Genomic DNA, 134,157 nt, shown 5'->3' with positions numbered 1-134,157 from the left:
TGCTGTTATTCAAAATAAGAAAATAATCTTCACTCAATATTTTATTTCCTTTCAATTATTTTATTGCTAGTATGCTAATATTTGCGGCTTCTGACAAAATAATTCTTCAAGCAAACCTAATTTAAAATTTGAAAGTGTGTTGCATCATGTTAGGTTTTCCAAAATGCAATATCAAAGATGTTAATCAGATATCATTACAAACAAGTATTGGACCTTAGAACATTGGGATGGTCCTTTCACATTACCAGAACTTTTGCAGAAGAATCCTTATGAACTGTATGATAAAATATATTACTGTATGTGAATCATATCGTTGTATTACCTCTGTATTCAAGGAGAGCACAGGCTATGTCCATCCTTGCAGTTCTCATGGCAGACTCACTGGTTAACACATCCATTAGCCCTCCTTTTGTGAGTTATAAATTTCTTCCCACTTTTTTTCCAAAGCTTAAAAAAGCAAAATAAACAAGTTGTAATTAGCACATTAAATTAACAGTTTATTTATTACACACTATGTCAACAAAAGCAACAGATTACTTGGCATGAATGGTATATACACCGTATATGTTACACCCATCCGTTTATTGTAAGTCGTAGCATTAAACTTATAACGTTATACCATGTCATCAGTTAAAAATACCTATGCAGTAAACTGTAATAAATGCATTAATGTAGTAAGGCTAAGAAAACCATACATATTACTGAAATACAGTAACACCTCAAACTTCAACACTAGGTAGGACAGATCGACAAGCAGTTGGTAAGCTTCGAGAAAAGTTGCGTAATTTTGGTCTGCGCATGCGTAGTATCAGTAAGTAGATCATTTCGATGGGTAGAATGTTTCGTTAGAACACCTGTTGACAACAATGGGATACGCAAGAAATAGCCACGTCCGTCAACTCACAAAGCCCCGCCCACAAACTCTAACACCGCATCAGACGCTTTCTATATCTAAGAAGATATATAGATACTCATTATTCCCCGGCACGTGTCCACCCACGCTCTCAAGGCATTCACAGTGCCTGCTCATGTGCCTGGACGCAACAACTCACCACACACAAATTTCACTTAATTTGACTCAACACGGGAAACCTCACCTGGCCCAGACACGGAGAGGATTGACAGATTGATAGCTCTTTCTCGATTCTGTGGGTGGTGGTGCATGGCCGTTCTTAGTTGGTGGAGCGATTTGTCTGGTTAATTCCGAAAACGAACGAAACTCCCTACTGCTAAATAGTTATGCGACTCCCGAGCGGTCGGCATCCAACTTCTTAGAGGGACAAGTGGCTTTCAGCCACGTGAGATTGAGCATTAACAGGTCTGTGATGACCTTGGATGTCCGGTACTGCGCCAACAGGCGTAGGTAAGCCGTTGAACCCCATTCGTGATGGAGACTGGGGCTTGCAATTGTTCCCCACGAACAAGAAATTCCCAGTAAGTGCGGGTCATACGCTCGCACTGATTACGTCCCTGCCCTTTGTAAACCCCCCCTGCCGCTACTACCATGGTCGGGTGACTTGGTGGATTATATATTAGAAAAGCAGCCGGAACCGCAAACAACAATGAATGGCGGGGTGGGGGAATGGGCATCCTTCCCCACTCCCCCCATTCCGGTTCTACCCTCCGCGCCTGAGCGCCGTCCAGCCCCGTCCCTCGCTCTGGGAGGTGGAGGCACGACGGTGGTCCTCCAGTTTTCAGTCACGGACAATTGTATGTTGGTTCGTAGCGTGCATTGTTGCAATGTTACTTTTCTTGGTGGTTTATTAAATTACGGATTTTTCAAATGTTCATTTTTTTCCCTGTGCATAAAACTCATCAAAATAGCGGTGTGATTATGCGGCTTATGCTACGCCGCGGGTTGGCTAGTAACTATTATATGTGTTGTTACTTTTTTATTTAGTCTCACCAAACGTGACATATCTACATGGGAGGTGAATAGGGGTAATATGTTTATAATAATTTTGATTAAAAAACACTGTCAAAATATATTAATGAACAAATTGAGACACATTGGCCTTTAGGAAATATAAAAAAAGCGTGTGCACTGTCATTTAGGACAGAATGCATTGTTAAGGTTTTTGTTTTGTATATCCCAAAATCACACAGGAAGTGCTGCAATGGGCTTTAACATGCCCTGCCTCTTGACAGCCCCCCAGCCCCAGTACGTAGCAGAATTTAACAGTAAATTATATCATATAATAAGATTTGGATATTTTTAGAGTCCTGGAGCCCTGATCCATCAAGCTGCCTCCCCCATTTGGCCATTCCATGGCTGAAACAGTGCTGGGCCAGCCAATCTGATGAAAAGACCCTTCTTTCCCACGATTCCTGCAATCCTCCATCAGGGATGACTTTACCTTAGGCAGGCAAAACAACTTGGCAGGTGGGCCGTGGCACTAACTGCCACATTTGAGTACCGAGAAGAGAAACAGAAGAAGTGAGGGTTAGTAACAAATTCTAACTATCATGTTACTTATGTTTTAGTGCTAATGACTAACAACAGAGATGCAGTCTGTACAGTTAATCAGCAGCTCTAGTCAGGATATGCTAAACTGAAGTAGTGAGTCTTCAGCTGGGATTTAAAAGCTGAGACCGAAGGGGCATCTCTTATAGTAGCAGGCAGACCATTCCACAGTTTAGGGGCCCTGTAACTAAAAGCTTGACCTCCCATTGTTATTTTATTAATCCTTGGAACTATAAGCAGACCGGCATCTTGAGATCTTAATGTGCGCTCTGGTTTGTAAGTCATGATAAGTTCAGACAAGTAAGCTGGACCTCGGCCATTTAATGCTTTATATGTTGAAAGGAGGATTTTGAAAAATGCCCTAAACTTAACCAGGAGCCAGTGTAAGGATTTAAGAACTGGAGTTATGTGTTCGTATTTTCTTGTTCTTGTAATAATTCTTGCATTTTGGATTAACTGGAGGCTGTATAGAGAACAGTTTGAACATCCAGTGAACACTGCATTGCAGTATGGGTAAGGAGTCAAGATGGACATTCATTTGATAAAGCAATGGGAAACTAGAAGAACAAGCTGGAGTCCTGTACAGAGCGGTGAATGATGATGGAAGACTGAAAAAGCAGATATTGTTGCCCAAGAGTTTGCAGGAAGATGTACTTATCCAGTTGCATAACAACCCCAGTCATTCAGGAATTGAGAGAACCTTTCAGCTGGTACAAGAAAGATGTTATTGGCCAAAGATGTACCAAGACATCGAAGCATGGTGTAAAACCTGTAAGCGATGTCTTGTATTAAAAGATGTGCAACCCAAGGTCAAAGCTACAGTGAGTAGTTTGAGAGCATGTAAGCCCTTGGAAATTGTCACCATGGATTTTATTGTGCTTGAAACATATCAAGATGGAATTGAAAGGTCTTGATTATTACAGATGTGTTTTCAAAGTTCACTATTGCAGTGCCAACAAGAGATCAGAGAGCAATAACGGTGGCTAGTGCTTTAATAAAGTAATGGATCTTTAGGTATGATATCCCAGAAACAATTCATTCTGATCAGGGACAATGTTTTGAAGCACAAGTAATTTCTTCATTGTGTGCCTTGTATGGTATGAAGAAAAGAAGGACCACCCTATATCACCCCAGTGGAATGGACAATGTGTAAGGTTTAATAGAACTTTACACAATTTGTTGCAAACCTTTCCAACTGAGAAAAAAAGTACAGTAATTGGTCTGCATATTTATCTGAGGTGGTTTTAGCTTATAACAAGAGTGAAAATCATTCCATAGGATATTCTTTATTTTCTCTCATGTTTGGGAGGTCACCTAGGCTGCCAGTAGATTGGTTACAGGGGAGCAAGTTAGACTCAGGTACAAGAGTGGTCATGGGAGAATGGATTCGGCAACATCAGGAAACTATAAAGTTAGCATAGGAGGCAGCAAATCAGAACCTGGCTCCAAGTAGTTCGGAGGAGACGGTATTATGGTTCCCCTTCAAAGGACAGTTGTCTTGTAGATGGACAGTTGGTATATGCACGGAGATGTAATCTCAGAGGCAGACAGAAGATACAAGATATCTGGGAAGAGATGCCATATTGATTGTTGAGATTATTGGATAATAAGTTGGTGTATGTGATTGTGACTGTGGATGGGTCCAAGCTGGCTCATAATGTGCATGTTATGAAGTTCATTAGTATTCATAGAAGCCTAGATGAGTTGTATTATATCTAGTTACTTGTTGTTTGTAATAAAAGTTATATGACTCTATAAGGGCATGAGCATTTTAAATGCCGGACTTGTGCTACATATACACCCACTTCGCTAAGAACAGTAGTGTTTCAGTTGAGGGGGGTTGAAGTGACAAGTAATGTGGATGGTGCAGTGGTATCGTTGCCACCATATAGTAAGTTGATTGTGGGTTTGCGTCATCCGTGTGTGAAATGTTGCAGAACGTTTTTTTCTGCATTTAACACAACATTCCACTGTTGACCGATAGCGAGCGAGGAGAGCTGCCTTGATTATTAATCGGGGGAGATGGGGGGTACACTGCAAATGTGTTAGTGACTTGGATTGTGCTTCTGTAACTGGAAGATTGGTTAGGAATGGTGTAGACAGGAGAACTGTCATTTTTATTTAAGGAGATGTTTTATTGATATGCTGTGCTGTGACTAAGACGACTTACTGATCGCCTGTCGGGACCTTGAAGATGTGTTCATGAGGGAGGGATGCTGTTGGTAAAGTCGGATGTTTTTTTGATAGCAGGTTTGTGATGTGTTTACCCAATTGTCGCAGCACTAAAGTGGATCTTTAATGCAGACCTCCGTAAAAATTGTTGGGTTCTCTTTTCAGCACAAAGGCGTCTACAATGGGTACTGTTTCTGTTTGAATGACAGCTTAAATTAGTAGTGCATTGTGTACTTTTATTCACATTACACTTTACATATACAGTACAGTAGATTTCAACTACTGAGTGTGCACATGGATCACTCAATGCTTACAATGCTCAGCTTAGAGTGTCTCATGTGTCTGTGTGACTGGGTCTGGGTTTGTTATTACCCTATTCAATGGTGGGATTCATAGACGTCAAATGGCAATGAATAGAAGATGGATGATTGTAAATACGTGAGCTGCCTTCTGCAAATTATCCATCCATCCATCTATCCATTTTCCAACCCACTGAATCCGAACACAGGGTCACGGGGGTCTGCTGGAGCCAATCCCAGCCAACACGGAACGCAAGGCTGGAACCAATCCCATGCATGGCGCCAACCCACCGCAGGACACACACACACACACACACACTAAGCACACACTAGGGCCAATTTTGAATCTCCAATCCACCTAATCTGCATGTCTTTGGACTGTGGGAGGAAACCCACGCAGACACAGGGAGAACATGCAAACTCCATGTAGGGGGGACCTGGGAAGTGAACCCAGGTCTCCTTACTGCAAGGCACCATGCTGCCCTCTGCAAATTAGTTATCAGTCATTCTAAGTGAGGATGATTGCAAAACAGATCTCTTGTGTGATCCTTCTACAGTATCATTCCTTACTTTTTTTTTTTTAATTACGAGACTCTTTAATCAGACTTGAACTTAGGCTTGCACTCGGCGCAGAATACAAAATGCAACTGTCCGAGCCACATGACAACACGATCACTGTTTGTGACAGATTTGACTATGACATCGTCTTTTCTTTGTAGCAAACTCAACAATTTCGTGCTCCACAAAATATTGTAAAGTTTTAATACGTGAAATATCTCATTGATTAATTGAATAACATCTGTCAATTTAAGGATCTGGGTGGCACGGTGGCGCAGTGGGTAGCGCTGCTGCCTCGCAGTTGGGGGACCTGGGTTCGATTCCCGGGTCCTCCCTGTGTGGAATTTGCATGTTCTCTCCGTGTCTGCGTGGGTTTCCTCCCACATTCCAAAGACATGCAGGTTAGGTGGATTGGCGATTCTAAATTGGCCTTAGTGTGTGCTTGGTGTGTGGGTGTGTTTGTGTGTGTCCTGCGGTGGGTTGGCACCCTGCCCGGGATTGGTTCCTGCCTTGCGCCCTGTGTTGGCTGGGATTGGCTCCAGCAGACCCCCGTGACCCTGTGTTCGGATTCAGCGGGTTGGACAATGGATGGATGGATGGAATTTAAGGATCTTCTTTCACAAATGTACTCACCTATATTATGGCAAAGTAGAGGGTTAAACCTTTATTTTCCATCTACTTGGTTTCAAATAACTCAGAACAAAGAAAGCATTTGAGGACAAAAAAGAAGGCTTCTTTTCTATTTATTTATTTTAATTGCAACATTAGGGCCGTGGATCCCCAAATGATGGCTGATTAAATGTGATCTCAAGAAAAGATGAAGGCTAATAATACTATTAAAGGAGAAATAATAATGATACAATGTAAAAAGGGGAATATTTATAAAAACAGCCAGGGATTCATGAGTGAGGCGTTTTGTTTTAGTATATTATTTCTCTTGTTTAACATATGGTACATTCCACACATACCTGTACATACCTGCATATATACCTCTGTGTATATATTATATATATGGAAGAGAAGGTCTGTGATACGGTTTGCATATTTGCAGTTGGAGATCCACAAAGGGAGAAAAAACGAATCACGTATCATAAAATAGTTTTATTCCTGAGCTTTCAACCCCTGTCAGGGGTCTTCATCAGAGGATAATGCTTAGACTTACAAGAATCAAAGGCAATATATAGCAACACATTCAGTATGATCAAGGGGGGGGGGGGGGGTTGTATCGTTTAATTAATGTGCATATGCCTGGATGTACAGAACTTTCACAAAATGAAATCCAATGCTGCTAACTGCCCGGAATTTTATGGACTCCCAAAAATACACAAAACACCACTAAAATACAGACCAGTGGTTAGCCTAATAGGCGGACCATCATACAACTTGTCAAAAAGACTTTTCCAACTACTTAAACATTTAACTTACGACTCAGATTATTCCGTCAACAGCGCGGAGTCGGCATTACAGCGCTTGAATGACGTATCCATCGCCGAGTACGAGATCATGGTCTCGTTTGATGTTATATCGCTATACACCATGATCCCGATCCAACTGGCCACAGAAACATTATTAATGAAACTGGATAGTGACCCCACCATAGAGACAAGAACCAAACTGTCCATCAAAGACATAATGCACCTAATATCACTTTGCCAAAAAACGCACTTTCATTTCAACGGCAAGTATTACACACAGAAAGAAGGCATGCCAATGGGATCACCGTTATCTGGACTCCTAGCTGAACTGGTAATGCAACGATTTGAAAACATAGCTTTATCCCAGATTACACCCAAAATTTGGATACGCTATGTAGACGACACATTCGTCATATTAAGAAAGAACCATCTGAATGAGTTCTTCAATCATATTAACACAATATTCCCTGCAATCCAGTTCACAATGGAAAAAGAAAACAATCGACACATCAACTTCCTGGACATTTACATCAAAAGAAATAGTGACGCCACCCTGACCACAAGTGTTTACCGCAAACAATGCTATGCAGACAAGATCCTACACTACGCCAGCAACCACCCGGTATCTCATAAACGGAGCTGCGTGAAAACCCTATTTAAACGAGTCCACACGCATTGTAATACCAAGGAAACAAAAATTAATGAGAGACGCTAACTGTTTCAACTTTTCACCTCGAACGGATACTCAAAATCATTCATTAATCGGAGTCTACACAGCAGACGCCAAAGGAAGCAGCATACAATCGACGTAAATCAGAACCCCCACCCCACCTGGCATTCACTCCCGTATCACCATAATGTATCAGAAGGCACGGCACGCACCCTGACCAAGTGGGGCATCAGAATAGCACATAAACCCACCAACAATCTGTGCATGGTCCTGTTTAATGCTAAAAACAAGAAATCGACAGCCGAAACACGAAACGCAGTTTATAGTATTCCATGCAATTCTTGCTCAGCTGTATACATAGGACAAACGTCAAAAAAAATCTCAACACGTGTACAGGAACATCGCAACGCCGTCAGAAGAAAGGACGCACTATCTTTGATATATGCACATACTAAATCGACAGGACACACATTCAACTGGGACAACGTGAAAGTAAAATTTAAGGCCAGTACTAAAAGTGCCAGAGAGTTGGCCGAGTCTTGGCTATCAGATGAAAACGCCATCAACAGACACTTGGACATAAACCCAGCATATGCCAACTTAAGAAGGACATATGCACATTAATTAAACGATATAACCCCCCCCCCCCCCCCCCCGATCATACTGACTTAGTCACCAATCCCCCCCCATACTGAATGTGTTGCTATATATTGCCTTTGATTCTTGTAAGTCTAAGCATTATCCTCTGATGAAGACCCCTGACAGGGGTTGAAAGCTCAGGAATAAAACTATTTTATGATACGTGATTTGTTTTTTCTCCCTTTGTGGATCTCCAACTGCAAATATTATATATATATATATATATATATATATATATATATATATATATATATATATATATATATATATATATATATATATATATATATATATATATTCACGGCATTCGTAGTCTGTGTCACAATCTGATTGTATGGGTGGTTACCTACCAGGTAACGCTTGTGGTTGGCCAGCAAGTCTGCTAACATCCGCCACGGTGCCCTCAGTTGTGAGAAGCAGATCATAGAATGGTTTGAAATAGTTTACTGTCAAATAATGCAAAGAGTACGCGACACGTGTTTCGCCCTAATTCTGGGCTCATCAGGCGTACACACTCTACTGCACTCCCTCTCGGGAATCGAACCACATCAAACACAGGAACCCGCTGTCAAACTGTAGCAGAGAAAAGCAAGTTTAAGAGATCTTAATGAAATTTATCATGTGTTTGTGTAACGTTAATGCAATTGGCCAGGAGATGTCCCTAGAGAGGTGAGTGTCAAATGCTTCGAAGCTTCGAGACCATTTTCAACACAATTGATTGAAATGTTTTGATCCTTCGTGAGGCTTCACTCCGCCCATCACTACTGTATCGACTGTGCCCAGTGGAGTGTGGGCGACCGGCTGACTTTGGTCATTCTGACTTTGGTCATTCTGACTTTCATGATGCAGAAACTGATTACTATTACTAGTATCAGTATTTGATTTGTTCATTTCTGTCTTCTGATGATGGCCATCTGGAGGTTTATGTTTCTGCTATGGGCATCCTAGGAGTTTTTCCTCTGTGCCAGCTGGTCAAGCATGTTACCTAGATAAAATGTAGATAACATACTATATATTTTGATGTCCCATCGAATAAAACACACTCAGGAGCCGCTTGTCCAGTGAATGGCTTTTAATTGGATATATGATATATAAACGGTGCCCTAACACCACCAGTTGTCTGGGTCATGGGGACACCTCCAAAATAACCAAAATAACTCGCTTTCATCCTATCTACTTCTTGCCTTCTCTTTAACTGTTCACTCCCTTCTCAACCTGATGCTGCCTTCCCCTCGCTCCAGAAACAACTACCATTTCTGACCACCCCCTCCCCTGCCGTTAATTAACCCTGATCCTTGTCACTCAGCTCTCTCTCTCTTTAGGGAGGTGCCCCAAGCTCTAACAAAAAGTTTTACCCCAAGACTCCACCCCAACACTGCTTCCACTCCCTACAGCCCATGCAGTGGCAAGACACGTCACAATATATTTATTTTATATATATTAATTAGATCTGCTTATTCTGTTGTTAACCTTGTATGAGTGTATGTATAAATGTAGTAATATTTTAATTACAAAACCTTTTTCTTATAAGAGTGAATGTTTGTTTTGCTAAATAATGCCTGGTTGATTTTGTTTTTAGTATACTTACATTTATTAGAAATTATCAGTAAATGTGGTATATCTTTGTTTTTGATGATTAATCTGTGGAGAGCACCTAGAGTTGCATGTAAATGTATGATAAGATGCTATATAAATAAAGTTATTATTATTATTATTATTATTAAAGGAAGTTAAAATTTAAAGCCAATGGATGTTTCTTCCTGACCTGAGGACCATTGACGTTAGCCATTATGATCCCCATTGCACACCTCACTACAGACCATTGTGGGCCTATTTTATAATCTACTATACAATAAAATGCTAGGTTCTATGAGCCCAGACAGAGCAATTTGATTGGTCAGTTTTGCTTTTGTAACCTAATATAAAGAGGAACTGTAAGTGTGAGACACACAAGTAGAAGTAAAGGTATAATAGGCACTCAGAGTCACCTTCAAAAAGGAGAGGTATAAAAGTGGATAGGAAGTCCATCCATCCATTATCCAACCCGCTGAATCCGAACACAGGGTCATGGGGGTCTGCTGGAGCCAATCCCAGCCAACACAGGGCACAAGGCAGGAACAAATCCCAGGCAGGGTGCCAACCCACCGCAGGACACACACAAACACACCCACACACCAAGCACACACTAGGGACAATTTAGAATCGCCAATCCACCTAACCTGCATGTCTTTGGACTGTGGGAGGAAACCGGAGCGCCCGGAGGAAACCCACGCAGACACGGGGAGAACATGCAAACTCCACGCAGGGAGGACATTAAACTCGCAGTATATTGAAAATCTCAGTTCAGTTCACTGATGATATATGTATGGGAGATTGCATCAAAAAGGACAGAATATGAAAGGAGGAAATTTTAGGAGCTTAATCTAAAACTGAAATCAATTTTATTCAGTCATATTTCAATGTTCTCACAGTTTTATCATGAGGTGTGTACTATTCAATGGTTCTATTTGTTTTTTCTCTTGGGAACCACCAGATGTCTATTTGTAGCACAACTAGTAGTGTGACAGAGTTAACTGCTTTGTTTTTGATGAGACAGGGTCTGTCTCTTTAAAACACTACTTTATGTAGCACTAGCCACATTATATAATAAATTTAAAAATATCTGATATCTCTTGCTCCATATGTACCTTCACGTCCAATTCTCTCTTGACTAGAGCTCCTTCTGTTGGGTGCATTTCCGTAAACACTGCCCTTAGATTTTGTCATTTTGAAATACCTTGCTCACTTCCTATCCAGGACGGCACAGTGGCGCAGTGGGTAGCGCTGCTGGCTCGCAGTTGGGAGACCTGGGGACCTGGGTTCGCTTCCCGGGTCCTCCCTGCGTGGAGTTTGCATGTTCTCCCCGTGTCTGCGTGGGTTTCCTCCGGGCGCTCCGGTTTCCTCCCACAGTCCAAAGACATGCAGGTTAGGTGGATTGGTGATTCTAAATTGGCCCTAGTGTGTGCTTGGTGTGTGGGTGTGTTTGTGTGTGTCCTGTGGTGGGTTGGCACCCTGCCTGGGATTTGTTCCTGCCTTGTGCCCTGTGTTGGCTGGGATTGGCTCCAGCAGACCCCGTGACCCTGTGTTCAGATTCAGTGGGTTGGAAAATGGATGGATGGATGTGAGTTTAATGTCTACAGTTTGTTCCTCCATTCAGTACACAAAGTGATTCTTTCGGTGAACTAGCTCATTGTACTGTACTGCGAGTCTTGTCTGCAGTATGTGAATGAACTTGAAATGGTTCTCCAGACCAGTAGGGGCATAATGGTTCATTCAATCAGTCAGTGTGTTGAGGCGGTCATAGTCACTCAGTCAGAGTGAACTGATCAATGGTAGATGCTTGGTGTCATCTCCCAAGTCAATGATTACCTAGTTGTCATGGTGATCATTTTGCGAAACAGATTACTGATGGTCTATGTCCCGAAGACAGCAGCCAATTGCAGAATGCAATATAAAACATAGCACGCATTGCGCACGGCTGGAAAAGATTAATTCTTTAATGTCAGTGACCCAGGATGTTTGTATTACAGCCAAATACAAAAGAATGAGTCACATTCAAAATAAAAATCTAAATCTATATGCCATGGAGAGTCTTCGTCCCCACTTGTTCACCAGTACGTTCTTGGTGAGAATGATCAGTGAAATTGGCTACTGCTTCCAGTGCATAAGAAAGCAGTGATTGTATATTCAAGGGCTAAAACACCAAACTGCAGGAAAAATAATCCAGCAACAACCCCTCCTTCCTTTAGGGCTCTCCTGAACCGTGAGGGCTGCCAGGGAAGTGTTTGATGAACAGTCACATGAGGAACAACATGAGCAGTTTAACAAGAGCAACACCTTCCGGTGGGCAATGGGGAATATATATTTTGACCACACACAAAATAAGTTTTATTGAGGGCAGCTAGTGCTTTAGGAAGAGTCATTTGTAGAAGAGATTTTGAATGAGTTCCCCAGCCATGATAAAATTGTTAGGATAACACAGCAGACTTGTATTACTCAGTTCAGAACAAGTACCTGAGAGTGGCAAGGAAATGCCACAGTCTTCTTTAGTAACACACCTGTAGGAGGCATAATCATAACATTGTAACCATGCCATACACTTAGTGGCATTTTTGTTCCGTCAAACAGTCCAGTGTGGGCCGCTGAACAGTTTCTAAAAGTACATATTTTCCCCTTATGCTCATAGTCTACAAATATGTGGGATTATCTCTGGAGCAAAATGATGTCGCTCAGTATTGTTTTGATCAAGTTTAATAGGTGGAATATACCTATGAGAAAAGTCAGTAGGTGTAGGTGTTCCAAAAAATCAGAAAATATGTTGTGGCATTAAATGAGGTTGCATCAGATTGAGCACATGCAAGTGGACATGGAATAGGCATTGGGAGAGAACACTTATAATATGGCATGAAACACCACAGTTCTTGAGATGACAAAGTGTTAACAACACACAAAGGAGGTCCAAGTATCTATATAAGGTTTAAATTTTTCCAACCTGGTTACTCCAATATAATCACTTATTGTAAAAGGTACTAGGGAAAATGAAATATACAGTCATATGAAAAAGTTTGGGAACCCCTCTCAGCCTGCATAATAATTGACTCTCCTTTCAACAAAAAAGATAACAGTGGTATGTCTTTCATTTCCTAGGAACATCTGAGTACTGGGGTGTTTTCCGAACAAACATTTTTAGTGAAGCAGTATTTAGTTGTATGAAATTAAATCAAATGTGAAAAACTGGCTGTGCAAAAATGTGGGTCCCCTTGTAATTTTGCTAATTTGAATGCATGTAACTGCTCAATGCTGATTACTTGCAACACCAAATTGGTTGGATTAGCTCATTAAGCCTTGAACTTCATAGACAGGTGTGTCCAATCATGAGATATAAAGGTATTTAAGGTGGTCAATTACAAGTTGTGCTTCCCTTTGACTCTCCTCTGAAGAGTGACAGCATGGGATCCTCAAAGCAACTCTCAAAAGATCTGAAACCAAAGATTGTTGAGTCTCATGGTTTAGGGGAAGGCTACAAAAAGCCATCTCAGAGGTTTAAACTGTCAGTTTCAACTGTAAGGAATGGAATCAGGAAATGGAAGGCCACAGGCACAGTTGCTGTCAAACCCAGGTCTGGCAGGCCAAGAAAAATACAGGAGTGGCATCTGCGCAGGATTGTGAGAATGGTTACAGACAACCCACAGATCACCTCCAAAGACCTGCAACAACATCTTGCTGCAGATGGTGTATCTGTACATCGTTCTACAATTCAGTGCAATTTGCACAAAGAACATCTGTATGGCAGGGTGATGAGAAAGAAGCCCTTTCTGCACTCACGCCAGAAACAGAGTCACTTGTTGTATGCAAATGCTCATTTAGACAAGCCAGATTAATTTTGGAACAAAGTGCTATGAGTTATTTGGTCATAACAAAAAGCGCTTTGCATAGAAGAACACCGCATTCCAAGAAAAATACCTGCTACCTACTGTCAAATTTGGTGGAGGTTCCATCATGCTGTGGGGCTGGTTCAGGGACTGGGGCCCTTGTTAAAGTCGAGGGTCGGATGAATCCAACCCAATATCAACAAATTCTTCAGGATAATGTTCAAGCATCAGTCACAAAGTTGAAGTTATGCAGGGGTTGGACATTCCAACAAGACAATGACCCAAAACACAGTTTGAAATCTACAAAGGCATTCATGCAGAGGGAGAAGGACAATGTTCTGGAATGGCCGTCACAGTCCCCTGACTTGATTATCATCGAAAATCTATGGGATAATTTGAAGCAGGCTGTCCATGCTCGGCAGCCACCAAATGTAACTGAACTGGAGAGATTTTGTATGGGAGAATGGTCAAAAATACCTCCATCCAGAATCCAGACACTCTATCAAAGGCTATAGGAGGCATCTAGAGGCTGTTAGATTAGCAAAAGGAAGCTCAACTCCAAGTATTGATGTAATATCTCTGTTGGGGTGCCCAAATTTATGAACGCGTCTAAATTTGTTATGATGCATATTGCATATTTTCTGTTAATCCAATAAACTTAATGTCACTGCTGACATTCTACTGTTTCCATAAGGCATGTCATATATTAAAAGGAAGTTGCTACTTTGAAAGCTCAGCCAATGATAAACAAAAATCCAAAGAATTAAGAGGGGTTCCCAAACTTTTTCATATGACTGTATATACTGACTGAATGTGGAAAGCCAGTACAAACCCAACATGAATACGTAATCAGTGAAGAGGCTCAAATGTGAGAGAAGGTCCAACCAGTATTAATATCATATAAACATGGGCATGCTGTTGGTCATCTGGAGTAACATTATGTCAAGGATCTCTTTTATTGTTACAGTGAAAATGCTTAATATAAATATTATTATATTAGTGACATTCAGGGACTAGAGTGTGATGTCTGGGTTGCTGTTATCTCCTTCTGAGTCTAATTGAGCTTGCAAAATTCCTCCATAGTATTGGAAGCTGATGACGATCAGGGTACTTAGGATGAGGAGTCTTCATTCTGTGCAGGTGTGAGTCAACAGTGGGATGCATGAACCCATGCTGGCTGTCCTTCACAATTTACAGTGGCCTGGGTGGTAAGCAGTGCCTGTAGAGGGCCCTTCCCATGCAGTACCAAGGTATTATTTTATTGGTATACTTAATAAAGACAACCTCTCCTGCATGGAACGAGTGAGCAGGTTCAGTCAAAGCAGGTTGCAGTGCAGATTCACCCTGACAGTAAACAGAACTCAAAGAACATGTTAATACAATACAATAAGCATGTGTGCTTTCAGTTAGAAAATGTATATCCATTTGCTTGCAAGTCAAAGGAGCAGCTACAGGTGGTTGCATAGGTTGCCAATGTAAAATTTAAGGTATAACGACATGGTGTCATCCTAATAAATGTAACTACAAAGGGTAAAGCATCTGGCCAATTCATGTCTGTTTCTGCATACACCTTAGCAAGTTTATTTTTAATAATGCTGTTAGTTATTTCAACTAGCACTGTCCGAGTGTACTGAATTCCCTTATACATTAAAGCAACTAAGTAATAACTATCTGGGTTTATTGGGACAGAAAAGGATGAATTACATAAACCTACAATGGTATAAGACATTGTATCTTGTGGAATAGATGCTAAAATAGTAGATGGATGAAGAAGCACTGGAAACCATGAAATAACACATGCATTAACTGCTCATAAATCTTACATAGACTCCATGCACCTGTCTGTGCTTTCTGAATAGGGAAGATAGGAGTTTTACAGAAATTTGTGTCTGGGAACATAATGAACTACTGTAAGCTGCTGTGATGTTATCATAAAATGTATGCCCTCTTTTGATACATGTTTCAGAGCAGTGGGGGTTTGTCTATAAAGGGCATTAAAAATCATAATATAAAATAAACAAATTCATTTAATTTCTTTTTAAAATGTAGTTCCTGGTAAGATTCTAGTTCATTATATATGGACATCATTGCCCAAAATAAAGCAAAGAGCTAGACTGTACCAGCTTCTTGCAACTGTTTCATTTTTACAGTGTAATTAAATTTACCAAGGTGGATGAAAGCAATTTGCCTATAGTTGAGTTTACAGTTGTACTTTTTTTTTGGCTAAATGTCTCTTTTTTCAAACACTTGACTTATGTGACATGATATTAGATTATTCGGACTCTATACTAATAAAATTAGATGCATAGAATTACAGTTTCTTCAGTGGGGGCCATTTACATAAATAAAAATGCATTCACGCTGTCAGTTCATGTAAAGTCAAAAGGATTTGAACTTGGAACTATGCGTCAACAGCACTTTCTACTGTGTCATTGTGCTATGTACCTGTGTAAATACAGAATATCTTATCAGTCTGATAACCACAGTTTTCTCATTCTGTGTTGTTTTTTTCCTTGGGATACTTCATTTTTTGTCACACCAACTAAAGTGTCTGTGTTGACTTGATGTGGGACTCTAAAGTATATGCATGTGTGAGTGAGGGAGTCCTGCTTTGGACTAACACCTTATCTAGGGTTGGTTCCTGGCTTGTGATCCTGAATTGAACAGATGCAGTAATGAGCTGGTCCAGAAAAAGTTGTAAGCCGAGGCTGTACCTTCGGGGACTTGTAAGGAGGCAAAGGTAAGTCAGCAATGGGGCGGAGCAGGCATCCTACTCCTAAGTGTGTACAACGCCTGTATGTACAGAGAGTATAGAGAGCGCGAGTGACAGACCCAGAGAGAGGATGTACAAGAAGTCTTTAGAGAGAATCTATTACAAACTCGAGGAATCTGGCAGTGCAGCCCAAACACACCATGGGAATCCCATTACCTCTCCCACCTTCCAAATGGTATCCGTCAATAAGGGCGCACACATAAAGGCGACCTTCAAAAGGGTGACCTCAATTGGGCGCGGCGAATAAAACCGCACATAAATAAAAGCGATCTTCAAAAGGGCGACCTCAATTGAGCGCCAAATAAATGCGCGTGCAAATAAAGGAGCGCTTCAAAAGGATGACCTCAATTGGGCGCAGCGAATAAAGGCAAACGCAACAAAATTACAGAAAATTTATTAGATAAAGGCAATGATTGAACGTATAAAAAGGTGAAAGCAAGAATATTAAAACATCCAATTAATTAATGCATGAACTTCTAACAAACTATTTCTAAAGCTCTCTATATTTCCTTGTTTTCAAAATTACAGAAAATTAGATTAAGGCAATGACTGAATGTATAAAAAGGTGAAAGCAAGTTACACTTGAAGCTGTAGATTATGTGCAATGCCACGTAGATATTCGAGATGCGGTCTATTAGCATAATCAAGGACAATTAATTTAATTCGCTCCGAAGGTCATCCTTTTGAAGCGCTCCTTTATTTGCGCGCGCATTTATTCGGCGCTCAATTGAGGTCATCCTTTTGAAGCTCGCCTTTATTTACGCGCGCCTTTATTCGGCGCTCAATTGAGATCGCCCCTTTGAAGATCGCTTTTATTTATGTGCGCTTTTATTCTCCGCGCCCAATTGAGGTCGCCCTTTTGAAGGTCGCCTTTTTGTGCGCGCCCTTATTGAATAGAACCCTTCCAAACTATACCCTTTATAAAGTAAATCATAAAGTAGAAGATACCAAGGTGTCTTAAAAACAATAACTTTATTGAATGATTCAAGGACACACACAGTTTGCATCCATTACCTCATGATCCTACCCAACCCATCTGTTATAAAATGATTCATGAAGGAGAGAAAAAAAAAGATACCAAGTTGGTAATAAATCCAGTCTTAGAATATCCTTAAAAATGATATGTTTAAAGGAAAGTATTTGAAAGTCATAAAAATGTTATTAATTATTCCTAATTATCACGTTACATTTTTTTTTAATCATAAAAGTATTAAATATTTAGTCTGCAAATCAATATCCGTCAGGCTGCATGGCTGGTAGAGGAGGCTTTTCTAATGACTAACATTCAGGTGAAATTTTCTATTATGAGCATGAGCTTTCAACATTAGCATAACCTATATCAAAAATCTGCATTCAATTCCTGAAACAGAAAAAATGAATGATGGGAAATAGAGTTAAATAGTAGTGGAGGCGAAGGACAGAGGACCAAGGTTCTGAATGTAAGTGGAGATAGATATCATTAGAAGATTGAAACTTGCCCTGAAAGGATGCATACGAAGTGGAACAGTTAAGAATGGAAATATAGAGAAAACAGTCAACCTAAGGAAATTCAGATTATAATCATGATTTTTATACAGTATATTATTTAAATTAAATGGCAAATAAAAAGTATTCCCTCTTAAGAATAATAGACTTGTGTATATGGAAAATCATTCTGGACTAAGAAGCATTCAGTGAGGTGTCTGTATATTGCATTTTACTCTCATGAAAACAAAACACAAACAGTTCAATCAAGCATTACAACATTCTACTTGAGAAAAGGCCAATCATCCCATCAAAGCTCACCAGACCTATTCACTTAATTTTTCTAAAATAACATTGTCTAGTCTTAAAAGTCCCTAAAGTCCTATTGTCTACCACACTGCTTTGTAACTCTTTCCAAATGTGTATGGTTCTCTATGTGAAGAAAAACTTCCTAATATTTGTAAAAAAATTACCTTTAACAAGTTTACAAAGGTTTCCTCGTGCTCTTGCTGAACTAATTTTAAAATATCTCGATCCACTGTACTAATTCCCTTCATAATTTTAAACAATTCAATCATATCTCCTCTTAATCTCTTTTTGCTTAAGGCTCAGCTCTTTTAATCTTTCTTCAAAACATCCTCTGTAGCTCTGGAATCCGCCTAGTCACTCTTCCCTAAACTTTTTCCAGTGTTGCTATGTCCTTTTAGTAGCATTGAACTCATGCTTTATACATTGTGCTATACCACCTAACCTTCTTAATGGCTACTGAACACTGTCTGGGAGCTGATAGCGTCAAGTCCACTACAACTCCGAAATCTTTCTCATAAGGTGTACTTTCAACTTTCAGACCTCTCATTGTGCATTAAAGCCTAACATTTTTACTTCCTATGTGAAATACTTTACATTTACTTATGTTAAATTTTAGCTGCCACAAATATGTATACACTGTCCAAGTCTCTCAGTAATGCTGTATATGCTGTCCAAGTCTCTCAGTAATGATTCAATGGATTCTAGATTATGTGCCAATCCACCAAGCTTAGTATCAGTTGCAAACTTAACCAGCTTGTTGTTTATATTCCTATCCAAATCATACATATTTATTAAAAATAGCAGTTGCCCTAGCACTCACCGCTGTGGTACACCACTCTAATATCAGCCAATTCTGATAAGGTACCTCACACCGTAAACCTCTCTTTGTTCTTTCTGAGACAATGTTGCACCCATCTACACACAACACCCTGAACTCCCACTTATTTTGGTTTGATGAACAACCTCTCTTGCAACACCTTCTCAAAGGCTTTCTGAACTAATGAATTTGAAGAGGTTATTCACTATAAACAATTTGAAATCAGCATGTCAGAATCTGCATGGGACTGGAATTTATGGTTGTCGACTAGGTCACATTTGACAAATGAATTAATTTTTTATTAGTTTTGAAGATAGATATTGGTTCTCAGTCATGTCAGATTACAAATTCATTTGAACATGCAAACAAAAAAATAAAAAAAGTTGTGCCACCTTTAAATATGCAGGTTCTGTGGACTTTTTAACTCATTTTTACTGTTGCAACGTTTCACCACCATTGTTCCAGGATTGGTAATATTGCTGTCACACTTTGCCTTATAATCACTAAATGGAGATTCAAACTTAGGGAACTACTTGGGAATATGAGGTAGCATCATCAATGAAGAAAACCTTTATAATAAAAATCCTAAAATGTGCACTGACATTTTTCAAATGGGCACCACAAAGCTGAATTAATATTTAAAGAAAAAGTGCACTGAAATTTCACAGTTACCAAAAGGAATCTCATCTGGTGTACACAGGGAAGGAAAACAGTCATTGGCATTACTCTGTAAAATCCAGAGTAGGATATGCTTTGGAAATTTCTTTTATTATAATTAACCAAAATTAAGTACAGTGGAACCTCGGTTCACGAATGTCTCGGAACGCGTACAAATCGGGTTACGACCAAAAAGTTCGCCAAACTTTTGCATCTATTCACGACCACACACTCGGTTGATGAACAAGCCAGTTTCCCTTCAGGTTTGTACGCGCCAATGATTTCCGCACATGTTGCATTGTTCTCGGCCAGACATGTGTGCTTTCGCTGTGAACTCTTTGTGCTCTATTTAGTTTCCCTTCCAGTTTGTATGCGCGGATGATTTCCGCACGTGTTCAGTCTCTCGCTGTACATTGTTCTCGGTCAGACGTGCGTGCTTTTGCTGTGAACTCTTTGTGCTCTATTTCGTGTGCTTTTGCATTAATTTTGCAGTTAACCATGGCCTCTAGATAGATAGACCGATAGATAGATACTTTATTAATCCCAAGGGGAAATTCACATACTCCAGCAGCAGCATACTGATACAAAAAACAATACTAAATTAAACAGTAATAAAAATGCAGGTAAAAGCAGACAATAGTTTTGAATAATGTTAACGTTTACCCCCTCGGGTGGAACTGAAGAGTCACATAGTTTGGGGGAGGAACGATCTCCTCAGTCTGTCAGTGGAGCAGGACAGTGACAACAGTCTGTTGCTGAAGCTGATCCTCTGTCTGGAGATGACACTGTTTAATGGATACAGTGGATTCTCCATAATTGATAGGAGCCTGCTGAGTGCACTGTCCAGCTCCATGCCTACAATACAGCCTGCTTTCCTCACCAGTTTGTCCAGGCATGAGGTGTCCTTCTTAATGCTGCCTCCCCAGCACACCACCGCGTAGAAGAGAGAGCTCGCCACAACCGTCTGATAGAACATCTGCAGCATCTTATTGCAGATGTTGAAGGACGCCAGTCTTCTAAGGAAGTATAGTCGGCTCAGTCCTCTCTTGCACAGAGCATCAGTATTGGCAGTCCAGGCCAATTTATCATCCAGCTGCACTCCCAGGTATTTATAGGCCTGCACTCTCTGCGCACACAGTCACCTGTGACGATCACGGGGTCCATGAGGGGCCTGGTCCTCCTAAAATCCACCACCAGCTCCTTGGTTTCGGCTGGTGTTCAGGTGTAGGTGGTTTGAGTCGCACCATTTAACAAAGTCCTTGATTAGGTTCCTATACTCCTCTTCCTGCCCACTCCTGATGCAGTCCACGATAGCAGTGTCATCAGCGAACTTTTGCACGTGGCAGGACTCAGAGTTGTATTGGAAGTCCAATGTATATTGGCTGAACAGGACCGGAGAAAGTACATTTCCCTGCGGCGCAAGTGAAGAGTGGTAGTGTTGGTGAGAAGAAAGGTTCGAATAAAACTGAAATCGAATTAAAGAAATTATTGAAAAGTATGAGTGTGGCGTTCGTGTTACTGATCTTGCTGCCGAGTACAAGAAGTCAATATCTATGATATCGACTATTCTAAAGCAGAAAGAGACCATTAAAGCAGCTGATGTTGCAAAAGGAGTTACAGTGTTAACCAGGCAGAGGCCTCCAGTGCTGGAAGAGGTGGAAAAACTATTGCTAGTGTGGCTGAACGAGAAGCAACTTGCAGGGGATAGCGTAAGCGAGGTGATGTTATGCGAGAAAGCTAGGAAGATTCATGGCGATTTGCTGTAAAACTATCCTTCTACGAGTGGCGAAAGTGAGGAATTTAAAGCCAGTAGAAGATTGTTTGAAAAGTTTTGCAAGAGAAGTGGCATTCATAGTGTGGTAAGGCATGGAGAGGCTGCTAGTTCCAACGCTGAAGCTGTGAAAGAATTTGTGAAAAATTTCACAAAATTAGTGGAGGACAAAGGCTACATCCCACAACAAGTGTTCAACTGCGACGAGACCGGATTGTTCTGGAAGAGGATGCTGAAGAGGACCTACATTACCCAGGAAGAGAGGGCTATGCCCGGCCATAAACCAATGAAGTAGAGGTTAACCGTTTTGCTATGTAGTAACGCTAGTGGCGACGTAAAAATGAAGCCACTAGTCTTTTACCAATTTGAGAACCCTAGTGCTTTCAAGCAGCACAATGTAAACAAAGCCAGACTGCCCGTGATGTGGAGGGCAAACACGAAGGGTTGGGTCACAAGGACCTTGTTTTTGGAATGGCTGCATGAATCTTTCGCTCCCGCCATGAAGCGATATCTTGAAGAGAATAATCTGCCTGAAAAATGCCTTCTTCTGATGGACAATGCACCGGCACACCCTCCAAATTTGGTTGACGATATGGTCAAGGAGTACGACTTTATTAAGGTCGTGTTCCTCTCCCCCAACACAACTCTTCTTCTGCAGCCCATGGACCAGCAGGTTATTTCAAATTTTAAGAAGCTGTACACCAAAGGACTATTCGCCAGGTGTTTCAATGTGACCGAGGAGACGTCTTTGACCCTGAAAGAGTTCTGGTAGAACCATTTTAATATCGTTCATTGCATCAACCTCATTGATAAAGCCTGGGAAGACGTCACATACCGGACCTTGAACTCGGCCTGGAAGAAACTTTGGCCTGAATACGTTCCTGAACAGGATTTAGAAAGCTTTGAGCCTCCTGTTGTGGATGAGATTGTGTCCATGGGCAAGAGCATGGGTCTTGAAGTGGACAATGAGGACATTGAGGAGCTGGTCCTGCATCACAAGGAGGAGCTGACGATGGAGGAACTCGAACTCCAGCAGGAGCAGCATAGGTTGCTCACCGAGGAGCAGTCCTCAGGGGAAGAAGAGGAAAGGTCGGTTATAAAAAGTGATGCAATAAAAGCCATCATGGAAAAATGGAATGAGTGCCAGGATTTTTTCCAGAAAAATCACCCTGACAAAGTGGTTACGAACAGAGTGATAAACATGATGAATGACAATGTCGTCTCGCATTTGTGAAAAATGTTAATGCGTAGGAAAAGGCAAGTCACTTTAGACGGCTATTTCACGAAGTCTGATCCACCAGCTAAACAGCTACAAACACCAGAAACCCAAGAAATCACAAGAGAGAAAACACCTGAAGGAGAACATCCCTCCATCGCAGAGCCGGACTCTCCCTCAAAACTGTAACCTCCTCTCCAACCAGCTTTCTCCTCACTTCCTTCATGCCAGAACTCGACTCATGCAAGGTTAGTTTTCTTGATTGTTTATGTTTAGTTTTTGTATAAATTACGGATTTTTCAAATGTTCATTTTTTTCCCCTGTGCTTAAAACTCATTAAAAAAAAGTTTACAGCGAGCGGGTCGTAAGGCTATAGTGTGAATTCTTGCAATATTTTCTCTGTTCAAGGTTTTCTCAGTGTTATTCAATGTTTTTACATTTAGTTTACTATTACACTGTGCATTTTATGGTATAATTAACTATTTTTGTGCTTAAAAATCTTTAAAAAATATATATTTACATACAGTTTGTACGGTCCAGAACGGATTAATTGTATTTACATACAATCCTATGGGGGAAATTACTTCAGGTCACGACCAAATCGGGTTGTGACCAGAGTTTTGGAACGAATTACAGTCGTGACCCGAGGTTCCACTGTAGTGGGGATAATGAAATCTGTTAATTCTTTTTTTGTATTTTAGTTTCCTACTAATAGATTTTCCATATAGTACCTTCCAAAATACATCATGAAGCAAACAGATTAACAAAAGGACAGGCATTGGCAGACTTCATTTAATATAGTGAAAACGTGCTAAAATTAAGAATATTCTTATAGTATGTATTTGCTTACTTGTTTAATCTCTTCTTGTGTTTGATGTAGCTCTGTGCTCAAATATTTACTCTCTTGCTATCTGGGGATGGCCATAAACTTATATGGCCTGAGAATTTTAATAATTAACTTGGAATCTGGTGACAGGCTGATATTGGCAGGATCCTCTATGGGGCGAAATGAGAAGTTCTGCAAGAGGGTTGAGAAAAACAAGAAGAGCTCCATCATGGCTAGACCTTCACCTGCACATTTGCGCTTTCCTGCAATATAAAATATTGATATGTTAATTAATAGTATAACTTGACATAAGAAACAAAAAGCACTGTTGTGAATGCTCTTTTTCATGTATAGAAAATTCAGACTACCAAATTTGGCAGTATAACAGGTTTGCATATGTAAGACTGCTGTGATAGGCCTCCCCCTGTCAAATGGAGCTTTGATTGCTAATCCTGGGTGATTTTACATAATATATCTTATTAAACATAACATTCTCAGAACCTCTTAATCTAATTCATTGTCACAGACACTGGAGCCTATATTAACAAGTTTCACACAAGGTAGGTACAAACGCTAGATGTAAGACCAGTCTTCCATAGGACCCACTCTGCACTTATGCAGAGCCAGTATGTTGGGAATGACTAAAGTACCAGGAGAAAATCCCTGAAAGACATGGAGAGAACATGGAAACTCCACACAGAATTTGGCACAAGATTTCTTACTTCTCTTAACGTGATTACTAGCTTCTCATGTGGTATATTATCAAAATCCTTCTGATAATCAGGATAAATGATAATATCATTTGCAGCTCTCTAGCTACTGTATATGCTGGTGTAGCTTTCACCTAGATTTCCAGGATGTTATTAGGATTTCTTTCAACGTTTAAACCTAAGTTTACTATTCAGTAATACACTTTTTATTGACTTGTGATGCTGAACCATTTCCTTAATAATTGATTCCATTATTTTACCTGTGATGCATGTTACTTGAACCAGCTTGATCACCCTTTTCTTATACAACATAATAATTAGTAGCTTCCATATTTAAGAATTTCTCTAGTGCATAAAATGTTATAATGGTTTAGATATGTACTCACTAACACGTTTTGAATAATTGATTTAGAGCAGTCCACTTTTAAGTTTGACACCCCTCCTGTAGCTGAATTTTTTGTAATAAAAGGGTGGTGTCCACAAAAAAACAAAAACACAAAACTAATTGCGCATTATCTACGCCCACCTGACACATCACACTTCAACTAGCAAAAGAAGCAGTCTTACAAAGCTCTCCCCAGGTATGTGGTGCCAACCTAGGCCAAAAGGTGTAGCTGCGGCTAATTGTCTTGTCTTTTGCTTCCTCCACAGCGCAGAGAATCTGACAAGTGATGGCAACTGAATATGCCCCTTCTAGTCACAGGGCCATAAGAAAACACGACAGCCCGGAAGGAGACATCACTTCTTTCCCAAGTAACAAGAGCAAAGGAGCTCCTCAACCTTTCGACAGCAGATAAAACAGCCATTATTATACCAGCCACATTATTCTGGTGGCCACAGTTTTTGTTTCCCTTTTATGCACTTAAGTGGTGCTTTTCCTCATATCATTAATTAAACTGGGAAAAGTAAATTTGGATGCCCTAAAATGTATCGTTGCTTGAGCCAGACATTCCCTAGGATGACCACAAAAGGTATAACCTACAGTAAAATTATGTTTCCTAGGAAGTAATATGCAAGCAGCTCAATGACAATTAAGAGTAGAAAAGCAACACACTTCACTGCTGCTAACCAGCTGACAGAACCATAGGTTGCTTCTCCTTTTTTTTAATAGAACAAGAGAAGCATTGTGCCATCTGAAAATCTACAGTTAAATGCTCAGTTACTAACATATGACTTTCACAACTGAGACAGAGAACTGTTTATTGCATAGCATTTAACCTATAAAAATGTCAAAAAAACAATTTTCAATTGCTTAAAGGCTATGTTACATCATACAGCACTTCCAGCGATTTTCAGTTGTAGCCTTCATTATAAATGAATCAAAAGCAGTCTGCGTATGCGCCCATGAACATGGTCACCTAAAGTGACATGACCAGTGACTCGCTTCAACCAAACAGGTATGATTTTGACTTTGGTTGTAGCGGTGGGTTTTGTGTGCATGAGTGCGGAAAACAAATGAATGTTCATTTGGAAGTAACATGCCCATAAGGGAGCCACAAGGAACATGGAACGCGAGTCCTTGGAACCTCACAAACAAAACAGAAGCTTGTGTGTATGAGATCTCATATTTTAAGCACCACAGCAGAATTGAAAAAAGAAAAAAAATAAAAAAGGTTGCAATTGCAGCCTAACTTGTCGTTATCCCTTCTTACAGTGCCAGGTTCTTCAGGAAGTATGCAATTGGCTGTCAGTAAAAGGGAACAGCTCTATGGTGCTGGATGGTTGGAACTTAATCAATAAATGTAACATAGTCAGTGATTTTCAGTTGTTTAAATCAACATGGACCAGCAATGTCATCAGAAACTACATTCGGCAAATCTCACATACCCCATGACTAGAAGACAAGTAATGATATATATGGTTTTGTAGTCAAATGAAACCATTCAGCGTGTCCATACTTGAATTTTTGAATTCTTTAGTGTTATTTCTTTACAATGCTTACAATAACTGTATTTTAATGTGAATCAAATATTTTCAGGTGCATTTGTTAGTGCAGACAACTCTCTTCAAAAACAGCACAGACATTTTGCAAAGAAAGACAAATCAAAAATTACAAGAATAACACTTTTCTCAGAACAGTGCAGTGGTACTGAAAACTACTGCAATGAAAGTTCCCTCTTTAATGATACTTTAAAGAATTTGTACCTGTAGAAAACGGCATGAAAGAGGAACTCATTTTGAAGCAGCCATTTTCATCCAGGAAGTGACCGGGGTTGAAGGAGTCTGGGGTTGCCCATTTTGTCTTTTCAAACATCACCGAGTGAAGCATGGGGACCACCACTGTACCCTGCATCACAATCACAAAGAAGACAAAGTGCTTGACATATTATTCAGTTACAACAAAGAGTCCTGCAAAGTGTAATTATGGGATTATAATACTATATATATATATATATATATATATATATATATATATATATATATATATATATATATATATATATAATAATTATTATATATATAATAATTATCCATCCATCCATCCATTTTCCAACCCGCTGAATCCGAACACAGGGTCACGGGGGTCCGCCGGAGCCAATCCCAGCCAACACAGGGCACAAGGCAGGGAACCAATCCCGGGCAGGGTGCCAACCCACCCCAGGACACACATAAACACACCCACACACCAAACACACACTAGGGCCAAGTTAGAATCACCAATCCACCTAACCTGCATGTCTTTGGACTGTGGGAGGAAACCGGAGCGCCCGGAGGAAACCCACACAGACACGGGGAGAACATGCAAACTCCACGCAGGGAGGACCCAGGAAGCGAACCCGGGTCTCCTAACTGCGAGGCAGCAGCGCTACCCACTGTGCCACCGTGCCGCCTATAATAATTATAATTATTGCAAATTAAAATAATGTAAGAAGATGGAGAACTAGAATTCTCTAAATGTGATATAAGTGGTAGGGAAATATTAACACAGAGAGGAAGAGCCTGGAGATGTAATGGTGTTATTGTAAGAGGCTGAATACGCATGGAATTTGTAGAAAGCACAGCAGAGTCACCATGAGTATAAACAATATTATATCACATATCATTCTCTTAATCCAGTTCAGGGTCACAGGAGCTGGGGTCTTTTCTGACAACATTAAGCACAAGGCAGGAACTAGAACTGAACAAAGTGCCAGTCCATCGTAAGACCCACTCGGGCATGCACACACCCACTCTCTCAGGACCAATTTAGAATCTCCACTTAATGCAACACAAATGTATGCTATACATGAGGAAAACTGGAGTACTCAGAGAAAAATCTATGCACATACAAGGTGATCATGCAAACTCCACATGGATACCACTGTTCCATCTTTTAATTAAAATAATAGAGTCGTTCTAAAGAAAATTAAAAGCAGTAAGGACAATTAAGCATAATTGTTGCTTTCAACTTTTATATTACTTGGAAATTTACCAAAGATCATGAAAAGATTTTTTTTTCAAAGAAAAAAAAGAGCCTCACCTCTGGAATGGTGTAGCCTCTAAAGACAGTGTCCTTTGTTGTCATATGCAAAACATTTAAGGGGAGAAGATCAATGAACCTCTGGATTTCATGGAATACAGCATCAGCATAGGGCATTTTCCTCCGGTCCTCCATAGCAGGGGCACGGTCTCGACCAATCACCATATCAATCTCTTTGTGGACCTTTTCTGAATCCATAGAAGCAAAATCAGTGGCAAAAATCTGACATCTCGGGTTCAAAGAATAAACAAAATAATAAATAAGATGAGGAACTAAAAAAGATGAGTTTTCATCGCGTTGATGAAAATTATGGCTCTATTTTTAAGTGTACAAAAATGGCTTCTGTAGATTTGAAATGTACAACTTTACTGTAAAGATAATCCAATTACTTTACATAGAAACCCCACAGGGCACCCTGTTCTGACTGTCTGCCTGTAAACAAAAAAATATTTACACTTTGAATGTAGTAATGCACTTTGATTAACTTCAACAAGAAATGAAACAACAAAACAGATTCTTGGACTGCTTTGCACCACAGAGCATAATTCAAACTAATTTGAAATAATTATTTGGGTATAAGTTTAACAAGCTGTGCTGCCTATCTAAGATGGGTTGAAATCTAAGTAATCAAAACAGACCTCAGTAGTAACGTGTGCAGAGTACCATGCAATGCATATATCACAGGTATATTTAATTTGGTATGGTATTCATAAAAGCTATGTTAATGCTTATAGTGTGTCCACTGTTGGAATGACAGAAACATAGCAATGGACACACAGACAGACTCTCAGACACATTTCCTTTTAAGGTGGATTTTTATTATCTGCATTGTAATAGCCCTGTACTCTATTGTCACTGTATGTTTTTACATAAGTGTAACTAACAAAATGTGTTCTTTTTAGCACAATTAAACAAAGTGTGATATCTGTTACTTTGCACTTTATATAAAGGGAAGTAGGTGTGTGTAGTTGTATGTCATGTATAGACCAACAGTGACAGAATTATTATGGCCCAATGGATTAGGATGCTGTGTTACACCTTTTTGAAATAGATTATCAGACCAATTACTGACTGGTGATCAGTTTTCTTCCATATCCAAAGTATGTGCATACTAGGTATAATTGCGGCTTTAATTTATCCTAGTATAAGTGAAAGAATATTCATGTATGCAAGAGAGCACTATGAAGTGTCCTGTCTAGGGCTGTTTACTACCTTCTGCCTAATGCTGCTATGATGGCCTTAGACACCAATGACTGACTTTTACAAAATGGGTGAGTATATGCAGTGACCCCAGTGAATATTGATTAGTAAGTTGAAATGTATGTTGGATACACCATGGTGGCACATTGATACTTCCGTGGAAAAACTGCTTTCTGTGACCCTCTAAAAGAATAGGCAAGCTCGGAGAAACCAGAAGAGATGTTTCCACATTTAAGAGGTCATGGATTCACTTTTCAGTCTGCATGGAGGGAGTCTGCAAGATCACTCCATATTTACAGTTATCCAGTACTCATGTGTCCTCTCAGATAAAGACAAAATGTTAATCTTAAAGTTTAAGTGTATACAGCAGCATGAAACACAGTAGGCTAACATTTTACCCAATGTGTCTAGGATTGACTACACCTCTTGAATATTTTTGGGAAAAAAAAGTCAGTTGCTTAAAAAAAGACTAAACGATAAATATAATGAATTTCCCATCAGAGATCAATACAGTATTATCTGTCTATCTAGATATTTCTTATTTCTGTATTTGCCCTAATGGCTCTTATCATCTAACTCTTTTAATTATGTCTTTGTAAGACAACACAAAATAATAATCCAGATAACTGGGATTTAAAGCTCTTCCAGAAAACAGATTTAAATATTCCTTTTATCTGTTACAATATATATACCTCCTGCACCTTAAAAGTGTATTAATACTCTATGTGTGTGTTAGCATATACTACAAACAGGATCCTTTACTTGTAGATGTTTGTCTAAGGGCTTTGTGCCCATTTATGCCTCCTAAAATGACTGACAGTTTACACTCCATCTATAGTATCTTTACTCGGTTTTCACTGATATGGTTGAACTTTAAAAACACAGCAACAAGTTTTATTTAAAAAAAAACAAAAAAAAAAAGTGTTCACATACACCTTGAAATCTAAAATGTCTTACCTTGGATGTGGGGATATTTCATGAGGATCAGCAGCCCATATCGCAGTGTGGTGCTGGTGGTCTCCGTTCCCGCAGTAAGGAAATCTAAAATTATGATGCTTAAGTTGTCATAGTTGAACTCTGTATCTGGGTTCTTACTTTCCTTGAGTAAGACAAGAAATATTAATCCAGAGTTAAACAAGTCCAGATTATAGCTCTGATAAAACAATCTTTCTTGTTTCACTTAAGGATAACACACATTAGCAAAACATTATCAAACTATGTATTCCAATTCAGGGTAGTAAGAAGACAGAGCCTATATTGGAAAGACAGGAAAAAAATCCTGAGCAAGACAGAAGTCTATCCCAGGGTCTCAAGTTCACATCAACACTTGGACAGTTTACATTCCTTAAGAAACCTGCATTAAGACGCATGACTTTGGGTAGAAAGAGGAAAATCTATCTCTGTGTGGAGCACATACAGACAGAGACCAAGAATAAGATTTCATACTTTAGCCATTAGCTGTGTGGCAGCAGTGCTATTATGCCACCAGGACAGAGCTCCAATCTGACACTGTGACCGTTCTACAGAGCCTTGGTTTGATATTAAGCCATAACAGGCACTACTGCCTTCCGTTTGTTTTGTGTTTTCTGCACCACCATGCACTGTTTCTTTTGTTGAACTTCTTAGCAAGGTTATTATAGTTATGAAAACTAAAATAAAAACTGAAACTATTATTAAAAAAACACTTTTATAAACTGAAATAAAATATAATTAACAAAGCCAAAATGAAAAACTAAAACTAAACGAAACTATTAAAGTAACTGAAATAAAATAAGAATATACTAAAAATATTTGTAGTTTTCATTTTTGAATGAATATTCTTGCCATTAGTCTTTAACCCTTGTAACTTTTAACTCTAAAACAGAAAGTAATCCACCACAAACAACCCACATATATTCATTCAGTGAACGGCAGCTGGTGACGAAGGGCGGGTGTTCACACATCATTTGCATTGACAGAGCAAGCTGAATACGGCGTGTAAAGTGTGTGAAATAGAAAGCAATTTACTGTGTCGCCTTTCTTTTCGCTTGTTGTATATCAAAATGCAATTCAAACACCTGAAATTAGAATGTACTGGTCAACAGAACCTTTACCGTATGGACAGAAAGTCATGAGTGAGTAACGTTTCAGTTTATTTCTCAGGTGCCTGCATTTTGTTGACAATAATTCAGCTGCCACTTCTCACAGGAGAAATCGTTTCCGAAAATAAAACAGCACTGATGGAGAGACTGACTAGGTCATCATACAAGATCAGCATCTTGTTACTGATCAATCACTTTGCTTTAAAAAAAGTTGTTTAACAATGAAGCAATACAAACCTTGTACAATTCCTGAGTTGGCAATGCCTCTACTGAATTACAGGTAGGTAGGTGAAGAGAGTCTGCCAGCTGGTGAAAACCAAAACATACTAATGTGTTTTTGTATTTATTCTATATATATTAAATTTATCTTTTTTTTAGTTTATATTCACAGCTCAAAATACCGGATATTGTGAAAATAATCCAGTAGCAGAATTATGTTTTAAAATATTTGTGTCCCTTTTTTCAATTTTTCTGTCTCTCTTAAAATAGATAGTTGAAATATCAAATTCTTTTTGTTCCTAACATCAGCCATATTATACATATTGCATACCAGGAATTTTTCCTGCCTTGCATCTAAACCTGCTGGGGTAGGCTTGTTCCTAATCTCAAATGCTGTCTATGTCGTTTTGCACCCATCCATACTCCTATTACCTACTCTTGCTCTGCTCTTTAAGGGTTTACTGTTCTTCTGCATGGGCTATTCAAGTCTCACAGCCTCTAACCTTGACACTAAATGCTTATTTTTCTTTGTTTACTTCAATACAGCTAGGTGAGGTCTACATACTGATTTAAGCCTAAGTACTCTGTTCTTCCTAAGCCCCCATGATTTTCATGAGTAAACCTGTCAGAAACACAGTACAATCTATTTTCTGATTTTTTTATATCTTTTCAGTCCTGCAGGTGGCAAAATTCTGTCTATAAACTGCAAGTGCCTGAGATGGAATCAGAGATCAATATGGCTGGTGGAAAATAAAGCCCAGTATGGGAGATTTTTGAATGCAATATTGAAGGCATTCATTATACGCACATTGTCTTGGAGCAAGATATGTGTTGTGTGGTATAGACATTTAGATTAAAAAAAACCCTCAAACCTTAAAATTCACCTAAATTTCATTACAAATTGGCCTATTCTTAGCAATAAAAGGAAAAGATAAAAAGTGCCAACAGTCAGGGCACATTTGTTCAGTACAAATGACATAGAAAATATTTATAAAATTATAAAATTGTATAAAATTGTTCATATTCAGTATCTGGTTTTAATTATGCTTGTTTTTAATCAAACAAAAACTAAACCAGATAGTAAACCATGTGGTGTAGTAAGCTTCCTGTAACATATCCAAATGCGTTAAGTCTACAGTTCTGTCTGATTATGACACAAAACTAAAATCCATAGTAGCTCTTTAACCATACCAGAATTACTAAAACTGAAACTAGTAGATATAAAAATAAAAAAAATAAAATAGAAATGTCTTTGTGAAATTAAAACTAAATTAAACTAAAAATACATGATGAAGGAAAACTAAAACTAAACTGAATTTCCAACATAATCAGAAAAAAATATAGAAATAAAAACTAATATAAAAAGGCAAAACTATAATAACCTTGCTTCTTCGTTAATAAAAGGGGCGACCCGGTTGGCACCACAACATTTCTTTGATGGACATGGCTGTTCCCTTGGTCTACAACAAAATTACTTTTTTTATTAATATATGTTTTTCTGTTACAAGTCCATTGCATTCAATAAGAACACTAATGTAAAAAATATGGCAAAAATGAGTGTGTATTTTATTTATTTTTTTTATCTTTGCAATGTTTTAAAACTTTCCAGGGAGGCTGACAGAAATTTTCCTATAGTCGGCTTTTTGCAAAATATCACTTATATACTTGAATACCGTAACGTGGTTTTTGTTACAGTAATCCCTCCTCCATCGCGGGGGTTGCGTTCCAGAGCCACCCGCGAAATAAGAAAATCCGCGAAGTAGAAACCATATGTTTATATGGTTATTTTTATATTGTCATGCTTGGGTCACAGATTTGCGCAGAAACACAGGAGGTTGTAGAGAGACAGGAACGTTATTCAAACACTGCAAACAAACATTTGTCTTTTTCAAAAGTTTAAACTGTGCTCCATGACAAGACAGAGATGACAGTTCCGTCTCACAATTAAAAGAATGCAAACATATCTTCCTCTTCAAAGGAGTGCGCGTCAGGAGCACAGGCTGTCAGAAACAGAAAGGAAAGCAAACAAATCAATAGGGCTGTTTGGCTTTTAAGTATGCGAAGCACCGCCGGTACAAAGCTGTTGAAGGCGGCAGCTCACACCCCCTCCGTCAGGAGCAGGGTGAGAGAAAAACAAAACAGTGAAAAATCAATATGTGCCCTTTGAGCTTTTAAGTATGTGAAGCACCGTGCAGCATGTCGCTTCACAAAGCAGCTGCACACAGAAGGTAGCAACGTGAAGATAATCTTTCACCATTTTTAGACGAGCGTCCGTATCGTCTAGGTGTGCGAACAGCCCCCCTGCTCACACCCCCTACGTCAGGATCAGAGAAAGTCAGCGCAAAAGAGACAAAGAAAAGTAAGTTGGGTAGCTTCTCAGCCATCTGCCAATAGCGTCCCTTGTATGAAATCAACTGGGCAAACCAACTGAGGAAGCATGTACCAGAAATTAAAAGACCCATTGTCCTCAGAAATCCGCGAACCAGCAAAAAATCTGCGATATATATTTAAATATGCTTACATATAAAATCCGCGATAGAGTGAAGCCGCGAAAGGCGAAGCGCGATATAGCGAGGGATCACTGTATTTGTATTTTTATTGTTAAAACTAAAAAAGCATTGGATTACGGTGGATCGCCGTCTCTGTAACAATTAATCCATTCATACTATCTGTGCCAGCAGACTCAACTGGATTTAAACCCTGTCTCTTGGAGGTGTGAGGCAGTAGCATTTCCTAATACAGCACCAAACTGCCCACCTGTGAAAAAAAGGATATACTATATCATGTGGAGAATCAGAGTTTTCTTGTTTTCTCTGTGCTGGTTTATCTCCAGATACTCCATTTTTCACCATAAAAGTTGATAGGCGGTTTTATATTGATCCAGTATAATGGAGTATTTTATGTGTATGTCTGAGTGTGTCCTAGGGTGGACTGGCAGCCCATCCATGGTGGGTTTCCTGATTGTGCTCAGAAGTTTAACAAGAATTATGATGATAAGTTCGGTAAAGGATGAATTTTGAATGTTACATACGATCGAAGGCATTGTGTTTTCCAGACTACAGGACAGATGCCCTGCTGAAAATGCCTCTGAATTTGACACAATATTTACACAATGCAGACTTCACAACACTAGAAATGGTATCAAAAGTTGGGTGCTGCTAGAGAGGCAGTGGTTTCAGTTTCAGAGGATGGTTTTGCTACAAGAACTTAAACCAATTAATGCTACAACATTAATGTTTCAACCTCAGCTGCAACAACTTCCAAGACTCATATCTCATGTTAACTAAATTTTTTATGAGTATCTGTTTCTCTAATGCATCACATCTTTTCCAGGATGTGGATGGAGCATGCGTGCTCTGCTACAATTGAGAAGCTGTGATAAAAAATCCTACCGGCTCTCACTAAAAAAAAGAGTGACGTCAACCGAACCTAGAAGACTAACCAAACTCTCTTGAAAGTTTTACAGTAGGTTGTTTTGGAAAACTGAGCATGGAATAAAGTATGGTTGCAAAAGAAGCTGAATCTCAAGATTACTTATGCCATGCAGTGCCCTGAAATTAACAGACAGAACCATGATCGCATTTAAATTACTTAAGTTTTCATCACCAAGTGTGTTTCCACATTTATTCTGGAAAAGACCTTATTCTTCAATGATGGTGTCCATTTTGTATCTGCAGGTTTATTAACAGTATGGTTCAGTTAAGATATGCCTAAATTAAGGCAGAGATATGTAGGGACATTTATTTGATTCTCAAGTTCTACACTAATGCCAGTCTGGTATTTTTTTTTTTGAAGTAAAATTGTCCATTATTTGAAATAATACATTTGATCTTAAGAGGCAATGGAGTGTCTGCTGATTATTAGAAATTACCTCTTTAAAGTCTGAACATTATTAATTAACCGTTATGTTGATACACTAGACAGCATTGAAGCATCTGGAGTTTTATGGAAAGAGAAAATTATGAACAACCCTTTAACTAATATACTGAAGAGATATAACGTTATGGGAGGTGCAAGTGTCTGTTCATCAGGGTTGACAAATTAGGAAGAACTATTCTGAAAGAGGGTGGCATGGTGGTAAAATGGTCAATAATGCCAATTTACAAATTGAGCATCCTGGCTTTGAATCTTGTGACTGATCATCTGTGTGAAGATAGCAGGTTTTTTTCTCTGACACATAGTTCAGTTTTTATCACAAAAAAACATGAATTTTACATTGTTTAGTTGTTTTAAACTAGCCACTGGTGTGTGTATGAGTCAATGGCAACCTGAACAAAGAAAACTTTTAGATTTTGAAAATGGAAAAATAAATTCAGCTTTACTAGGCAAGAAAAGCACACATAGCAGGGTCGTTGTAAATACAAATTCATAAGGCTGAGGAAGCAGTACAATTAAGTCAGGAAACAGTCTCAAATTAAAATTCTGCTTAAGCCAAATACCAGCAGATCACAATAGTACTTTATACAATCCCTCCTTAATTATTAGGTTACCTGTTTCATTTTGATGAGGAAGCTGTCTATAAAATCCCGAGGACTGTCACTAACCAGCGTTGCTTTATGTTTATCAATAATTGCTGAAGTAAATTGTTTTATTTCATTCACGTTCAATAACATCTTCTTGAAATGCCCAGGTATTAATTTAATGAGTGCTGGAAATATGTTATACAGCTGGATAAAACAGCAAAAGAAATATGAAGAGAGTAGTCAAAATCAATTGATTTGGATTTCAGTTCAGACACTGAGTCACAGCTAAACAGTTAATGAGCATTCAAGTATATTTACCAGTGTAATGGGTTTGCTGAACAAATGCATACTGTCGTCAACCAAAGTCAGGAGTTTGACAAAGTTTTCATCTTGGTAATCAAACCGCTGACCAAATGCAATGGAGCAGATGACATTGGACACCGCCCGGCTCAAAAAGGGGGTGGGTTCACATGGAGATCCTTTAGGAAAACAAAATGGTTCAAATGGATGAAAACTGCATACAAATATTTGAGTATAACAAAAAAATAGTAAGGTTATAAGAAAAAACGATTAAATCAAGGTGACATTGGGAATCTGGAGTAGACAAATTGCTTTTAGATCTTTAAAATCATAATTTCTTCACCATGCTCATACTTTTACTTTAAATGTACGAAAGCCTACAGAAGTGCTAACGCTTTTTATACTTTAGTAAAGAAAGGGGTTTATATACACAAATTCGATGTATTCTTTAAAGGAGACGATGTGTACAATAAAAGAAATTCATGCATAGCTTAAAGATTTTTTGATTAATAGGCAGTCACAAACTGTTCTTATACAAGTATGTGTGTGCACTATCTGATGGACTGGTGCTCGTTGCAGGGCTGGTTCCTGCCTTGCGCCTGATCCTACCATAATAGATAACAGTCTCTTGCAAGCCTGGGGCTCGGAGCCATCTTCTCAGGCAGCACTTTGTTAAGGGTGGTATTTTCATGTAATTGTATGTTTTTTATAAATTACAAAATAATAGTACATTAATACATATATATCCAGTTCCTTATTTATATACTACTTTTAAAAATGTTGAATATTTCCATTTTAAAAGTTTCACAATACAGTAATCCCTCGCTATATCGCGCTTCGCCTTTCGCGGCTTCACTCCATCGCGGATTTTATTTTTAGACGAGCGTCCGTATCGTCTAGGTGTGCAAACAGCCCCCCTGCTCAATCCCCCTACATCAGGATCAGAGAAAGTCAGCGCAAGAGAGATAGAAAGTAAGTTGGGTAGCTTCTCAGCCATCTGCCAATAGTGTCCCTTGTATGAAATCAACTGGGCAAACCAACTGAGGAAGCATGTACCAGAAATTAAAAGACCCATTGTCCGCAGAAATCCGCAAACCAGCAAAAAATCCGCGATATATATTTAAATATGCTTACATATAAAATCCGCGATAGAGTGAAGCCGTGAAAGGCAAAGCGCGATATAGCGAGGGATCACTGTAACCATATAAACATATGGTTTCTACTTCGCGGGTGGCTCTGGAACGCAGCCCCCGCGATGGAGGAGAGATTACTGTACTTACACCTCATTTCGCAATGCCTTGCCACTACTAACATCTGAAAATCAAAACGAAGCATACTCATTTTGAAGCCTTGTGTCAACAAATACATTGCTGTTAATTTTTCTGATTTGTATATCAGCACAGGCCGAATTTTATTTGGGAAGGGGCTGCATTTGACTTAATATGTTAGTACAGTCTATTGAGGCAACATGAGAAACTTTCAACTACAGTTTTCATTTCTGGTGTTTGGCTCATATGCATTTTTTTTGTTTGACTGTTCAAATTATTTTTCTAAGTGATTCAAATCTTATGTGACTGTGTAGCGATTTCTATCCTGAATCTGCAAAATAAATAAATATTAATTCATCATACAGTACAGATATGACCTAATGAACAAAAAAGAATACCAGCCACATGTTGACTTCAAATTACTTACAGTGCAGAACATCTGCAAATTGGTCAGCTTAAGATGTCAAATACTCAAAAACATTATGAGTGGAATCATCATTGCCAAATTGGTCTGCATATCTCTTTCAGAAAAATGTGTTTGAGATGTGACATTGCAGAAACAACTTCCCATTTCTCTAAATAGATTGAACCTATTTCATATGTGCAAAATATGTCATTTTTGAATGTCAACATAAACAATTTTATGAATGTTATTTGTTAACATAAGTTTAGATGATTTGCTGTCATTTTTGTTGGTTAATTATGTACTGCGCCTTAAGTTTACCTATGTTCCCTGTTCCTTGTGGGTGAAGCCCCCAGAGACGGGGCCACCTTTATATCACCATGTCCAAGCCCTCCCTTGGCCATTTTGATCAAAGCCAGGGAAGAGCTCATACATGTTGCATTTAAAGTTGTGAAGGAGTTCTTCTAAGTATTATGTTTTTCTGTGTTGGATATTCAGGCTTGCAAGATTATTTTTGCTTTGTATTTAAGGATTCTGATTTTGCATTGTGATTGGGAAATAATTGCTGAGGACTGCCTTTCTCTGAGAGAGATGTAAAATGCAGATTATACAGTACATTAGGCTGGTTGTGTGGCTGAGAATTGGAAAGAGCTCTTTTCTTTGCACTGTCTTCTGCATGCAGGCTTAGGGGGTCAACATTAATAACAGGTTGAACTGGTCTCGGAACACAGATGAACTATATAAGAAAAGGCAGAGCAGGCTCTTTCTCCTTAGGAGACTGCATTCCTTAAACGTGGGAAGTGACATCCTTCACATCTTCTACAACTCCGTGATGACCTGTTCAATGTTTTACACTTTTGTGTATTGGACTGGTAACATCACTTCCACAGAGGCCCACCAAATCAACAAGCTAATTAAAAGGGTAAGCTCAGTTAGAGGACTCACTCTGGACCCCTTGCAGATAGTATAGACAGAATTAAAACAAAACTGAGTGCCATTATGAACAATACTGTACATCCTCTCTTTGACATACTAACACTGAAGACTTTCAGACAACAAATTATTCAGCAGAAGTGCACCAAGAAAAGCTACCGAGGCTCCTTTATACCAACAGCAATATACCTGCATAATGAAGCACTGGTACTGGGACAAGTCAGATTTTTTTTTTTCATTATCTTGGTTTTTATTGATTGCAGTGTGTGTTCAGGCCTAAGTGAATGTGTACATTTATTTATTTATTTAAGGAAAAAGCCAAATTTCCCCATGCAGATAAAAAAAAAGTTGTATCTGTCTATAAAATGAAGCTGTTTGAAGATTTGGTAAGAGCACCTTTGATCATAACAGCTGGGTATTTTTGGAGAAAACAGACAAGATCTCATACTCACATAAGATTATGACTTTGGATAGTAATTTAGGAGAAATCCATTACCCAGAATTTTATTAAGAGAACAAAACACAAGCTAACACACACATTTCAATCATACTAATGATATAATAACACAATGGTTACAACAAAAGTCCATTAAACTGAAAACAAGTGTGGTTCTTTGCTCTTTCTAAAGGATTACTGTGATTCCCTACAGTCTAATGATATGCAGGAGACTTCAAACTATTGTTAAGTAAATGTTTTCAGGCTCCCATCAAGACAGTGGTTTTCAAGAGCAGCTAACAATAGCACTTTGCATTCCAAGATACACACTGATCCACATCTGTCAAAATGTCAGATGACTTTGCTTACCTTTGGTTTTTCGGAATTCATTAGTGAGATATTTAACCTCTTCTTGAATCCACTTCTCAATCCTGCTCCGTCCCATTCCAAAATCTCTCAAGGTGGACAGGGAGAAGCGACGGAGTTGTTTCCAGCGTTCTCCATTGCTTTGCACAAAACCTACAAAAAAAACTAAATTTGATTAAAACAAACAAATTTCTTCCTTAACTTCGTAGAAATAACAACAAATGTTGCAAGCATGAAAATGAAACTAATATTTGTTTATAAATTTCAGTAAAACTATTCATCACATGTATAAAAGAAATGTCATTTCCTCATTATAAGGATAGAAACAATGTTTTGACTGTTAAATCATCATCAAGAGCATAAACATGTGCCATGGCTAGCCAGAGCAGAAATTGGGTTTGCTTTGTGATTTTACTTTATTTGCCATATTTACTCTAACAAGCTCATTAGTAGATAAGACAGCTCCTAAACAATTTTTCAAATTTTGTATTACAATGCCCTGCAGTGGGCTGGCGCCCTGCTCGGGGTTTGTTTCCTGCCTTGTGCCCTGTGTTGGCTGGGATTGGCTCCAGCAGACCCCTGTGACCCTGTAGTTAGGATATAGCGGGTTGGATAATGTGTGGATGGATTGTATTACAACTGGTTAAAATGATTTAAAATAGTATTCTTTTTTTAAATTCCTCTAGTTTTGCTACTTGTTTTCCATGATCTACTGGCGTACGTTGTGGTATTGTTGCAACATTCATTGCAGATTACAGGCATGTTTCTACTAAGGACTAAAGTGAGCAAGCATGTATACAATGGTTTTAAATCGTAAGGGAAACGACCAGGCAAAGATGTCTACATTTTTGGTGTGTAAAGTTTGTTAAATGTGGAATGGTGCTTCACTGGATGTGTATAGTAGAGTTGCCAGATTTTTCTCCATGTCTATGTGCTTTCTACAGGTATTCAGTGTTACTTTCCCTTCTACTGTGTGTGCATGCAAAGTTAATATATGACTGTAAACTGGCCCAATGTATGTGTGTGAGTGATTATGACTTGCAAGAGAATGGCACCACATTCAAATTTGATTTCTACATTGTTCACAGTTCTACTATGACAACCCCACGAATGGGATTTACTGATTTTCTGAAATTGATAGCGATTACCTCAGTTTAAGTGAAAGGGTGATTTGTCAATGACTGACTTCCATCTTTATCATCCGACCTTGCACGTGATGCTGCTGGGATACAAACTGGGCACTAGGGAATCCATTCCCGGGAATATGGGAATCCCGCATTTCATTCCCGGGAATCCCAGGCTCCCAGGAATGACACAGTGCACGGGCATCTAACATGTGAACGGTTTTAGAACGACCAACACTTATTTTTAATAAAACTACTACAATATGTTGACACAAATAAAAGACTAACCTTATCTACAAGCAATTCATGCTCTCATACAAGTACATGTATCTTTAGTTGTGGTAATAAGAGCATAGAAAGCACAATGTCCTCACAGGTGGCGCAGTGGTAGTGCTGCTGCTTTGCAGTAAGGAGACTGTGGAAGATTGTGGGTTCGCTTCCCGGTTCTTCCCTGTGTGGATAGTGCTTTGAGTACTGAGAAAAGCACTATATAAATGTAATTTATTATTATTAATGTGTCCAGCGTGTGGTCATCCAGGCAAGAACGCACCTTCGTGCAGAAGTGCGCCAGCCACTGAGAAAGCACGCTCTGCCTCCACTGAAGCAGGCGGCACAGTCATCAGATACTGATACACAGATAATGCGGATGTAACAGACTGACGCATGGCAATTTCAAGTTGCTGTTCAAAGCTGTTGTCTGATGAAGTGCAAGCTGCAGCAATAGCGCCACCTTAATTATTTTCATCTATAACTCTGTTATTTCTTGATCGATTTTTACACTTTTTACACTGCTTGCATTGTCGGCGGGGGGTTGGGCTTTGGGGGCTGCTGTCACACTGCCCTTCGATCTTTTTAAAGCCTGTACAGCCACTGTCATTTTTGCTACGGCCCTGGGACAATCTCTTGGCACCAAGTCTCATGTTTACGGTCCCCGCAAGACGCACCGTGGCAAGTCTTGCGGGTCTTTTAAATGTCTTTCGAGAAGATCACATATCGTAGCCTTGCTTTTGCTTCCCAGATTTTTTTTATAAATAGAGAGACACAATAGTGGCTTAAAGCATCTATTAACAAATTTCTTATTCATTACTGTTAAATTACAAGGAAAACCAAATCCGATGACCTATCTGTCAGTTAATAACTACTGTAAAATATTTGACTCTGGCTTCCTTTTCCTCATTTATGTGAGATAAGAGGGCTTTACTCATCTCTCCACTTTTGTGATCTTTATGTTTAAAGTATAAATCATTTGCCTGTGTACCTTAACCACACATGATCCTAGTGTCATTTCAGTTAATTTATCAGGATAACAGCAAGAACTTACACATACATATATATTTTTAAATTAAGAGTTTAAGAATATGCTATTAAGAATTTGTTTTTCTTACCTTATGAGAAAAAAGAAGAAGTGACTTTTTTGCTGTAATGTCTTTCCTCATTTATTCATGTCAACAATATTTTTGAGAACATTACTTTTAAAACATAAGGAAGCTTGTCACATTTTGTCAGTGTCACATCCCCTATACTGACATGAAGTATAATGTATTTACTAGAACTTTGTATACTTCTACCTAAAAAAATGCAAATTATCGACATATTTACAGGGAAAAAATATCATGAGAAATGACAAAGGCATTTTGTTTTATATTTTAATGGTTACCTGTAGTGAAACGTCAAGCAAAATGACACTTTTTATTGGCTAACTAAAAAGATTACAATATGCAAACTTTCGAGGCAACTCTGGCCCCTTCTTCAGGCCAGATGTAAGAAGAAGGGGCCTGAGTATGACTTTGCAGGCCATACACCTGAGAATTAAGACACTGGGTCAAAAAATGTTTAATAAAAAATATATTCAATTATTTTACAGGTTATGCATAAAAGCACCTTTGCGCAAAAGTTCACTTATACTCTGTTGTCTACACCTTAAAAGCATCAAGCACTGTGCACACAATTTCCACTAGTAAGTGAGCCGCGTGCTGGGCGTAAATAGAATTTGGACTTTGCACTGGTGTGTAGAGTGAAAGTTAAACATCGCAAATTTCGAGGTTTGTTTGATATTTTTGACACTTGGGACAAGGGAGACTGAATCGGACACAACACCTGATAAGAATCCAGCCGTCCTTAATCCTAAATGACAGTTAATAAGTGCGTGGATCTCTAATGTTCCTTTCATTTGATCAGCCCCGAAACAGGAGACTTTTTAATAACTTGAAACGTGGCCATTATGTACACCTTACCTGCAAGTGACCAGAAATTGGGTTCAAACTGACTTTGTAACACTCTGAAATGTATTAAACTTGACATCATATAATAAACATAAAAAGCAGTATTTTATAATTCCATACAAAGTTGGCTTATTGGGTGCGTAGACTTGTAATTCTCTGAACTTTTTGTCAGGTACAAGTTAGGGAAGAAGTAAGATTACCGAAGTCAAGAGTGAGCTCCTTAATCAGAGGCGGCACCGCTCTCCCAGCAAACACGTCAGCCTGTTGTACCAGCGCTTCATGAACCACTTCGAACCCGACAAGAACTACGAGGGGCATCGGACCCAAGTGCACCGTCATCACAGGTCCATACTTCTCTTTCAGCTGCGGGGTTTAATAAAAATAAATATTCTTTCAGCAATATACAAATACAAAGCCCACTTTGAAATGTAAACGTTACTTACCTCCATAAAACTCTCGTGGAGTGCTTTTGAGTTCAGCTGTAGCAGGTTCCCGATAAAAGGCAATGGGGTCGGACCGGGCGGCATCCTCGCGTACTGAGACGAGTGTTCATGAAGTAACAACAGCAAAAGACCCAAGACGATCGCGGATAGAATCAGTGTCCAAAAGAGCTCCATACTCGAGCGCTGAAAGCCAGGAAGGGTGAAAAAGAAAGAGGAAAAATACAAGAAAGATAGCCCTAAATACGGACAAATTTACGTGACTGCTTTAGTTAATAGTCAAAGGGCACTTCCGTCATTGACCGTAGTTTGTAACATTAAGATCTCTTGCAGCACACCAATCAAATGTACTTTTTGTATTTAGGTCCCAATCCAGAGGATTCCTTGTGTGGTGGGTGCGGAAAAGCACTATCAGCGTATACTCCCAACTCAAACTATGTAATTATTCAGTAATAATAATAATAATAATGATTTGGTTAATTATTTTACGTTCAGTTATTGATTATTATAGTCTGCGTCTTTTGGGACGTATGACGTCTTCAGGGAAGAGTGTGAGTATCGAACTATGCACAGGGGCTAGTCGAAGACGGTTAGTGAATAAACTGCATTAGAAACGTACTTGTGAGTGTGTCTTTGCTTCATCGTGAAGAATACTATAATTAGCGAACACGGATGGCTGAAAATGTTCCGCTTTTTCCGCTGCCACTTTCTTGCTCCCAGCTGGGTGAACCTGCTTACCACAGGTTTGGACACTGTCCCCAATACCAGAAAGAGAGCTTTTCTGCCGCATTTCCTCGGATCAGAAGTAGAGATGGGCGGATCGGTACTAAAGTATCGATGCTTCCGAGCCTGACCTTTTAATGTAAACATTAATGTTCTTATTAAACGTATTGTTATTAAACATTTTCAGTAATATGCAAGTTTAATAGAAATTATTTTTAAAAGGAATTGATGGTGAGAGCATGATCAAACTAAACGTGTCATATTGTGTAAAACTGGAGCTACTTTTCCTTCCGCGCTTTTCATCGTCCTGCATTCACACTGGCAGTGCTGTGGTCCACCAGTCAAAGAAGTGGGGCTGTGTATGGGAGGTAATGGCAGAAAGAAAGCGAAAAGTTGTTTGAAGTTATTTTACTTCACTGAACGTAATGAAGCAAACTGTGATGCATATCAGAAGGCCCACGTTATTGCTGTAACACTACAAACCTGGTAAAACACACGAAGTAAATCAGTCACCGAACACGAGAATTTACAGCAGAGGCGGTCAGAAAAAAGCACAGACACTCAGGCTAAAAAGCCTGGCACGGTTGCCCAAGGGCTTTAGTCTACTCTTAAAGAAGCCTTCTAGAAAGGCAGGCAGTACCCAGGTAACGTTAGTACTGTACATTGATGTAGGGTTATTGTAATTGAATAGAAAATAAATCAATGTCTGTTTTTAGTGATGAGTATATTACATGTATAGCTTGATGAATGGACATACTTAGAACACATTTTCAAACTTTATATATTTATTCTATCCAAATACTCGATATTAGCTTCACTTCCCATTCCCTAGTGTTGGACCCGAGCATTAATCGGTCTGTAAAGCAGTGCTAAAGTGGCAGTTCGGAGCGTTATCCAGGCAACGGTATAGGCACGTGTTCTCCTCTCATCTGTAGCCGTGCCTAGTAGTAAAATGTTTTTTAGCAGCCCAAGTGTTGCATGCTCTTCACAGTGATACCAACAGTGATGTTGAGGAGCCTCTCATCAGCAGTGATGACGAAGTGAATCTGTGTTCAGGCAGTGCAATTGAAATGGACAGTGAAACTGAAAGTGATTCTGATAAATCCGAAAGCGACGCTCGAATAGTATTTACATCGTTATTTTATTCTTTACACTTCTGACTGCCAGCGCCGGTGCCAATTTATTTTGCGTCCTAGGCCAAGCTTATTAGTGCGCCAACCGACTGTTCGGGAGCTAACCCGTGCGGCTGGGTTTTCCTCCCCTTTATGATCTGCACCCTAGGCGATTGCCTAATTTGCCTTAATGGTGGCTCCGGCCCTGCTGACTGCGTACTTTTAGTGTTTTGCCCATTTTACAATCAAAATAAAAAATGTAATTTTTTGAGCCAAAAATGCAACGCTTTTTATGCTTTTGTTCAAGAAAAAATGTAACGCTAACACTTGTTAATGGCTGCAACAACTGAACATGTTTAATAATTTCTGTTAATAAACAAGCAAAGTATCAAACTGTCTATATTTATTATATCTAATGTGTAAAAAAAATATTACTCGATATCAGTGACGTGTGGTGAAGTTCATGGCTGGTGATGAGGCACTGACTCCTTCAGAGTCAGATTTACAAATAAATGAACCCAAAAGACTAGCTTATTCAGCATTCAATTGGAAGCATTCACATTGACTACTGGTTATGTTTCTTATTTTATCAGCATTCTTTACACAAACATAGGTAAGGTGCATATTTGGCTAAGAAAGAACGTTACTTTTATAGCGGCGAGAGAGCGCATTTACTCTGCGTCCTCCATGTGTTCAAAATTTGCCATTGCAATTCCACAATTCATACTCGTTGAATATACATGAAAGTATACAAAAAGTATTGTTCAAAAATCGGATTTCAATTAGGACCTTAATTGAAATATTTAGTTAATGTCAATGTCAATTTATTTATATAGCACATTTAAAACAACTTAGTAATGCTGTGGCCAAAGTGCTTTACAATAATAGAATAAAAGAAAAACAAAATAATTAACATAAAACATAAATAGAAATAAAATATGTGAACATAAAATAAAATACATAATAAATAGAAGTAATGTTACATACATAAAAAATAAAAGTAATGTTATATAATCACAAAGAGGAAACCATCAGTATTACTGAAGGTCATGGAATGCAAGTGAATAGAAATGAGTCTTTAGTCTTGTTTTGAACAGTTCAATTGTAGACGACTCCTTTATGTGATGAGGTAAAGAATTCCACAGGCGAGGAGCAGCAGCTGTAAAAGCCCTGTCCCCCTTGGTTATACACTTGGTACGAGTGACAACCAGAGACAGATGTTGTTTTTAAAAGCTGAAATTCTGATTCTTTAATCAACTATAATACAGATTGTTCTACAAAAGATAACAAGAAAAACAAAAGAATATTTTATTTAAGGTCAAAATTTAGTTTTTAAACATTGTATTGTTTTTTATAGTCTGATCTCATTTTTTATAAAATTGAAAACAGTTTATTGTCTTAACTTTATTTGTAAATGAAGTCCATAGGCCTATCCTTCTCTATGAAAATCTGAATCACTTTCTTGTATCAGTCCTTCTTATTTTCCTTTAGTTTTAAAAGTCTTAATCTTCCATTTTGGCAGTCCGTCGGAACAAAAAATAAAAATAAACAGACCACTACAATGTACTTGACTTTCTGATATCGCTAACTTATTGGCACCTCTGAGTAGAACAGCAGCAAAAAGCATCTGTTGGGCTCACATCCACCCCTTTCAGAGCGGCACAGTACTGTCTACCTCATCTGGTGCCTTTTCACTGCGGCTTTATGTCCGATCAGCAAGACTAAGATATCACACCCCTTCATTAAAGATATTAGCCAGACTGAGGAAAGTCAGGGTGTATAATAAACGTGTCTGCAAACATTATACTGGCGACATACAGAGAGACAGCAACAGGCACGCACCAATTGCATGCATCAACCCCATGTGTGAGGGAGAGTGCAGTCTGAGGTGAAGTGAGGCTCATTGCTGCTGCACCTCAGGTTCCTCCCTTGTATTTGAACAGGAAGTGCGCAAATTCAGCGATTTTGACTATAAAAATGATCAAAATTATTGAAATCATACAGAAAACAAATTTATAGCACAGTGGACAAATTTATTTTATGTTATCATCCACCCATCCATCCATTTTCCAACCCGCTGAATCCGAACACAGGATCCTGCTGGAGCCAATCCCAGCCAACACAGGGCACAAGGCAGGAACCAATCCCGGGCAGGGTGCCAACCCACCGCAGGACACACACAAACACACCCACACACCAAGCACACACTAGGGCCAATGTAGAATCACCAATCCACCTAACCTGCATGTCTTTGGACTGTGGGAGGAAACTTAAGCGCCCGGAGGAAACCCACGCAGACACGGGGAGAACATGCAAACTCCACGCAGGGTGGACCCGAGAAGCGAACCCGGGTCTCCTAACTGCGAGGCAGCAGCGCTACCACTGCGCCACCGTGCCGCCCTATGTTATCATTATTAGTTTTTTTTATTTTTCATGATGAGAGCCTCACCTGCCTCCCCTGACCACACATCCCTGCTCGATATCAGCTTTACTTCCCATTAATTTGATTTTTTATTGCAAAGATAATTTGCAAGAGCTGAGCATGTTTAATAATTTCTGTTAATAAACAATCAAAGAAGTCTGATCTTTGGCACCACACGTAATAGTCTAATGCAAAGTCTTTAAAATGTGACTTTTGATGTCACAGAAGATTAACCATTCTTGCACAACGACACTCTGGCTGCATCAGAATTGGTATTGGTATTGGCAATACTGGCCTTAGTATCACCTGGTATCGGATCAAAAAGAAAACCAACAGTATTGCCTATCACTACTCAGAAGGACTCCGTGTCTTCAGTGACGCTACACATACAAATCCACTATTGGGCTCCTTGATCAACACTTTACAAAAAGGCAGAGCTTCCTTTGGAAGAGGCTACAATTCTGTCAGCAGGTGCAACGTGCTGGTGAGTCTGTTTCACAGCATGTAGCTGATTGATAGGGTTTAGCTTAGTCTTGTAAATTTGGCTATCTTCACGATTAAATAATAAGAGACCAATTAACTAAAAACCTACTCTTCCTCTGGTGCACAAGAGGTTTCTTTTAGAGGATGATGATTTGAAACTTGCTAAATCTTTGACAATTGCTTGTCAAATTGAATCTACTTCTCAATGCGCACATAAAATAACACTGATGCATCCTGCAAATCCCTTTAATGCTATACAGACAGTGAATGAGCCACAGGGTGCCGAGTGTAACAGTACATCTGTCAGTCCCAGGCATCAGTACAGCAGATGCGGCCTCATACAGCTCAGTTTTGCCAGCGCTGTGGCAATTGCAGCTCTACTAGACATGTATCTTGTGCCATGAATAGTTCTGCAAGGGACCGAAAAGTAGAGTAAGCAGGAACCAAAACAAGTTTGTATACATTTACAGAATAATTGATTAATATACAAAAAAAAAAAACCTATCAAAATGTGTAATTCCACTCTATCATTTTTTAATAAAGCAAAATCAAGTTTTATTGAAAAAAGTATTGTACATAAGGTAAAAAACTTCTCAAAACCACTCCCATATTACAATAAAAGTAGTAAACACATTTCAGTCAACATACTGTATGTAAAACAAAATGGTTCCCACAGACTAGTTGTATACCCACTTTAGAGCACTGATTTCCAGTTTCAAGGTGATGGACTGTGTCCACCGCCCATGCTGCTCTGACAAGCTTCCCTCCTTCTGGTCAGCACCCATTCAGATTAAGAGCCAGCTTGTACTGTCAACCTTTCAGTAAGAAGATGGGTCTCATTGGCACGCCAGCAGGTTATGCAAGGTGCCAGCCCCTTCAGGGTCTGATAGCATCATCAAAGAGAACCCTAGTCCACATGCCACAACTTGGATGTCCCATAACCCTTTGTTTCTTCCCCAGGATAACAATCCTCAACCTGTTGCCAGCAGTAGGCCCCCAATATTTCAAGGAGCAAGACTGCGTTCACGGCCTACCCAGTTCCAAGACTTATTGATTTCTTTTCACATTAATTCAATAGGTAGGAGAAGGGGGAAAATGTTTTATGTGATTGTTTAATAATGCTTTTGTTAATTATTTAATGTTCAGTTATTGCTTATTATGGTCTACGCCTTTTGGAACTGATGACGTCTTCAGGGAAGAGTGTGATTATCGACAACGTACGGGGGGGGGGGGGGTTTGGGGGCTAGTTGAAGAGGGTTAGTGAAAATAACAGCATTAGAAAGTACTTCTAAGTGTATCTTTGCTTCATCAGTTCTGCAGGTCCTGTGTCTCATAGGCTGGGGGGATAGCAGGCATGCAAGTTGCCGGTTAGGCAGAGAGGGGTGGGCAAAGGGATGAACCAGCTGAGAGATGCTGCCCAAGTGCTCACTAAGTGCTGTGTCTGCAACCACTGATCTCTTTTTTATTGACTTCTCCGGCAGTCTCACCCCTTCAGACAGTTATTGTATATGAGGTATTATTAGTTTGTGGTTATTAGAACAGTGGTGTGCCTTGAGATGTTTTTGATTACCAGAAGTGTGCTACACCAGAAAAGGATTGGGAAATACTGCTCTCAAAGAACCACTCTGAGGCCTTTATTTTTCAGAGTACAACGCTGAATTGGCTGTTCTGTTAAAATAATCATGTCCGGCTGATCAGCATTCACCTCTCTACTCACATCTCGAATGCCTCTATTGTTTTCATCTTTTTTTCTTCTACATTACTCAGCTTCCATATTTCTGCCACATACAAGCACTATGCTCCATATTACCCTTTTCTTTTTTCTTCGGTCAGTTCCATCTTTTTAATTTCTTGATGGCACACAGTATCTTCTATAATGAAAACAGAAATTCTTTACTTGTTTGATCCTTTCCTCGCTTACGCTACTTTCTAGATCCTTTCTTAGTTTTGCTTATTAGCAGCATTTCAAAAACTAAGCAAACATGATCTTGTACACTTGCTCAAAGCCATTAAAAAAAAAATAAAAACATTAACATTCAAATATTTGAATGAGGAGTGGTCTGGCGCCTCCCATAGGAAGCAGCTCAGCGTGTGGACTGTGTGCATGATACGACTCCTTAGAGTTGCTGAAGAAGTTCATTTGGGATTGTGCCTTTTGCATGAAGAAATCAAACCATACTATGCATATACAGTATGGCAAACCATGTTAAGATACATCTTGCAGTCTTCACAGTGATTTATGCAGTAGGAAACATTCGGTCACAATTGTGAAAGCCTAAACATCATCTTACGACAAGTCACATATACATTTTTGAAGTAGCTTGTTTCACATTTCACATATTTCAAAATGCAGCTGTTTATCCATGCCTGATGATTTGTAGTTATTCAGTAATGGTTTCATTTCTAATATTTTTCTCCTGTTCTTGTTTTTTTATTGTCACAAGATTATTTAAATCTTACACCTTTCACATTTGAGATCCAAGTTGAAAGTCTTTCTGAACTGTTCACTTTTTGCATGTGTTTGTCTTATAGGCTTGATGCAAAATTTTATATCAAAAGTTTCAATATAAAATATTGACAATACTAGATATGGCCTTGTACGACTGAAATCAGGCAAAACAAAAAAGTTGAAAGAATGAGATTAAAAACAGTTATTTAAAATTTAGAAGTAAGGTATAACATGACAAAACTTCTGCATCCCCCAAACAAATTATCACAGTTGGAAATGCCCCTATTTAGTAAAATCTAGCTGCAACCTTAAAACACAGTGAACACTCAAACATTAAACCTGCAAATGTGTAATCACTACATTAATTAATTACATGACCAGTTTATTCTTCATGGTGATTTGGCTATTAGGGCATTGAAAACTCTGGTAACTGAGCACCTTACCGAGGAAGTACTCATTCTTAGAGTATCTCATAATATTGTAAAAAGATTAGGACAGGGCGCACTGCTGTCTGCTTTACATTTCAGCAGAAGGTTGGAACACTTTTTAGCAAAACATTTTACTATTTCTCCTTGTTTACTTTTTAAATATTTTTTTAAAATAATATTTTGCCTTTTTCACTTCTGTGGTGTATGTTTTTCTCTTTTAAGGAACAGTTTGATGTTTTAAGCAAAATGTGGAGTTTTCAAAGCTCTTCCAACAGCCGAGGAAGAAGGTCATCATGCTGGAGAGACAAGATGTTCCACATGCCTACACAGATGGGCTGCCTCAAATTAGGACCCGATTGCTGCCATTCAGCTGGCAATGCCTCAGCACCACACCAGTTCAGATCCCCAACAGGCCTGACCCAATTGTTTTTCAAGTGGTTTTGAATCTTCCAGGAATGAGGCTCCCGAGGGCATTCCCCCATACCCTTCAAAATGTGAACAGCCTTGCTGTGTGCAACTGCAGAAAGGAGTCCTATGTGCTGTTTCAGAGCTGTGGGAAGTTTTTACGGTGGCTGGAATGCCAATCCAGAAAAACACGCTTATATTAAAAATCCAAAAATGTTCGCTGACATTTTTTGTTTGGGCACCACAAAGGTAAATGAGTTTTTAAAGAAAATGTGCACTGAAACTGCATAATACCAAAATGAATCTCTGCTGCTGCACATAAGGGAAAAAAGCAGTCATTGGCATTACCCTATAAAATCCAGAGTATGATACACTTTGGGAATTTCTTTTATTAAAAACAGCCAGACTGAAGTAGTGATGATGAAATATGGAAATCCTTTTTTATTTAGATTCCTATTAATGAATATTCTATATAGTATATTTCATAGTAAATTACATTACAGTACATTATAAAGCAAAAAAGATTAACAAAAGGGGAAAGAGTGATTGTAGGAGAATTCATTTAATAAAGTGATAGTAGGGTGTTGTACCATGTTAGCCATTATGGATGTACTGAGAAATCAAGCAAAATGACACCTTTTTTTTTATCGGCTAACTAAAAAGATTACAATATGCAAGCTTTCAAGGCAACACAGACCGCTTCTTCAGACAAGATGTGATCAATGTAATGTGCAGATATATACCCACCTATACCTGAAATGATTCACTATTAAAAAAATAAATCCTAGTAATTTTCATTAGTCCATCAGTGATTTGACACTACAAAAATAATGTAACACTGTGCTATATCAAATTTTCCCCTACCTCTAACGCTTACCATTTGATAAGAGACACTTGTCAATGCAGTACCACTTCCAAACTCTCTGTATTTCTCATGAAATGACAGACAATGAGACAGTCAGAAAAGTGTGTCCTGTAGGGTCTATACATAATATAAAAGGATTATCTGAATATTTGCCATAACGTTGTACATTTTAAATATATAGGGGTAATGCTCGCACACATGTGGGTGGAAGAATAATTTTCATTAAAGCAATAAAAACTATTTGTGTGGAGTCCTCACCTTACTGTATTTATTATTTTGATTGCTCAGTGATACTCAGGCTCCTTCTTCAGACACAATGTATTAAATGTAATGTGATTACATCTTGCCTGATGAAAGGGCCTAAGTTGCTTCAAAAACTTGAATATTGTAATGTTTTTAGTTAGTCAATCAAAGGTGTCATTTGGCTTGACTTCTCATTACATTAATAAAGTGAAAAAGTGTTAAAATTAAGAACATTCATAGAGTATGCGTTGGCTTCCTTGTTTAATCTCTTCTTGTGTTTTACTTAGCTCTGTGTTCAAATAGATTTATATTCGGTCTTGCTATCGTGGGATGGCCATAAACTTATATGGCCTGAGAATTTTAAAAATTAACTTGGAATCTGGTGATAAGTTGATATTAGCAGGATCCTCTGTTGGGCGAAACGTGAAGTTCTGCAAGAGGGTTGAGAAAAACAAGATGAGCTCCATCATGGCTAGACCTTCACCTGCACATTTGCGCTTTCCTGCAATATAAAATCATGATATGTTCATTAATCACATACATTTGATGTAAGAAAAATGAATGAATGCTATTTAGCAGTTCTTTGGTATGTAGAATACATTCAGAACACTGCATTTGGCAATATAACAGGTTTGCACATGAAATGAAGCTTTGATTGCTCATCCTTGGTGGTGAGGACTTTTTGGAAAAGAATAAAAAGGAAACACTTTACACAGTGATTCCATATCATCTGTCTTTTTGAACAAAGCATAACATTCTTAGGTACTCTTAATCCAGTTCACTGTTACAGACACTGGAGCCTGTATTAATACGTTTTGCACAAGATAGGTACAAACCCGGGACGTGAGACCAGTCTTCTATAAGGCCCACTCATACTGCTGTAATGTAGAGCCAGTTTGTTGGGGATGACCAGAGTACCTGGAGAACTTGGAAATGTCACACAGAACTTGGCAAATAGGAGAGAGAAGTAATAATCTTTGTTTCATTGTGCTAGCCTTAATTAAGCTTAAAATAAATGTGTTTGTTTAACTAAGTAATTGATTAATTAAGTAAAATCAGTCAGTTTATTTGATGTTACCTAATTAATTAATTAATTAATTAAGAAGACTCTTCCAACAAGAAATGTGTACAATCACCACGGTGCATTTACACAGGTATATATAACCTGCTCAGGGTTATAAAGTGATTAAATCTGAATCAACAGGTAATCATTTAGCCAATAAAACCTTATTGAGTTTATTTCTTATTCTTTTGTGCCTTTTTTGAATTATACTCTGAAATGCATTGTTACAAATTTTTACATTACTTCAGTAAAAAATAAACTGTGTTTTATTTCACTGTATATATAGTGAAAGGTGCTGATCTAAAAATATATAGCTGTGAATGATAAAAGGCTCACAAAATGAGATTAAAAAGTATTGTCGGATTAAAACAAACCTTCTTGTCTTTAACTTAGCAGGAAAATGAACCAAGGTCCTTGTAACTGTGAGGCAGAAACCTTAACCATCACATTCATCCTAAGATTTAATAAATTCATCCAGCCATTATTTATACCTGCTTTATACATAGCACTAAAATCAGGGCAGATACCAGTTTAACCCACGGCTCACTCTCACTCTCCATGGGCCAGTTTTAAGTAGCCATTCAATTGAAATTGCACTTATTTGGATTGTTGGTGAAAATCTACATTAACTGGAGAAAAGAGTAAAATGCTAGACCAGTTTTGATGATAATAGGCAATTAAGCTCACCAAGCCTATTTTCACCTATTTTCTTCAAAATAACATCAAGTCAAAGATTGAAGGTAGAGTTAGGTCCATAAATATTTGGACAGAGACAACTTTATTCTAATTTTGGTTCTGTACATTAACACAATGAATTTTAAATGAAACAACTCAGATGCTGTTAAAGTGCAGACTTTCAGCTTTAATTCAGTGGGGTGAACTAAACGATTGCATAAAAATGTAAGGCAACTAAAGCATTTTTTAACACAGTCCCTTCATTTCAGGGGCTCAAAAGTAATTGGACAAATTAAATAACTGGAAATAAAATGTTCATTTCTAATACTTGGTTGAAAACCCTTTACTGGCAATGACAGCCTGAAGTCTTGTACTCATGGACATCACCAGATGCGGGGTTTCCTCCTTTTTAATGCTCTGCCAGGCCTTTACTGCAGCGGCTTTCAGTTGCTGTTTGTTTGTGGGCCTTTCTGTCTGAAGTTTAGTCTTCAATAAGTGAAATGCATGCTCAGTTGAGTTAAGATCAGGTGACTGACTTGGCCATTCAAGAACTTTCCACTTCTTTGCTTTAATAAACTACTGGGTTGCTTTGGCTGTATGTTTTGGGTCATTGTCCATCTGTATCATGAAATGCCGCCCAATCAATTTGACTGCATTTAGCTGGATTTGAGCAGACAGTATGTCTCTGAATACCTCAGAATTAATTTGGCTGCTTCTGTCCTGTGTCACATCATCAATAAACACTAGTGTCCCAGTGTCCCAGTGCCACTGCCAGCCATGCACGCCCAAGCCATCACACTGCCTCCACCATGTTTTACAGATGATGTGGTATGCTTTGGAAAATGAGCTGTTCCACGCCTTCTCCATACTTTTTTCTTGCCATCATTCTGGTAGAGGTTGATCTTGGTTTCATCTGTCCAAAGAATGTTTTTCCAGAACTGTGCTGGCTTTTTTAGATGCTCTATAGCAAAGTCCAGTCTAGCCTTTCTATTCTTGAGGCTTATGAGTGGCTTGCACCTTGCAGTGCACCCTCTGTATTTACTTTCATGCAGTCTTCTCTTTATGGTAGACTTGGATATCGATACGCCTACCCCCTGGAGAGTGTTGTTCACTTGGTTGACTGTTGTGAAGGGGTTTCTCTTCACCATGGAAATGATTCTGCGATCATCCACCACTGATGTCTTCCGTGGATGTCCAGGTTTTTTTGTGTTGCTGAGTTCACAAGTGCTTGCTTTCTTTCTCAGGATGTACCAAACTGTAGATTTTGCCACTCGTTATATTGTGGCAATTTCTCGGATGAGTTTTTTCTGTTTTCTCAGCTTAAGGATGGCTTCTTTCACCTGCATGGAGAGCTCCTTTGACCGCATGTTGTCTGTTCACTGCAAAATCTTCCACATGCAAGCACCACACCTCAAATCAACTCCAGGCCTTTTATCTGCTTAATTGATAATGACATAACGATGGACTTGCCCACACCTGCCCATGAAATAGCCTTTGAGTCAATTGTCCAATTACTTTTGAGCCCCTGAAATGAAGGGATTGTGTTAAAAAAATGCTTTAGTTGCCTCACATTTTTATGCAATCGTTTTGTTCACCCCACTGAATAAAAGCTGAAAGTCTGCACTTCAACTGCATCTGAGTTGTTTCATTTAAAATTCATTGTGGTAATGTACAGAACCAAAATTAGAAAAAAGTTGTCTCTGTCCAAATATTTATGGACCTAACTGTATGTAAAGTCCTATTTTCCAGCACACTACTTGGTAATGTATTCCATATGTCTGTGGTTCTTTGTGTGAAGAAAAACTTTCTTACAGTTGTGTAGAATTTGCCCTTAGGAAGCAGCTGTAGAGTTTATTTATCTGCTGTACTAATTCTTTACTTAATTTTAAACATCTTCTAATCTCTGCTTGCTTGAACTGGATAGGTTCTGATTCTTCAGCTGTTCCTCATAGCTCATACGACTTAATTTCAGGATTAGGTAGTCATTCTACTTTAGACTTTCTTCTAGTGTTGCTGTGTCCTTTTTGTAATATTTAGACCAAAACAGTACTCTACTTGAGACATCACTAGAGTTATAAATGAAGCTTAAGCATAACCTCCCCTGACTTGTTGATCACTTCTGTACAGTCTGAATGTAAATAGTGACAACTGACGAGTACTGGGTGCTACGCATAAGGTGTACCTTCGACTTTCTGAACACCAATTGTACTTTCAAATCCAACATTTTTGCTTCCTATGTGTTATACTGTATATTTACTTACATTAAATTTGACCTACCACAAATCTGCCATAGCCTGTGTGTAGGTCTCTCTAGTGGTTTAACTGACTCTATATTATCTGATATTTCCCCTTATTTATTATAATTTCCAAGGTTGTCTGACATGTTGCTTGTATTCTTATCCAAATTGTTTATGTATATTTAAAAAAAAATCAGCAAAACCAGCACTTACCCATGAGCACATCGGTTTTAATAACACCTCATTTTAAATTGGTTCATCTCAAGATAAAACTTTATTTCTGATGTTTAAGACAATTTTGTACTCACTTACTGTACAAACAGCAGCCTGATTTACCACTTTTCTTAATTTGACTATTAGCCTCTCTTGTGGTATCTTATCAAAATCATTCAGATGATCAAGGAAAATAATATAATTTGCAGCTCTCTAGCCATATCCTTGTGTTGCTTTCACAATGAAGTCCAGGGTATTATTAGGATGTCTTTTAACATCTGGGCCTTTTGCTTACACACTTTTTTCTTGTCATGTGTGTCTCAATCTTTTCCTTAATAATTGCCTCCATTAATTTACCTGTGATACATATTAAGCTTACTGGCCAATAGTAACTTGAATCAGCCTTATCACCTGTGGCACGCGACTGGGGGTGGCACCCAGCCTGGACGCCCAGGAAGACCGGAGGAGGACTCACGCCTCCTCCAGACCACGAGGGGGCGACCGCCCTGGTTCCTTTGGGGGCCAAGGGTACAGAGCTGGGAAGCTCAACCCTGTAGGGGCCCGTGGTCACCGCCAGGGGGCGCCCCCATGCCTGGAGAACCTTGGACCCCAGCACTTCCGCCACACCAGGAAGTGCTGGGGGGAAGACGAGTGGGGGCACCCGGAGTGCTTCCGGGTATTCAGCCGGCACTTCCGCTACACTGGGGAGTGTCAGCGGGAGATTGCCGGGACACATTTGGAGCACATCCGGGTGCTAATAAAATGGGCCGCCTCCCTCCGCAAGAGGAGTGGAGTCGGTTGGAAGTGGACGAGAGTAATGTTGGAGAGGAGTGGAGGTGGCCTGAAGGAAGCAGGCACTGTAAGAAGAGGCCTGGACTTTGGGGGATTGGTGCTGGAGGCACTGGGTTTGTGCGTACTGGACCTTATAAATAGTGTAAATAAACGTGTGTTGGGAGAAAATATGATGTCCGTCTGTCTGTGTCCGGGCTGTTTCTCACACACCCTATTTTATATAACATAATATTTGTTAGCTTCCATATTTAAGAATTTCACCTGCTTTAAAAAGATAAGTTTGACACCCCTTCTGTAGCCTAATTTTCAGTGATAAAACAGTGGTGTCCACAATAAAAACAAATTCACAAACTGTTATAAAATTTCATCAAACTATTGGAAAAAATAATGGACTATTATTTATGTCCACCTGATATGTCACACTTCAAGAAGAAGAAGCAATCTTAGAAAGTTCTTCCCAGGTATGTTGTGCTACCCCAGGCCAAGAGGGGGTTCTGCCACAAACTGTCTTATCTTTTTCATCCTCCACCGTGCAGAGAAACTGGCTAATGAAGGGAACTGTCTCTGGCTCTTCCATTGCCTGGGCCATAAAAACACAACTAACTTGAAGTAGAAGTCACTTCTTTCCTGAGTGAACAAAGCAAAAGAGCTCCTCAACCTTTTGACGGCCGATGAAACAGACATTATTATACCAGCCACATTATTCTGGTGGCCACAGTTATCATTTCCTTTTTATGCCATCAAGTGTTGTTTTTGTTCATACTGTTAAGTAAATGGGGATGGCCGGGTTGGTGCCACAAAATTCATTCTTGTTTGAGCCTGTCATTCTCTCACACAGCCACATAAGGTATAACCTACTATACAATTATATTTGCTAGGAAGTAGCAGCTCAATAGCAAATGAGAGTGAAAACAGCACACTTCATTACTTAAGTGCAGCCGACAGAAACACTGGATGCTTCTCATTCTTTTTTGTGATAAAATAAAAAGAATGAAGCATTACACACTTTGTAAATCTATAGTTAAACTCACACGTACTAACATATGACATTAAACACAGATCATGCAAGAACGATAAGTATTAATTGCATAGTATTTAACCAGTAAAAAAGTCAAAAACCATTTTAGATAACCTAAAGGCTATTTCACATTAATGATTTTCAGTCATAGTATTCATTTACATAATCTTAGGGAATCAAAAGCAGTCAATATGCATGTCCATGAAGCCGTGACATGCCCAGTAACTCGCTCCAACAAGTCTGTAACTCCTTTTGATGAAACTGAACAGGTTTTATTTTGACTTTATTTGTAGTGGCAAACTCTATTTGCATTAGAGCCAACACCTAAAGAATGTACGTTTGAAAATAAAATGTGTATAAGATAGCAGCGGGGAATACAGGATATGAATGTTTTGAACCTCAGTACAGAAAAAATGCTAATCTATATGATGTCTTGTGTTTTATGTACAACCACAGAATAGATAAAAAAGGTTGAGATTGCATCCTAACTCGTTAATCTTTCATGAAGTATGCTGTTGGCTGTCAGAAATAGGGGCAAACCTGACTGCACTGAATGGTCAGTACTAAATGTTACATATCCAGTAATTTTCAGTTGTTTGCATCAATGGTCCATATAATTTAATCAGAAACTGTGGACAGCAAATCTGACATATTCCATGACTAGAAGTTATGTAATGAAAATGTTGTTTGTATTTAAATGAAAGTGTTCAATGTTTCCTAATTTGAATGTTTCACTTCTTTAGTGTTGTTTACAAATGATTCCATTAACAGTATTTTAATGTGAATCAAATATTTTCATGTGCATTTGTTAGTGCACACAGCTCTCTTCAAAAACATAGCACAGAGTATTTGCAAAGAAAGACTAATCAAAAATAACATGAATAACAGGTTTCTCATATCTAATTTGCAGTGGTACTGAAAAGTATTGCAATGAAAACTCCCTCTTGAAAAATTCCCTAAAGAGTTTGTACCTGTAGAAAAGGGCATGAAAGAGGAATTCATTTTGAAGCAGCCATTTTCATCCAGGAAGTGACTGGGGTTGAAGGTATCTGGGGTTGCCCAATTTGTTTTTGCAAACATCACAGAGTGAAGCATGGGAGCCACCATTGTACCCTGCATCACAATTACAAAGAAAACAAAGTGCTCATTTAATTACAAAAACTCCTCAGAGGTGTAATTTATCAAGTAAAATGAGGTAAGAAGAAGAATAACCAGAACTTTCTCAATGAGATATACAATAAGTGGCATGGAAATATTAAGACAGAGAGGAAGAACCTAGAGATGTAATGCTATTATTGCAAGAGGCTGAATTTTTATGGGAGTTAGCAGAAAGCACAGGAGAGTCAACATGAGTATATACTATACATTCTCTAATCCCTTTCAGGGTTACAGGGGTTGGAGTCTTTCCTGACACCATCAAACACAATTTAGGAACAAGCCCTGAACAAGGTGCCAATCCTTTGTAACACCCACTCAAGCACACACACTCCCACTCTCACACAGGACCAATTTGGAATCTCCAGTTAATGTAACACAAAGTAGGTGATTTATGAGAAAAACTGGGGTATCCATGCAAACTCCACGTGGATGTCGTTGTTCCATCTTTTAACTAAAATAACAAGAGTCATTCTAAATACAATTAAATTCCGTATAGACAATGAATGCATAATTGTTGCCTCCAGCTATTATTTTACTAGGAAATTGATGAAATATGATAGCATCTTACCGCTGGAATTGTGTAGCCCCTGATGACAGTGTCCTTTGTTGTCATATGTAAAACATTTAAGGGGAGCAGATCAATGAACCTCTGGATTTCGTGGAGTACAGCATCAGTGTAGGGCATCTTCCTTCGGTCCTCCATGGCAGGGGCACGGTCTCGACCGATCACCATGTCAATCTCTTTCTGGACCTTTTCTGAATTTAAAGAAATAAGTGGCTAAAAACTGACAACTCAGGATCATTGAATACTCAAAAAAAGAAATAGAGGACATGCAAAGAGTTTTCACCATTTTGAAGATAATTATTTTTCTGTTCTCAAATGTACAAGAACTGCTTCTGTAGATTTGAAATGTACAACTTTACTGTAAAGATATTCCAATTACTTTACATAGAGACCCTTCAGGCACCCTGTTTTGACTGTCTGTTCTACACAAAAACTATTTATAATTTGAATGTAGTTCTGTAGTTTGAATTATCTGCCGCCATATAGTGTTAGACATGGAAAAAAATGTGAATGACTAGAGTACTGCACTGAGGCACTTATGACAGTTATTAAGTTTTTTTTTATCTATATATTTGGTGTCATGTACAGGTAGATGTATCATTGCAACAGTGTTAATGTTTTTGTTGAGCCAACCATAGGGATGTAAAAATTCTTTAGGTACTTGCATAACAACAAAGAAAAATGTTTTGCAATTTCCACAGATGTTCTACCACAAATATTAGCACTGCTTCAGACATTGCCATACTGAATATTTTGCCCACACGTAGGTTGAGTATTTGGGTTCAAATGAGCTTTTGCATTTTTACAATAATGAATCAGTTTAATGTATGAGGTAGCCGGAAGTATCATATTAAAATCAAGCATTCTCCTACAAACTAGAATGGTATAGCAAACTTCAACCTACACATGCACTTAGAGGTCAAACTAAATTTAGAATTCACCATGCACATCATACTACTTAATCATACAGAAAGCAGGGAATCAAAAAAACAATGCAAAATGTTACAGTGGCCAGACCTGCAAGAAATGATAAAAAATTCAAATGTTTTATATGTGTATGGAAGATTAATAATACGAATTGTGAGAACATTACATTGTCGAAATGCACCATTTGGCAACTTAAATTTTAAATAAGTACCACCAGTCTAATTCTAGCTAGAGACCCAATGCTCATCTCACAGGGGCCCATCCACAGCTAAATATATTTCTATAGGTGAGAAAAGATTTAAGTTCAATTAATTTAGTAAATAGTCTTTCTTAATAGGTGGAATCCATTTACATACTTTTGCTTATAAGAATATGATTTCAGCGTTAAGTGCAGTCAACTTCTCTCAGTCACATTTAAAGGAAATGCATTGGACTGTATTTCAGAATTAAATTGTAATACTTAGTATTATACAACTTAATAAATCTTAAGATTATTGTGTCATGATACAAGTTTTGGGATTGTGTAGGGATTGTGAGTTCAATGGCTAACAGCCTCAAGCAGTATCATACAATATAAAGTGTATCTTGGAAATCGCTGCACATTGCTTTCACAGGGAGCCCTATGAGAAGAACAAGCTGTGCTCTTTGTAGACTGAGGTCTGAAGTTAGCATCATCTACAGCAGAATCAGATTTGAGCTTGTTGTTTCATTCTCTACATGAATTAAATTCAACAACAGATGAAACAACAAAATTGATTCTTAGGGACGGCTGTACACCACAGTGCATAATTCAAAATAATTTTAATAATTCGGATGTGAGCGTCAGTAGGCTTTGTGTCCTAGGCACCAAGTTACCCAAACTATTCTATAACATTTCAGTAATTATTTACTGCCTTGATGATAATCTTTCTGATTGTAAAATAGGTAATTATGATAGCAACTGACAGGAAGAATTCATAATTGCAGAATTACAGTATGTGAGGGTTCCTCTAGAGTGCCTCTTTCACTTGCACGATTTGGCTCTAAAACTAATTAGCACACTGTCATCTCAATACAGGCTTAAGTTTTGAGTTTGGTATTTTTCCGTCCAACTGTTTTAGCTCTAGACTGTCCTCAAGAAACTGTGACACAAAGACACATACACACACACAAACCCATCATCGAGATATCAATGTTTTCGGTATCAGGACACCCTAAAACGTCAAGATCCGTCAAAAATCGGAGAGCAAAAGTTTTGATGAATCTAAAGCTTTCGCTCCTCTCCCATAGACAATAAGTTATAGTGGAGGAGGGTGCAAAGCAAAAATTTATTTGGGTATAAATGTAATGAATTGTGCTAATCGTCTCAGACAGGTTGAAATCTAATTAATAAATGTCAATGTATTTATATAGCACATTTAAAACAACATAAGAATGTTGTGGCCAAAGTGCTTTACAATAAAAGAAGAAAAAAACATACAATTAACATAAATAGAAATGAAATAAATGAACATAAATAAAATAAATAATAAATAGAAGTAAGATTATAGAATCACAATGAAGAAACCATCAGTATTACTGAAGGTCACGGAAAGCAAGTGAATAGAAATGAGTCTTATTCTTGTTTTGAACAGTTCAATTGTAGACGACTCCTTTTTGTAATGAGGTAAAGAGTTCCACAGGCAAGGAGCAGAAGCTGCAAAAGCCCTGTCCCCCTTAGTTTTACACTTGGTACGAGGGACAACAAGAGACAACTGACCAGAAGATCTAAGCACTCTAAATGGCTAATATTGGAGAAACAGAATCAGACTTTCTTGCCCCAACCAGAAAGCAAGCAGCAGCATTCTGGACCAACTGTAACCTGCGTATCAGGGATTTGCTAATCCCAGAATACAGCGAGTTGTAGTAATCAAGGCGAGAAAAGATAAAAAGCATGAGTAGCTTTCTCAAGATCCCTAGAAGATAAAAAGGTGTGATCTTACCTAAAATGACGAAGCTGGAAAAAGCAACTCTTGACTACAAAATTAATTTGTTTCTCAAAAGAGAGGTTATTGTCAAAATAACACCAAGAATGCAGACTTGAGGTTTGCAAAAGACAGAGAAAGAGCCGAGAAATCCAAGACCAATTTGGGCTTTAGCTGATGAACCCTTTATATGCACCTCCGTTTTATTTTGATTCAGATCAAGAAAATTATTAGCCATCCAAGATCTTAGTTCAAAAAGACAGTTGTGCAGTTGATTCATTACAGAGTTGCAGTCGGGATTATAAACCTGTGTATCATCAGCATAGCAGTGAAAAGAAATGTTAAATTTCCTAAAAATAGCTCCAATAGGGTGAAGGTATATAGAGAATAAGATAGGACGCAAAATGGATCCCTGAGGAACACCACATTTAAGAGGAGCAGTAGATGAAAAAGAGGAATTTAAAGTCACTGAAAAGTGTCTACCAGTTAGATATGACTTGAACCAGTTAAGAGCAGCCCCTTTAAGCCCAACAAGATGTTCAAGCTGCAACAGCAATATCTCATGGTCAATAGTGTCAAAGGCAGCGGACAGGTCCAGGAGGACAAGGACTGCAGCGCCACCAGAGTCAGTAATAATAGAGATGTCATTGAATACTTTCAGAAGGGCCGTCTCAACACCATGATAAACGCCTAAAGCCAGATTGGTAGATCTCAAGTAAATTATTGGAGTTAAGGTGATCAACCAATTGATTATAAATAATTCTTTCTAATATGTTAGCCAGAAATGGCAATTGGGAAATCGGGCGAAAATTGGCTAAAACTCCAGGATCTAATTCTGCCTTTAATAAATGTAGACCTCAACATTAACGTTTGCAGAGGACTATGCAATGCATATGTCCACCCATCCATCCGTTATCCAACCCGCTATATCCTAACTACAGGGTCACAGGGGTCTGCTGGAGCCAATCCCAGCCAACACAGGGCGCAAGGCAGGAAACAAACCTCAGGCAGTGCGCCAGCCCACCGCAGGCAATGCATATGTCACAGTTGTATATCATTTGGTATGAGATTCTTTAAAGCAGTGTTAATGGTTGTAAAACGCCATCTGCCGGAATGCATTTTATTACTAAACATGTTTGCGATGTACCATCTTTTGGAATGACAGAAACATAGCAGTGGACACACAGACAGACACACACAGACCCTTATCCATTGAAGGTGGATTATTGGTTATTTTTCATTATCTTTGTATTATTAATAATTTGCATCTTTTGCATTGTAATACCCTGTACTGAATGTTTTTACATCAGTGGGACTAACAAAAAATTATTTTCATTGTACCTTAAGGTATAATGACAACAAAACTGAATTGAAAATATGTTCTTTTTAGCAGAATTAAAGCAAGTGTGATATCTATTATACTGTACTTTATGTAAAGAGAAGAATGTGTGAGCAGTTGTATGTCATTTATAGACCAAAGCAGTGATTGAGTTACTATGACATAGTGGTGCAGTTTGTGTGAGCCAAGGTCTGTATTACTATTTTCATGTTCTGCTAATTTGATAATACTGTATGTTAAACTTATTTTGTAGGTCAAGATTAGTTTATTTATTAAGAATAGGGGTAGGTAATGATTGTTTTAATAGGGTATTGTTTCTCTAAGAAAGGGTTGCAGGTTTTAATGGGAACTAGGAAGTATTTATTGTAAGTTTGTGGGTGGATTGATAAAGATATAGAAAAACACATTTTTCTGACCATATCTATCTTAAAGTGTAATGGTATAACTGTGGAAATTTATAACTAGGAAAACAAACTTTGCTTCATTAACATAACAATGATGTAGATAAATATTAAATGCCAAGAATTGGACAAATGTAAGTTAAGGCAGCCACATGATGTTTCGTGCCTACACAGTCATTAGGGCTGCTGTGTTACACCTTCTTGAATTATTTATCAGCCCAGTTACTGACTGATGATGATTTCTCCTTCATATCCAAAACATGATCATACTAGGTATATTTGTGGATCTAATTTGTCCTAATAAAAATGAAAGAATATTCATGTATGCAAAAGTGAACTATGAAGTGTCCCATCTACGCTTGCGCCACCACCAACTACCGAAAGCACCATGATGTTCCAACAATGATGGATGGATTAAAAGCCAGAAGTCTGTATGACCATCAGCATCAAGTGACTCCATGAGAACCCTAACTACAAAGAGGACTATTTCATTTATATTAGGTAGAATGCCCAGGGGGGACTGGGCGGTCTCGTGGCCTGGAACCCCTACAGATTTTATTTTTTTCTCCAGCCTTCTGGAGTTTTTTTTTGTTTTTTCTATCCACCCTGGCCATCGGACCTTACTCCTTTTCTATGTTAACTAATGTTGTCTTATTTTAATTTCTTACTTTGTCTTTTATTTTTCTTTTCTTCATTATGTAAAGCACTTTGAGCTACTTTTTGTATGAAAATGTGCTATATAAATAAATGTTGTTGTTGTTGTTGTTTACTGGTTTCTGCCTAATACTATGATTGGCTCAGCCCCCTGTGACTTACTTTCAAAAAATGGACGAGTGAATATAGCGGCCCCACACTCTAATATGGATTAAAATTTTGAAAAGTATGTTGGATACTCTAGGGTTGCACATTGATGCTTCCTTGATAGAACCAGCTGCCTGTCACCCTCTAATAAAATAGGCATGTGCAGGCAAACCAGAAGAGATGTTTCTATATTTAATACTGGTGATTGGGTCAAAGACTCACTTTCCAGTCTGTGTGGACTCTGCAAGATCACTCCATGTTCAAATTTATCTCTGAGTACTCCTGTATCCTCTTGGATCCCAATGGCATGTTGGTAATCTTAATAGTTTAGGTGTAAACAGCAGCATGACACACATTAGGCTAACATTTCATCCAGTGTGTCCAGGACTGACTACAGCACTCCTTAAATATTTATTGAAAAGTTGCTTAAAATAGTCTAAAGGATAAATATAGATGAATTCCCCTTCAGAGATCAATACACTATTATTTGTCTCTTTATCTAGATCTTATTTCTATACATTATTTGCCCTAATGGTTCTTGTTGTCTGATTCTTTTTCTTACACCTTTGAAAGACAACACAAAATAATAGTCCTGTTAACTGGGAATTAAAACTGTACCAAAAACAGATTTAACTTTTCAATGTGTCTGTTACAATCTGTATATATAACTTTAGTGCCTTTAAATTGTTTTAATACACTGTGTATGGGTCAGTATATACTACAAATAGGATTCTTTACTTGCAAATTTTTGTCCGAGTCCTTTGTGTCCATTTATGCCTCCTAAAATATCTTACAGCTCTCTAGGTGAAGATTGTAAACAGCAGAAATGATTTTACATTCCATCTATCTTTTCTGGTTTTTCACTAATATGGTTGAACTTTTAAAACTCTGCAACAAACTTTCTTCATAAGAGTCCAGGTATATCATATTCTTCTCCTTCTTCTTTCAGCTGCTTCTGTTAGGGGTTGCCACAGCAGATCATCTTCTTCCATATTTTTCTGTCCTCTGCATCCATTACACCCATCACCTGCATGTCCTCTCTCACCACATCCATAAACCTTCTCTTAGGCCTTCCTCTTTTCCTCTTCCCTGGCAGCTCTATCCTTAGCATCCTTCTTCCAATATAGTCAGCATCTCTGTTCTGCACATGTCCAAACCAATGCAATCTCGCCTCTCTGACTTTGTCTCCCAATCGTCCAACTTGAGCTGACCCTCTAATGTACTGATTTCTAATGCTATCCATCCTCATCATACCCAGTGCAAATCTCAGCATCTTTAACTCTGCTACCTACAGCTCTGTCTCCTGCTTTCTGGTCAGTGCCACCGTTCTCCAACCCATATCACATAGCTGGTGTCACTACCGTCCTGTAGACCTTCCCTTTCACTCTTGCTGATACCCATCTGTCACAAATTACTCCTGACACTCTTCTCCACCCACTCCACCCTGCCTGCACTCTCTTTTTCACCTCTCTTCCACAATCCCCATTACTCAGTACTGTTGAAGTATTTAAACTCATCCACCTTTGCCAACTCCACTCCTTGCATCCTCACCATTCGACTGACCTCCCTCTCATTTACGCACATGTATTCTGTCTTGTTCCTACTGACCTTCATTCCTCTCCTCTCTAGAGCATATCCCCATCATTCCAGGGTCTCTTAAACCTGCTCCATACTCTCGCTACAGATCACAATGTCATCAGCAAACATCATAGTCCAAGGGGACTCCTGTCTAATCTTGTCTGTTAACCTGTCCATCACCATTACAAATAAGAAAGGGCTCAGAGCCGATTCCAGATGTAATCCCACCTCCACCTTGAATGCATCCAGGTACATCATTAAATTTAAAATGTCTTACCTTGGATGTGGGGGTATTTCATGAGGATCAGTAGCCCATATCGCAGTGTGGTGCTGGTGGTCTCCGTTCCCGCCGTAAATAGATCTAAAATTGTGATGTTTAAGTTGTCATAGTTGAACTCTGTATCTGGATTGTTGCTTTCCTTGAGTGTTATGAGAAATATGAATCCAGAGTTAAACAAGTCAAGATTATAGCTCTGATAGAACAATCTTTCCTCTTTTACTTAAGCATAACATATATTAGCATAACATTCTCAAACTGTGTATTTCAGTTCAGGGTTGTGAGAAGGCAGAGCCTATCCTGGAAAGATGGGAATAACTCTTGAACAGGACACAAGTCTTTCACAAGGTCCACTCAAGCACACATCCACACTAGGACAGAATATATTCCCTAAGTAATCTGCATTAAGACACATGACCTTGGGTTGAAAGAGGAATGGAGAATGGAGAATATGTATGGAGAATATACAGAAAGAGAACAAGAATAAGATTTCATACTTTAGCCATTAGAACCGTGTGGCTGCAGTCAGGGCCGGATTTATATGAAAAGAGGCCCTAGGCTATTCCACTTATGAGGCCCTTTCACCTTCCATTTTTAAGTTTGTAAATTACATGAGAGATAATAAAATACGTAATGCGCGTTGATCTTAACCAATACATTTTTATGTTTGTTTATTAGTCATATGCGTAGAATTTCTCCTTATTTTCGGTTCAGTATTTTAGTGTTCACTGTTTTTAGAATAGTGTAATTTTAATTTTGCTAACAATTTGAATGTAGGCCCCTCTTGATTTTGAGGCCCTAGGCTGAAGCCTAGTTAGCCTATAGGAAAATCCGGCCCTAGCTGCAGTGCTAACCATTATCCCTTGGTCTACAGTAAATGATTCTCTTTATTACATATTATATTATATGCATTTTTCATCTCAAAAGTTGATAGGTGGCTTTAAATTGGCCCAGTGTAATGGAGTATATTATGTGTGTGCATAAGTATGTCCTAGGGTGGAGTGGCAGCCCATCCTTGGTTGGTTTCCTGATTGTGCTCATAAATTTCTGATGATGAAGTTCAGTAATGGGTGAATTTTGAGTATTATATACAGTGGAAGGTAGTATGCCCACTACACTACAGGAGAGATGCTCTTTTGAAAATGCCTTTACATTTTACAGTATATTTATACAATGCAGCTTCCACAACATGACAAATACCAAAAGTGTGGTGAGGCTAGAGATGCAGTGATTTTGCTTTCACAGGATGGTTTTGCTATAAGAGCACATCTTTTCTTATAACTTACATCAAATTAATGCTATCCTTGCTTGTGAGTCTCATATCTCGTGTTAATTGAAGTATTTTTGGGTATCTAGTTCTTTAATTCAAGACGTCTTTTCCAGGCTGTGGATGGAGCACACTTGCTCTGCTACAGGAGGGAACCTGTGATGAAAAACAATCTTTGAGCCTGACCAAACAATAGTCAAGCAACCTCAACATAAAACACAAACCAAGCTCTCTTTTAAGTTTTTAGATTGTTTTGTAAAACTCTGCAATGATTCTCTTGAGAATGGAATAAAGTCTGGTTGTAAAAGAAACTGTGTCTCCAGATTACTTGTGTCATCCAGAGCCCAGAAATCAACAGATTCTTTCCTTTTGAATTACTTCAGTTTTCATCACAAAGTGTGTTTCCACATTCAATCTGGAAAATATATTTATTTTTAGATGATGGTGTCCGTTTTGTACCTGTAGCTTTATAAACTATGGTTCATTTAGATATGTTTAAATTGAAGCAGAGTTATGTAAGAACATTTATTTGTTTTTCAAGTTGTACTCTCATGTTTTAGGGGTGTATCCTTTCATATGAATATAAAACAGGTCTGTACATTATCTAGACCAGTCTGGCAATAATTTCTTAGAAACTAAAATCAACCATTCTTTGAAATAATATTTGTGATCTTTACAGAGATAATGGAGTGTCTACTGATAATTATCAATTACTTCTCTAAAGTCTAATCATTATGAAATTAATTATTAAATTGATATGTCAGACAGCACTCAAGAAACATTTGGATTTTTTTGAGAAAAGAAAGTTAGGAACAAGCCTTTTACTAATACACTGAAGAGATATAATGTCATTTGAGAGGAAAGTGTTAAATTAGATGAAATCTTGTGGATCTTCTTCAAATCAAATTGTTATGTATGCATGTGTCTGTTCATCAGGCTCGGCAAACTTAGCAAGAACTAATTTGAAAGAGGGCAGCATGGTGGCAAAGTGGTCAGCACTGCTGATTTGTAAATGCAGCACCCTGGCTTTGAATCTTGTAAAGCTAGCATGTTCTTCATATGTGTGCATATTATTTTTTTTCTTCCTCAAATAGATCCATTTTCATTACGAATAACCTGAATTTTAGATTGTTTATTTATTTTAAACTGGCCACCAGTGTGTGTGTGTATGAGTGAACCCTGAAATGGCAACCTGAAAAAAGAAAATTCTTAAGAAATTATTAAACATGAAAATTGATAAATAAATAAATAAATTCAGCTTTACTAGTCAAACAAAGAATACACAGCAGGGTCATTTTCAATATACAGTGCATCTGGAAAGTATTCCCAGCGCATCACTTTTTTCACATTTTGTTAAGTTACAGCCTTATTCCAAAATGGATTAAATTAATTTTTTTCCTCAGAATTCTACACACAACACCCCATAATGACAATGTGAAAAAAGTTTACTTGAGGTTTTTGCAAATTTATTAAAAATAAAAAAATTGAGAAAGCACATGTACATAAGTATTCACAGCCTTTGTCATGAAGCTCAAAATTGAGCTCAGGTGCATCCTGTCTCCCCTGATCATCCTTGAGATGTTTCTGCAGCTTAATTGGAGTCCACCTGTGGTAAATTCAGTTGATTGGACATGATTTGGAAAGGCACACACCTGTCTATATAAGGTCCCACAGTTGACAGTTCATGTCAGAGCAAAAACCAAGCATGAAGTCAAAGGAATTGTCTGTAGACCTCCGAGACAGGATTGTCTCGAGAAACAAATCTGGGGAAGGTTACAGAAACATTTCTGCTGCTTTGAAGGTCCCAATCAGCACAGTGGCCTCCATTATCCGTAAGTGGAAGAAGTTCGAAACCACCAGGACTCTTCCTAGAGCTGGCCGGCCATCTAAACTGAGCAATCGAGGGAGAAGGGCCTTAGTCAGGGAGGTGACCAAGAACCCGACGGTCACACTGTCAGAGCTCCAGAGGTCCTCTGTGGAGACAGGAGAACCTTCCAGAAGGACAAGCATCTCTGCAGCAATCCACCAATCAGGCCTGTATGGTAGAGTGGCCAGACGGAAGCCACTCCTTAGTAAAAGGCACATGGCAGCCCACCTGGAGTTTGCCAAAAGGCACCTGAAGGACTCTCAGACCATGATAAAGAAAATTCTCTGATCTGATGAGACAAAGATTGAACTCTTTGGTGTGAATGCCAGGCATCACGTTTGGAGGAAACCAGGCACCGTTCATCACCAGGCCAGTACCATCCCTACAGTGAAGCATGGTGGTGGCAGCATCATGCTGTGGGGATGTTTTTCAGCGGCAGGGACTGGGAGACTAGTCAGGATAAAGGGAAAGATGACTGCAGCAATGTACAGAGACATCCTGGATGAAAACCTGCTCCAGAGCGCTCTTGACCTCAGACTGGGGCGACAGTTCATCTTTTAGCAGGACAACGACCCTAAGCACACAGCCAAGATATCAAAGGAGTGGCTTCAGGACAACTCTGTGAAAGTCCTTGAGTGGCCCAGCCAGAGCCCAGACTTGAATCCGATTGAACATCTCTGGAGAGATCTTAAAATGGCTGTGCACCGACGCTTCCCATCCAACCTGATTGAGCTTGAGAGGTGCTGCAAAGAGGAATGGGCGAAACTGGCCAAGGATAGGTGTGCCAAGCTTGTGGCATCATATTCAAAGAGACTTGAGGCTGTAATTGCTGCCAAAGGTGCATCGACAAAGTATTGAGCAAAGGCTGTGAATACTTATGTACATGTGATTTCTCAGTTTTTTTATTTTTAATAAATTTGCAAAAACCTCAAGTAAACTTTTTTCACGTTGTCATTATGGGGTGTTGTGTGTAGAATTCTGAGGAAAAAAATGAATTTAATCCATTTTGGAATAAGGCTGTAACATAACAAAATGTGGAAAAAGTGATGTGCTGTGAATACTTTACGGATGCACTGTAAATTCAAAAGGCTGAGCAAGCCATACAATGAAGTCAGGAAACAGTCTCAAATTAAAATTCTGCTTAAGCCAAACACTCACAGATCACCACAGTACTTTATGCAATCCCTCCATTAGTTATTAGGTTACCTGTTTCATTTTGATGAGGAAGCTGTCTATGAAATCCCGAGGACTGTCACTAACCAGCGTTGCTTTATGTTCCTCGATCATTGCTGAAGTAAATTGTTTTATTTCATTCACGTTCTTGAGTATCTTGTTGAAATGTCCAGGTATTAATTTAATGAGTGCCGGAAATATGTTATACAGCTGGATAAAACACCAAAAGAAATATTAGAAACGTAGTCAACCTCAATTGATTTGGTATTTCAGTTCAAATAGTGAGTCATAGCTAGACAGTTAGGCATATGTAAGTGTTTTTACCAGTGAAATGGGTTTGCTGAACAAATGTAGATTTTCATCAACCAAAGTCAGGAGTTTGACAAAGTTTTCATCTTGGTAATCAAACCGCTGGCCAAATACAATGGAGCAGATAACATTGGACACCGCCCGGCTCAAAAAGAGGGTGGGTTCACATGGAGAACCTTTGAGAAAACAAAGTGGTTTAAACAGATGAAATTTTCAAATATATGAGGATAAGAAAAAATAATAGGGTTGTCAGGAAATCAGAATGAATCAATGAGCCATTTTTACTCTGCAGTAAGCAAAATGTCTTAAAATCTTTAAAATCTTAATTTCTTCTTCATGCTCATACTTTTACAGGAAAGGTATTAAACCCTACAGCTATGTTAGGTTCTAATGTTTTCCCATACTTTAGTAAAGAAAGTGGTTTATATACACAAATTCAATTACAGTAATCCCTCCTCCATCGCGGGGGTTGCGTTCCAGAGCCACCCGCGAAATGAGAAAATCCGCGAAGTAGAAACCATATGTTTATATGGTTATTTTTATATTGTCATGCTTGGGTCACAGATTTGCGCAGAAACACAGGAGGTTGTAGAGAGACAGGAACGTTATTCAAAACACTGCAAACAAACATTTGTCTCTTTTTCAAAAGTTTAAACTGTGCTCCATGACAAGACAGAGATGACAGTTCTGTCTCACAATTAAAAGAATGCAAACATATCTTCCTCTTCAAAGGAAACAGAGAGTAAAGCAAACAAATCAATAGGGCTGTTTGGCTTTTAAGTATGCGAAGCACCGCCGGTACAAAGCTGTTGAAGGCGGCAGCTCACACCCCCTCCGTCAGGAGCAGTGAGAGAGAGAGAGAAACAAAGTCAAAAATCAATACGTGCCTTTTGAGCTTTTAAGTATGCGAAGCACCGTGCAGCATACTTAAAAGCTGCACACAGAAGGTAGCAACGTGAAGATAATCTTTCAGCATTTTTAGACGAGCGTCCGCATCGTCTAGGTGTGCGAACAGCCCCCCTGCTCACACCCCCTACGTCAGGATCACAGATAGTCAGCGCAAGAGAGAGAGAAAGAAAAGTAAGTTGGGTAGCTTCTCAGCCATCTGCCAATAGCGTCCCTTGTATGAAATCAACTGGGCAAACCAACTGAGGAAGCATGTACCAGAAATAAAAAGACCCATTGTCCTCAGAAATCCGCGAACCAGCAAAAAATCCGCGATATATATTTAAATATGCTTACATATAAAATCTGCGATAGAGTGAAGCCGCGAAAGGCGAAGCGCGATATAGCGAGGGATCACTGTAATTAGAGAAATCCATGCATATCCATCCATCCATCCATCCTCTTCCGCTTATCCGAGGTCGGGTCGCGGGGGCAGCAGCTTGAGCAGAGATACCCAGACTTCCCTTTCCCTGGCCACTTCTTCTAGCTCTTCTGGGGGAATCCCAAGGCGTTCCCAGGCCAGCCGAGAGACATAGTCCCTCCCCGGGGCCTCCTCCCGATTAGACGTGCCCGGAACACCTCACCAGGGAGGTGTCCAGGAGGCATCCTGAACAGATGCCTGAGCCACCTCATCGGACTCCTCTCGATGCGGAGGAGCAGCGGCTCTACTCTGAGCCCCTCCTGGATGACTGAGCTTCTCACCCTATCTTTAAAGGAAAGCCCAGACACCCTGCGGAGGAAACTCATTTCAGCCGCTTGTATTCGCATTCTCGTTCTTTCGGTCACTACCCAAAGCTCATGACCATAGGTGAGGGTAGGAACATAGATCGACTGGTAAATTGAGAGCTTCGCCTTGCAGCTCAGCTCCTTTTTCACCACGACAGACCGATGCAGAGCCCGCATTACTGCGGATGCCGCATCGATCCGCCTGTCGATCTCACGCTCCATTCTTCCCTCACTCGTGAACAAGATCCCGAGATACTTGAACTCCTCCACTTGGGGCAGGATCTCGCTACCAACCCTGAGAGGGCACTCCACCCTTTTCCAGCTGTGGACCATGGTCTCGGATTTGGAGGTGCTGATTCCCATCCCAGCCGCTTCATACTCAGCTGCGAACCGATCCAGAGAGAGCTGAAGATCACGGCCTGATGAAGCAAACAGGACAACATCATCTGCAAAAAGCAGTAACCCAATACTGAATCCACCAAACCGGACCCCCTCAACACCCTGGCTGTGCCTAGAAATTCTGTCCATAAAAGTTATGAACAGAATTGGTGACAAAGGGCAGCCCTGGAGGAGTCCAACTCTCACTGGAAACGGGTTCGACTTACTGCCGGCAATGTGGACCATGCTCTGGCACCAATCGTACAGGGACCGAACAGCCCTTATCAGGGGGTCCGGTACCCCATACTCTTGGAGTACCCCCCACAGGATTCCCCGAGGGACACGGTTGAATGCCTTTTCCAAGTCCACAAAACACATGTAGACTGGTTGGGTAAACTCCCATGCACCCTCCAGGACCCTGCTAAGGGTGTAGAGCTGGTCCACTGTTCCGCGACCAGGATGAAAACCACACTGTTCCTCCTGAATCCGAGGCTCGACTATCCGACGGACCCTCCTCTCCAGGACCCCCGAATAGACTTTTCCAGGGAGGCTGAGGAGTGTGATCCCTCTGTAGTTGGAACACACCATCCAGTCCCCTTTCTTAAAGAGGGAGACCACCACCCCGGTCTGCCAATCCAGAGGCACTGTCCCTGATGTCCATGCGATGTTGCAGAGGCATTTCAACCAAGACAGTCCTACAACATCCAGAGCCTTGAGGAACTCCGGGTGTATCTCATCCACCCCCGGGGCCCTGCCACCAAGGAGGTTTTTGACCACCTTGGTGACCTCAGTCCCAGAGATGGGGGAGCCCACCTCTGAGTCCCCAGACTCTGCTTCCTCATTGGAAGGCATGTTAATGGGATTGAGAAGGTCTTCGAAGTACTCCCCCCACCGACCCACAACGTCCCGAGTCGAGGTCAGCAGCGCACCATCCCCCCTATATACAGTGTTGACACTGCACTGCTTCACCTTCCTGAGATGCTGGATGGTGGACCAGAATCTCCTCAAAGCCGTCTGAAAGTCGTTCTCCATGGCCTCCCCAAACTCCACCCACGCCCGAGTTTTTGCATCAGCAACCACCATAGCCGCATTTCGCTTTTCCTGCCGGTACCTACCAGCTGCCTCCAGATTCCCACAGGACAAAAGGGTCCTGTAGGACTCCTTCTTCAGCTTGACGGCATCCCTCACCGCCGGTGTCCACCAACGGGTTCATGGATTGCCGCCATGACAGGCACTGACCACCTTACGGCCACAGCTCCGGTCAGCTGCCTCAACAATAGAGGCACGGAACATGGCCCATTCGGACTCAATGTCCCCCACCTCCCTCGGGAAGTGGTCGAAGTTCTGCCGGAGGTGGGAGTTGAAGCTACTTCCCAGCAGACCCTCACAACATGTTTGGGCCTACCAGGCCTGACCGGCATCCTCCCTCACAATCGAAGCCAACTCACCACCAGGTGGTGAACAGTTGACAGCTCTGCCCCTCTCTTCACCCGAGTGTCCAAGACATGTGGCCGCAAGTCCAATGACATGACCACAAAATCGATCATTGAACTGAGGCCTAGGATGTCCTGGTGCCAAGTGCACATATGAACACCCCTATGCTTAAACATGGTGTTCGTTATGGACAATCCGTGATGAGCACAGAAGTCCAATAACAAAACACCGCTCGGGTTCAGATCGGGGGGGCCATTCCTCCCAATCACACCCTTCCAGGTCTCACTGTCATTGCCCACGTGAGCATTGAAGTCTCCCAGCAGAACGAGGGAGTCCCCAGAAGGTATGCCTTCTAGTACCCAGGGACTCCAAAAAGGGTGGGTATTACAAACTGCTGTTCGGCGCATATGTGCAAACAACAGTTAGGACCCGTCCCCCCACCTGAAGGCAGAGGGAGGCTACCCTCTCATCCACCGGGGTAAACCCCAATGAACAGGTTCCAAGTCGGGGAGCAATAAGTATACCCACACCCGCTCAGCGCCTCTCACCGGGGGCAACTCCAGAATGGTAGGGAGTCCAGCCCCTCACAAGGAGATTGGTTCCAGAGTCCAAGCTGTACATTGATGTGAGTCCAACTATATCTAGCCGGAACCTCTCGACCTCGCACACTAGCTCAGGCTCCTTCCCCTTCAGAGAGGTGACATTCCACGTCCCAAGAGCCAGCTTCTGTAGCCGAGGATCGGACCACCAAGGTCCCCGCCTTCGGCCACCACCCAACTCACACTGCACTCGACCTCCTTGGCCCCTCCCATAGGTGGTGAGCCCATGGGAAGGAGGACCCACGTTGCCTCTTCGGGCTGTGCCCGGCCGAGCCCCATGGGTGCAGGCCTGGCCACCAGGCGTTCGCCATCGAGAAATTAAAAAGAAAAGAAATTAAAGGAGAAGCTAATGAAAGCTGATAAGGCAGTGAAAGCCTCAAGTAGACTGCAAAGATGTTAGATTGAGAGTAGAATACAATTAGGTAGGGGATGTAAAAGTCAGGTTGTATGGCACATGGCTGGTTGTGTAGTTGAGAATAGGGAGGAGTACTTTTTTGCTGCACTGTTTTCTACATGTGGGTTTGTATACTGTAAAATAAAACTGTTTGAAGACTTGGTGAGAACATCATTTAAATGTTTGTGAGATGTGACAGATTTTAATTTGATAAGTATAACCATTGATTGTTACAACTGAGTTGTTTTTGGAGAAAGCAGAGAAGATCACATGACCACGTAAAATTATGACTATGGAGAGTAATTTAGGAAAAAGCTGTCACCCAGATTTTTAAGAGAACAATACACAAGTGATAACACATATTTCAATCATTCTAATCAATAGTAAAACAATGGTTACAATAAAAGTATCAAACTGAAAACAAGTGTGGTTCTTTGCACTTTCAAAAGAATTTCTTTTCTCCCACAGTCTAATGATTTACAGGAGACTTCAAACTGTCCTTTGGTCATCCAATAAGATAGTGGTTCCCATTAAGAGCGGCTAACGATAGCACTCTGCACCCCAAGATACACACGGTTCTGCATTTGTCAAATTTCAGATGATTTGGCTTACCTTTGGTTTTTCTGAATTCCTCAGTGAGATATTTAACCTCTTCTTGGATCCACTCCTCAATCCTGCTCCGTCCCATTCCAAAATCTCTCAAGGTGGACAGAGAGAAGCGACGGAGTTGTTTCCAGCGTTCTCCATTGCTTTGCACCAAGCCTACAAAAAAGACTTCATCTGATTAAAACAAACAAAAACACAACGGTTTCTTCCTTTACTTCATACAAATTACAACAAATGTTGCAAGCATGTAAATAAAATGTATAATATATTTTTTCAAATTTCAGTAAAAATGGAGAAGAGTTGTATCAATGAGCATCTTCCAAGTGAAAAATGAGTAAATGTCATTTCCCCATTATAAAAATAAGACATAGGCTAGAAACACAATGTTTGACTGTTAGATTTTCACCAAGAGCATTAAGACGTCATTGTTAGCCAGAGAAGAAATTGAGCCCATTTTGTGATTTTGCTTATATATCGTAAAAAATGTCAGTTAATTTTACAATGTAAAACTGTTAAATAGTGAAGGTAAACAACTGTAAAATGTAAAACGGTAAGCACTGAAATGAAATGTGCAGACCAATATAATATTTTTTTACATTGTTAACCCATAAAAATATACATATTGTAACGGATAGTGGCCAGCGCCATTACCTGGCTGGGACCGCCTCCATAATGGAAGGACAAGACTTATATATGTATGTAAATAAAGTATGCAATGTAATAGATCTAGTAGATAGTTGAAGATTGTATTAGATTAGAGTGGATTATAGTCAATTGTAATTAATGACATAGGTTGATATAGATTGAAATAGTGTACTATATATTGTTTTTATGTATAAACAAAAAACATGTTTGCTGTTGATTGTTGTTGTTTTACTGATGCAAACTGTATACTAGTCTGTCCTTCTGATAGCAGTTTTTGATGGTTTAATGATTGGCATATTTATTACAGTGCATGCATTTCAGCTTATGGTTAAACATTCACTTCTATTGTAATGTGCTTTAAAGAAAAAAACAGTTTTTTACTGCGCAATATACAGCTTGAAAACATTATACTGTGGACCTAAAAATATTTTCATCTTTATTTCTTTATGGTAAAAATTCTGGCAACCACAGCTGCCAGCTTTTTACTGTACACTTTTTTTTTTTTAATAACGTGCAATGCTAACTTCAACAAGCTCATTAGTGGATTTTGGAGCTCTAAGACATCATGAAAAATGTTGTCTTACAGCTGGTTAACATGGTTTAAAATAGTGTTCTTTTATTAAATTAATCTTGTTTTGCTAGTTCTTTTCCATGATTCACTGGGGCACATCTTGGTATCACTGCGATACTCTTTGCAGATTCCAGGCATGTTTGTACTAATAAAGTGAGCAAGCATATGTGCGAAGGTGTAAGACAACAGAAGTGTCTATTTTTCATTTAAAATGACATTACAAAGACTGACAACTTCTCTAATTGTTCAGAAAGCCAGGTGTATTCTTAATAGCATGTACCACTCATCGTTGTTTTTTGTGTGGTGTTTTCAGGGTTTTTGCACTTTTTTCCCATTTTTAAAGCTTTAGCATCTTTGCTTTTTGAATTTAGTTTCTTCATTTCCTTTTTTCCTTCAGCACTACAGTGATTTAGCCTGCTCTTTAGGAACTACTCAGTTACAGGCTGCCACAATCAGTCAAACTGGTAATGGACTGGCAGAGACCAGTATTGATGTTAGAGTTACTAGGAAATTGAGAAAGAATGGTTACAAATTACAATTGAACTCAACACAATAGAACAATAATTTGCTAAAAAGAGTTCTAGGCTCAAAAGAAGGGAGTCACAAGATATGCCTACAAGAGAGGGAAGAAAATTAAGACAGCTCTAAATTACAGGAGGTACAGTCTTCAATCCTCAAGTCATCCCTTCATGTAACCACAAGAAATGGTAGGATGCTTTACGTAAGTTCTGGTACAGAGAGCTATGTGGGGTGGTGGCACCTCTTTGCAGAAAGATTAAAAGAACTTCAGACTACAGAAGGTTTGGCTGTGCATGTGGTAGTGCTTGAGTGCTGCATAATGAGTGTGAGTTGGTGAGTGTATGGTGATGGATGCCAGAGATATAGGAGAATCTTTGAAAGGTAATCCTGATAAAATGGTGGCAAAGCCAATGATTACCATCTGTATGCTGCAAAGATGAAACGGCAGTAGCAGAGAGCTGAAGGGTCATGTGCACAATGTAGAACAATAATTAGTGAAAAGCTGGAAGGAACTGTGGAGTTGGCAATATCAGTGAGACCTGGCATGGTGGTCAGGGAATGCATAGTAACTCATACTGGGAAGATACAAGGAGATAAAGAGCTAACAGTAACAGCAGAAAGCCAGAGGGGAGGTCGTAGGGAAGACCACTGGCTGGTCTCTGCACAAAGAATACATTTAAGAGCAAAGTGCTCTATGTAGGATACGGTCCTCTGTGGAGTCTTTCAGGGGTCTATCTTGGGACTGTTACCTTTTCTGAATTTTATTAAAGAAATACAATCCAGTGTGATTAGTAAAACTGTGAAATTTGCAAGAAAATTGGAGGAATGACGCATAAATAATTGCTGTTGCATCATACATGTAGGTGCATGCTGCACATTAGTGGTGGCTGGAGTGGCTTCCAACTCACTATCAAAAAAAGTGCTTTGATTTGTGAGAAAAGTGCTATATAAATGTAAGGAATTTCTTAACCACACATGTTCCAGGTAAGTGCCATTTCAGGTAATGAAACAACAGTAAGAACGCATACGTACGTATATATACTGTATATTACATTAAGTGTAGGAATATGCAATTAAGATTGTGTTTTTTTTTTTACCTTATGAGAAATAAAGAAGTGACTTTTTTTTCGTAATGTCTTTCCTTGTTTATTCACATCTATGTTTTTTGAGAAGAGATCTTTTTCAACAAACAGAGGCTTGTAAAATTTTGTCAGTGTCAGATCCTCTATATTGACATGAAGTATATTGTATTTAATTACACTTTTTGTCTCGAAAATCTTCCCATCTAAAATAAAAAAATGCAAATTATCAATATATTTACAAGGGAAAAAATATGGTGAGAAATGACAAATGCTTTTTATTTACAGTAGTGGCCAAAAGTTTTGACAGTAACACAAATGTTCTGTTTTGCAAAGTTTGCGTCTTTAGTTTTTGTGGTGGCAATTCACATTCTTTTTATATTATAGTGCAGAGTGATCAGATGCATATTAATTAATTGCACATAGCTTTATTTGTGTAAAACGTTAACTTATCACAAAAACCTATTTTCACTTATTTTGGCCCTGGCACAAAATGGTCAACTAAAAGTGTCCAGTAAGTGCCAGGACTGCTTCCTCCTGAAGAGTCTATTGGTAGCTGGTGGGTGTGAGTGCATCTGCACACACAGTGAGGTGAAGACTTTTGGACAACAGCCTTGTGTCAAGAAGAAAAGCAAAGAAGCTATGTCTTTCCAAGAAAAACATCAAGAGCAGACTGAAATTTTGCAGGAGGTACAAGGATTGGACAGCTGAAGACTGGTGCAAAGTTATATTTTCAGATGAATCCTCCTTACGACTGTTTGGGACATCTGGAATACCAATTGTTCAGAGAAGGAAAAGGTGAACGCTACCATTAGTCCTGTTTCGTGTCAACAGTGAAGCATCCTGAGACAATCTACAGTATGTGTGGGATTACTTCTCATCCAAGGAAGTGGGTTCACTCACAGTTCTGCCCAAGAACACTGCCATAAATAAAGAATGGTATCAAAACATCCTCCAACTTCTACCCAACAGTCCAGGTGCAATTTGGCGATGATCTGTGTATTTTCCAGCATGATGGAGCACAATGTCACAAGGAAAAATTGATAACGAAGTGGCTTGGAGATCATAACACTGAAAGTTTGGACCCATGGCTAGGAAACTCCCCAGATCTTAATCCTGTTGAGAACTTGTGGTCAATTCTCAAAAAGCGGGTGGAAAAGCAGAAGCCCACAAATGGTGACCAACTCCAAGCACTAAAAATGCAAGAATGGATCACCATCAGTCAGGATTTGGCCCAGAAGCTGATATGCAGCATGCCAGATCGAATTACAGAAGTTATGAAGAAGGGTCAATACTGTACATTTTGACTCATTACATAAATTTGATGTATTTGCCAATAAAAGCTTTTGAAATGTATGAAATGTTCATCATTATTTTTCAGTACAAACATGTAAAAAAATAATCTCAAAATGGCGATGCAACAAAGTTTGCAAAACACATTTGTGTCACTGCCAAAACTTTTGCCCACTACTGTATACTTTAATGTAGACGACATTTAGACATTGATGCCATAAAGAATAGATGTGTACTCTGGTAATTGATGAGATTTCAGAGACATCACAAGATGAGCATTTTCCTCCCTTCTAGCAGTGAACGTTTATATTAGGGGAGGGAGCATGTCATACACCTGAGAATGATGCCACCGAATCAAAAAAGTTTTATTAAAAGCTGTAAAATAATGGCATTTTTTGTATTCAAGTACCTTTGCGCGAAACTCATTTATTCTCCGATGTCCACACCTTAAAAGCGTCAAGCATTGCGCGCGCAGTTTTCACCTGTTAAGTGAGCTGAATAAGGCTGTGCTCACCTGTGTTTCTTGATACGGGCTGGACCTTACAGTGATCTGTAGAGAAAGGCGTGATCTAGTAATGATCCCGAGTAAGCCCTGATCGTGAAACGTCATAGATTTCGTGCTTTGATTGACATTTTTGACAGAGGGGACAAGGGAGGCTGGATTGGACCTGTTACGAATCCTGACTGTGTCGCAGTATCGCACACGGATAATGGGCATGGATCTCTACGGTTCCTTTCATTTGACCCGTCCGAAAAACAATACTTTAATAACTTGAAACGTGGCTGTTATGTACACCTTTCCTTCTGGAGACCAGAAAAAAGTTCGTTCGGACTTTGTAACTTTCCGAATTGCATTAATCTCGACATCAAATGGCTTAATGGGAGCGGAAACTTATAGTCCTCAGACCTTTACGTGGAGTACCAGTTATGGAAGAAGCAACATTACCGAAGTCAAGACTGAGCTCCTTAATCAAAGGCGACATCGCTCTCCCAGCAAACGCGTCAGCCTGTTGAACCAGCGCTTCATGAACCACTTCGAACCCGACAAGAACCACGAGGGGTTTCGGGCCCAGATGCACCGTCATCACAGGTCCATACTTCTCATTCAGCTGCGGGTCAGAAAACAAATAACATAAATCTTTTAAAATGCCTCTTTAGGTGATTTTCAAGTACGCGTACCACTTTTAAATGTAAACGTTATTGACCTCCATAAAACTCTCGTGGAGTGCTTTTGAGTTCAGCTGCAGCATGTTCCCGATAAAAGGCAGTGGGGTCGGACCGGGAGGCATCGTCGTGTTCCGAGACGAGTGTTCATGAAGTAACAACAGCAAAAGACCCACAACGATCGTGGATAGAACCAGTGTCCAAAAGAGCTCCATACTCGAGCGTTGAAGCCAGTAGTTATGAAGAGAGAGAGAGAGAGAAAATACGAGGAAGTTAGCCTTAAATACGGTCAAATTCACGTGGCTGCTTTATCAAGTCAAAGGGCATTTCCGTCACTGGGAGTAGTCTGTAACATTAGGTTCTTTGGCAGTACACCAATCAAATGTACATATAGTAGTGGCCAAAAGTTTTGGCAGTGACACAAATGTGTTTTGCAAAATTTGCAGCCTCAGTTTTTCTGGTGGCATTCACATTTTTATATTCTTCTGCGGAGTGATCAGATGCATATTAATTTATTGCAAGGAGCTTTATTAGCGTAAAAATGTAGCTTTATCACAAAGCCCATTTTCATTATTTTGGCCCTGGCGTAAAATGATCAGCTAACAGTGTCCTGCAAGTGCCAGGACCTTCTGCCCCTGAGTAGTCGGCTACAGAATCGTGTTGCCGCGAGTGCAGAGCTTGCTCAGTATTGGCAGCAGGTGGGTGCGAGTGCATCTGGTCGCAGTGGCGTAGCTCGAGTTCGTGCCGCTCGGGGCGGGGCGGTGCTTCAATATGCTGCCCTCCAACATATCTGAATATGTTAACGTAATTAAATAGAAAATTAAAATGTATAGAGCAAAATTAAGATACATTTTGCATAGATTTATTCATATATGGAGAAACAGCAATCATTTTTCACATATAATTTATAAGCATCAACTAGACAAGAATATTGTATAGACGCACTGATAAGCCGTGTTCTAATGATTAGTTTAATATAATAATGCTGCGAAAACCAGAACCAGTGTAGTGTACAAGCGATAGATGGGTTTTTTTTTTCTGCGCTGAGCAAGAACGCATTCGGATTGATAACGAAACGAAATTGTAAATTAGTTGTTTATCTTCCTAGAAATTATTATCGGTGTAATTTTAATGTTTATTTTTGTTATTGCTTCATACATTTCAACTGCCGTGTCTGGTGCCGTCACAGAAGGACAGTCTGATAATTTTTGAAGCATTTGTGGATGAAAATCAGAAAAATGTGTAGCTCGGGGCGGACCGCCCCCTCCGTCCACAACCTAGCTACGCAACTGTCTGCACGCCCAGTGAGGCGAAGAGTTTTAGACAACAGCCTTGTGTTAAGAAGGGCAGCAAATCAGCCACTTATTTCCAAGAAAAACAGCAAGGACAGACTACAGGAGTTACAAGGGTTGGACAACAGAAAACTTGTGCAAAGTTATTTTTTCAGATGCATTCTCCTTCCGACTGTTTGGAGCATCTGGAAAATCGATTGTCTAGAAGGAAAAGGTGGAATGCTACCAGGAGTCCTGTGTCAAACCAACAGTGAAGCACCCGGACATAATCCAAATGTGGGGCTGCTCCTTATCCAAGGAGTGGGCCCACTGAAAATTCTGACAAAGATCACTGTAGGTGGAGATTCTTGGAGCATATGTTAAATGAAAGTCTTTGCAGTAGACCAGTGGTCTGCAGTGGATTTGGGGGAGAGACCGCACCTGACAATGGAAGACGATTATGGTCTGGAACAGCCGTTATACAGTATAGCGTTTCCTATATGGTAACAGGGGAAAGGTGCTATTTCTGCGATCTTGTATTGCTAAGCAAACGCACGCATTCTTAAATATTATTTGGTGTGTGTGCCTTTCCTTCTCCGTGTTCATTACAATATTTAAGAATATTTTACAATACTTAAAAACAAAAGACTTAAAAGAATATACGTTAAATCTTATTTACACACGGATTTGAATTTATTTTCCCATGTTAGTACTGCTATTTTTCTAAAAGCATAATTCACTAAAAAAAGTCCATATGGTAACAGATGATCAGTTCCGGTGGCATCCTGTATGTCTGACATAATATGATCCATGTATTACATGGGAATTCTTCATTTCTTTCTGTTGTCTTAAAGGAAAACTTCATTTAAAAATGCTATTAAAAGGTGCTTGCCACATGTAGTTTGTAGTGGTGGAAGAGAATAAAAAAATCTCACGTTGTTGTGGAGAAATTTAAATAGAATGTTCAAACTCAGGTGGCCAACCCTGGACAATGCCAAATCATGTGAAAAAACATCCATTGAAAAAAGAAAAATTCTCACTTAACCCGTGTTGCATATTCCACATGTCAGATATCCATTGTATGGTCAAAGAGTTCAAAATGTGTTTTTTATTTGCAATTGCTTCCTGAAACCCACAAGGAAGATGTCATTCCCACAATGATGTGCATTTGAATTAAAGACAGGTTACTTCACCAGTGAATGAGGGGCATTGGCCACCAGTCAACTCCAGTGAGTCTGAAGATTCAATATTTTAATCTCCCCACAACAAGATTAAAATACAGTGCATCCGGAAAGTATTCACAGCACATCACTTTTTCCACATTTTGTTATGTTACAGCCTTATTCCAAAATGGATTAAATTCATTTTTTTCCTCAGAATTCTACACACAACACCCCATAATGACAACGTGAAAAAAGTTTACTTGAGATTTTTGCAAATTTATTAAAAATAAAAAATTTGAGAAATCACATGTACATAAGTATTCACAGCCTTTGCCGTGAAGCTCAGAATTGAGCTCAGGTGCCTCCTGTTTCCCTTGATCATCCTTGAGATGTTTCTGCAGCTTAATTGGAGTCCACCTGTGGTAAATTCAGTTGACTGAACATGATTTGGAAAGGCACACACCTGTCTATATAAGGTCCCACAGTTGACAGTTCATGTCAGAGCACAAACCAAGCATGAAGTCAAAGGAATTGTCTGTAGACCTCCGAGACAGGATTGTCTCGAGGCACAAATCTGGGGAAGGTTACAGAAAAATTTCTGCTGGTTTGAAGGTCCCAATCAGCACAGTGGCCTCCATCATCCATAAGTGGAAGAAGTTCGAAACCACCAGGACTCTTCCTAGAGCTGGCCGGCCATCTAAACTGAGCGATTGGGGTTGAAGGGCCTTAGTCAGGGAGGTGACCAAGAACGCGATGGTCACTCTGTCAGAGCTCCAGAGGTCCTCTGTGGACAGAAGAGAACCTTCCAGAAGGACAACCATCTCTGCAGCAATCCACCAATCAGGCATGTATGGTTGAGTGGCCAGACGGAAGCCACTCCTTAGTGAAAGGCACATGGCAGCCCGCCTGGAGTTTGCCAAAAGGCACCTGAAGGACTCTCAGACCATGAGAAAGAAAATTCTCTGGTCTAATGAGACAAAGATTGAACTCTTTGGTGTGAATGCCAGGCGTCACGTTTGGAGGAAACCAGGCACTGCTCATCACCAGGCCAATACCATCCCTACAGTGAAGCATGGTGGTGGCAACATCATGCTGTGGGGATGTTTTTCAGTGGCAGGGACTGGGAGACTAGTCAGGATAAAGGGAAAGATGACTGCAGCAATGTACAGATACATCCTGAATGAAAACCTGCTCCAGAGCGCTCTTGACCTCAGACTGGGTCGACAGTTCATCTTTCAGCAGGACAACGACCCTAAGCACACAGCCAAGATATCAAAGGAGTGGCTTCAGGACAACTCTGTGAATGTCCTTGAGTGGCCCAGCCAGAGCCCAGACTTGAATCCGATTGAACGTCTCTGGAGAGATCTTAAAATGGCTGTGCACCAACGCTTCCCGTCCAACCTGATGGAGCTTGAGAGGTGCTGCAAAGAGGAATGGGCGAAACTGGCCAAGGATAGGTGTGCCAAGCTTGTGGCATCATATTCAACAAGACTTGAGGCTGTAATTGCTGCCAAAGGTGCATTGACAAAGTGTTGAGCAAAGGCTGTGAATATTTATGTACATGGGATTTCTCAGTTTTTTTATTTTTAATAAATTTGCAAAAACCTCAAGTAAACTTTTTTCACTTTGTCATTATGGGCTGTTGTGTGTAGAATTCTGAGGAAAAAAATGAATACTTTCTGGATGCACTGTATATTCTGTGACAAGCACTACCACATACAAGTGGTAAGCAGTATTAAAAAAGGATGTATTTTCTTATATGACTTATATTAAAGTTATTTTTCAAGGAAAACCAAAGCATTTCAGCTCTTTAGACTATACGTCTAATAAACTTTTTTCCTTCATTTTCCACAAACATTTATGCATCTCCCATTTACAAAAATCCTCAACATTATTAAATCTTTTATACTGGATACTCATATTCCCAGACAGCAAATGAGTAATGGACTAGTGCTGGTCCAGCTTGCCACTTAATTCATTTGGCCTACATACCGCTCTGGAATGATAGCAATGAACTCATCCATATCCGGCCTTCCAATTACAGCCCCAAATCAGCTCTTATTAAGCCATATCTCCTGTATTGTATGGGCCAGAACTGGGCCACAACACAGCCACAATTGAGCCTTCTGAAGACAATGTGTGAAGCATAACTGGGCCAGAGCACAACTGTAGATCAACCATAATAAGAACATAAGAAACATTTGGACCGGAGCACATCTATACCTCAACCTTAATACCTCATTTAAAGCATTATTCACATTACACACTTTACTAAATTTTCAAATAGGGGAAATGGTAAATGGAACCATTCATTAAACTGTTTTATCTAAGACAAATGAGTTTGCATGAACTCGGAAAACAAGACAAAACAATGGCAGAATACATTAAAAAGCACATTAAAAACATGAAAACCAAACTATTTAACTATGACTTGACTTTTTGAAGACCCTTAAAAATTCTAAGCAAAGTAAAAGTTCTCAGTTTTCCATGTTATAAAAAATGACAAAACTATGCCTCTTAAAGAAATAATCATCATATACAAATACAAGAACACATTCAAGAACAGTTTAATATGGGATGAATGTCAATCCACTTCAAGAGATGCATTCACGACACTGCTAGGCACCCCCTTCCTCGGCACAAGCAAGCTGGAGCCATTGCTTTACCGATTGTTCTGATTCTTGATCAGTGGTGCATGAAGTCAGGTGGTTTTGATGGACAGCAACTTAAACAAGTTAGACCATAAACTTGTGGGCAATTACTATTAACATGAAAATTAAAAACAGAGGGGCAGATTGGTGCATGCCTAACAAATGGAGCTCCACAGGGTGAAAGCACATGTGATTCCCATCCTACATGGGTAAACTAAATGAAGTTTAACAGCATTTTGTTTTACTGATATTGAGAAACAAATGATTTTATAGCTTTTTTGCCCCAGACAACCTTGCTTTCAGGTTGCAAGCCTCATAACTAATTGTTGTAAACAAATGGTGCCAAGCAAAATATACCTTCCAAAACTTTGAAAACCTAGACTTATATTGAGTCTCACAAAACAAGAAAGTGCTTAGTAATATGCACAGGTTTATTAAAATATAATTCAGGCACTTTCCTATATCTGTTCCTCCACTCTCAAGCCATGTGTTCTGTAGTGTTTATGTCGGAGTTTGCCTGCCACCACTAACTGATGCTGGCTGGTGTATATCCCAGAATGTTAATGCCAAATAGGCCGACTACACCACCTAGTGATAATGTACTGAGCACTAGGATTCTGTGTAAGCAAAATTTTACCCATATTTTTTTAACCAGGTTCTGTTTCAGGTTCCACACAAGGAAATAGATTTCCATATACAATCATGAAAACAATATTAAAATAAAAGACAGTCAGAAATGTCCACCAAGGTTTGATCCTAAGCTGCTGCAGTTCCCCCAACTTCTCAAGCCTAAGCTACTACAGTTGCCCCAACTTCTCAATGCTGGCACCAGAGCCAGCAATCTGTTGGCAAAAATACCTTTTAGAAATTACAAAGGGCACACCATAGCAAAGGAACCATCCACCACTATCTGTGGTCAGGTTCTTTCTTCACAAGGCACTTAGCTTAATGTAGAAACTACCAGGCAGGTTTATCTTTAGTTCCCTTCCAGCAAGGTTGTGCTTCATTTCTCTCCTCAACCTTTCAACTTGGTGTAACACAAAGCCTACAAGCTTCTTGGATTTCCAATACACCAGCGTCCACCCCTTTACAGTTCACTTTACCAGCTAGTGTCCTTTTCTTATTTTTTTTTTCCAAAAACTCTCTCTCTAACACCCCAAGATTGTGTAGTTTTTAAATAATACAATATACAATCATAACTACTAAAACATTAAAACAAAAGCTGTAAACAGTATTGCAAAGCACAATCTCAAACACCACAACAACACTTTCCTTTCTGTATTCCCATTCATACAGCCTTATCTTATCATCTCTCCTTTTCCCACAGCTCAGCTGTTATTTGTTGACCTCAACTAACTTAATTTGGGAAAAATCAAAAATCAACCCATTAATTAACCAATTAAATGAAAATACCACTTAAAAGACAAAAACACATGCAATGCATCAACCAATGTTGTGTATAAAAGAAAAAAAAATGATTGAAAACAAATAAAACAAATGTGAATGATATTATTACACAGGGAATAATTCAAACAATAATTATGTGACTCATTCTCAGTTTAAACACAAAAATGTATTCAAACAGGTAACATATGCATCCCGATATCAGGACTAAAAAACGTGGGCTTAATTTCATTATTGCTGTTTAAAGTGCTTATCTTCTGTGACAGTAGATGGCGCTATACCAGCGCTTAACCTTCACTCATGTGGAATGTCTTCCATTCCCACGTGCCCACAACACAGTCCAAGCACCAAACACAATACTTTACTTTGTCCTCTCTTTCCCTCTTCTTTCTCCTCCACTCCTCCTTGGCAGGCTTTGTCTCCCTCCTCTCCTGACTCTGGTTCACCAAGTAGTCTCTGCTGGCCCCTTATATAATTTCTCCAGGTGCTTGTTGCCCCACTTCTGGCTGCACTTCTGAGTGTCGCTGAAGAACCTCCCACATGGGCTCAGGAACAGCAGCAGCACCCCGTTGCAGCACCCCTGGATCCCAACAAGGCTGTAGATAACTTCTTCTCCCATGAAGCCCTGCGTGAGTCCGAGGCACCACTGCAACCCATGGGGGCTGCCATCTAGCATCCTGGGGAGAGGTACTGTGTTGCCCATGCTTGCTCACCTGGTCCTCTCAGTGAAGAGGCGTCTCGGCCGGGCAAGAACCCCGGCTGTCTGTGACACTGCATTACTTGAAAGTACAACACTACCACTATTAAGAAAAGGAACAAAAAAAATGTTTGTCTTGGTAAATCGAGCGTGTCTTTTTTGTCACAACATACACTATTATAAGCAGACTGTGTACTTGTCAGTGTAAGGAAAAAATAAGTCTTTCTTAAAGGAGACCCCCTATCTTATTTAAGGGGTTTCAGTGCGGTTCTCTTTGGACTTCATTTCATATGTGTAAAAGTCATAAATGTTTAATTCGTCAATAGTAGAGCTGACCATGATATTAATGACTAAAATCAACTTAAATGGGTTAACAATCACATGAGATTTTTTCATTTTAGTCACAAATTGCATTTATTTGGCTTTATGGTAAATAAATTAAAAACTAACAGTAATTAACATTAAAAATGCAGTCTTGTTTGTGGCTGGCAGTGCGGCATAGTGTTTAAGGTTCTGGACTTCAAACCTATAGGGTGCGGGTTCATATGCTCCGACTGACACTGTGTGACCATAAGCAAGTCACTTCACCTGCTTGTACTCCAGTTTGAAAAGCAAATGAAATGGAATCAATTGTTTCTCAAAAGTTGGATAAAGGTGTCTGCTAGATCATAATGCTGTCAAGTTTTTAAAAATAATATGTAAAAAAAAAAAAAACACTGCAAAAGTCTCCTAAAATGATAATATTATTGTTATCCATCCATTTTCAAACCTTAACATGAGCAGGCTCACAGAGAAGCCAGAGCCTATCCCAGAAAATATAGGGCACAAGGCAGGAACACTTATTGGATGGGACACTAGTCCATCGCAGGGTGCATGAACACACACACACACACACATGTTGCAAGGAACAATTTAGCATTGTCAGTTCTCATAGCCTGTATGTCTTTGAACTGTAGGAGGAAACTGGAGCACTCAAAGTAAACCCATGCAGACACAAGGAGAACATGCAAGTCATCAGAGGTACCACTGCTCCACCGTGCCACCTATATTATTATATATATGTTATAATATCCCTAACCCTAACAATGCATACATTTTCCATAAAATTCATCATATACAGTACTGTGTAAAGCATGTTGTTTCACAAAAAAAGTCTTAGATTATTACAATCCTTTGCATTATTGCGTCAATTAAAAACAAGTAGTTTAGAATTCCAAACACTAAGATGTCACTGTGACATTTTTGTATGTTGTCACAGAAAAAAACATACAATGATGAACCTGAGATTGAAAAAAATGACATATTTGTAGTTAATTGCCCAGTGCATGATTAAATAAGTACAGCAGGTGCCAATTATTAATGACATTTAAATGTAAATTGAGCCAAACTATTAACTAAAACAAAACCGCTATATAGAGGGAGTAAAACCGGATGCAGAACAGACCATACTAAAAATGTGATGTTGAGGAAGGTATGGCAGGTTAACAATCAAATCTTATACCATGGCAAGATATCAGTGGTGCTCATCCTGTACAAGGCAGATCCCAAGCTCAGATCTAGAAGGCAGGTGTTCTGTAGATGTGCTTTTGAAGATCTTCTGGAGAAGCACAAAGGTGAAAGGATGATGACAAGAAACACAGCAGTTGGCCATGTAGTGTCAATATTGCCCTTTGACATCAGACGCTGTCCAGTCCTGATATCAGCTCAGGAAATGCAGAAAGTATTTGACCTTATTAAATCCACATACAGTTTAAGGAAGTAATGTCAGGATTGGTCTTAACTGGAATAGCTGTGACCAAAAGGTATTCTTCAAAGTTGGAATCAAAGGCAAATGACTCAGCTCCACATATAAGGACTGGGGTGCAAAAAACTGACAGCCATGCAACTAGAATGATATATCAGATTTTGGAATGCATGGCTGTACTAGGGCATTAGATGGATTGGTGACTGCAGGTCCTCTCCAGGTTTGAGGTTATGTTTCTCAAATGGAGATCATGATTTGGTCATCTGGTTTCCTTAATTCTGAGAAATATGGTCAGCTATATCAAGAAAAGGAATTCTGCACCAGGTGGTAAGGCCCCTGATGTCAACATCATCAAGCCATGAAGTATGAGATGACATGCAGAAGTAAGAGAGACACCAATATTCTCCAGAAGACTTTTGGCAGGTTATTTTGAGGTACGTGGAACAACCTACCATGATTACTTTAAAAAAAATAAGATTTCTTTTATACACAACATTGGTTGATGCATTGCATGTGTTTTTGTCTTTAAAGTGGTATTTTCATTTAATTGGTTAATTAATGGGTCGATTTTTGATTTTTCCCAGATTAAGTTAGTTGAGGTCAACAAATAACAGCTGAGCTGTGGGAAAAGGTGAGATGATAAGATAAGGCTGTATGAATGGGAATACAGAAAGGAAAGTGTTGTTGTGGTGTTTGAGATTGTGTTTTGTAATACTGTTCACAGCTTTTGTTTTAATGTTTTAGTAGTTATGACTGTATATTGTATTATTTGAAAACTACACAATCTTGGGGTGTTAGAGAGAGGGTTTAAAAAAAAAAAAACTGAGAAAAGGACTCTAGCTGGTAAAGTGAACTGCAAAGGGGTGGATGCTGGTGTATTGGAAATCCAAGAAGCTTGTAGGCTTTGTGCTACACCAAGTTGAAAGGTTGAGGAGAGAAATGAGGCTGAGTGGTCACAGAAAATTTTGATTGAATATATTTTTTGTTTGCTGCTTTTTATAGAAGGTTTATTGATTAATTATAACTAATCATGTCATGATTTTGGGAGCATCCTCACTTAACAGCATTTAATCACAAGATTCTAACACTAAAGTGCAGTACTATTAGACATCAATGTTAAAGTGTCCTGCCAAAAAGGCCTTTCACAAATACATGTGGTTAGTTATTGCTGGGCTATCATTGGCCCAAAATGCAACTAACATACATCTTTTACCTAATGCTTAATTGCGTTTGGGCCACCTTAGGCGCAAAATACAAATGCCACAAAAACCTTTGAATGTTTCTGAATTCTGTTCAGTCTTATTTGGCCCAAAACTGCAATACCAGATATATTGGACTTGTGATTAATTGCATTTGTGAAGTGTTCTGTATAGAATCTAAATGGCATGCAATCTTTACATACTGTATGGGTGAATATAGCTGGACCACCTTTGGTCCATAATCAAATTTCCAAAAATATTGCATTTCTTAGTTGATTATATATGGGCCACATTTGCCCCAGTAAACTAATTGCATAAAAACTCCTAAATGTGGCTGGTTACAGCTGGGCTCTAACTGGCCCATAACCATAATGCCAGACATACTTGACATATGGCTGATTTTGTTTGAGCAGTGTTTGGCCCAGAGTCCATACGCCATGTAAATCGTTAATTGTGGCTGGTTACATTTCGGCTATTTCTGGGCCACAATAAATTTGACATTGCTATAACTGAACTTTAAGTGCCTAAATACAACCACATTTGGTCCAGAATAGTCTGCTGTCTGGGACTGTAGCATACAGCTTGTATTTTCAATATGAATTTATAATGCATAGTTATACTATGAAATTATTCTGCACTTAATCTTACACATTTTAAATGATTTTATTTTTTGATAAAAAAAAATATTACCTCTATTACCTATCATGGACTGGACGACTGTCTTTTGGTCTTTTATAACGCACACTCACTAACACATATCTGACAGATTTGAAGACTCCATTGAAAATATGGGATAAAACGAGCTCTAAATACCGTAGTTTAGGAGTTCAGCCCCTGTCTCTAGTGGTGTGAGGGAACAGGTATAATAAACACGCCACTGGGCTGCACCAGTTAGACAGGCATTCATGTAATTGCAATACAAAGTAACACCGACCTATTCGCCTATTATCATAGCCGTGCTGTTAAAAGATTACACAGAACAACCTACTCCGAGTGACGTAAGTGCCCTTGGACTAATAGTAAATCAGCCACGTGAACTTGTTTTTTTTTTTCGTCTCTCTCTTCCGCATTTTGATTTTCATTGTTTTGTTTTGAATTTGCGAGGATGGAGCTCTTTGGGACGCTGGTTCTCGCTGCGATCGTCTTTTGTCTTTTATTCTTGTTATTTAGGGGAGACTCTCGCTACGCGAGGATGCCGCCCGGTCCGACACCAGTGCCTTTAATCGGGAACCTACTGCAGCTGAACCAATGGGCATTTCACGAGAGTTTTATGAAGGTCGATAACTTACAGTAAATTTCCAAGTGTGCTTTCTAATTGCGCATGTTCAAAAGAGGCATTTTTACAATGTTTCTGTTACTTGTTTTCTGCCCCTTAGCTGAAAGAGACATATGGACCCGTGATGACGGTGTACCTGGGTCCGAAGCCCCTCGTGGTTCTTGTCGGGTTCGATGCGGTCCACGAAGCGCTGGTTGAACAGGCTGACGCGTTTGCTGGGAGAGCGGTGCCTCCTCTGTTTAAACAGCTCAAACTCGACTTTGGTAAGAATCATACTTCTTTCGAAACTGGTGTCCCATATAACCCTCAGGGAATTACAAGTCACCTTAGACTTTCAGTCGATGTTGTCTCGAATTCCAAAGTACTGCTTTCTAACGTTATTTCACGTTGAATGTTATTATGGTTACATAGACCGTTCGAAATGACTATATTGCTGAGCGCTTTGAGTAATGAGAATTAAGAATTATTATTATTATATTCACCAGTAGGTGACGTGCACATAATGGGCATGTTTCTAGTTATACAAAAGTCTCACATTTCGAGAACACTTGAGATCCACTATACTAGAATGCGATACTGCGATTATTAACAGATTTAAAAATATGGATTAATTAGTTGTATCATCTTTTAATAAAATACGAATAGCCGTGTTAGATTCATCTCATTAATTACATTTCATTGTAAATCATCCAGTAAAATCCAGATATTTGAACTGATGACCCAGTACATATTCAGTCTGCATCCCTGCAAAAGTGAGTTGTGGTTATGTTAAAAAAATTGTCTTCAGGAAATTTTGATTTTAACATAATGAACTCAATATTTTTACATTAGAAATTGTGATTCAGTCCAATTCAAAAATACTGTAAATGTATTGTTATTGAATCGAGATTTCATAAATGCACTTGATAACTAACAGTTATCTTATTGTAAATGTCTATTGGGGTAGACATGTTTAGTACCCAGGCAAAAAATCGTATACATCATTAAGTTTACGAAATGCACCTTTCAGAGTTTTGAAGAATACACCAAATTCTGAATGCCTCTTCAAGATCATCCACAAATCATAATCAATACTGAAACTATTGTACTGTAGGTACTCAATCATGAGTTTGAGTCAGTAGATACATTTTCTAGAAATACCAGTCCTGCTTCTAAATGGACATGTGCCCTAACAGGGTCACAGACACTCAGTGTGTATCGCAGCAGCATCAGGTCCATGGCAGGATGGTACTGATGAAATGCCAGTTCTTGACAAGTCACCCATTCCCTCGGACAAGAACAATTGCAGTCATTTATCAAAACCGTTTAATCCCATTCAGGGGTGAGGGATCAAACATGGAGATGGCACCATTCCCTTGCATGTCATACAGTAGTGGCCAAACGTTTTGGCAGTGACACAAATGTTGTGTTTTGCAAAATTTGCAATGTCAGTTTTTCTGTTGGCAATTCACATTGTTTTCATATTATTGTGCAGAGTTATTAGATGTATATTAATTCATTGCAAAGAGTTTTATTAGCGTAAAAATTTAACTTTTATCACAAAAACCCATTTTCATTATTTTGGCCCTGGCACAAAATGATCAGCTAAAAGTGTCCGGTAAGCACCAGGACCATCTCCTCCTGATGTAATTTTAATTGAAAACTTTAATCATGTGATTCTGAATAAAATTTTTAGTTGTAGCAAGAATAAAATATTTTATTTTTGTGGTTTTAATGTCACCCAAGAACTGGTAAGTCAGTATTTTTATGTTTATATTTGTTTACCTTGTCTTTTTTTAAGTACTGTTTATTTGTTATGGTAGTTTTCATTTAATGTTGATCTGTCCAGTTATTATTTTCTAGATACTGTATGTGTAATGTATTATTGTTTCTGTTAGGGTTAAGTATCTTTACTGTAGGTACTGTTAATTTTAAATGTCATCATGTTCCCTATGTTTTGGAGGTGGAACCACTCCTTCCGTCACTAATAAAAGAAGGCTGTTAAGTGTAGTTTGGAGCTGAAAGTAAGTATTACCTCATTGACTAAGCTTATGAGCAAGTAAATCACTTTTATATATAAGATAATTCATATGCAGACAAGGCCAACAGAAATACAACACTTTTTGGAGATAGTCTTGAAGCCTTTACCTTGACTATGCTTGATTATTACCTTCTCCCTTTCCTCCTCAGACCCCTTTGTTTTTCCTTCTCTTGTCCATGTTCATCGTGATGCATGCAACACAACAAAGCTGAGTGAGGACTTGCTTTTTTTCTGTAATAGTTTGGATTTTGATTTTTTTCTCTGTCTTTGGATTTTGCTTTTGGTTTGTGGATTAGGACTTTTTCGCTAAGGGTTGCCAATTGGGGAACTCGGTTTTTGCTCCTTTGAGCATTTCTGGTATTTTTCCTCTTTTTTGCCTTTAGTTAAATAAAACCCTTGTTTATAAAGGATCTTCTGGAATTATCATAAAGATAATTTCTGTGTTTCTCTCTCTTTTTTTTTTGGATTTTCTTGATAAATTTTGGGACATGTCTGATTATTTGCCCATTTTCAATGTTTGGGTTTCATAGGAAGAAGCTTACTAGTTTCCTAGTGTTAGGCTCCTCTAGAGTGAGACCTATTGTTGGGCAAGCTGATTAAGATTCTGGCCTGTTTACTGTGGGTATTTATTAGGGAATCCATTCCCGGATGGGTTTATCCATTCCTGGGAATTTGGGAATCCCGGATTTCATTCCTGGGAATCCCGGGCTCCCGGGTATGAGACAGTGCACGGGGATCTCACATGTGAACGGTTTTAGAACGACCGACACTTATTTTTTAATAAAACTACTGCAATATGTTGACACAAATAAAAGACTAACCTTATCTACATGCAGTTTATGCTGTCATATAAGTACATGTATCTTTAGTTATGGTAATAAGAGCGTAGAAAGCACAATGTCCTCACAGGTGGTGCAGTGGTAGTGCCGCTGCTTTGCAGTAAGGAGACTGGAAGATTGTGGGTTCGCTTCCCAGTTCTTCCCTGTGTGGATAGCACTTTGAATACTGAGAAAAGCGCTATATAAATTTATTATTATTATTAACGTGTCCAGAGTGCGGTCGTCCATGCGAGAGCGCAGTAGGTGGCACAATCATCAGATACTGGTACACTTGTTCTAAACCATGCCTACGCTTGCGGTTGCACTGAAACACCGCCATTTCAGCTTTTACTGATGCATCCAGTTTCTTGTAATCATTCTGTGATGGCAAGTTTCTTGGCACAGATAATGCAGATGCAACAGACTGACGCATTGCAATTTCAAGTTGCTGTTCAAAGCTGTTGTCTGATGAAGTGCAAGTTGCAGCAATGGGACCACCTTAATTATTTTCAACTATAACTCTTATTTCTTGATCGATTTTTACACTTTTACACGCTATATATGCGAGCTTGGCTGTTCCCGTTTCCCTGGGAATGCAGGAATGAAAAATATCCAGGAATCTGGGAGCCCAGGAATTGATTCCCTAGTATTTATGAAGGCCTTGTCTATTTTCACTATGTCGGTGTCAGAATCGCAACATATATCAAGTTGTAGACTTGTGCTGCTACAGCAGCCTGTGTTAATGCTGTTATCAGACTGTTTGGTACATTCCTACCTCCTCCCCCTATTTAATTAATACATATTGGTATGTCCCTAGCTCCCTTTTTGCTATTGGTGCTGCTTTAGTCTTTACTTTACCTTCCACCATATTGTATTTTAGGTTAAGGAAATTATCATCCTTTTACCTTCAAGTTGTCCATGGTTTTTCACATCCTAATACTTGTATGACTTCTTGCAAGAAATATACATTAAAGTATATGGATTCTCAGCCTTGACTTTCTTGGTGAGTAAAACTATCTGTCCACGTTCACTACAACCAGTGGGGCGACGCACATTCCGTACGGACTGGGTCTTGGGAGAGATGCCTCGCTAATACGGCGTTTGGGGACAGAATAAGACTCTTACGGAGGAGGTGTGTAAAACTCCAGTGTATATAGACATATCAGGCATTCCTGAATATCACAGAGAACACTCGGTACCATAGCCATGAAGAGTGGCTGATACTTTAACTTTGTATTTGTTGGAACTGTATACAGTGTTGATTGCTGTTTCAATTTTTTTGCTATTTTGATTTTCTCCATTGCTTATTTTTTGATTATATTTTATTTTCTCTCTGTAATTTTGCCTAGTTTCCTTGCTTGTTCTTTGTTGTTTCTTCATTTAATACTTGTAATTTTGTCAAACTCCTTTTCCCCATTACTTTTGCAGGACTCTCAGGGGTGTACTTAAGAAAGACCTGAAAGCCCAAAATATGTTTTATGATTGTGTGCACCACAAAACTGAAGAAAGGCTTCACCTTAGTAAAAAAAAAGGCCTGCGTTTCAAGTACTGAAGGAATGTTCTTTTTGGCCTGTGTCTAATTTATTCAAATATGTATGTATGTGTGTATGTATGTATGTATGTATATTTATTTATTTAGATATCCTTTATTGATCCCAGAGAGGAAATTTGTCTTTTCACATAACCTTTGGAGGTCGGAGCACAGGGTCAGCCATTGTACAGCATCCCAGGAGCAATTTTCAGATTAAGGGCCTATGCAGGTTTATATAAGCCTAGAGGAGGCTCTACAGCCCTAGTGTTAAATGGTAAAAAGGGGGGGGGGGGCACCCCTTAGGTTCAACAAAAGTAAAACGAGTATCGTAAAACACCCAACTAATAAATATACTTAGGGCATAAAAAGTAATAATAGTGGTTTTTATTGGAATTGAGCACAGGCAGATTAAGTGACTTACTTGTGGTCACCCAATTTCAGTAGTGGGAGTTGAATCCACCACCTCAGTATTTGAAATCCAAAGCCTTAACCACTACACTACTGCCTGCCACAACTAGCACACTGTGACATTTGCTCTTGTAGTAGTGTTCATTGGTCTTTGGCTTTTGAGGTTTTTTGTCTTTGTTTTTGGATTGTTTGGTATTTGACTTTTTTTCTGGTTTTGAGGTTTCTGATTTTGCATTGTGGATTTTAGTTACCTTTTCTTATTTGCATTTAGAAAAATATATGTTTAATTCTTTGTCCTTTTCTTTATTAGCATGTTGGCACAGTTTGAGTATTCTGTAAATTTGTGAAATACAAAATTTTAAATTTTGTGAATTATTTATTTTTTAAATTTCCTAAACGAAATTAATTAAATCTTAAAACTTTATGTTGGCAGTTAGGGGTTAATGAAGACACTATTGGGGTTAGGAATGCAAGGTGTCCTGTTGAACCCAAAAGCACAAGGAAGATGGCCACAGGACATGCAATAAAACATTCTTGACTCCAGAAGTGGATCCTGGGATTTGTCTTAGGAGTGAAACCGAAGTTAGGGTATAAATGTCACTTTCTGCTGATGGCCCATTAAGCTTTTAGGTAGGAAAGTGAGTTCAGGCAAAGGCAAGATGCAAGTTTCTTCCTGAAATATACAGTAAATAACAGTCTCATCATTATTATATAATCTGACCATTATATAAACTGCTCAAAAAATTAAAGGAACACTTTGAAAATACATCAGATCTCAATTAGAGAAAAAAAATCCTGCTGGTTATCTATACTGATATTCACTGGGTAATGTGTTAGGAACAAAAGGATGCCACATCGTTTGATGGAAATGAAAATTATCAACCTACAGTGGACTGACTTGAAACACTCCCCAAAAATCAAAGTGAAAAAATGATGCGGCAGGCTAGTCCATTTTGCCGAAAGTTGATTGCAGCAACTCCAAATCATAATCAGTAGTTTGCTGATATGCATGCCTGACAACGTTGGAGGGGGCATGCTCCTAATGAGACGACGGATGGTATCCTGGGGGATCTCCTCCCAGATCTGGACCAGGGCATCACTGAACACCTGGATAGTCTGAGGTGCAACCTGGTGGTGTTGGATGGACCCAAACATAATGTCACATCCAGAGGTGTTCTATTGGATTGAGGTCATGCGAGTGAGTGTGGGGTCCAGTCAATGGTATCAATTCCTTCATCCTCCAGGAATTGCCTGCATACTCTCGCTACATGATGCTGGGTTTTGTCATGCACCAGGTGGAACCCAGGACCCACTGCACCAGCATAGGGTCTGATAATGGGTTCACGGATTTCATCCCAATACCGAATGGCAGTCAAGGTGCTGTTGTCTAGCCTGTAGAGGTCTGTGCGTCCCTCCATGGGTATGCCTCCCCAGACCATCACTTACCCACTGCCAAACTGGTCATGCTGAATGATGTTACAGGCAGCAGAACATTCACCACGGCTTCTCCAAACCCTTTCACATCTGTCACATGTGCTCAGGGTGAATCTGCTCTCATCTGTGAAAAGCACAGGGCACCAGTGGTGGACCTGCCAATTCTGGTATTGTATGGCAAATGCCAATATAGCTCCATGGTGCTGGGCAGTGAGCAGGGCCCACTAGAGGATGTCGGGCCCTCAGGCCACCCTCATGAAGTCTATTTCTGATTGTTTGGTCAAAGACATTCACACCAGTGGCCTGTTGGAGGTCATTTTGTAGGGCTGTGGCTGTGCTCATCCTGCTAATCCTGGTAATGTTAATGGGTTAAGGACCTTCTACGGCCCTGTCTAGCTCTCCTAGAGTAACTGCCTGTCTCCTGGAATCTCCTCCATGCTCCTGAGACTGTGTTTGGAGACACAGCAAACATTCTGGCAATGGCACGTATTGATGTGCCACCCTGGAGAAGTTGAACTACCTGTGCAACCTCTGAAAGGTCCAAGGTATCGCCTCATGCTACCAGTAGTGACACTGACCGTAGCTAAATGCAAAACTAGTGAAAAAACAGATGAGGAGGGAAAAATGTTAATCCATTCCTGTTTTGGGGGTCGTCTCTTTGTTGCCTCTCTAGTGCACCTGTTGTTAATTTCATTAACACCAAAGCAGCTGAAACTGATTATCAACCTCCTCTGCTATTTACCTGACCAGATCAATAGCCAAGAAGTTTTACTGACTTGATGTTATACTCTGATTAAAAAGTGTTCCTTTAATTTTTTTTAAATATATATTATTTAGTCTATACTTCAATTAAACTTATTTATGACATCTTTTTGTGTCTTATGGTTCAAAAATCTTTGTTGCTGTCTGCCAAGGGAGTACTAATGATATTCTTCAATTCTGGGGAAACACACACACAAAGTAATTATTCTTTCTTACTTGAGTATATTCTTTCTTTTACCGGATGAGCCACTTGTACCATGCAACCACAGCTCCTAATCCTTCATTTTATAAATATAAAAATTATTAAATTGACTAGGTTCACTTTTTAAAATGTTCTTAAGCATATAAAGAGGGCACTACGGTTAGCACAAAAAGTAAGGCAATAAAATAAGCTGTTTTTTTTTTCTTTCCTAAACAACCAAAAATTACAAACCAGGAAAAAAGTATCTGTAAAGCAAAGCAGGGGTTAAAGTCAATAAATTTAAAAATCTTTATCAGGAAAACAAAAAACAGGACTGTAATCCAAAAATGCTAAAGCTTTAATACTATCTGAAAATTCTTTTTTTACACAGTTGAACCAGTCCCTTAAGTGCATAATCAAGTGGTCCTACCTCCCTATGGGCTTTATTTACAGGAGTCAGAGAAAACAAGGGAAACTGAGACATAGAAACTTAACACAACAGAAAAATGAAAAACATGGTGACTGACTACATAAGCATTGAAGATAAATGAAAACTAATATGTCAGAACCACAAGGGCAAAGGCTAAATCGAATTAAGGAGCTTACACTTTTTTGAGGTTTTCAGATATTCAACAAGTAAGACAATAAAGGAGTCCAAATGGCTGCTGTCACTGACTTGCAGTGATGGCGATTTCCAGCATGACCTCTGGGGACATGCCCCTAACAGCCCTAAGTGACACTTATCAATTAAGCTATAAAATGCTGTTGCCCAAATAAAACCAAAGACAATAATAATTTTGTACTTAAAATACAAGAATCCAATCAGTCAGTTGTAAATGCCGGCGGATTCACTAAGGAGAAAAATATATTAAAAAGGAAGCATTATATTGTTTCCATAAAAATTCAATTCAATCTGGAATCATGAGACATATTAGATAAAAAAATATAAGGTTATATTTAAATATGAATAGAAAGACTAAATAAAAAATAAATAATATGACCCTGGATTTGATATTTTGATTTAATAAAAAAATTCATCCTGGGGAAAAAAAACGTGGCTAAAATAGAACACTGAATTTTAAAGATATCTAGATGTGTCAGTTTTTGGTTCACCATTGCATGTCCACTTTTGCAGTCTCATCCACCCAGCAGTCAATATTTAAGTTATTAGTGTGAACTTGTAATATAAGATTTAAATTGCATTTTCTTTCATAGTTGTAGAAATATTAGAACATCTGGTCTCAGCTTTTTATGTTTTTTATGGGGAAAAGACCTTTATCCAATTTTCCTTTTGAAGATTCTCATTGATACAACACTTCTCCATTTCTTGTCTATATGTGATAAACATTTTTACTAAAGTTGAAAGAATATTAAACATTTCAGGCTCAAGAGTGTAAAGTTTCTGAACAACAAATACAACTCGGGTTACAAACCTAAAGTATGCTTCATGTACACACTCATAGAACCTCCTGTAACTTTTATGAAGTCAAGGAACAAACAGTTTCGATTATATTTTACTCATATGAATTCTTACTCTTGTCCTCACATTTCTTTGTAGGTTTGGGACAAAGCAATGGAGAACGCTGGAAACAGCTTCGCCGTTTTTCTCTGTCCACTTTGCGAGATTTCGGAATGGGAAGGCGCAATGTTGAGGAGTGGATCCAAGAGGAAGTTAAACACCTCACAGAGGAATTCAGAAAAACTGAAGGTGATCAGGGTACTCTGAAATTTTAACAGAAAGCAGAAATAATTTAATCTTGATTTGAAATTTTAGAATATGTAAAGTATGATTGATCTCATTTTGTTATCTTTATGAATGATGTTTTAAGGTGCACATATACAGTATGAAAGGCTGTTAAAGGTAGAAGTCTTTCAGTTGTGGGTTATGGTGTGATGCATAGGAATGTTGTTAGGACAAGTGACAAATCTTTTGCAGTGCATTGTAAACAACCACCCCTGGGATTATAAAGGACTTAAATGCACATTTCCTGTGCTTACAGCCATCATTCATGGTGCCCACCTTCTGTGCAATACATAACACTTCATCTAAAGTATCCCTTAAGCCAAATTTGGCTATCTCATCTTAATTTTGTCTGAAAAAAAATTTATAGTTATGCACTTGGTGACATCAAAGGAGTGTTAGCCACGGTCACGTGATGAAGTTCCCATGTAACATAAACAATAAATCAGACAAAGCAAAAATAACCCTCAAAAAATCAATCCTCAATTATTAAAAAAAAAGCCTGTAATAAGCAAAAATATTTCTTTCTATATTTAAAATCCAGTGTCTGTATGTCTGTCCGCTTTTCACGAGAGAACTGCTTAACGGATTTCCATCAGGTTTTTTTCTATAATTTGCTTGAACATTCTGGTTAATTTTGTGATTTCTCTCATTGTGCTAAGTATCATAGTTCACTTGTGGTACTGATTTATTTGCGCGAATCCGAGAGAGCCACAGCAGACCGTGTGGAGGGGGGCAGTACCCTCCTCCCTGCATGCGCCAGCCTTGAGGCGTAACCTTAACTCTGCTTAGTTAGCAAACGAGATAACTACAGATTTAGATCAGTTTTTTTTCTATAATTTGCTTGAAGATTACGGTTGATTTTGCAACTTCTCTCATCGCACTAAGAATCATATTTCGCTTGCAGGAGAGATATATACACACTAATCTGAAACAGAAGCTACGGGCTGAGGGAAGGGGGAAGCGTGACGTCAGGAGTAGGGAGCCGGGCAGGGCCCTCCTCACTGTCCTGTTTCACTACTACGTGGATGAAGGGTAGTGTATACTAAATTGTAATTAAAAATCCTTTGCATGGATTCTTCTTATTACACATGAAATCTGGGCATTTAAAGGACACATAAAATGTACTTATATAAATCATTTTGTTTGGGAAAATGATTGAGAAATGTAGTGTTTTCATTTAAAATATTTAAAACTTCAGAAGTGATTGTCATGTGACCATGAAGAAGGAGAGCGTACAATATCTAGCCTACTGAATAGTCGAAATGTCACAATCTGTCTCTCTGATAACTGTACTATTTCTGATATCATTATATTCACATGAAGTTTTCTTTCATTTGAACCATTTTGTTCTCCCAAAGGTGCTCCATTTGATCCCACTATTACTTTGAGCCGGGCAGTTTCCAATGTAATCTGCTCCATTGTGTTTGGTCAGCGTTTTGATTATCAAGATAAAAACTTTGTTGATCTACTGTCTCTCCTTGAAGCACATCTACGTTTGCTCAGCAAACCCATTGGAATGGTAAGGATGTTTGAATTCTCTAACTGTTTAGCAACGAATGTGTGTGTGAACTAAAATACCAAATCAGTTGATTTTAATTAATTCCTCATATATTTCTTTTGATGTTTGTTCCAGCTCTATAACATGTTTCCAGTACTCACTAAATTAATACCTGGACCTTTCAACAAGATGTTAATGAATGTGAATGAATTAACAACATTTACTTCAGCAATGATTGATAAACATAAAGCAACGCTGGTCAGTGACAGTCCTCGGGATTATATAGACAGTTTCCTCATCAAAATGAAACAGGTAACCCTGTAACTAAGGAAGAGAGTGTCGAAAATAATGTGGTGAGCTGCTGGTGTTTGGCTTAGGCTGCATTTTAATTAGAAACTGTTTCCTGTCTTTTTAGTACTACATTAAGTCTTTAGAGAAAAGCCAAGCAAAATGACACCTTTTATTGGCTAACTAAAAAGATTACAATATGCAAGCTTTCGAGGCAACTCAGGCCCCTTCTTCTTGATTACATCTTGCCTGAAGAAGGGGCCTGAGTTGCCTCGAAAGCTTGCATATTGTAATCTTTTTAGTTAGCCAATAAAAGGTGTCATTTTGCTTGGCTTTTCTCTACTTTCATAATGGCTAACACGGTACAACACCCTAGTACTACATTAAGTCTTGTAAATTTAAAATGACCCCCCTTGTGTGCTTTGCTTATCTAGTAAAGCTGAATTGCATTTAATTGATTTATTTTATTTTATATGAATTTCCATTCTTTTTTCCAAATTTCACTAGTTATTAATAAGAAAATTCAACTCAGGTTGACAAATGTGTCACCAGACCACTGAAGGGCCCACTCTATAGAATCACCCTACTGCCTGCTGTCTGATTCCTTGTTCATAAATTCTCTTGACCTGATGAACAGACTCCTGTTTATGTACCAATGTGTCATGCAAAAAAGTCCACTATAGTATATCTTCTTTGGCACTCAAACCCCAAATGATATTAAGTGAATTAGCAAAAGAGTTCAACGTACTTTTCTCTTTTCATAAAACTTGCAGCATGCTGTCTGAGATGTCAGCACAACACCTAATTTTATAATTCTTAGACTTTGGAGAGGTAATTACTAGTAATCAGTCGACACTACATTTCCCTTTTAAGATCAGATTTGGCAAGTGCCTAAGAATTACTCTTAGGGATTGCACTAAAAGTCTGACTAGGATAAGAATTTGTACAACCTCAGAGTAGGACATAAGTATTTATGATACATCCTACTCTTAATCACAGCTAGGAATGAGAATTCTTGTTTGAGAATGAATGACATCATGTTTTATAGCACCCCCATGCTGGAAAGTGGTACTCATAATGACGTTTAGCAGTTTTCTGATACTAACACTTAGGCTTCGCAACAAAGATGATACTGATAATAATCAAAGAAGTATTTGCTGAAGAAGAACATAACAATGTAGGATATTGCAATAAGCTTCACATACATTTTGCCACTTCACAACAGCATCAAAAAAGGTACAGAAATGAGCATCAATACAAAAACACTGAGAATCAAGCACCAAATGAGAGTTAAACCAGATAATGGACATGTTTATTTAACAATTAATGATCCACAGACATACTTTCAGATCAGTCACCTTCCCCACTGTTCTGGCCATGTGAAACAATTTTGAAGCAGCAGGTAATAATACTAGCCTTTACTTGGGCTGTTTCTGAAGTCACAGTCTCCCTGTATCGGTGCTCCCAATCGTCTTTCACTGTGCAATGCTATGCCTCTTTCCATGACCCTCCTCTTATCATCTGTGTGGCTCTGTTTATCCAGTAACCTCTCTGATTCTGCTGCCTTCTAGCCTTCCCAGTCTTGTGAAGTGTTCCAGGGGTTCAATGAATGCAGAGCTCAGTGTTCCAGTGTGACATTTCACAGTCAATCACCCAACCAGTCCCATTTATCTTCTGCCAGCTACTACAGTGTAGATTGCATCCATGAGTATCTGTGATACTGTGATATCGCTTGTGATTCATATATGCGTGCTCATCCATACTTTGCTCAATTATCTTTATGTGCATGCTGATTTGCATAAATGCAGCTTACTTATAACATTACATAATGTGGAACGGTGGGGAAATGTTTAAATCTATGTATTACCTCAGGTGCTGTAAGGGTGTTTAAAGTTTGATTTAACGTTTGAGAATTGTTTTGTTTTAATGTACCAAAGCTGCATTTTATACATAATGTTTCCAGTACTTTCAATTAGGCAAGTAGTGGTTGGTTTCTTCATGTTAATGGAATAATATCCATAACAAATCGTTCCATCTCTGTCAGTTCAATGTCTTTTTATGAGCATATTGATATCCAATGTTTTTTAAAAAAAATTCCACTTTTCCCATAACGTGTGTGCCCTTCTCTGCCTTAATGCCATCTTCAAGTTAGGACAGTGCACAATCTCTCCCAAATCCTGCTGAAATTAGGAGTAGTTTCCAAAATTAGAAAAACCGATAAAATCATTTTTACTCCAGCTCATAAGAGTAAAACCAAGATTGTGAAATTTCTGAGACAGTAAGGACTGTTTTCCTACTCTGAGATACTTAATAAACAGTGGCATAGATACAGGTGCTGGTCATAAAATTAGAATATCATGACAAAGTTGATTTATTTCAGTAATTCCATTCAAAAAGTGAAACTTGTATATTAGATTCATTCATTACACACAGACTGATGTATTTCAAATGTTTATTTCTTTTAATGTTGATGATTATAACTGACAACTAATGAAAGTCGCAAATTCAGTATCTCAGAAAATTAGAATATCAATTAAGACCAATGCAAAAAAAGGATTTTTAGAAATGTTGGCCAATTGAAAGGTATGAACATGAAAAGTATGAGCACGTACAGCACTCAATATTTAGTTGGGGCTCCTTTGGCCTGGATTACTGCAGCAATGCGGCGTGGCATGGAGTCGATCAGTCTGTAGCACTGCTCAGGTGTTATGAGAGCCCATGTTGCTTTGATAGTGGCCTTCAGCTCTTCTGAATTGTTGGGTCTGGCGTATTGCATCTTCCTCTTCACAATACCCCATAGATTTTCTATGGGGTTAAGGTCAGGCGAGTTTGCTGGCCAATCAAGAACAGGGATACCATGGTCCTTAAACCAGGTACTGGTAGCTTTGGCACTGTGTGCAGGTGCCAGGTCCTGCTGGAAAATGAAATCTGCATCTCCATAAAGTTCGTCAGCAGCAGGAAGCATGAAGTGCTCTAAAACTTCCTGGTAGACGGCTGCGTTGACCTTGGACCTCAGAAAACACAATGGACCAACACCAGCAGATGACATGGCACCCCAAACCATCACTGACTGTGGAAACTTTACACTGGACCTCACGCAACATGAATTCTGTGCCTCTCCTCTCTTCCTCCAGACTCTGGGACCTTGATTTCCAAAGGAAATGCAAAATTTACTTTCATCAGAGAACAAAAACTTTGGACCAGTCAGCAGCAGTCCAGTCCTTTTTGTCTTTAGCCCAGGCGAGACGCTTCTGACGCTGTCTCTTGTTCAAGAGTGGCTTGACACAAGTAATGTGACAGCTGAAACCCATGTCTTACATACGTCTGTGCGTGGTGGTTCTTGAAGCACTGACTCCAGCTGCAGTCCACTGTTTGTGAATCTCCCCCACATTTTTGAATGGGTTTTGTTTCACAATCCTCTCCAGGGTGCGGTTATCCCTATTGCTTGTACACTTTTTTCTACCACATCTTGTCCTTCCCTTCGCCTCTCTATTAATGTGCTTGGACACAGAGCTCTGTGAATAGCCAGCCTCTTTAGCAATGACCTTTTGTGTCTTGCCCTCCTTGTGCAAGGTGTCAATGGTCGTCTTTTGGACAACCGTCAAGTCAGCAGACTTCCCCATGATTGTGTAGCCTACAGAACTCGACTGAGAGACCATTTAAAGGCTTTTGCAGGTGTTTTGAGTTAATTAGCTGATTAGAGTGTGGCACCAGGTGTCTTCAATATTGAACCTTTTCACAATATTCTAATTTTCCGAGATACTGAATTTGGGACTTTCATTAGTTGTCAGTTATAATCATCAACATTAAAAGAAATAAACATTTGAAATACATCAGTCTGTGTGTAATGAATGAATCTAATATACAAGTTTCACTTTTTGAATGGAATTACTGAAATAAATCAACTTCCATCCATCCATCCATTTTCCAACCCGCTGAATCCAAACACAGGGTCACGGGGGTCTGCTGGAGCCAATCCCAGCCAACATAGGGCACAAGGCAGGAACCAATCCCAGGCAGGGTGCCAACCCACCGCAGGACACACACAAACACACCCACACACACACTAGGGCCAATTTAGAATCGCCAATCCACCTAACCTGCATGTCTTTGGACTGTGGGAGGAAACCTGAGTACCTGGAGGAAACCCACGCAGACACGGGGAGAACATGCAAACTCCATGCAGGGAGGACTCGGGAAGCGAACCCAGGTCTCCTAACTGCGAGGCAGCAGTGCTACCACTGCGCCACCGTGCCACCCAAATAAATCAACTTTGTCATGATATTCTAATTTTATGACCAGCACCTGTATATTATTTAAGAGAACCGATGATTTCTTTTTTCAGAGTAACGTCTGTTCTATAGCCAGAAGAAAGAATAAACATGAGGTTAGAACCTGAGAATCAAATAAACGTCCCTACATACTGTAGCTCCGCTTCAATTCAAGCATGTATGACTCAACTACAGTATTCACATATCTGCAGGTTCAGAATGGGCACCCTTATGTAAGAACAAAGTCAATTCCAGATTATGTGTTCAAACACATTTGTGCATTAATGACATCGTGCCATTTTGTCAGATTCAGTAAAATTCTAAACAAATTTTCATCAGAGCTGCTCTACTAAACTGAGGCAGACACACATTAATTTCTGAACCATCTCATTCCAATTCCTGGTCATTCTATAGGTGTAATCAAGGAACCAACCTGTTACAACCTCTGTTACTCCAGACCAATTATAACCATCCATCAATTTTAAAATAGGTGAGAAAACTTAGAGTATCTGGAGAAAGACTACCATTTTGAGAATCAGAGTTTTCTTGTTCTGTCTGTGTTAAAGAAAAGTGCAGTTGAAAGTGCTTCTGCCTCACAGCTCCAAGAGACTGCGTTTAAGTCCTGCATACACAGGCAGTATGAATAGAATGATATTTATAGAAATGGCCACCCATCATCATAATTGCCCATCCTTATGTAAAGTTTTGATACTAAATTGTCTAAAGACAATAAATACAAAAATATACATTTGAATTCTATGACATTATAAAATTGAGAAAGTAGTAGGTCTGTAAACTGACTATGGGGAAATTAATTTCAACCTCACTGGACAATGTCAAATCATTGTTAAAATTAAAATTACACCAAAAGGCTAACTTGACCTTTTCCCATATTTTAGGCATCATAGGCCTTGTTCTTATTTAATGAAGTGGAGTAAAAAGATAGGAATAAATATAAATTTATAAGGAAAAGAATCATAAATGTTATAGAGAACAGGCATTTTTAACATAAGGCCCCCAAAAGAGCATAATTATATGTGCTATAATGAATTAAACAGGTTAGAAACTGTGGGCCCATTTAGGCCAAATATTGGAATAGTGGCACAGTGATTAGAAATGTTACTTCACTGATCCAGTGTTTCAGGTTTGAATCCTATTCTTTGTCTCTTTTGGTATGTTCTCTTGAGTCTCTGTGTGTTTTTCTCAGGGTTTTTAATTTTGTTTTGGAAGAAGAAAGCTTATGTTTCATAATGTAGGTTGGTTAAGGAATCTAAACAGGCCCAATGTAGATATGTGTCTGAGTGGGCCCTGGGACAGACTCGTGTCCTGCTCGTGATTGGTTCTTGCCTTTCCAGAGTAGTCTCTTGCTCCCTGCAATCATGAGTTGTATGAAATGGTTTGAGAATGCTACCCTACTGTATGTTATGCTGAAGTGAAGGAGGAATGATATAGTTTTATCAGAACTATCATTTTCAATTGATTAATTGTGAATTTATGTTTCTGATCCTGCTCAAGGAAAGTAACAATCCAGATACAGAATTCAACTATGACAACTTGAACATGACGATTTTAGATCTCTTTATTGCCGGAACGGAGACCACCAGCACGACACTCCGATATGGGTGGCTGATCCTCATGAAATACCCCCACATCCAGGGTAAGACATTTTCAACATCCTTGAGCAGCTGGAGACTTATGAAGAAAGCTTTTTGCAGTGGCTTTAAAGTTTAACAGTAACTGCAAATGGCCATTAAAGATACAGCAGATGAAGTATAAAATCATTTGACTGTTACACAAATGATTTACGCAAACATCTAAATGAAAGTAAAGATTCATATCGATAATATATGCTAACATTTTAAACACACACTTACACAGAGCCTTTATACAATATTATGGCACTATAGTTGTATATATTCTAACTAACAAAAGGAACATTTTAATCAGTTTTTTGGACAATTTTAAGTCCACGGATAAGTTCAGTATTTTTCAAGCTGAAGTTATTTCTTTACAAACATGGAATGTATTTATTTACCACACAAAACTGTGTTCTAAAGTTAAGTATTTTCTATAAATTTAAAAAAATATATCATGACCGCTGTTGTGCTTTACAATGGAGGGTATGCGGCTTGGAGGAAAAAACTTAAAAACTAACCAGATACACCATTTTTCAAGCCATTGTCAAGTATTGATCCATGCTTTCTCTGTTCTCAACACGTTTGTGACAACAAAAGGGATCTGGAAGTAGTCATTTTATCACATATTCCTTTTCTTTTGGTAAGGACACATTTTCTATTTCTTTGTGTGAATTATTATGGTAACACGGAAATAACTTTAAACAAAACGAGTTACATGTCATAAAAAATTTACTGTGATTTGGTCTGTCGGGAGAACTACTCCCCGGGGGGCATGAAAGAGAACTGCACAGCTGAGCTATTGTGCATGGCTGATCTACTTTATAATGGCCGGATATTGTACTTTTTTTTGTGTGTGTGTGTGTGTGTTAAAAAATTGACATATGTGGTAATTTTTTAAAGTTGTTGTCCGTGCCCAATATACTACAGCATAAAATGCCAGCGCAAGCAAGATATTTTTTTAAATTTGTAGAAAGTAATTAACTTTAGAACACAATTCGGCATATCAGATGCATATATAGCATGTTTATAAAGAAATAACTGACTTAAAAATACTAAACTTATCTGTAGCTGCGTTTTCCCAAAGTTACCAAAGTTCAGCAGCTCTGACTTAAAAAATGGGATTCAACAAAAGCCTGTCACGCAGAAATGATTCCACAGACAAAATATCTTCCTTTTTAAAAGTTTAGTTAAGTTTCAAAGTAAAACATCCATCCATCCATCCATCCATTTTCCAACCCGTTGAATCCGAACACAGGGTCACGGGGGTCTGCTGGAGCCAATCCCAGCCAACACAGGGCACAAGGCAGGAACCAATCCCAGGCAGGGTGCCAACCCACCACAGGACACACACAAACACACCCACACACCAAGCACACACTAGGGCCAATTTAGAATCGCCAATCCACCTAACCTGCATGTCTTTGGAGGAAACCAGAGCGCCCGGAGGAAACCCACGCAGACACGGGGAGAACATGCAAACTCCACGCAGGGAGGACCCGGGAAGTGAACCCGGGTCCCCAGGTCTCCCAACTGCGAGGCAGCAGCGCTACCCACTGCGCCACCGTGCCGCCCAAAAGTAAAACAGTTCACACAAAAAAGAAAATTAAAATAGCAAAAAAAGGAAAAATTTATAATAAGAAAAGTTCAGTTCTAAGCTTAATTTTGTTACATCTTAAATCATTACTATTCACTTATCATTTCCGAACCATTTCAAAATGGTCAGAAAACTGTATGCTTATCCCATTTCTAAGTTAAAAATGGGTCTTTCAAGTCCCTGTTTACTGGGACCTGTTCTAAACACAACTAGATCTATTATCACACTGTTTCTCAGTTATAGCAAGAAGATTCTGTCTCTTACTAACTTATAGGGGGAAAAGACTAAACCATTGTCTATGACTATGGAAGAAATTATATTCTATTCAAATTAAGTAAACATTAATATGAGTTTAACTGAAAACTTTAACTTTCTAAAATTGGCTCTTACATTATCATTTAACAAGATTAATTTTTTCTTTTAAGAACCGAAGTAAAAGAGTTAGATTACAAGACTCCTTAGGACATATACAGAAATAATAAAATTCTGGACAGAAAGATAGTTCTATATTGATCATTGAGGGTATATTCACTATATTTTATCCATTAATCTATTTTAAGTTACTGTTTTTTGTTGTTTTTTTTTTTTCAAGACTCACTAAGTGAAATGTCCTCGCAATGTGTGTCATGCCAAGTTAAACCTCTACATTATTAAAGTTAACAATAGATCTGTGGGAAACAAGACTCATTGCTAACTTTTGTGAATGTGGAGAAATCAAGCAGACGCCACTTGAACCATCCATCCATCCATCCATTCATCCATTATCCAACCCGCTGAATCCGAACACAGGGTCACGGGGGTCTGCTGGAGCCAATCCCAGCCAACACAGGGCACAAGGCAGGAACCAATCCCGGGCAGGGTGCCAACCCACCGCAGGACACACACAAACACACCCACACACCAAGCATACACTAGGGCCAATTTAGAATCACCAATCCACCTAACCAGCATGTCTTTGGACTGTGGGAGGAAACCGGAGCGCCCGGAGGAAACCCACGCAGACACGGGGAGAACATGCAAACTCCAAACAGGGAGGACCCGGGAAGCGAACCCAGGTCCCCAGGTCTCCCAACTGCGAGGCAGCAGCGCTACCCACTGCGCCACCGTGCCGCCCCACTTGAACTGGAATGTGAATATATGATTCCCTATATCAGTGTTTCTCAACCTTTAAGTATTTGTAGTTTTCATAACAGTTTTAATCGCGTCCCCCTAATGTTTTTTTGAAAGGAGCCCACTAATACCAATTTTTTCTTTTTTAATTAATGATATATCATAGATGCGTATTTTATTATACCCACTTAACTTTTATCGACATTTATTTAACTATTTATTTTTCTAGTATCAGAATGTAGTTTAAGTTAATTTGTTTTGGTTTCAATAGATGTATTTTTCATATTTTCGATTCTTGTTTTCTTTTTTCACATCTTTGCTCCCCCCTTTTTGTTACTTCGCACCCCCCTGTGGGGCCTGCCGCACAGTTTAAGAACCACTGCCCTGTATTAAATATAGAACTCCCTGTTTGTCTGTGACTGTCTTTTCTGTTAGGACCAGCTGTATGTGACCCTATGTCTTGACAGCATTATATCCCATATTCGTAATGTAGGGAACCAGTATCCATTCATCCATTTTCTGCATCTGAATTTCCAGGGGGTTCAGCCTATCATAGCAATATTGGGTTTGAGGCAGTAAACAACACTGGATTGGACAGCATTTCATAGTACACTCTTGCACACTCTTTCAGTCTTACTCGGTCAGTCTAGAGCCACCAGTGCCCCAAGTCAAGTCAAGTTGGGGAACATGCACTGGTACAATGCGTTGCCACACCCACTACACAATGAAACAACTTGGGATCCCGGTTGGCAACCCCATAGACAGACACGCAGTCCAGTCCCACCCTCCGGAAATGACCCTCTATCTGCCGCAGCCAGGTGTTACGTGGGCGACCCCTTGGCCTGGTCCTGCCCCTCGGGTCCCCAACAATGAGGATCTTACGAGCTGGATCACCCTCTGGGAAATGCGCCACATGACCGTAGTGTCGTAACTGACGCTCCCTCACAGTGCAGGTTATGTGCCTCATTTGGGACTCCATGAGCAACTGCTCATTCGACACAAAGTCAAACCAATAGTACCCAAGGATTTTCTGCAGAGACACAGTACCAAAGGAGTCCAGTCTTCATCTCAGGTCACTGGATAGCGTCCATGTCTTGCAAGCATATAGCAAGACAGGAAGCACCAGAACTCTAAAGACTTGGACCTTCGTCTTTTTGAGTAAATATTGGGAGCACCACACACCCCTTTCCTGCGACCCCATGACTCCCCATGCTCTCCCAATCCGTCTACTGACTTCATAGAAAGAGTCACCAGAGACATGAATGTCACTGCCAAGATGAGTAAACCTCTCAACAAGGTCAACACTCTCTCTGCAAACAGACACACAGCTGATGGTTGTGCCCAAGAGGTCATTAAAGGCCTGGATCTTGGTTTTTATCCAGGACACTCACAAGCCCAGACACTTAGACTCCTCACTCAGTCTCTTGAGCGCCCTGATGAGAGCCTCCATTGACTCCACGAAGATCACAGCATCGTCAGCAAAGTCAAGATCCGTGAATCTTTCTTCACCAACAGATGCCCCACAGCCGCTGGACCCCACGACCTTGTCCAACACCCAGTCCATACAAGCATTGAACAGAGTAGGAGCAAGAACACACCCCTGACGAACCCCAGAATCAACTGGGAAAAATGCAGAGGTTCTGCCTCCACTCTGCACAGCACTCACAGTACCAGTGTACAGGCCAGCTATGATATCCAGCAACCTCAAGGGTATCCCGCAAACCCTCAGGATGTCCCACAGGGCAACTCGATCAACTGAATTGAACACTTTACGAAAATCTACAAAGGCTCCAAAGAAACTCTGCCGATATTCGTATTTGCGCTCCATGAGAACCCTCAGTGCCAGGATGCGGTCGATGGTAGACTTCTTAGGCGTAAAACCAGACTGTTCCGGTCACTGGTAGGTCAGCAGGTGATCACGGATCCTATTTTGGACAACCCTAGCAAGGACCTTACCCAGCACTGAGAGCAGTGTTATCCCCCTGTAGTTGCTGTAATCCAGGCGATCACCCTTCCCTTTCCAGATAGGGACGACAAGTCCCATTTTCCAGTCAGTTGAGATGATGCCAGTCTCCCAAATGGAAGCAAAGATTGCTTGCAATGCCAGGAGGACAGCTTTACCACCTGCCTGAAGAAGTTCACCCCGGATACCACAGATCCCTGCAGCCTTTCCTTCCCTCAGCTGGTTCACCACCTGTGCAATCTCAGTGAGATTGGGTGGTTCACAGCTAATTGGAGGATCAGCCTCAAGGACCGTTGACCCAGAGATATCCAACATCCTAGCCGAAAGCTGATCCTCCGCCTAGTGCCCCTAGTATGCACATATTTTGGGTATTCAAAGAAAAATCACGGCAACTCAGGAAAAAGTTCGTCGGCTGCCAAAAGTCAATGACTAGGCTGAGAATCAGCTAAGTGACTTGAAACACAGCAGCCCTAACCGCTGTGCCACTCCTGTGGTTCATAAATTAGGTACAGCTACACAGACATTCTCCTTTTCATATAACGTGTGACTTCAGATAATGTATATAAGAAACCAAATGCCTCAATTTTTTTGTACTGAGAAGAATTAGTTTTCAGTTCAATTCAGTGGTATTGCCATTATATCTTACAGCAGAATGAAAAGCATTTTTTACTAGACACAGTTATGCAGAAATATACAGTAACAGTACAATGCATGTTATAATGATGCAGAAGGCACAAATTATTAACAGTGCAATGATAATGTAAAATAGTCAATAATTAAATATGTTCCCAAATACGTTTTAAAATTATTTCAGTTATGCATTGGGGTGTTCATCAATCCCAAAGAACCTGTTTTGCAGTTACATTTTTTGTTGAAGTTAATCAACAATTTTAATTGCATCGAGGAGACAACAGCTCACTATTTTATCTTGTAGCAGGGCAAAGTTGTTTGGCGATGTAGACTTTGGATCTCAGTCGATGTAGAGTACAGTATGCTCTGCTCATGGAGCTCCTTGTGATATGCTGGTGCAGTAATATCCAACGTACAACAACATCGTTTATTTATATAGCACATTTTTATACAAGCAATGTTGCTCAAAATGCTTAAGAAGATGACAAAAAGATAGTTATATGAAATGAAAAATAAAAAAGGTTAGGCAAAATTATTAAACAATAAGCAACAAGGAAAAAGGTAAGGTCAAATGGCTGGGAGGACAGTAAAAAAAAATAAAAAATTCCAGTTAGGCTGGAGAAAAAATGAAAACTGCAGAGATTCCAAGGTCTGAAAAACCACTCAGCCCCCACTGGGCATTTTGCCTAACATAAATGGTCATAAATCAGTCTGTTTTGTTTTCAAGCTTCACATGATAGTATATGATAATGTTCTGGACAGCTCGGACACCCATCTTCAGTCCATCAACACAGGGGGCTGCAGACAATAGTAGAGATTGTGGAACCATAAAGAACATAATAATTCTATGCCCATATTGTCTATCTGAAAATACAACTAAAATGTAGCTACGAAAAAGCCATGTTAAAATAATGTGTTTTTAGCAATATATTTAAAGGATCCACTGTTCTATCCTTGCCAATTTCTGTTGGTAAAGTATTCCAGATTTTGGGTACAGAATAGCAAAAGGCCATCCCACCACTTTTTTAAGTTTGGCTCTTTGAATTATAAGCAGAATTCCATTTGAAGATCTAAGGTTGCAAAGTGGGGTGTAGGGGGACAGACATTCCAAAGTATAGGATGGAGCAAAATTATCTAAGGCTTTGTAAACCATTAGTAGTATTTTAAAGTCCATTCTGAATGATATGGGTAATCAATGAAACAATGCTAAAACTGGTGAGATGTGCTAAGATTTTCTTTTCCTAGATTCTGGCTGTGGCATGCTGCACTATTTGCGGGCAATTGATGTCTTTCATAGGTAGTTCATGTCATATGCAATTTTGAACAATGGTGCTTGAGGCAGATTTATAATCTTTAGGAATGGAAGTTACCTGACATTTCCCAAGACTATTTTATCCCAAAACACTTGACACACCATGACACAATAATGTTCAGATTTTTTTAGGTTCTAAAATGTAAAAGTTTTAATTCTGAAACACAATGCAATTCATTTCCTTTAAATTTGACTCACATATTTAATGAAGTTAGGCTTGAAATCATATTCTTATTAGCAAATAACGATTCCACCTTATATGAGAAAAACATTTAATTAACCAAATTCATCCATCTGTGGAAATAAGGATTTTTTTTTTGCAATAGTGACCAGTAGGGGGCACCGCAGCCTCAGAAACCTCAGACACAATAATCTCCAGACACACTTTAAGCTCAAATAAAGGGTTTTATTGAGTCCCAACACATTCTTCACACGAATAACAACAAATCCAGCACCAAGCACAATTCTCCTCCAAGAGTGTAGCCCACTGCCTCCTGACTCATCCATGTGTGGCAGCAGACTCCTTTTTAAGGCAGACCCAGTAATGTTTCCGGTGCCATTCTGTCTTCTCGAGGAAGCACCTCTGGCCCATAGAAAAAGGAGGGTGGTCATCCCACGACAGTGCACTCTATCGATCCCAAGGGACCGCTATAGGGCTGCACTTCTGGACTCCATCTCCCTAGCACCCCTATGGGTGCCCCAGCTGGGTTCTCATACAAGGACTACTGCCACCTAGCACAAGAGGATGGCACCACTCTCAAGTTCCAGCATCCACTGGTTCATCCATTATTTTAAACTGGCTGGACACAAACTTATCTTTTTATCCTGCCATCCGTTGTTCCTCTCGGGCCTCCCTTCCAGGTTATAAACCAAGCTCCTTCCTGGCCGGGATGCCCATTCTTATCCCATAGCAAGTAATCATAAAATAGATGGCCCACCACAAATATTAACACCTTCGCAAAACTCCTACCTATACATGACACCTATTAAAAAATAAATCCCTGTATTTTTCATTAGTGAATCAGTGATTTGTCACTACAAAAGAAAAAAACTGCAATACTGTGCTGTAGCATATTTTCTTGTACTTCTATCACTTACCATTTGACAACAGACACTTAATAATGCAGCACCACTTTCAAACTCTCTGTATTTCTCATTAAATGACAGACAGAGAGACAGTCGGAACAGAGAGGAGGAGAAATGCTTGTATACATATGGGCAAAACAATCATTTTCATTAAAGCAATGAAAGCTCACTCTATGAACTTGTCACCTTACAGTATTTATTTTGATTGCTTAGTGATACTGTGATGTTAATTTTTTGCCACTGATTTTACTTCTTTAAATTCAGAGAATGTCCAGAAAGAAATTGATATGGTGATTGGGCAGGAACGTGCCCCTGCCATGGAGGACCGGAGGAAGATGCCATACACTGATGCTGTACTCCACGAAATCCAGAGGTTCATTGATCTTCAACCTTTAAATGTTTTTCATAAGACAACAAGAGACACCATTTTCAGGGGTTACACCATTCCAGAGGTGAGAATGCATTTTTAATTGAAATTAAGCTGGTCAATTTCCTAGTGAAATGCAAATTGGAAGCAATAATCACACCACAAAGCTCTTCTGTTCTTTTGCTCTATGTATATTAAGGGACGGAACAGTGGTGTCCTAATGGAGTTTGCAAGTTCACTTAGTATGTGCATGGATTTTTCGGGTACTCCAGTTTTCCTCCTAGATTACAAAAATGTGTGTTAGGGTAACTTGAGACTCTGAAATGGCCTTGTTTGAGTGTGGGTGTGCACTTGAATGAGCCTTATGATGAACTGGCACCCTGTTCGGGAATGGTTCCTGCCTTGTGCCCAATGTTGCAAGAAGATGATCCAACACCTGTGACCCTGAACTGGATTAAGAGAGAGTTGTGTGATTGATTATAACCATGGTGACTCTGCTGTGCTTTATACTTACACCCATATACATTCCACTCATTAAAATATTTTCCTCTCATTCATATCACAAAATTTCTAGTTATCCATCTTTTCACTTATTATCTTATCATCTACTGTTAAATTCTGCTCCGTACTTCTAAAATTTTTTAAAATTTTTTATTGAGGATTTGTTCTGTTCTGTGTATTGTATTGTATTGTATTGTATTGTATTGTATTGTATTGTATTGTATTGACCCCCTTCTTTTGACACCCACTGCACGCCCAACCTACCTGGAAAGGGGTCTCTCTTTGAACTGCCTTTCCCAAGGTTTCTTCCATTTTTCCCTACTAGGTTTTTTTTGGGAGTTTTTCCTTGACTTCTTAGAGAGTCAAGGCTGGGGGGCTGTCAAGAGGCAGGGCCTGTTAAAGCCCATTGCGGCACTTCCTGTTTGATTTTGGGCTATACAAAAATGAACTGTATTGTATTGTATTGACCTTATTTTACTTTGTAATTTATGCCTTTGATGGGTCTTTATGTCAAAAAATTTCTTGAAATGATGACTACCTGATTTCACATGAGCACTTTCAGTTATCTTTATCGGGGAATTTTTAGCAACAAGAGGGTGATGCTCAGAATTGTTGTTTTATACAATACAATACAATTTATTTTTTGTATAGCCCAAAATCACACCGGAAGTGCCGCAATGGGCTTTAACAGGCCCTGCCTCTTGACAGCCCCCCAGCCTTGACTCTCTATGAAGACAAAGAAAAACTCCCCAAAAAAAACCTTGTAGGGCAAAAATGGAAGAAACGTCAGGAAAGCCAGTTCAAAGAGAGACCCCTTTCCAGTTAGGTTGGGCGTGCAGTGGGTGTCAAAAGAAGGGGGTCAATACAATACAATACACAGAACAGAATGAATCCTCAATACAGTATAAAAATAAAAATTTTAGAAGTACGGAGCAAAATTTAACAGTAGATGATAACACAAAATAAGATTTGGATATGTTTAAAGTCCTGGAGACCTCATCCATCAAGCTGCCTCCCCCATTTGGCTATTCCACAGCTGAAACAGTGCTGGGCCAGCCAATCCGATGAAAGGACCCCTCTTTCCCACGATTCCTGCAATCCTCCATCTGGGATGACTTTACCTTAGGCAGGCAAAACAACTTTGCAGTTGGACCGTGGGCACCAAGTGCCACATTTGAGTACCAAGAAGAGAAACAGAATATTTGAAGGTTAGAATCCAATTGTAACCAGATGACTGTGTGTGTAAAATTTGGACATGCTTCTGTCTTCATATGTCCATTTTGGACTCTTTGGTTTCCTCACACCTCCTAAAGATATACGCATTAATATAATTGGCACAATTTGAATATCCTATAATGGGTAGAGGGTTGTGTGCAGAAATGGATACTGATCTTCAGACATTGACACTAACCCAGTGCAGAAAATGAATGGAAAAATTAATTATTATACTTTTAAATACATCCATTTTTATTGTTTAATTACTTTACTTTCCGGTCGCTGCTCTGTAGCAGACCTCTCAGTGCATCTCTCCGTGTTTTGTACCTGTTTTTTGTTCTTAAATCATGTAAAATTGTTTTCTTTTTATTTTCTTTTTCTTTTTACTAGTCTGCAAGTAGTTATTTCTATAAAATGCTTAACAACATTTGCGAAAGTTTTTTATTTTTGATCGTTATCGCCTTTGGAATCCAACGGGACACTAACGCACTACCTGCGCAGGAAATCCCAGGTGTGTGGCCGGCACTGTTCATTTACAGCCGGGATGCGTTGCTATCTATGAGACCAGCTACCAGTTACTCCCCGTGTATTACTAATATACCAGACGAATTAAAATCTTTGAAACCCAGAAAGCGAGGAAAAAGAGGTGGACTACGAGTACGTCTGAGACGGAGAAGTTTTAAAACACCTTTGCCAACCATCATCATGAGCAACGCACAGTCCTTGCGAAATAGACTGGACGAGCTGAGAGCATCTGCGCGATACCTCCACGAGTACTGTGAAAGCTGTCTGATGTGCTTTATGGAGACCTGGTTTAATAATACAGACTCGGATACAGCAGTTGAAGTAGATGGATTTGTTTGCGTACAGCAAGACAGAAATCCAGCTTCTGGTAAGCAGACGGGTGGTGGGGTCTGTCTTTACATTAACAAAAGGCGGTGCAGGAATATCACTGAGAAAGAGCGCATCTGCACGCCAAATATTGAATTACTCACTGTCAGACTTCGCCCATACTATCTACCATGGGAGTTTAATCAGTTATTTTTGACAGTCGTTTACATTCCGCCGCATGCTGATGTGGGAGCTGCAGCTGAATCAATTCTTGAAACTGCTCATAAACTAGAAACCAAATCACCTGGTTCTTTTAAACTTGTGATGGGTGATTTTAATTTATGCAGTCTGGAGTCAGTATTACCAAATTATCATCAATATGTGAATATTAACACTAGAGGGGACAAAACTCTGGACAAGTGCTATGGAAATGTCCCTAATGCCTACATATCGCATCACAGAGCAGCCCTGGGTGCGTCTGACCACGTCGTTGTTCATCTTCTCCTGAAGTACAAACAGAAACTGAAACAAGAAAAAACCAGCCATACAAACAACACAAAACTGGTGCAAGGAAAGTGTAGAGGAAGTGCAGGAATGCTTCTCCAGTACAAATTGGGATCTGCTGACATCCTCACAGTCACTGAATGAGGCCACCTATATTGTCAGCGAATATATTCAATTCTGTGAGTCTATGATCATTAAAAAAAAATCTGTCAAGGTGTACCCAAACAGTAAGCCATGGATCACTAAAGAGGTTAAAGCATTACTATTGCAAAAGCAACATGCACATCAAGAAAATAAGTTAGAAGATAAGCGAATTTTACAGTAAAGGATTAACAGGTTAATTAAACAAAATAAAAAGATGTATGGGGAAAAAATCAAGAGGTGGTTCAATGATAACAATCCAAAGCAGGTCTGGAAGGGACTAAAAACAATTACAGGACTGGGCCCTAAAAAGAATGTGGATTTTCCAGCTGACAAAGACCACAAGCTTTTAGCAGATGAACTGAATAACTTTTATGCCAGATTTGAAACAAGTGATTTCAGCACCCAAAATACAGAAATAAAGGAAATGCTTTATAAAAACACCAGGTATTCTGCTGTGATGGGGTTCAGTTTAACTGAAGTGGAAAAAGGCTTGCGGCAGGCCAAAACAAACAGTGCAGTGGGACCAGACGGCATATCAGGCCGGCTCTTAAAGTCTTGCTCTAAGCAGCTCTCCCCAGTTTTTCATTTGCTTTTTAACTGGTCTCTGACCTGTGGTATTGTACCTAATCTGTGGAAACAATCAATCATTACCCCTGTATCTAAGGTTTCTAGGCCAAGCTGTTTAAATGACTACAGACCAGTGGCACTTACATCTATTCCAATGAAATGCCTTGAACACTTGGTGAAAAACATTTTAATGACAGAGACAAAGTCTTTTCAAGACAACAATCAATTTGCTTATTGTGCAAACAGAAGTGTGGAAGATGCTCTGCTTGTTATCTTACATCAAATCTATACCTTTCTTGATCAGCCTGGTTCATATGTCAGAGCACTATTTTTGGATTTTTCTTCAGCGTTCAATACTATACAGCCTCATATACTGATTGGAAAATTAAACAGTATGAATGTAAACCCATTTATCACACTATGGATTCAGAACTTTCTTTTAAATCGTTCACAGACAGTTAAAGTTCAGGACACTTTTTCAATAGCCATTCATTCAAACACAGGAAGTCCACAGGGGTGTGTCTTATCACCATTACTGTTTACTCTGTACACAAGTGACCTGAGACAAAACAATGACCACTGCTCCATTATTAAGTATGCCGATGACACCATGATCATAGGACGTATATCTGGGGAGGATGAAAGCCACTATCTAAATCAAGTGGACTATATGGTAAACTGGTGCAATAAAAACTCTCTCACTCTGAATGTAAAAAAGACCAAAGAAATGATATTTGATTTTAAGAGACAGAAATCTGTATGTTCACCTATTGTAGTTCTGGGAGAGGAGGTAGAAATAGTGAATGAATATAAATACTTAGGAACTTACCTAGATAACAATCTTAACTGGAATACAAATACAAAAAAAATATTTTCTAAATGCAACCAGCGCTTATTTCTCCTCCATAAACTCAAACTATTTAAAGCAGACAAGGACCTTATGTTGTCCTCCTATCGTAGTATGATCCAGTCCGTGATCACTTTCAGTTTCATTGCCTGGTTTGATAGTCTGACAAACCAAAACTCAAAAAAGCTCCAGCAGATTACGAAGTATGCAGCTAAAGTTATTGGGGCTGATGTAGATGATTTGACTGGTGTGTGTCAGAGGGCAATGCTAAAGAAACTGGAAATCATCTCAACTGATGACAGACATCCATTACATGTAGAACTAAACCTCAGTAAATCAGGAAGGATAGTTGCTTTGAAAACCCACACAAATCGCTCCAGAAACTCCTTTCTTCCTAGTGCCATATGACTTTTCAATAAGAAATATCGGAGATAATGTTTAAGGTTTTGATATATATCATGTTACCTTTTTTTTTTTTGGTATAAATATGTTTTATCTAACTGTCTTACCTTAACCTTTCTTATTTCTATTTGTCTGTTTTATTTCAATCTGTCTGTTACCTGTTATTAGATGCAACTGAGAAGGCAAATTTCATGTTTTCCTGTGTAAACATGACTAAATAAAGAAACCTAAACCTAAATAAAGAAATCTAAACCTAAACATGTATTTTATTCATACTATTCTAAGCATTGTTTGTGATTGTGATCCAGAATACAGTGGTGATCCCCATGCTTCATTCGGTGCTGTTTGAAAAGACAAAGTGGGCAACCCCTGACACCTTCAACCCTAGTCACTTCTTGGATGAAAATGGCTGCTTCAGAATGAATCCATCTTTCATGCCTTTTTCCACAGGTACAAATGTTTTAAAGAATTATTCAGGGAGTTTTCAGTATGGTGGTTTTCAGTACCACTGCAAATTAGCTGTAAGAAGCTAATATTGGTGTCATTTTCATTTATCTTTCTTTGCGTAACCTTTGCACAACTGTTTTTGAAAGGGGAAGTGTGCACTAACAAATGTACAGCAGGTACATGAAAATATTTAATTCACATTAAAATATGGTGCATATAAGTATTTTTTAAGAAATTATATGAAACAGTTCAAAAACTCAAGTCAGGAAACATTCAGCTGTTTCAGCTGAATATAGAACAGAATATTTGGGAGCAGCTTAGGTAGCTGAAAATGGTTTCACAAATCTAAGTCTTTAATTTCATATGTTATTAAGTGAGGACTTAACTATACACATTCATACTTTTTAATTTGTCAAGGAAAAGGAACAACCTTTGTTTCCACCAGTTTTTACAATAATATTTGCTGTTTTCGGTATCATTTGCTTTTACAGAGTACTTTTTAGCAAGCACAATTGTAGATTAAACTTTTCTAAGACTTCTCCTTCTTTTAGTTGAAGTCTGATGTATCAAGTTCATGTAAATAATGCCCCATTACTGTTTCATTATTTAATTTTTTTCCTCAATTTGATGATATCATTTCATCACTGTTTTGAGTGTGTTTTTCATCATGGGTGCTGGCATTTTGTTTTTGCCTTTGCAGAAGAAACCCCTCAGGAAGACAGGAATAGTTCAATCAAGTATATTTTTATTCAGTCACAGATGAGTACCTGGATTCTACTTTGTAAGGCAGAAGAGCAAAGTTCAATTTTTCGATTGGCTTTTTATAATTTTTTCTTCCTCCCCCTTTTCCTTAGTTCATCAAAAAGCATAATATCGTTTACTTACGCATTTTATTTTATTACGCTAATGGGCCATCTGTTCTCTTTTTTTTTTTCTTTTTCTTGTCAGATACACCCTAAAGAAGGAAAGGTCATCTTTCCTGTGTCAAATAGAGGCGTTCTTAAAGAAACTGAAATTGTCCTTATCAGATGCCTGTAAGAATAACCTGCCATTATAGCAAAACGGGTTTGCCAACTATTAACCCTAAGTAGCTCGCAAGCAGTTAATTTGATCTTTCACACCTTTATTGGCATTTTCATTTTACAGTTGTTTGATACTCTGATATACGTTGGCTGTGTGTGCCTTGTGACTTATGGTAGTCATGTTATGAAAGATGGATACTTGCATCTGAGCTTTGATATTGTTGGCAATGTAAAGGAAAAACCGCAATCAAAACTAGTTTTGTGAAGAAAATTTTTTAACTTTGACTTCGGTGTAGCTTTTGGCTACAAATTTAACATCAACCTTTTAAACAGATGCTCAGTTTTCTGTCGAATTGTGCATTGAACTTCGCTATGAGTGAACTCCCTTCTAAATATCCCCAAAATCTCTATGACTCAAATATGATAAATGTTGCCCATTAGCACAGGTCTGGGGAAAAATTCTAGACCTTTTGATCTTGATTTAATTACTGTATAGTCCTGAGCACGTTACTTATCCAGACAGTCGTGTAACTGGGCGAATATGGAAAGAACAGGCATCATTGTGTTTTCAACATTTCTTTTTTATAAGTCTTCTAAATAATTAACTTAATATGCATTAATCGAATGATTTAAAGTAATTAATCATATATTAAATAAACAGATAATTAATGTCAAACAGAGGTTAGTGTTGCTGCCTTCTATGTTCCAAGTTTAAATCACATGTCAGTTTGTATCTGTTTGGAGCTTCCATATTCTCTCAATGTTAGATGAGTTGCTCATGTCACCCCCTCCAACACCCCATAGACATGCATGTTAGGTTAACTGGTGATTTTTAAATTGTCTTTGCAACGATGTAGCATGAGTGGACCTTGTGAAGGACTTATGTCTTGTTTGGGGCTTGTACTTACTTTGTTACAAGTTTGTTAATATACACTCCAATAACTCTGACAATGAATTGTATTGTGAGGTTTTAGGAATGTTTTGTTGAATAGGATAGGTGATCTGGAATCATTTGCTTGAGGTGTTTATAATAAACGTGCAAATAATGTGTAAAGTGTTTCTCTTTTCTTACTTTCCTTAAACTCCTCACCATCTAGGATCAGCAGTCAGATATTCATTTCACAAGCAAAGGTCTAACACAGCAATGTTTATATTCAAATCAGAAACACTGCCAACAGTATTCTGAATTCAGTAAATATAGACAAAAATTACTGCATAACATTCAATTTCAATAGTAGACTGACCACATTGCCTAGTGTTTCTTGTGCCAAGTTTTGTTACTAATTGATATATTTCTTTATATTGCAGGAAAGCGCATCTGTGCAGGTGAAGGTCTGGCCAAAATGGAGCTTTTCTTGTTTTTCACAACCCTCCTGCAGAATTTCTCATTTTGCCCCACTGAGGATCCTGACAGTATTAGCCTATCACCAGATTCTAAGTTAGTTTTTAAAACTCTCAGGCCGTATAAGTTTAAGGCAATTCCACGATAGTGTAGTAACCAGAAACGTTCAAGACTTTCGTTCAGCTATTCTTGTTTTCTGGGTGACTTTTACCCATGTTCAGTTATTTTGGTTATTATGCACAGTAGGAGTGAGGATTAGTTTGATTGCTAACTAGCTTGGTGTATGGATGCACACTAAGAGCAGTCCACATCCTGAGCTAGAGTAACAAACTTTTAAGAAGCATCGAAGTGTTAACTACAATGTTTATATACTGCTGAATGCCTTTGGATACTGGTTATTTATTTAATAAAGGCTTTCTGATGGATATCTTTGTCGTGGACCAATTTTTACCCATGTTGAGTGAAAAAGCACAACAATAATAAGCAAGTAAATGTTTAAAAACTGAGTAACTTAAAATACAAGATGAGATTAATTATGCAAGCAAAGACAGTCTAAGAATATTCTTCATTTTAACACTTTTTAATTTTATTATCTGAACTTGCATTACTACCACTGTGTGTCCTTTTGCTGTGTTCTTTTGTTTAAAAATGTAATTTAATTTACTGTGAAAGGTGCTATATAGAATAATTATTGGTAGGAAACTCTTCTTCTTCTTCTTTCAGCTGCTCCCATTAGGGGTTGCCAAAGCGGATCATCTTCCTCCATATCTTTCTGTCCTCTGCATCTTGTTCTGTTACACCCATCACCTGCATGTCCTCTCTCACCACATCCATAAACCTTCTCTTAGGTCTTCCTCTTTTCCTCTTCCTGGCATCTCTATCCTTAGCATCCTTCTCCCAATATACCCAGCATCTCTCCTCTTCACATGTCCAAAACAACACAATCTCGCCTCTCTGACTTTGTCTCCCAACCGTCCAACTTGAGCTGACCCTCTAATGTCCTCATTTCTAATCCTATCCATCCTCGTCACACCCAGTGCAAATCTTAGCATCTTTAACTCTGCTACCTCCAGCTCTGTCTCCTGCTTTCTGGTCAGTGCCACCGTTTCCAACCCATATAACATAACTGGTCTCACTACCGTCCTGTACACCTTCCCTTTCATTCTTGCTGATACTTGTCTGTCACAAATTACTCCTGACACTCTTCTCCACCCATTCCACCCTGCCTGCACTCTCTTTTTCACCTCTCTTCCACAATCCCCATTACTCTGTACTGTTGATCCCAACTCTACTCTGTGCATCCTCACCATTCCACTGACCTCCCTCTCATTTACACACATGTATTCTGTCTTGTTCCTACTGACCTTCATTCCTTTCCTCTCTAGAGCATATCTCCACCTCTCCAGGGTCTCCTCAACCTGCTCCCTACTATCGCTACAGATCACAATGTCATCAGAAAACATCATACTCCACGGGGACTCCTGTCTAATCTCATCTGTCAACCTGTCCATCACCACTGCAAATAAGAAAGGGCTCAGAGCCGATCCCTGATGTAATCCCACCTCCAACTTGAATGCATCCATCACTCCTACTGTAGACCTCACCACTGTCACACTTCCCTTGTACATATCCTGTACAACACTTATGTACTTCTCTGCCACTCCCAACTTCCTCATACAATACCACAGCTCCACTCGAGGCACCCTGTCACATGCTTTCTCCAGGTCCACAAAGATGCAATGCAGCTCCTTCTCTAAACTTCTCCATCAACATCCTCAGAGCAAACATTGCATCTGTGGTGCTCTTTCTTGGCATGAAACCATACTGCTGCTCACTAATCAGCACCTCACTTCTTAACCTAGCTTCCTCTATTCTTTCCTATAACTTGATGCTGTGCCTCATCAAGTTTATTCCCCTGTAGTTACTGCAGTCCTGCACATCCTCCTTACTCTTAAATATCGGCACCAATACACTTCTTCTCCACTCCTCAGGCATCCCCTCACTTTCCAAGATTCCATTAAACAATCTGGTTAAAAATTCCACTGCCATCTCTCCTAAACACCTCCATGCTTCCATAGGTATGTCATCTGGACCAATGGCCTTTCCATTTTTCATCCTCTTCATAGCTATCCTTACTTCCTCCTTGCTAATCCGTTACACTTCCTGATTCACTATCTCCACATCATCCAACCTGTTCTCTCTCTCGTTCTCTTCATTCATCAGCCTCTCAAAGTACTCTTTCCATCTGCTCAACACACTCTCCTTGCTTGTGAGTACGTTTTCATCTTTATCCTTTATCATTCTAACCTGCTGCACATCTTTCCCAGCTTGGTCCCTCTGTCTAGCCAATCGGTACAGGTCCTTTTCTGCCTCCTTAGTGTTCAACCTCTCATACAACTCATCATACATCTTTTCTTTAGCCTTCGCCACCTCTCTCTTCACCTTGCGCCTTATCCCCTTGTACTCTTGTCTACTTTCTGCATCTCTCTGACTATCCCACTTCTTCTTTGCCATCCTCTTCCTCTGTATACTCTCCTGTCTTTCCTCATTCCACCACCAGGTTTCCTTTTTCTACTCCCTCTTTCCAGATGTCACGCCAAGCACCCTTCTTGCTGTCACCCTTACTACATCTGCTGTAGTTTCCCATCTGTCTGGTAACTCTTCACTACCACCCAGTGCCTGTCTCACCTCCTCCCTAAACTCAACCTTGCAGTCTTCCTTTTTCAACTTCCACCATTTGATCCTTGGCTGTGCCCTCACTTTCTTCCTCTTCTTGATGTCTAACGTTATCCTACAGACCACCATCCTATGCTGCTTAACTACACTTTCCCCTGCCACCACTTTGCAGTCTTCAATCTCCTTCAGATCAACTCTTCTGCATAGGATGAAATCTACCTGTGTGCATCTTCCTCCACTCTTGTACATAACCCTATGTTCCTCCCTCTTCTTAAAATATGTATTCACCATGGCCATGTCCATCCTTTTGGCAAAATCCACTGTCCTCTGACCTTCTTCATTCCTCTCCTTGACACCATACCTAACCATCACCTCCTCGTCTCCACTGTTCCCTTCACCAACATGACCTTTGAAATCCGCTCCAATCACCACTTTCTGTCCCTTGGGTACACTGTTTGGTCATTGTTCATCTAAGTATTGACTACAATGCTTATGTTACTGACCTCAGGCCTAGAGGAACCTGGGCCAGGTACAAGCCACTGTTGCTACAGGGTGTAGCCACAGCGATATGGTGAAAAGCATAAAAGAAACAGACAGCAGTCCCGAGTCTCAGACCGTACTTCTGTGTTCTACTTTATTCTCCTTTTACCCAGAAATGTATAAATGCTTCAATTTCTGCAGGCGGCACAGTAGTGCAGTGGGTAGCGCTGCTGCCTCGAAGTTAGGAGACCTGGGTTTCGCTTCCCGGGTCCTCCCTGCATGTAGTTTGCACGTTCTCCCCATGTCTGCGTGGGTTTCCGCCAGGTACTCCGGTTTCCTCCCACAGTCCAAAGACATGCAGGTTAGGTGCATTGGCGATTCTAAATTGTCCCTACAGTGTGCTTGGTGTGTGTGTGTGTGTGCCCTGCGGACGGCTGGCACCCTGCCCAGGGCTTGTCTTCTGCCTTGTGCCCTGTGTTTGCTGGGATTGGCTCCAGCAAACCCCTGTGACCCTGTAGTTAGGATATAGTGGGTTGGATAATGGATGGATGGAATTTCTACATAGATCAACATGGCAATCAGTGAAACAATGGTGCAAGCCAATTTCCTCTGCATAACAAATAGTGTAAACACATTTACTTTGAGTACTTGATTAGAAACCAATGTCCCCAGAACTGGTTCATTTTCCAAGGAAGCAGACAGTTCTGTATCACCAGATTGTGTGTAGACGAGATACTAAATCAAAGCAGTCTGACTATTCAAAGCAGGTGACTCTTTAGCAAGACAGGTGCATATTTATGTCCTGTAGATAGCTATCAACAATGACCTGTAGCAGAATTTTCCAGAAATTCTGCATTTTATTTAAAACACTGGTTTATAGCCCATTACGCTAAGTAACACACAGAAATATCATCTTCTGTAGAATACTGAATTCAAGCCCATTACACTTATACACTGCTGAATGCCTTTGGATACTGATTATTTATTTAATAAAGGCTTTCTGATGGATATTCTTTGTCGTGGACCAATTATTACCCATGTTGAGTGAAAAAGCACAACAATAATAAGCAAGTAAATGTTTAAACACTGAGTAACTTAAAATACAAGATGAGATTAATTATGCAAGCAAAGACAGTCTAAGAATATTCTTAATTTTAACACTTTTTAATTTTATTATCTGAACTTGCACTACTACCACTGTGTGTCCTTTTGCTGTGTTCTTTTGTTTAAAAATGTAATTTAATTTATTGTGAAAGGTGCTATATAGAATAATCATTGGTAGGAAACTAAAATATAAAAAACTGTTTCCAGATTGCATTATCTGACTACTTCATCTCTGGTTAATTTCAGTTAGACAAAGCCCCCAAAACATATGCTCTGGATTTTTCAGGGAAATTGCAATAAACTGTATGCTTGCCTTATGTGCAGCAGCTGAGGTTCTTCAAGGTATTCTGAATCTTCAGTGCACTCTTGCTGTTAAAGTCCATTCAATTTTGTGGTTTCCAGGTGAAAAATGCTAATACACATTTTATTTGTAACTACAATAGTGACATTTTGCATAAATATATAGGTGTCCCATTTTTTGATTATGCTGCATAATGGACCTAAGTCTGATTCTCAGGTTATTATGTTTGTTGGGTTTACATGTCCTCTTCTTGTCTGCACACATTTTCTAGAGATCTCAGTTGAGTGTTTTTCAGTTGTCGAGTTGTCAAACACTGTGGATAGACTATAAACTTCGGAGTAAAGTAGTGACCATGGGAACAAAGTCATCATAAACATTTTTTGGGGCAGGAGGAATATAGGTTAGCATAGGGTAGGCACAAGCTCAATTCACTCAAATCTTGATGAATGAGCATTTGAAATTCCAAGCTCACATTTGCAGTTCGAAGGAAACCCTGCATGTGGTTCAAAAATCTGAGCTGACATGCACAATACCAATGAAACTCTTTGCATGGTTTCACTTTTTTGAATGCTGGTCCAGGTGAATTCAGCCTGATCTGCCACAGTAGATTTATTATCACCCTATACAATGGCAGAATTAATGAACCTAAATGATGATGAAAAGAAGATGGACTATTGTAAATATATATGTGAGCTGCCATCCACAAATTATTCATTTGATTTTTTGATGTTAATTTAATTTGAAATTATTCCAGAAACGAAGAGATGTCTCTTATATGATCCTTTCATAGTATTTCTGAAAATTATTTGTCAATTTATGTTAAAAGTCTATGACACCTAAATGGAATTTTTTTTTGTGAGTCTTTATTCTGAGATGACCTCCAGGTTTTAAACCTGATCCGGTAGCTCTGTGGCTAATGATCTGTGTTGGTATCTGAAAGGTTTCTGGTTTAACCTGTTACTGCCAGGAGAGATCCTTCTCCTTTGGGCTCTTAACCTGAAAATTGCTCCAAGGGTGCTGTACAATGGCTAACCCTGCACTCTGACCCCCAAAGGTCATGTGTAAAGACAATGTTCCCTCAGGGATTAATAAAGTATGTCATATCAAAATCAAAACTGACTACACACAGAAAATGAAGAGTAACCACCTTAGTCAGTGAAGCTACAGGGTGGAACAATCAGCATTATTGACAAATTTGACGGTGACTGCGTCTTTTCTTCACAGCAAACTCATTAACTTTGATCATTGAGCTCCACAAAATATTACCAATACAAAGTGTTCATAATTGCAATATATTTTTACTTGACAGAATAATAATGTCCTATGTTAATTTAAGGATTTAATTTTCTTTCTCAAATGTGCTCCGCTCTTTCTTAGCAAAGCAGGGGGTTAACCCTTTATTTTCTTTGTACTTAGTTTTAATTAAATCAGGACAAAGAAAACATTTAAGAAGAAATGACAAAGTTTTATTTTTATTTTTATTTTACACCTACAACACTGGGGCTGGGGAACCCCAAACAACAGTCAATTAAAGGCAATCTCAATAAAAGACTTAGGCTAATAATAACATTTATAACTTTAGGCATAACAATGATAAAATGTGAAAGGGAAATATTTATTAGAACAGTCAGGGCACTATGAGCAAAACCACTTACTTTATGTTTTTAAAACCCTTGTTCGTCAAATTGAGCATTCCACCTGTCTGCATTAGTTATAAATTATTTTATACAGCAGACATTGAACATTAGAACACTCTAGACGAGAGCAGGCCATTCAGCCCAACAAAGCTCGCCAGTCCTATCCATTTATTTCTTCCAAAAAACCATCAAGTCGAGTTTTGAAAGTCCCTAAAGTCTTACTGTCTACCACACTACTTGGTAGCTTATTCCAAGTGTCTTTCATTCTTTGTGTAAAGAAAAATTTCCTAATGTTTGTGCAGAGAAAAGCCAAGCAAAATGACACCTTTTATTGGCTAGCTAAAAAGATTACAATATGATTACATCTTGCCTGAAGAAGGGGCCTGAGTTGCCTCGAAAGCTTGCATATTGTAATCTTTTTAGTTAGCCAATAAAAGGTGTCATTTTGCTTGGCTTTTCTCTACATTCATAATGGCTAACACGGTTCAACACCCTAGTACTAATGTTTGTGCGAAATTTACCCTTAATAAATTTCCAACTGTGTCCCCGTGTTCTTCATGAACTCATTTTAAAATAACAGTCTCGATCCACTGTACTAATTCCCTTCATAATTTTAACAACTTCAATCATGTCACCTCTTAATCTTCTTTTGCTTAAACTGTAAAGGCTCAGCTCTTTTAATCTTTCCTCATAATTCAACCCCTGTAGCCCTGGAATCAGCCTAGTCGCTCTTCTCTGGACATTTTCTAGTGCTGCTATGTCCTTTTTGTAGCCTGGAGACCAAAACTGCACACAGGATTAAAGATGAGGCCTCACCAGCTTGTTATAAAGGTTGAGCAGAACCTCCTTGGACTTGTGCTCTACGCATCAGGGCGCTATATAACCTAACATTCTGTTAGCCTTCTTAATGGCTTCTGAACACTATTGGGAAGTCGATAACTTAGAGTCCACTATGACTCCTAAATCCTTCTCATAAGGTGTACTCTCGATTTTCTGACTGCCCATTATGTATTCAAACCTAACATTTTTACTTTTTTAAATGTAATACTTTACATTTACTGACATTAAATTTCATCTGCCACAAATCTGCTCAAGCCTGTATGCTATCCAAGTCCTTCTGTAATGATATAATGGATTCCAAATTACCTGCTAATCTACCTATCTTGGTATCATCTGAAAACTTAACCATCTTGTTACTTATATTGCTATCTAAATCATTTATATATATTAAAAATAGCAGCGGCCCCAGCACTGACCCCTGTGGAACACCACTCTTAACATCGGCCAGTTCTGATGAGGTTCCTCGTACCATCACCCTCTGCTTCCTGTGTCTGAGCCAATTCTGCACCCATCTGAAAACATCACCCTGAACTCCCACTTCTTTTAATTTGATGCCCAACCTCTCATGTGGCACCTTATCAAATGCTTTCTGAAAGTCCAGATAAATAATATCATAAGATCCACTTTGATCGTATCCTTTTGTTGCCTCCTCATAGAATTCCAGCATGTTAATAAAACACGACCTCCCTCTTCTGAACCCATGCTGACTTTTGAGTTATAACTCCTGTCCTTGCCAATTGTTGCTCAATCTTATCCTTAATAATTCCTTCCATTAATTTTCCTGTGATGCATGTTAAGCTTACTGGCCTATAGTTGCTTGGATCTGCCCTTTTACCCTCTTTATATAATGGGATGATATTTGCCATTTTCCAGTCCTTCAGAATATCTCCATTGAACAGTGACTTCCTAAAAATATGTGTCTAAGGTTTATATATGTACTCGCTAGCCTCCTTAAGAACTTGAGGGTAATTATTATCTGGCCTGGTGATTTGTTTGATTTCATCTTATTTAATCAGAGCAGCACTTCTCCCTCTACAATTTCCAAATCCCTCAGTACCTCCTTAGT

General features: G+C 39.2%; 3 protein-coding genes across 3 annotated transcripts; 1 reads left to right on the top strand and 2 right to left on the bottom strand.

Annotated features, from left to right (window-relative positions):
* Positions 1-17,420: 17,420 nt before the first annotated feature.
* LOC114648124 (cytochrome P450 2B1-like) lies at positions 17,421-43,539 on the bottom strand. The gene is made up of 9 exons (XM_028796962.2): positions 43,090-43,539; positions 42,847-43,009; positions 39,304-39,453; positions 35,913-36,073; positions 35,622-35,798; positions 29,789-29,930; positions 27,632-27,819; positions 26,317-26,458; positions 17,421-23,724 (listed from the first exon to the last, which is right to left on the bottom strand). The coding sequence occupies exons 1-9, from the start codon at positions 43,261-43,263 to the stop codon at positions 23,543-23,545; spliced, it is 1,479 nt and encodes a 492-aa protein (XP_028652795.2). The 5' UTR covers positions 43,264-43,539; the 3' UTR covers positions 17,421-23,542.
* A 7,981-nt stretch (positions 43,540-51,520) lies between these two features.
* On the bottom strand, positions 51,521-82,436 carry LOC114648072 (cytochrome P450 2B1-like). The gene is made up of 9 exons (XM_028796879.2): positions 82,214-82,436; positions 81,955-82,117; positions 76,908-77,057; positions 71,835-71,995; positions 71,544-71,720; positions 67,204-67,345; positions 59,941-60,128; positions 59,186-59,327; positions 51,521-52,718 (listed from the first exon to the last, which is right to left on the bottom strand). The coding sequence occupies exons 1-9, from the start codon at positions 82,385-82,387 to the stop codon at positions 52,537-52,539; spliced, it is 1,479 nt and encodes a 492-aa protein (XP_028652712.2). The 5' UTR covers positions 82,388-82,436; the 3' UTR covers positions 51,521-52,536.
* Positions 82,437-93,331: 10,895 nt separating this feature from the next.
* On the top strand, positions 93,332-126,478 carry LOC114648155 (cytochrome P450 2B4-like). The gene is made up of 9 exons (XM_051918875.1): positions 93,332-93,577; positions 93,678-93,840; positions 102,290-102,439; positions 103,834-103,994; positions 104,109-104,285; positions 110,048-110,189; positions 118,129-118,316; positions 123,551-123,692; positions 126,020-126,478. The coding sequence occupies exons 1-9, from the start codon at positions 93,407-93,409 to the stop codon at positions 126,199-126,201; spliced, it is 1,476 nt and encodes a 491-aa protein (XP_051774835.1). The 5' UTR covers positions 93,332-93,406; the 3' UTR covers positions 126,202-126,478.
* The last annotated feature ends 7,679 nt before the right edge of the window (positions 126,479-134,157 follow it).

This window comes from Erpetoichthys calabaricus, chromosome 1, assembly GCF_900747795.2.
Source record: "Erpetoichthys calabaricus chromosome 1, fErpCal1.3, whole genome shotgun sequence".
In the NCBI taxonomy this organism is placed as follows: domain Eukaryota; kingdom Metazoa; phylum Chordata; class Cladistia; order Polypteriformes; family Polypteridae; genus Erpetoichthys; species Erpetoichthys calabaricus.
Note: the sequence above shows the minus strand (reverse complement) of the source record. Positions and strands in the feature narration are given on the sequence as shown.

What these genes read in the sequence shown, in the direction of transcription:
- LOC114648124 (XM_028796962.2), bottom strand. Translation starts at nt 43,263, where the DNA reads ATGGAGCTCTTTTGGACACTGATTCTATCCGCGATCGTCTTGGGTCTT. An exon ending in TCCACGAGAGTTTTATGGAG is followed by an intron (nt 43,010 to 43,089) that starts GTAAGTAACGTT and finishes TAAACCCCGCAG; the next exon opens with CTGAAAGAGAAGTATGGACC. An exon ending in GAAATATCCCCACATCCAAG is followed by an intron (nt 27,820 to 29,788) that starts GTAAGACATTTT and finishes CTATGGATTCAG; the next exon opens with AAAAGGTCCACAAAGAGATT.
- LOC114648072 (XM_028796879.2), bottom strand. Translation starts at nt 82,387, where the DNA reads ATGGAGCTCTTTTGGACACTGGTTCTATCCACGATCGTTGTGGGTCTT. An exon ending in GGAGCTCAGTCTTGACTTCG is followed by an intron (nt 77,058 to 81,954) that starts GTAATGTTGCTT and finishes TCTTTTTTGTAG; the next exon opens with GCTTGGTGCAAAGCAATGGA. An exon ending in TCAGCAAACCCATTTCACTG is followed by an intron (nt 71,721 to 71,834) that starts GTAAAAACACTT and finishes TGTTTTATCCAG; the next exon opens with CTGTATAACATATTTCCGGC.
- LOC114648155 (XM_051918875.1), top strand. Translation starts at nt 93,407, where the DNA reads ATGGAGCTCTTTGGGACGCTGGTTCTCGCTGCGATCGTCTTTTGTCTT. An exon ending in GGAATTCAGAAAAACTGAAG is followed by an intron (nt 102,440 to 103,833) that starts GTGATCAGGGTA and finishes GTTCTCCCAAAG; the next exon opens with GTGCTCCATTTGATCCCACT. An exon ending in GAAATACCCCCACATCCAGG is followed by an intron (nt 110,190 to 118,128) that starts GTAAGACATTTT and finishes CTTTAAATTCAG; the next exon opens with AGAATGTCCAGAAAGAAATT.